General features: G+C 32.5%; 3 protein-coding genes across 8 annotated transcripts in view; 1 reads left to right on the top strand and 2 right to left on the bottom strand.

The window, feature by feature from the left end:
* Positions 1 to 18,457: 18,457 nt before the first annotated feature.
* LOC133193837 (dopamine receptor 2-like) lies at positions 18,458 to 31,201 on the bottom strand. Its single transcript, XM_061329768.1, has 2 exons — positions 31,113 to 31,201; positions 18,458 to 20,379 (listed from the first exon to the last, which is right to left on the bottom strand). Exon 2 carries the CDS (start codon positions 19,891 to 19,893, stop codon positions 18,505 to 18,507), a length of 1,389 nt encoding a protein of 462 aa, XP_061185752.1. The 5' UTR covers positions 19,894 to 20,379; positions 31,113 to 31,201; the 3' UTR covers positions 18,458 to 18,504.
* Positions 31,202 to 65,948: 34,747 nt separating this feature from the next.
* On the bottom strand, positions 65,949 to 118,713 carry LOC133193907 (cGMP-specific 3',5'-cyclic phosphodiesterase-like). 6 transcript variants are annotated; one of them, XM_061329830.1, is made up of 21 exons: positions 118,507 to 118,713; positions 96,521 to 97,138; positions 96,174 to 96,332; positions 95,200 to 95,289; positions 90,932 to 91,072; positions 89,169 to 89,228; positions 86,748 to 86,812; positions 84,320 to 84,434; positions 83,904 to 84,047; positions 83,495 to 83,638; positions 80,832 to 80,978; positions 80,612 to 80,719; positions 79,210 to 79,319; positions 74,572 to 74,659; positions 74,002 to 74,102; positions 73,713 to 73,790; positions 71,149 to 71,287; positions 70,977 to 71,060; positions 69,548 to 69,665; positions 67,943 to 68,031; positions 65,949 to 67,320 (listed from the first exon to the last, which is right to left on the bottom strand). In XM_061329830.1, the coding sequence occupies exons 2-21, from the start codon at positions 97,106 to 97,108 to the stop codon at positions 67,246 to 67,248; spliced, it is 2,643 nt and encodes an 880-aa protein (XP_061185814.1). In that variant the 5' UTR covers positions 97,109 to 97,138; positions 118,507 to 118,713; the 3' UTR covers positions 65,949 to 67,245. The 6 variants fall into 6 exon arrangements, with proteins under 6 accessions (XP_061185814.1, XP_061185822.1, XP_061185807.1 ...); XM_061329838.1 differs by lacking the exon at positions 118,507 to 118,713 and adding an exon at positions 99,940 to 100,331 and having other exon boundaries at positions 69,572 to 69,665; XM_061329823.1 differs by lacking the exon at positions 118,507 to 118,713 and adding an exon at positions 99,940 to 100,330.
* A 14,691-nt stretch (positions 118,714 to 133,404) lies between these two features.
* Positions 133,405 to 144,179, top strand: part of LOC133198232 (uncharacterized) — a 19,842-nt gene continuing 9,067 nt past the window's right edge. Inside the window, exons 1-6 of the mRNA XM_061334359.1 lie at positions 133,405 to 133,498; positions 140,933 to 141,247; positions 141,340 to 141,480; positions 141,717 to 141,806; positions 142,375 to 142,464; positions 142,720 to 142,922. Of these exons, the coding sequence (XP_061190343.1) occupies positions 133,405 to 133,498; positions 140,933 to 141,247; positions 141,340 to 141,480; positions 141,717 to 141,806; positions 142,375 to 142,464; positions 142,720 to 142,922 (933 nt within the window). The remainder of the gene's footprint in view (positions 133,499 to 140,932; positions 141,248 to 141,339; positions 141,481 to 141,716; positions 141,807 to 142,374; positions 142,465 to 142,719; positions 142,923 to 144,179) is intronic.

The following is a 144,179-nucleotide window of genomic DNA, read 5'->3' as shown; positions in this document are numbered from 1 at the left end:
ACGACGTTTTTCTTATATAATTCAATAGATAACGTCGAAATTGTAACGACAACAATGGCATGTTTGGGATTTAATTACACAAAAACGATGCAGACGAATTTTATAAAATTTTCAGAGAATATAAAACGAAGGTAGAGGATTCATATAACTAATTTTCATGGTATGTTTTCGGACACTTTTAAATGGCCTGCAAACCCGCGACCTACGTTAACTTGGATTAAGATATATAAATATAAAACTATGATGTCTCAAGACAAAAAAAACCCCCTTGAACCCCCCCCCCCCCAACACACAGAAAACCAAACTCTGACACAGACAGTAAATGATCTACCCAATTTGTTTTATGTGCCTTTGGGCGTACTTTGTTTTGCACTCCTCATGTAATGTACCTATGGAAGCGGCAATATAAAAACAAATAAAATGCAAACATTACTATTATGAATATTAAGAAGTATCTACAATTAAAGAAGATAAAAACATATCATTAAAGTATCTTGGCAAAGAATAAACTCTGCTCTTTACATCAAAATTGGATCATAGACTTCTTTAGATATTTCTTAGAAAACTTAAAAATGAGTAATATTAAGGGAAATCCAAAGCTAAGAAAAAGCTACGGCAATTCTTGAACCACTTTTATTAAAGTAGCGAATCTGAGAATCTGTACCTATGTATATCCCTGATGTATCTTGAAAAATGGAGGTGTTTAACATTTCTACAACACATACAGTTTGCTTCCGAATACCTTACCTTAGCATTTTCCACACAAATGGCATATTAGATCTTTAAAAAATGGGACTCTCTAGAATGTTTCTGCCATAATTTAAAAGTATATCAATCTTTTTTTCATTATCTTATATGGTACCAGTATATTGCTACAGAAATGAGGGAAGATGGCGATAGAAAAGGAAGCTCTTTTATACCATGTTACCTACACCGACTTCCGTGTACATGATTTGAATTGTTTCAATGGACGTTTGAGCTCGGCTACTATTCGTAACCACCGAACATGTATCTCTGCTGGTGGACAGATTGTCCTCGAGGATACTTGTCGTTTGGTACTTATTCAATCATGAGTACACAGCAGCTTCTATACAAGCACGTTAATTTACCCGATCATTCTATTTTGTCAATGAAAGTTAGAATTCTACAAAAGGTTTACCATCATACTAATAGCCCATCACTGAGTACACCTTTCCGTAGACAACAAGAATACTGGATTTGAAAACAAGGCACGGTCTTTCCATATGGTAACAATGACAATGTCGACAGTGCTGGGAATCTTTCAAGTCCACAGTGTAGCAATGTGAATGTGATGGAACCTTTTAACAATACACAGAGACATAAGCGTAGACATGGACATCCCCTTACAAAAATACTATAGTAGATTATAGTTGACTATAGTTAACTATAGCGATAACTTTGACACTATGAAAACTATAGTTAACTTTAATGACAACTTTGACACTTTGATTTACTTTAATGATAACTATGAAAACTTTGATTTACTATAGTGATAACTATGTCACTATAGTGATCACTATGAAAACTTTGATTTACTATAGTGATAACTATGTCACTATAGTGATCACTATGAAAACTTTGATTTACTATAGTGATAACTATGTCACTATAGTGATCACTATGAAAACTTTGATTTGCTATAGTGATAACTATGTCACTATAGTGATCACTATGAAAACTTTGATTTACTATAGTGATAACTATGTCACTATAGTGATCACTATGAAAACTGATTTACTATAGTGATCACTATGACACATTAATGATAACTATGAAAACTTTGATTTACTGTAGTGATCACTATTTGATTTACTATGGTTATCATAATATCCTAATATACTTTATGTCGTTGTATATAAGATGGTAACTTCATACATCTTGTTTGTTGTAATTAAAGTGATTTAGTAATATAAAAAAGATCAAATAAAATGAAAGACGAACACTATTCATTTCATAAATAGTTTAGCCAGTAGCAATCATTGAAAAAAAAGTTTTCAAAAAGAATCACTAAAATAAAATTTGAATTTAACTATACTGCATGCAACATGCATGGAATTATTTGAAATACAAGACATCAACAACCAAATATAACTTTGGTAAAATGAGAAAAACCTGTAAAACTGGATATTATCTTTGTTGTGCAATTGATGTGAAATTCATCGAGACTTCTATCACAGAACATTATATTCAGTTATGACAAATCTTTAAAGGCAGAGATTTTTTACCGGGTGGTAAATTCCAGGTGAGGGAGGGGCTTATTTTGTACAGGTGTGAATGCCTTGAGGGCTAGCAAACTACCTGTGGTCGTCTGTCTCCTAATCCCTATACACAGGAAGTGATTTAATACACAGTGGAGTACCTAAGAAGTCAAACTTTACCTATGTTGGGATTTTGAAATGATTTTAAGTTAGAAATAAAAAGTTGTAAATAAAGTTCAATCTAAATAATTTTTATTAACTGTAATTGAATGTGTGTCAAAGCATCCCCACTCATTAAAAAAAATTTAATTATCATAATATTTGTTGAGCTTTGAAAAAAAAAGTTATATCAAATTTTGATATATATTATCATAAAGAATATCATAATTATTTTAAATACTAAAGGTGTGTATATATATTATCAAGCTAAATATTCTATAGTAATACAGCTTCTCTGAACTGTTTATACCATGTGTGGTAAATATCAAAGGATCAAATGTTAATTTGAAGGTCACCACGAGTGCCAAACAATGTGTACAGGGTATACACAGGGACGAGTAAGTAAATGTCAATCAAGTTCTAGCACCCAATGATGTACCTTAATGCACTTGATTGACAGGGGTACACAGACCAGGTATTTTGGAAGGCGGTGCTTAAAATCTCTGCCTTTAACTTTGATATACCATAGGGATCACTTTGACACTTTGTTTAAGTATAATGACAACTTTGAAAACTATGATTAACTATAATGATAACTTTATGGAAACTTAGATTTACTATAGTGATAACTATGGCACTATAGTGATAACTTTGAAAACATTGATTTACTTTAGAAAACTTTGAAACTTTGAATTACTATAGTTAACTTTAGTTAACTATAGTTTACTATAGTTTTTTTTGTTAGGGTCGTTGTTACAATAAACCTCTTATGCACCATGTCTCCTTTGATTCACTACTACCTTATGTAAATACACAATTAGGTCTTCATCACATTCGCACCAAACGTTACTCTGTCTCTTTGAATTTTTGAATAATCTATTTGAGTAAGTCAAAGAAAGTCCATATTTGGATTCTTCTACATCAGAATAGAGGCTCGGATTTGTGATAATAGATATTGCAAAACATAGGATTTTTAAACCGTCGCGTTTTACGGGAGAAAGTACTTCTCAAACAACAAGTTTGTTTCTTAATCTTCAATATTCTAACAAAGGAACTGACGCAGTTAATATAAGTAATATTCTTAATCACAAAAGGGTCCAGTCTTGTATTCCAAGTTGAAGACTACACCTAGTATTTCTTACACCGACTATTGTTTTAAAACTTTTAATTACAAGAAAATTTTACAGAGTCTAGATATCGAATATCTGAAACATAATCCTCCATCGTGTTCATGAATGTTAGAATCTCGCATTAAGCGATTGAGGGGCAATATGAAAACCATCTATCCTTCTGTCTTCAATATTTCAGAAGTGAAAAAAAAATGAGACAGATTACACAATCAGTTTGTACTGGTCCCAGCTGACAAAGCAGGTAATAACATTGTCTTTGTTTTTGGGGCTCATTATTTTATTTGTATTTTACAGGAACTGAGATTTAATTCTGCAAGTGGCAATTCAACTTATACTCATAGCTCCCTTTCTAAGGAAGAGATTCTTCAAAATTATGTGTCAGTTTTAAATATTTTTAATATTCCCAACAATCAAAATGAATTTGAATTACTATACCTATACTGAATTATTGAACTTCATAAAAATCCCTACAAAGACACATCGCATTTTCCAGTATATGTTTTTTTTCAAGCCTCTTTCTTCACTCCTCACAAAAATATTAACAGTAGCGAAGGAGAAACTCCAGGAGTACTGTTCAACAATATATTCGACAAGTGGTGTAAATCAGAGATTTTGAAATCACAAAATTTAACCAAAATCAATAACATCAAAACGTAGGACTTTTCTTTTTTTTAATTCTTTATTTAATACACAATCTGTTATATCATAATATAAAACACAGTTTAACATTTTCACAGACTGTGGTTTTTAAGAGAGAGAGAGCGAGAGGAGGAGGGAAGGAGAGAGAGATATGATATAATACAAAGTTTAACATTTTTCAGACTGTAGTTTTTATGAGAGAGAGAGAGAGAGAGAGAGAGAGAGAGAGAGAGAGAGAGAGAGAGTTGGCATGTTATCATGTATTTCAATTTTCATTTAATACATGAATAATTAAAATAACAGATTTATAAAAACAATCGATTCCATTGATTCCAGTTGGTGTCAAATACCTCTTTGTCTCCATTTTTGTATGATAAATATTTCTGAGTTTCATAAAAAAGTTTAATATGTGAAGTTGCAGGTCTGACATCTAATTTTTTTCCTAAACATCTCATTGTATAAATATAGTATTTTATCCACAAGGCCAACAAGTTATGAATATCTTTGTTTTTTCCTAGAAACCCCAAAATAAAACTTTGCTTTGTGAATGAAAGTCACTTTCATTCACGTAGGACTTTTCAGTACTTTATACAACCATTCCCTCCGATAAATTAAAGTGGCAAGCTATTGACAAATAAGTTGATGATACAAGAATATCAACATTTTTGTTTAAATTCAATATTTCGTAAGTTCTATGATAAGATACAATTACCTTGTAAGCAAATACAACCTATCATTAAGTAAAATGCTGACTAACGTTTTTCATACTAATTGTTAGGCCATTATTTCCATACTGAATTGTCTACGGATTTTCCCGTTTTACCCGATCGTGACATGGAGCACACGTTGGGTGTGACCGGGCAGCAGGGGATGCTCAGTCCTCCATGGGATCTGATCCCACCTCTGATGTTTTTGGAGACGAAAAATCATATTTTGAACTGTCATTTTCGATGAAAAATTGAGAAAACCAGTCACAAATATGGGAGTTTTTCTCATGTCAGTCAAATGAAATATATCCAGATTGCCTACAGTCTCTCAGGAAACAGCAATTTGTATGTTCTTAGCCTCTTCTTTAAAATAAAATTAAATTGAATATATGTAATTTTCATATGATTTATAATTGAATTCCATGAAAGTACTTTATTTTGTACATATTTCTATTAGTACGGGAAAAATAAAATTTAGATTGATTATGACGTCATAATGGATGTAGCACCAAAACCACAGCCTAAAGTCATTTGTTAGATCTTGACCTTAAGAAGGTAAAATGTCCAGTCAGTTATTATTCATTATCTTCATATTTATCATCACAAACTCGTGTGCTTTTGCAGTAATGGAGAGATATTGCATCACCGCACTGTCATATGAAGTCAATGACATAAAGAATGAGTTATGTGACAAGGAAGTCAACGTTTCCTCAGCACAATTAACACATCATTGAACAAATATTGCATAAAGTATTGCATTGTCATTGATCGGGTAATTTCGAGTAAAACTATCAATTGAATGTTGATGACGCATTTGATATGAACTGTGTGAAATAAGAAACGGCACCTCACCACATGTACATGCATTTTAAATTAATTTCACACATACACAATCCTAACCTTAAAAATAATCTGAAAATATAATTACATTCTATCCTATAAGTGCTTATTGTAAAAAAATATCTATTTTTCATTTGTAAACGATTAAGCCGAGGAGTGCCTATAAATTTACATGTAAAGGATACGGTGGCAACTATCTGAAAAGGCATCGCTTCAGGTGACAGAGAAGATAATAATATTGTCTTTGTTAGCCTCATTATTTTATTTGTATTTTAGAGGAACTTGGATTTAATTCTGCAAGTGGCAATCCAACTCCTACTCATAGTTCCCTTTCTAACGATAAAATTATAATAAAAATCCCTTCGAACAAAGATACATAGCGGGTTCCAGTAAATGGTCTACCAAGCCTCTTTCCTTACTCCTCACTAAGATATTAACAGCAGTGAAGGAGAAACTTCAGGAGTACTGTATAACAACATATTCGAGAAGTAAATCAAATGAGGATACTCAACAAGAGGCCCAAGGGCCTTAACGGTCACCTGAGTACAACAATTTAGAGGATCCATAAACTGATAAATGGAGCTTTATTGCAAAAAAGCAAGAAAAATAGTACGAATAAGATCAACAAAATAATTGTTCTAGTATTTATCTATCTGTCCCCCACTTATCACTATTACCATGCAGACTTTTAACAAAATGTCTATTACCTCTCACATTGACCTCACTTGGCCTTTGAAGAACATTTAAAAAGATAAGTTATTTTTGTTTCATTTTTATTCATGTATTATTTCCAAGTTTACCTGATCATTTAGACTAAGAAAGTACTTTTTGTATTATACAATAAATGTTCTTGCATAATTCTCTTATTCTATTAACCTTTCAAATACATTATCTACAGTTATTAATTATTAAAGGTGAATAGCAAAGGGGAATAACTTCACCTAGTAGAATACAAATTAATAGAGCCCTGGCCAGGACCAGAACACTTGACTAAATGGTTCAGATGTTCAAAATTCTGGTAAAAATACCCTTGCTTATTAAAACTTTTTACTCTGTTTGCCTCCAATATGCCAAGGAGCAGAGAAGATCTTCAAAGAAATAATGCATTTTCACTATTTAACACAGCCCTACCCTAACACGAGAACCCATGACCCAGGGTCATGAAATTTACAAATTTAAAAGAGGTACCCTCATCATCATAACTATGCAATTACATGTAGTTGAAGATTTCCAAAGAATTCACCCATTTTCACTATATAATCAATAGAGCCCCCCTCCCCCTCACAGACACAACAGAACCCCTGGGACCACAAGTTTTAAAAATTTTGTAAAAGCATCCTTGCTCATCATAACTATACACTTGTTTCTTTGCTTTATAACCAGGTGTAGAAAAAAATATTTTGAAAGAAATTGTGAATTTTCACTATATAGTCAACAGAGCCCCCCCCCTTTCACCAGAACCCCTGACCCTGGGGACATGAAATTCACAATTTTGGAAGAGGCATTCTTGCCTATCATAACCATACACTTCCATTGTTTAAATGATACCCAGGAGAAGAGAAAAAGATTTTCAAAGAATTGATGCATTTTCACTATATAATCAATAGAGCCCCGCCCTAACACCTGATCTAGGTGCCATGAAATTCACAATTTCTGAAGAGGCACTCTTGTTCAGCATAACTATGTACTTAGTTAGTTTATTTAATACCCAGAAGCAGAGAAGATTTTCAAAGAAATAATGCATTTTCACTATATAATCAAAGCCCCACCCTAACACCAGAACCCCTGACCCTGGGGCCATGAAATTCACAATTTTGGAAGAGGCAGTCTTGCTCAACATAACTATGTACTTAGTTTATTTAATACCCAGGAGCAGAGAAGAAGATTTTCAAAGAAAAAATGCACTTTCATTATATGATCTATATAGCCCCACCCTAGCACCAGATCCCCTGACCCTGGGGCTATGAATTTCACAATTTTGGTAGAGGGCTCAATGCTTATAACAATCATGCCAACAGTTTGATTGCTTGATGTCCAGGTGTAAAGAAAAAGATTTTTAAAGATTGTATTTATTTTGGTGGTTTTAGCCCCACGCCTCAGGTCCCAGGGGACAGGGACCATGAAATTCATAAATTTTGTCCCCTTTCAATCATAGGTGCTATATGCCAAAATTGGTTGAAATTGGTTGAGCGGTTTCAGAGAAGAAGCTGAAAATGTTTTAATGTTAACGCATGACGCACGACGGACGACGACGGACAAAAACGGATAGCAATAGGTCACCTGAGTGACTCAGATGACCTAAAAACTCCAAGAAATTTTTAAAAGATTTGTAATCACAAAATTTTACCAAAATTAATCACAGCAAAACATAGATTTTTTAACCATTCCCCACGATAAATTAAAGTCAATGTATTTTGATATCATAGAAAGCTGCTTTTTCAATAAAAATGGAACTCGTAAATTCACTTACTTTTCATTGGTCATTTGCAAAGTTATTTTGTTAAAAACATTCTGATTATACACACAAGTACTCCGAAGTTGATAAATAAAGGATGTTTAGTTTCTGATTGACAATATCTATTAGTTTTTGGCGATAAATTTTTCCAACAATCTGTCGGAATTCCCATGGATAAACAATTGCGCCCCGTTATTAGCAGACCTCTTTTTTGTATTCATGTGAAGCAGAATTTATTCAAAAACTTTTGCATAAAAAGAAGCCTCTAGTTGTTGCCTTCAATTCAACATTTAGATACATCAACGACGTTTTATCAATTGGCAATATTCAATTCCATTCCCACGTTGATTCGATAAATTCCTCGAAATAAAAGATACCACAGAGTCTGACACATCTGTTTCATATTTGATTATTTTACTAGAAAAAGACGTTAATGGTAATCTTATACAAAACTTTATGATAAACGTGATGACTTCAACTTTTTAAGTGTCAATGTCCCATATTTATCTAGCAATATACACTTATCATCTGCATAAAGAGTTAATGTCCCCCACTTGATTTGGTACGCAAAAACATGCTTTACGTACGAGCGATTTTTTAAATCGAGGTAAACTATTGACAAAAAAGTCAACATTACGCAAATTCTATGGTCGATGCAATGACCTTGTCAGCAAGTACAATTTAAAATTGAGTCGAATGTTGGCTGACATTTTTCATACTAATTTTCATCCTGAACTGTCTACGGATTTTCCCGATCAAGACAATGAGCACATGGAGGGTGTAACCTATCGACAGGGGATGCTTACTCCTCCATGGCACCTGATTCCATTATAGATTGAGGCCCGTGTTTGCTCTGCACCTGATTTGTGTTGTTTCAATGGACTTTAAAGCCTGATTATTGTTCGGTATCTTCAAAATTTAATCGGATATGTCGAAGATTTTTTTTTTTTATCAATTTACAATAATTACTTCCATTCAAATGTCGACTCGATATATCCCAGTAAAATCGAAATAAAAAAAAAACGAAAAGTGTACCACATCTGTTTCATATTTGGATCTTTTACTGTTTATAGGTGATAAAGGCAAACTAGCAACTAAACTGTATGATAAACGAGATGACTTTAGATGTTCCATCGTCAACTTTCCTCATTCATGTAGTAATATTTCACTAACACCTTATTCTATACTCAAGAGCATGCTATGAGTGCGATCAATTTTTAAACCCAGGCAGGCTTCTGGCAAATAAGTTGATATTACAGATTTGTATTATTTTTTTCCCCAGATCGATCACTGTTAGTTATCTTCACCTATTTACCTCACCCAGACAGGCTTCTGGCAAATAAGTTGATATTACAGATTTGTATTATTTGTTTTTTTTTCCAGATCGATCACTGTTGGTTATCTTCACCCTTTTTACCCCATCTGGTTCATTCATGCAGCACTAGGTATACTGTAATGTTGTAAAATGTATTAATAAATGCAATACAAAAACCGTTGAAGATATCTAAAAAGCCAATAACTCGATTTGAAACCTAATGCAGTTTAATTTGTCTGTTCCCAATTGTTATGTTCTACAGAAATATGTTAGGGGCCAATAAATTTTGATATTAGTTTAGACATTCCTTGAACACTTTTCTTGATATGTCAGTTAGAGTGATTTATATTTATGATTATTGTTGTTATATCACAGGGAGGCTTTTTCATTTATTCAGGCGCTCCCCGAAACATTTAATGAAAACAAATATCATTTATATTCAATTCTTCTGACTTCGAGGGAATTTATCTGTTTAAGCAGTCCCTAAGGCCAGGAATTCGCTCAAACTAATTTACACTCTACAATATTATATACATTTATTGTCCTCTAAAATAGACAAAAGAATTTTTTTAAGACTGAAAGTTAAGAATCAACTGAGCATAAGATTCATCGGGGAATATTTAAATCATTTGATTTTAAAGTACAAAATAATTTCAAAATTTTAGAATTCAACACCAGTTGGAGAATTCCTTCAAAGCTTCTCCATGAGGTCTATTTTTTCTTGATATCACACTAGAAACACGCCAAAAAAGCTGGGCGAAAAGGACCAGCAAAATACCTATGGTTCGAAAAACAAGACAGTAAAAAATTATATACCATTTATAACATTTCTTTTTTCTTTTTTCATGCTAATTGTTTGGTCATTATTTACACACTGAATTGTCTACGGATTTCTCTGGTTTTCCCGATCATGACAAGGACACACGGTGGGTGGAACCAGACGGCAGGGGATGCTCACTCCTCCATGGCACTTGATCCCACCTCTGATGTTTTTGGAGGTCCGTCTTTGTTCTGCTCCCGATTTGTATTGTTTGAGTAGACCTTGAGCTTGAATATTGTTCGATTTGTAGAAGAATTGTAATACCAGTAAACTGTTTCGATAATTTCAGAATAATTTATTTTTATAGAATGTATGCTTAACCAGGATACATTTTGCATAATGTTAGTGTAAATAATATTTGTGTAGAAAAAAAAATAAAGATGTACCTTTAAAACGTAAGAAAAATAGATTCGGAAACAAGTTGAATGAACCTGTTCTAGTATGATAATTTACAATAGATAAATAACTGCAACCAATAGTAATTTACTATTCAGATCACAGATATATTGAATGTCTTTACGTATGCTTCACTTTAATCTTGACAATTATGCAGCAAAATACTAACAAACTATAGCGATAAACGTTTAAATAAAACTAGAAAATCATTACTGGTTATAGAGTTAAAGGAAACTCTTTCCATGTTCCTTGGTTTTCATTTTCTGGATACTTTTTTTTAAAGCTTTAAGAAAGTTTGTATAGAATCTGATATGATGATGATATGTAAATACATCAATACTGTTATATGATATCAAATCTAGAATAAGTATAATTCTAAAAATAAGAGTAAAAAGTGAAGGAAAGAGAAAATATATGTTTTCTGTCTCATTAATTTCCCGGCAGGAAGCATTCTATTTTTCCTCGCTATAAATCAAGCCTATCTAACTGACAATTTGCTTGCCACCTCTGAGAAATGTACGGATGTTTAACACTTGTTTGATTTCGTATGGGTGGAATAATTTTTCTTTTTGACTAGAACCAATCAATTACTGCATTGTTTTAACCCACAAATTCCTTAAATCAAAATATAAATGTCAAAATGTCAGTTAAATGAAACAGTTGAATTTGAGGTATGTAAATTGACACAACAATAATTTCTAAAATATATCAGTCACATATTCTTGTTTGTAGTTTATAAGCGTCCCGTCCAAATATCACCGAAGTTACCAGTATGGAGAGAAGTAAGAAATATTGCTGAAGGTTATTCTCAGAGTATTACTCTCTTCTCACATTCAATACATACAACTGGTCAAATTATAAAATATTCAATTGTAGTTTGGTTTTTTGCCTATATGTGTACAATGTACCTCATTTTCAGACAGAAATGAGTCAATATTAACCCAACAAATATTCTTCTACATCTGAAAATAATACATCACAACTAGGATAAAGTTAAAGAAACTGTTCGATTTTTTTTCTTAATTTTTTTTTAAAAAACTAAAGTCTAAAATAATATGCATTTAATTAAGGAGGGATTCTTGTCTGGTTTCTGACAAGACGAAATATTCCAAATATATTTGCTTGTATGTCTTATATACTTAGCTGTAATGTATTAAAAGGATCATATTTTTCTTTACTCATCATAATTGTACAATTTTAAATATAAATGGTAAACTGAGTTTGAAATCCAGCAGGGACTATATTTTTGGCGGAACTGCGGCGTATGAAAATATCTCCTTTTCTGCCTATCAAAATCACTTAGAGAACAATACATTTAGTTAATTTTTTTAAACAATCAAAGACTTAAAGAAATTTTGAAATGTAACTAAAATTAATAATAATGCCCTAAAGTTTTAAAATATAGCAAAAAATAATGATTTTCTAAACAAACTACAATCTTGTTAGGCTTTGAAATCTTCCAACCTAAAAACAGATTTGAGCAAAAAATCAGTATAAGGTGTTTTCTCTCTTACTAAACGGTCAAAGCTTTTTGTTTTTGTATCATTTTGTTTATTTATACGACTACTTTAACATATGTAAAAATAAGAAATATTTAAATATAAGAAGTTTATGAAAATAACTAACATATCATAAAAAATTAAGAAAAACAGAGGAAATTCGGATTACTCAATATCTATTTAAGTTAAATAATGTCAATTAATTTGGTAGAATCATCTGATAGACCCAATATGGTAACATCGTTTTATGCAAAAAAGAAAAACATTTTATATTTTAAAATAGAAGTAGGCTTCACATGATTAGCAGCGGTAATGTTTTACCCTAAATGTCAAGGAAAAAGATAATGACCTTGACCTGACCTTGCTTCTAAAATAAAACGGTCAAATTTAATCTAATTGATTCCATCACTTAGTGATAATGTCTTCTTGAATCTATGAAAATTTCATTAATTTTTAAATACAAGAAATATGATAAGAATATGAGAAGAATCCCCCCTTAAGTAAATTAAAATAAATAATATTGCTTCAAAATGTTAGCCAATTTTTTTTCTGTTTATATCTATCTATCTATCTATCTATCTATCTATCTATCTATCTATCTATCTACTTAAATTTTTCTTACAATTAAATCAATTTGAACAGTCAATCAAGTATTCTTTAATGTTACAGAATAGTAGATTTACCAAAAGGCACTGATCATTTGGTCTAAAACATCTAACACTTTTCAACTTTTTAAAATTATAATTTTTTTAATATGAAAATTGCCTTTGGAATATACTGTTGTTTCTTTGCCGTTAAATCAATCAAAAATTTATGCGTATATATGCATTTCCAATTTTTTTTTCCATTTATAAGGTTTCAGAGACGTAGGGGTAAAAGGCATCATACAGAGCTCGATGACGGGTGTTGCATGCTTTCTAAGTTTATTTTGTTATTATTTATTTTTACCTGTTGTTTGATCCTTTAATTACAAACATGATTAAAGAATCAGGTAAGGATTTATATAAGCAAAAGTTACATGTTTCATATTTTATACATTCTCAAATATGTTGACAGCTTTTTCATATTGTAAATTTTCAATTTACCAGTCAGCAGTATATACAAAATTGACAAGTTGTCATCTTGTAAACTTTGTATTCTTTGCCGATCTATAAATTCAAAATTTACAAAATGACAGATTATTCATTTTTGCATTACTTGTCTGATCAGAACCTTTACCGTCGTCCTGTCGGCTAATTACATGCATGTATGTATACATACATAAACGAATATATTGTGATTCGTTAACTAAAGAATAAAAGAGGGTTTGAGAATGATATAAATGAACTCATCTAAATCTGCTGATGAGAGCAAAGTTCCACCAAAATGTTTCAAGTCTTAAAAACCCACTTTTTTTCCGGAGCCAGAGTTCCTAGCACTCTGTGTACTTTAAGTGTGTATCGGGGTAAATCTGAATAAAAATATTGGTATATTGTGGAATCATCATTGTTCGTGGGATATCGATGTTTGTGGATTTCATGGGTTATCCTTAAATTACCCACGAAATTACATTCCCCACAAATGTTAGCTTTGTCAATACATCAATTCACTAAATCGTTGGTATTTACGAGTTGGCCACGAAATTTCGTTCCCACGAACTAGTAAAATTTGGTTGCCCATGATCATTGATCCCCACGAATAAAGACGATTCCACAGTATTTAGGCAGAATTAATTCCACGTTCTTTTTATCTTAGGTGGAAATTTCTTAATTGTAGGAATGGTAATTATTTTATAATTTTATCACTGCTGCCAACTGACGCTGCATTGATCGGTGGTTCTGAGTAGTGAACAGTTGTTGTAGGTAATTATTCCCTGTAACCTGTACATATTCTTCCCCGAACACTCATTCTACTCAAGAAAAAATGCAGGTCTTGGGAACTTTTTTTCCATCTCACGTGCTGGCTGGCATTTGGTGACGGCGGCGCGTGCTGTTTACCCAAATAATGTGAAACAATATAATTGCAGTTGGTAGCATGTTTTACGCCTGCAGTAATTAATCGGCAGCTCGGTAGAGTCTGTTTTTGGGGGACCAGCGGTGATTGTTTACTTTCCAATATATTGTATTAAGACGCAAACTGCTGAAGACGAAAGCCATTTCTCATTATAACTAACAGCGAGTTTGGCACTTAGGATAATCGCATCTTAATAGCTATTCGCTTCCCCTCTATACATATTTCTAAATTTTGTTGATAGAGTTGTTAAGAATTAAGAAAGTGTCATTTTGTTTTTAAAAAAAATCGATGGACAAGTCCGAAAGGAAGGGATCCATTGACGTATAGCAATAGAATGGGTTTATTAAAGATATAAATGTTACATTTGTCCAACTTGGAAACTTATGACAACAAACATATATAATACCACGTATATGAATTTGCTCTATATCGATAAATTAGATTTTTCCCTATCAAAATTTCTTTTAAAGCTGACTCGGCATGGTTGGAAAAACTACGCATATGGCATAGTTTGAAATTGTTCCTAAATATCTGTTACAGATAGTAAGGAAGTAATTGTTTCGTTTTTGTTTTTACAAATCTTTAATAACAACACGTGTGAAAAAAATTAAACATCTTCATTTACATACATGTTAATATGCAAGTTTTTCTGTGTTATTATACAGATTAAAGAAACAACACAATCATTCCCCCAGCTGTGTTTTCATGGATTCTTAATAACTTATTTAAAAGGTTTCGCTTGTTATCAATTAAGTATGTATACTTTCTGATAATCTCTTCTCTGAAGATTTATTTCTGTTCATAAGATACTCCCTGTTTTCTTTAAAGCATTTCGAAGGTAGAGGCTTCTTATATATATACAAGTATGAAGGAACAATATTTTGTCTAAATCTTTTCCTTGAAATCCTTGAAATTGATAACTGTTTTAATTAGCATCTCTGCAAAATTATTTTCTGGTAAATGTGAAGTAAATGAAAAATGATTGGTTCTTTTTAATTCAAGTTCATTATCAAGATAAAGAGACACGTTCTGATTAAGAATACGGGGATAGCTTTATTCTTTTCATCATTAATACTATCTTTTCTCAAGGTCATAGATTGCGCATCTTTATTCATTTACAGCGCATGTTTCATCAGCCCGCCGTAAGAAACACTAGCCTCTTGCTGAATACTTGCTTCCGATGCTTTGTGTTCAGGAAATATTAAGTTTGGTACGCCAATGGTAATTTAATTAATTTGATGAGGAGGTGAAAAACTCGCCTTCAAAGCACCTTATCTGTCCCAGCATCGACTACAAAGGGCAATCAGAAAGAGGGATCTAAACTGTGATTAAAACTAACTCTTTTTCCTCAAGAAACTCTCTTAAAAGTGTAAATTGTATATAAATAGTATTGTATTCTGAAGGATTTATCATTAATGCAATAAAATGGAGGAGAAAACATAAGAAATCCATGCCTTTTATTCCTGAGTAGCTCTATCACCGATACATAAATTAAGGGTGAACCATTTCTCGACATTTATCGAGAGTGGAACCCACTTTCGATACATTTGACAGACCAGTAAATAGGGTGTTTACATGCTATAGACTAGGTTTCAGGTTGAAAAAACATCCCTTGTTGAATCGATTAGCGGGAGATTTACTCTTTCTACAGTGGCACTGATTATTTCCACAGCTGCATCAAGTCTCCTCAGAAAACAGAACTTACCCTATACTTTTGTCAGTATTTTTTGTCTCTAACAAATTTGGCTCTTAGAATTTACCCCAGTCGTATCGTTAGAATAAGCAGTTAAGAATTACTATTTCTACTTTCATCTATATTACTTAAAATTCTTTGGAGAAAACATAAAATTTCAATTTGATAAATCGCCCGCAGACTAAGTTACTTAGGACGCCTTACCTGTAAATCATCCAAAACCTTGAGAATACATAATAGCATTCTAAATCGGTATCATCCCTGGTGGACTTAACAAAGCTTTTCTAAATTCTTCAAATATCACCAGAGTTATAAAATTATTTGGAATTATTTTGAACATTAAGAAAAAGTCTGGGAGTTTCATACACCTTAGAGAATATTTTATGGTATAGATGACGTGTAGGATATTTTCGTGAACGCGTGTCATGCTATTTTACTATTTATACATGAACATAAAATAAGAAAAAAAAGTCTTTTATCAAGGGAATATTTTCTTCTCTATAGAAAATGTCTTTCAAAAGGAAAGGAATGTTTCATTCTCACTCACAATAGAGTAAACAGTAAATGCTCTTGCCAAAAGAAACATATATATTTTTGAAGTTAATGGACAAATACATGCATATAACAACAGGTAATATGAGCCTTCTAATGTATTGGAAACGATACCAAAGTTTTGTTTGTTGTTTTTTGTTTCTTTCAAACGACTAGAGATAATTTTTTCTCGACAATGGCAGTATGTAACATGACTTTGATATTGGAAACATCGAAAAAATCTTTAACTATTGGCGACATTAAGTCACTTTGTCAAGTTTCCTGGCATTGTAAATAATTAATAGACTAAACGCAATACATGTAGACTGCTTAGGTTCAGTTGAATGAGTAAACCAAGCATTGCATTAACGAATTAGTAGTCACGGTAGAAATCAATAAAACACGTGAAATATACTTTGATGTTACTTAGATATCAAAACAAATCCAGAGAACTGCAAAATGTGTAAAAAGAAATATATTATACTATTTGCAGATTTTTTTTTTAAAAAAAAATCGTGACTTCGTAGCTCCAAAGTCAAAATTACATATCTTTTTTTTGTTGTTGTTGTTTGTGACGTAAATCGAAGGAAATGTCAAAATTATGAGTTTAGAGAAGTTTTAGATCAAAATTAGATTGTGACTTTCATTGGTAGTTTCAAACAAATTCTGCAATATGACTACTTTTTAAAAGTAGTCATATTGCAGAATTTATTTGATAAAATAAAATATGTCAGAAAGGACAGTAGTAGAAACTTGAAATCGGAGAATGATGAGGTAAGAACGTATTCCAATTCTCTGTCAAAATCAACAGCTTACTGAAATTCCGTTTCTTAGGGCTTTGGGACATGATGATTTGCATGCGTACAATCAAAGAGCTTGGAAGGAGCGAGCAATATTTCTGTATTTGGCGAAACAATAAAGTAGATTTTTTTCGGTTCTGAAAACTTGGAATTTTATAAAACCTAATACATTCAAGTATTAAATAAAATTTACATGATCGATCCTAGCAAAAATTCCACTGTTTTCCCTCATATATCCAGTTTTGCATCACTGTGTCTCTTTTTTTCTTTTTAAAATTCCGTTTTTGTTTTGAACGTATTTTATTGACTTAAGGAAATGGATCAGAAACAAGTTCTACAACTTACTGGTTCCTCTCCTTAAATATAACAAAATAAAATTCAATTATCACATTGGCTAAATAAATGGCGAATCCAAGTATATTATAGTTTTGTTGTATATTATCGCTAGGACAAAATATGCAGGGACAGAAAAAAAAATAAACAAAACAAACGAGACACAAAAGCATACCAATAAAGAGAGAATATATAATTTTTATATTTGAAAATACTTTTACTTTTATAAAGTGATGAGTTCCTCAAATTTTTGTTATGATTTATAAATAAAATATTGAGTTCCCGATCGACCGATAAAGCGTGTGTTGCCATTCCGAAGATTTTGCAGATAAAATGAATACATAATTTCATTAATAATTTGAATGTATTACAAAAAAAGGGGGGAAAAGAAAGAAAGAAAAGAAAATAATACTACTTGCCCAAGTACAAAGTTAACTGACACTTCATCCGAAAAAAAAAAATCCATATCAGTATAAAGGCATTCACTCGATCAAATTTATTAGCTATGAATAATTTGTTTCTTTTTAGCCATGCAAGATAAAGACTATAAGAAAATGAGATTTAAAAAAGGTTCATCAATTAGATATCGAGTTTCCCCCATGAGGAATAAACTGACAAAGTTATTAACTCAAAATCGTTTCCCTTGAAAGGTCGGACTTGAAATTAAAATGAATGAATAAAATATAAATAGGAAAATATGTGCTAAAATATTTTCTAGAATCACATGAAAATGTAAATGTTCATTTATTATGCATGAGATATTTCACTAAATTTTTGTTGGGTTTTTTCAATTCGCTACTTTTAGCAGTTCAATAACAATTTTAGAATAATATTCCACTCCTTCACTCTTATGATTTTTATATGCATTTCACATAATTCTTCAAAACTGCCAAATATAATAAAACTGTATGCATACAATGATTCACATATTTATTCCATCAGAATCTACAATGACATCACACAGAGAGTTCAGAGGTCAGCCTCGTTCTGTCTGAGTGACCACCACAAAGCTGGACGTGGAAGAACATTTTTTTGATTGGTATGTATTATGATATTGGAATTTGGTCTTAGGACAAAAACAAAATATGATTTTTCCGAAAGCTCTACGGAAATCTTTCATTGATAATGCATATATAATAGGATTCATGCCTGAATTAATATACCCCAGCCATGTGAATAATGGAAACAAAATGTCTTTATGTGTCAAACATGTATCATGACATATTCCCTCCAAAATATTGAACACAAAGAATGGTACCCAGCACAAAATAAACACTCCTACAACAATTCCCAGAGTTTTGGCCGCTTTTTGTTCACGGGCCACCTTTGTCAATTTTTTGCTAATGGCAAACTGACGGATGCGCTTGGTTATACATCTGGCCGGTCGGTGGGAAGCGGAATCAGAATTCCTTTTGCCGTTTGTCACTAAGGTCTGTCTTTCACAATCACTGAGACACTTTTCAAAGGACTGTGCGTACTCGTCCGACGACTGACGAGACATAGTTGTTCCGCCTCCGCCTCGATGTATCCGTAACGTCATCACTTCCCGGTTCCCCCTGGCGCCATTAGAAGTTAATGTCTTTTGACCAACTTTTAAACTTCGAATTTGTGCTGTTGCAGCCATATAAATTCTCCAGTAAACAACCATCATAATAATGGATGGACAATAAAACGAGACAAGTGATGAAATGATTAAGTAGGCACTGTCGGAAGTAAATATACACTCATTTTCTGCGGGTAAGTCCGGAGTGACGGCTTTCCACCAGGCAATGGCGGGAAAAGAAATACCTGCCGATAATAACCAGACCAGAGCTATAGAAAGCCATGTCCGACAAACTGTCATTCTGGAGGTATACTTGATAGGGTCACTGATGGCCCAGTATCTGTCTAACGATATCCCACATAGGTTGAGTATGGACGCTGTACTTGCAAGAACATCAAAAGAATGCCACATATCGCACCACTCAGGGCCAAACAACCAAACTTGTCCAGTCATTTCCAATGTTATCGCAAAAGGCATCACAATGCTTCCAACCATAAGATCCGCCACCGCTAAAGAGACGATAAAGTAGTTCGTAACTGTTCGTAGATAAAGCTCTTTTGTCACAGCAACAATGACTAAAATGTTTCCAGCAATGGTTATAAAAGAGAACATTGCAAGCACTACACCAACTGCCGCTTCACCGGGGGAATATGTGCTCTCGTTCATCGTTTGTGCCATGGTGACATTTGATGTAAAATTTATATACAAGTCTTTTGACGCATTGCTAAGAAACACCGCATGTGCATCCGATATGTTTTCACTTTGTGTCGTGGTCAACTGTAAAAATTCAAATGTGCTCTTTTTGGTGTCTGAATACGACATTAATACGTTTTGTGAACTTTGGCTCCCGCGAGCTGCTTAAGAACAGAAGGGTTGCCCACGCAGCGTTTCCAAAGAATCGATGCTTAGAAATGCATCACAGCAAGAGTCTAAAACAGGTAAAACAACACACAATATCAGCGTGAAAACGCCGCGTCAAGCTTCATTCTTTAGAATGATTTCAATTTACATTTAAAGACTTCCTACAATGGTTCATTAAAACAGATATTTCTTTGAGCACAAAACCATATTTTGAATATTCCGATACTCCTTGAATTCAATATTGTTCACCGGAATGCTAATCACAGGAATGTTATCTCCGTATGAACACAATCCAGGTATCGTTACCAAAAAGGTGTTTGTCTCGGAGTGTCTTCTTCAGATGTGGTGATGAAGTCCTCTTTACAGGGGTCTGCGTGATGTGAATTATGATGGTAAGGAAACAAAGCCTCTGTGTATGTTTCAGACCTTCACAATTCCCGAATTATCCTGAAATTACAAAGAAGAAATCTATCACATCTAGTTTATAGGCGGATTAGAGAGGCAGAATCTTCGCGAGATAGAAATCAGACCAGATAATTAGGACAAACGGCTGTCTAAATAAAAATACGATACATATCTAAGGCTGGAAAAGGCAAGAGATTTACGCCACAATCACTATGTAATCCGATATAAAGTCCATGTCACTGCGTATTTGAAAACTTATTTATATATTATTGTCCAGTGGCCAATTTCTGATGTAAAAGTCACGATTTCTATCTTGTCGTTGGTTAATAAGCTTCGGGGTGAAACATTATTTTTAGTGACGCAGGTATTTTATTTTAATTTCTATATTTGCAATCAAAGTCATCGTGACATATATTAATGAACATAAAAATGTCAGAAAGGAGAAAAAATATCCCTAGCTCGTCATAGCAAAATTCTGGGAGTGAAGTAGAAATATTCCGACGCTGTCCCTTGTTTGCACAGCTCAGCGGATTGTCTGGGGAATTATCCGAGGCATTGATTTGACCCAATAATAAACAATTCACCTTAGTTCTAATGAAGGTATAGTCATTATGTTCACCTGCAATCAGTTTTCCATTACATCTAAGTTACCAAAATATCAATCGACGGGGTTGTATTAGCCAGAAAACATTAAATAGCAGTACTAAGTCTGATATCAAAAGATAACCGTATAAGAAAATCAGCAGAGAATTAACTTTATGATGTAAAATTGCTATTTCTGCATCTGTGATATTCAGCATCATTCCACTAGGGGGAAATATGCTCATTTTTCAATTGGTGATTTATTCTCTAAATAAATGCACTGAACAATACGAAAATCACCCAGCTCCTCGGATTTAAGTTCACTTGTACTTTTGAAAGAATTGCTACCTTCCATTCAGCTTAATCGGGAACTTTCACTTCGGTGGTTCACATAAGTCAGCTTAGTTTTATTTAAGAAAACAAATTCCCGATGTGACAACTTTGAAGTACTGATATAAAAGAAACAAATATGAAAGAAAAATATCATTTGATCATCCTTCCAGAAAACTAACTGTGTGGTCTGTTTTATGTATCTGAAACAGACATACTGATATAACATTTCATAAACAAACATCGTATATACTTAAGGAATTGACAGATGGGAATTTCAATTGTACGCAAAAGAATTGGGTTGAGTCTGTTATTAGTACATTTGACATTAATAAAAAATTTGCAACAGTTCAATGGTAAATAATTTCTTTCCTCCTGTATCTCGCGACATATAGTATAAATTATCACTAATTTCCAACATTTGATTCTATTTTTAATATCATTTTTTGAACGCGATCTTTTAAAAGATGTCTTTCCTGGTATAGTTCTATTCTGGGAAATCGACACCTCAAGAGTTTCCCTTCAGAAACTAGAAATATGCTACTGGAGACAGCACTTAGTCTTGTCTATACGGTTAGAGAATTATTGAAATGTTATTTCGTGCAATGTTAACGACTTGAAAGAAATAGTTCACTCGTTTGTGTCAAATAGATACCTTTTAAAGACCAAATACGGATATCGATACTATCTGTATATAATTATTATTAGCAATTAATTAATAAAACATACAAGATTGACGCAAGTTGAACATGTACACGGCACCCATTTTCTTTTCGTTTTTTCTTTCATTTTTTACATGTAATTCCTATTTTGGAATCCTTTCTTCGTTTAAGGAAATGTACGTTCGTTATTTCTGTGTAATGCAAACTTAACACCAGGAAGTTAATGAGAGCGGAAGCATCATGATCAATGATCTTGTTTACGATGAAAGATATCGATCACTTATAAACTATCGAGCCAATGTGCATTTGACAGAAAATAGCTCTATTTACAAAATGTTTGGACCGTGATAAAACAATAACATCAACTTCTCACTAATTGCCACAAGAAAAGGCATTTATCACCCTTCTAAAATGGTCCTTAATTGTATTTTTGCAACTAGAATAAGGTGGTTAACCAAATTTATCGTTTGACAAGTCGTTCAAATATCTGTATAGAGATTAATTTAAACTGGAAACTAACACCCCAAGACCTATTTAGGACGTTATTCTTTCATTTGCAACATGGGGCACTTTCCTGTGCTATTTCCTATTTCATATTAATGCTGTGAAATATCCCGTCTATGTCAACGCAGAACATGACAAAGTTAAAACAAAACTTTGGTAAGTTCGATTCCTTCCATTCTTAATTATTGGTATAATTAAGAAACACTAAGTCATTGATTGATTCCGTATTTTTCATTGTCTTTAATATTTTGTCGATGGAACAGAATACCATAGACAATGTACTTTTGTTTGAGACAATTCAGAGACGAAATTCCTAGCTAGGTCATGACGGATAGAATTTACCACCGAGTGCTCACCAAAATCTTCAGAAGTCCAGATCCCTAAATCCCTCTTACAACATTATCCTTGAATAAATGGGAAATACGTTTTGCTATCACCAAACATAATTGATGAAGTATATTCCTTCATAAGCTTATAAATAATCTAAACAATTTATAGGCACAGGGGGCATACTTGGGTCTTCAATGTTTGGAGTTGAATAATTTAGGTCAAATATTAGAGAGTTTCTACAGGATAAAGAAAATTACATTTTTTTCTACTTCTGAATGGAGAATTTGCATTTATTAATTCATCAGTAATATGACTTGCAAGATTAATTCTATCACCTGGGTCAATCTCGAAATAATTTTCTGATAATTCGAATGTAACAGCTAAAATTTTTTAAATATAAAATTTACTCCTATTTTTTTCTTTTTATTAATTTAAAGTTAGTGATTTTTACATTGACTGTTGTCGAACAACGCTTTTAGAATTCCTCAAATTCCTATTTCGTTCAAGTGCCTCTATATACCGTATTGTAGTCCTAAGCAGCCTTAATATTCAGTTGAACTGTCGATCGGAATTTTGTTTTTCCGGATCTACAGAGAGTGTTAATCTCTGTATCTCTCACTGTTCACATTAACCGCCGAGACATCGTGGATCGCATTCATTAAAGATCCATCGGCATTCACTTAATTGTAGTCACTTCCTGTCAACACAATCAAATATTTCACTGAATGTGAGCATTATGTATAACGTATCAAAGAGGCTGAAGCAAACTTCTCAGTAAGTATATATACATATATCAAACGTATCGATATTCACCAGACAAATCTTATATATATATATATATATATATATATACCAGATATGGTTGGTAACATCAATACATTTTATTGAAATAAGTAGGTAGTCTGAATTGAATTTAAGATTACCCCTTTTTTACCATAAATTACATCGTGTTTGTTCCATATGCAAACACTGCTTGTACATGTATGCATTTTAAAATGACATGCAATGTTGCACAGATATAATTATATTGTATAAGATAAAATACTGGTGTGCGCATTGCATTATGATATACTCCATTACCCTGCATCCTAGTAGAATTCAATTTGTTTAAATTCATCTGATCAAAATAAACTGTTTTACCTCGAATAATAAATCTGACCAATAAGACAATAATTTTATTGAAAAATATAGTAAATGGAAAGAAAATTCAACAATTTCTTACATCCATTCTTAAGAAGCTTCAAAGCAGAAAATTCACACATATATCTTCAAAATCAAGTCCTCTTAGAGCGACATACCACGAAATATTCTTCATTTTTTGAAGTAAGAAATATTTAATCTAAATGCAAATCTGATATATGATGGAATGAAAGGTTCCAATAGTATTAGGCTAAACGTCCCTATACATTCGGAATGGACTATTGGTATTACACTAGAGCATAGTTTAAACGGAATTAAAGCCCTTAGAAGACGTACTTAATGTGTTTGGTTCATTTCTAATTGTAATACTCCATAACTTAATCAAGCAGTCACTGATTCTCAATCTCCCATAAACTTCATATAGCTATTAAATTTACCAGATAAAGGTTAACTGATTCTTGATACCACAATTACAGCATTTGGGATTGGGAAAATGAATATTGATACGTACCGTATAATTCCCAGGTCTTTTGCTTTAATTTTAAGCAAAATAATTTACAAGTTCATTGTAATTATAATGATAGACATATACTAGTAGATAAAAGTTTATAAGACATGCAGAGTTCGATATTTGATACATTATATACCAACAATTAAAAAAAAAATATTTGTTGATCAAGTTTTTCAAGTTTCTTTATTTCCTTTAGCCAACTGGCTCATCAGAATTATACATGCTATTAAGAAGAAAAAAAAAAATCATAGAGAGAGAGAATGAATACTGAAAATAGTCTTATACATCGGTAATATTTTTTCTTAACAATGTGGCAGTATTCAAAAATTTGCCCAAATTTAAGAGATCTTTAATATCGTTAGAACTTAAAAGTTGAATTAATTTAAAGACAGGCTTAGTATAATACTACTTTTTCAATAATGTCTCTCTTAGATCTATATACAAAAAGGCATTTCAAAATAAAATGAATTGTTGATCATACCTGTTACCACTTACTTGGTGCGTTAAAAAGAACAAAACAATAAATTTGTTGTACATTTATAAGCATAAGTAAGACCTTGCAAGACCTACTCATAAAAAAAATAGGGGGGAAAAATTACGACATCCATCATACAAACCTGGTCATTACAGAAAAAAACTGTTGGCTTTAAAAACATTAAACATCTAGGATTCTTTGGAATTTATGAAGGGGAGTAAATGGTAAGGTGGATTTTATATAAACCACAGGTATAAAGGTGCAATGATCGGTACTTAATAAGGTACTAATGACACCGTACCTACTCCCAGTTTATACCCACCGTGTACATTTACACAGAATTCTGAATTATTATTTTACATATGACAACTAAACATGACTTAGCATAATAAACAATGGTATTTATAAACCACCAAACAGTTTTTCACTTTCCTTTTGATTTTTTAGATTTTGCTTTTTACCACATTATTATACGTATAAATATCATCTGAGTTCTCAAAATAGAATATAGTGATAAAGATAAATATAATTTGATACGCATCCGTCATCGAATGTGCCTAAATGATTATCTATAAGACCATCTTTAAAAAGTTGTTTGGTTGCCCTCTCCTGACCGACTCAAATTTTTTAAGCTCCAGGAAGCAATTTTTTATGTATTCTGGAAAAAAGATTTTGAAACTTTGGCATTAAATTTAAAATTTTCTGCGAGAAAAAAAAATTCTCACCTACCTACCGAGTATAGACCCAAATTTTTCATCCTAAGTCCGGAGAGGGCAAACAAACACTATTTTAAAGTTGGCCTAAAGTTTTCACAAATGGGACGTTATCATGTTTTACATGCAAAAATCTTTTCATTGTCAGCAATTAGCGCCATACACTACACGTGCATAACCTACATGTACCATCGAAAGACGTGAAAATAAAAGTTATTATATACACATAACAGTGATAAGATATTATTGATATGTACCAATTCCAAACATGATTTGGCATAGTTGACTTTTTCTTACTTTCTTCAATTATTGAATCATCAATTCATTCTAGAAATCCTCAAAACTGGTATCGGCATTTTTATCGGTATCCTATCTGCATGGAGAGTGGGGCCTTGTCTTCATATATAATCACAAAAAACCCCACTATTTGTGTATAATTCAACTTAAAAAACGTTGATGTCATTTTGCCAATTCGTAGTAAGTTTTGTTCTTTAAGATGAACAAAAAATGCATGTTAAAACACTAAATTTGAGAAGAAAATGATGGTTAGACTCCCAATTCGCCTAAGAGTTGAAATAAAGTCAAATCATTATAAAAGATTTTTTTCTTTACCTATCGTAGACATCTATGATATCGATTTTTGATATTTTTTCTTCCTAATCAGATGAAGTTTAAAGACACAAGGAAAATGACTGCCCATAAAAATGCAAGAAATAAAAAAAAAATTAGATATATACTTAATGTATCAACCTTAAGTGAAGAACAGAAAAAATCAATTTTACAATTTGGTTTGCTTGCTTATTTACTTCGACAAAATATTGGGTGGTGTTAATGCCGCAGCAGGGGGAAAATACATATGACTTGACGCTAAGCAGATGTAGGTTACAGACTACAAAAAATACCCTGCTTCCAGGATAAAAGAAAATAAAAAGACATCTAATGGAGAAGAAGAGTGCATTTACACGTGTATTTATGTTTTATCTATTTTCATCCTTCCTATATATCTGATGATAAGCTCCTAACGTTAGAGTTTAGGCCTCCGAGGCTGAATCTTGTTGATTGATCTTTTCTACCAAATTATTTGAATTTAATTTTTATTTAAATTCAATTTTCTGTTGTGTCCAATAAATCAAATGAGTCACCTTTTACTCTGGAAGTTTTAGTTATTATTATCAAATATACAGCAAGACAAACCGAATTTTACAAGATGAGCCATATTCTTTAAATTCTTGTAGCTGAATATTTTTGTATACAAAATACATGTATAATTTAAATTAACTTTTCTATCATCGATTTCTCTCATTCGGGTAAGTAAGTACATGTATAGTTTATTATAGTGGCATGTGTTACGTACAATTACAAAAGTAAAATATACATATAATAGGAATTTAAACTCCCGGCCCATCGGACCTATATGTCACCTTTAACAATATAATATTCAATAAAAATACAGTGGTCTATTTCGTACTGAGTTTACTATATATAGACTGTCTGTAAGTATATGCCGATGACAAGAATTTTGCAATTTGTCTGGTAAAATTTATTAAAATAAATTTAGTTTTGTTAAAATCTAGCATATTGATTGCAGCTGATTTAAATCCAATACGGTAAAAAAGATTCCTCTAAGATTTGAATAAGAGGTACATGTACAGTAAAGCAAAAGTGACATTCATCTTCTACATTATTAGAAAAACATAAAGTATACCGTCTATCAGATAAATAATATCACCTGGATATAGTGTTTACTAGCAAAGAGCATGTTCTTTGTACGATCACCTTCTTAACCCGACACAGACTACTGACAAATAAGATGATGTTACTAGGTCTACTTTATCAACAAACTCCTTTAAAGTCAACATTTCGCAAATTGTATGGTTGTTACAATGACATTATATTCAAATATATGTCTTTACAAGTAAGTGGAACGTTGTCTGACGTTCCTAATGCAAATTGTCAGGTCATTGTTTTCATACTGAATTGTTCACGGTTTACTCTGTTTACCCGATGAAGACAAAAGGCTCACGGCGGATGTGTCCTGTGTCCAGGGGATGCTTACTCCTCCTGGGCACTTGATCCCACCTCTTGAATTTCCGAAGGTCCATATGTTTTATGATATGTTCACAGAATTGTATTGTTTGCAGGTTTTTAAAGATCGATCACTGTTTGTTTTCCTTCACTTTTTTCATTACTTATAAATTTGGGCCCTTTTTCTTTCGGGGAACATTATGTGAATGGTTTGTACATTTAACTTTGGTGCGCATTCTAGGTATCTATGAATTAAGTATGGATGAGTCCCTAGTCCCTTGACACTTTGGAGACATTCAGTTAAGGGGTTGAGGGTGATGTGGGGGTGGCACCTATATTTAAAAAATGAGTTCAATTTATTCCTTTTATGCTTCTCTATCCAAATTCTCCAGGGATTCACTAAAAGTATCCACGTCATTCTTAACTGGGTTGCGATTAAAAAACGGGAAAATACTTTTTCATTTATAGTATCAGTCCCAAAAGATGCTAGGTAAATTTACTTAAGGCAAATTGACTTGTAAAATCTGCACCATTGTATGTTTTATTCCCTAGAAAGAAATTTTGGTATTCTGAGAAAGTAAAAAGCTTTTTAGATTTTGATTTCAAGAAAGCGGTAAAGTATTTATCGATACACGATTACACCGTGTTGATGCAGAATCCACAAAAAAAAAGACCAATTGAATAATACTGTAACAGAGGGTTTAACAAATGGAGCCTCGTCTTTGAAATTGACAATTTCACAATAGTCATAACACATAGTGAGTCTACACGTAGGTCTAATTGGGAGCTAGATTATCCCTATAAGTATTCACAAACGGAGAGAAAAAAAAACCCATGCAATAATGAAGTTTATGACATCATACATATTTAACGTGTTTAAAGGTATGATTAATGAATCTAGCATGGCTTTTATTAAATAAGCATGTTTACGATAGAGAGACGATTGGAATATACGGCATCCCTCGTTTCTGTCTCAGTGGCACTCTACCGTAAGAAAATTGCGATTTGCACCAGAGAAAGAGAAATAAAACGCTATCAGTCGTAAAATTGTGCCGAGTAAAAATCGACAACATCAGGACACGGTCAATGGAATATAAAATAGGTCCACGATAAATAATAGAGTTTATTCCAGTAGCGACTGGAAAAAAATCGCGTAAGGGAAGCGCAGCATGTACACACAGACAGTGCCTTTAAGGCTTAAATTCAACTTTTGAAAGAGAATTTTCTTACCGAGATATTGTATAAGATATCATAGAATTAATGATTTCTACAGGATAAATGTGCAAAAATGTTCAAACTATAAATTATAATATTGAACTATCTATCTTTATATCGACTATATTCTAAATCTGTTTAATTTAACATGTAAGTTCCAATTCTTTTATATAAATATTACAAAACTAGTGTCTACACGTTAAAAATATTCTTTATACGACTAACGTGTATACAAAAAGTAAATTCTTTCATCGACTTACTTGTATACAAAAAAGTATTTTTATTTTAAACGACTTACATGTAATTCTTTAAGCATGGATCATTATGTGGAAACATGGAGAGCAATTAAAACGACAAAAAAGGCATGTGTTGCCTCCTTTTACCCACTTACTGGAACTCTTTACCGAGTAAGAACCGCTGTAGCAACCTCAAAGGCAGGAAAACAGAATAGTCGACTAAAGGAAAATAGCATATAGAAGTTACTGTTGTGTATGACACATCGATATCGCTGCCTAATTAATGAATTATTGGAATACACTTTTCAGCAATAAAGCAAGGAAAGGCTATTCTAGTAAAGTGATAACAGTTGTCATTGAATAAACGGACTTGTTGATATTCTAACTGTTCAATTATAGAGGTCATATTTGGGGAAAATTAAAATAAATGAAATAAAAAATAGATCAGTTCCTACAATATTTATATCACAGACAATTTGTAACATTTTCTATATTTTTTTTTAAGACACAGCAGATTATCTGCCTTGACCTGTTTAGTATAACATTTTTTTTTTGCCTCATGGTTCTTCGGAGTCAATGGTCTAATTTACCAGCTAGTATGCTTGGTAGATGTCTTTTCTTTTTTCCCACCAACACAAAAAAAAAAAGATTGTCACAAAACGTTTTGTAATAAAGAATGTCTATTTTATACATACATTTACAGCGAAGATTCGGAAACTAAAATGTTCTCTGTATTTATACTTTAAACTCTATTTTAGTCAGCTAAAATGTCACACGTGGTCTCCAATTTAATAGCTAAGCACAACTCTCAAAGCAGCGTGTAAGAAAAAAAAGTTTTATTTACACTATGTAATTCAACAATTTGTTCAAATATTTTAAGTATCTTTTTAAAATTGATTACATCAGTACATTTTATATACATATATTTATTCATTTATTAAATAGCAATGTCTTGATATTTAAGAACTATAGTTATGATTTGCGGCATAACGATATTTAAAACTGGTATCAGACTACGATTTATACTCTTCTAAGACTAAATCATGGGTAAAAAAAAAAAGAAGAAGACCGCCCCCCCCCCCCCCCTAAATACATGTACCTAAAAACTTGCACAACTATAAGACCATATATCCTGTCATTCTTGGGGTAAAGTTTATTATTATTATTATCTTTCTTGGCATTGATAAATCTATATGAAATTTACCTGAATTTTCTTATGCTCTGAAGCAAATAAAAAAAAAAAAAAATAGACGTATGTCACTGCACTGGGTCAATGTGACGTAAGGTTGAGCATGTCACGGCCTAAAAAATTCCACATTATCAATGAAACTGCACTAACTCTTAGGAAAGGGTACAGCTAATAAACCCAGACATCCTTTGGTCCCGACATTCTACTTCTGAATGATCTACATGTCATTATAGATATGCAAAAGATATGTAAAAGTTTCCTTCATATTTTCCCTATATTTCCTTTTTCATACTCCGTTCCCCCCCCCCCCCCCCCCTGATATTATATGCATTTTTGAGAAGAAGAAAGTTGATGAAGAAATCATGTTTACTTTTAAAAAAAGAATTTATTATTGACAAATGCATGTATTTGAGAAAAGAATAACAAAATAATACATATTTGTATAGTTTTTCATCGAAAAAATTACAACCCCTTTCCTTTCTTTCTTTGCACCTCCCCCACCCTTTTCTTATTTCCCTGCACTTTTTTTGTATTGTATACATTTGTTGGTTGTACATCACGTGTATATGTATATTTCATTTTGTTTGTGTTGGAGAGGACAATTCTAAGTTGGTAAAACTTGTGTCCAATCCTATTGATTATGTTTCAATAAAATGTTTAAGTACAAAAAAAAATGTTTATTCTATCCCGCTTTAAATAAGTTAAAGAATAAAACTTTAAATAGCATATCTAATGAAAGATGAATTTTTATGCAATCCCCAAAATTATATAATTATGACAATAATAATCTTATTCACATTTTATGAAATTCAGTTCCGTCAAATACAGCATTCGGGGAACTCAAACAAGTAGAATAAACTTACTTTTCAGTGCTGCACGTGCTTCTGTCCAGATCACAGTTTTATCAGAATTTTCCCGTCTCTCTGAAAATACAGAAAAAATCCAGCGAGTTACTCCTGCTCCGAAATCTGTAAACACGAAAACACAGATTCCTCAGACAGAACCACGGTCCATCTCCAGGCGTGCGCACGATAGGAAAACACGAATGTTCAGTTTCTACCTTCAATCAATTGATCCAACAACACTGCTATAGAAGAGAAAAGGGACATTACTTAGAATGCTGACCAACAAGGTTCTAAGTGGACAGCAGCATACGAGAGCGTAGCAACCAAGTTATTAATCCCTATAAGAAGTATTTCCGGGTTTTAACATCAACAGCGAGAACCATCTTTGGGTTTTTTCTTGTTCCTAATCATCTTATTGCTTCTGGTAAACAAATGCGATTAGATGTTTTCAAAACTGTGAGTTAGTTTGTTACTTAAGATCGGACATCACTGATTTACTCGGTAAACCAAGGTTTAGGTAATCAAAATACTGCAATTCAACAACTTAAAGACAATATAAAGACAAAAAATAGACAAAAATATTCTTATTTAAAGAGGATTTACTTTGGAATTCTTTGATAAAATAATTATTTTAAATAGAATTTAAAAAAAAAAAAAACATTTACAACATATCGATTGTTCAAGCACTATAATTCTCACTTTGTTATGATTTCTTTTATACCAAAAGTAACATCATGAACATTTTTTAAATAAATTAATTAAGGATAAAAAGAATAAAAGAAAAATGATTAATCGACGAGAACGAATATCAAATTACTCTGATCATCATTAAAGAATGCATTGAAGGTAAAAAAAAAAAATCTAGGACATATAACTGTCCTATAGGAAGATACATGGAATTAGCGCTAATCACGTGACTCAGACAGCCCGTTATCTCAGACAGACTTTGTTAATTCACCGGTCCAAAGGAATTCACTTGAATTGAGTTCTACTGCATTCCTTGGGACTGGTGAATTTACTCCGCTATATCGGTAATTCAATATATCAGTATATATCAGATATACACATATCATATATCATTCCTGACACTGTCTCCAGATCTGAGTTCCGTTAGATGTTCTCAGTGACAACCTATTTCACACGATTCCCCCATCCAGAATAATCAAGGAATTATTGCCGATATATGATATAATTGGTGTGACTAATTGGCATGCCTTTTGGATGCTATACTGTTATTTTTATGTAAGAGCCAAGAGCCACACTCAGTGCTCACGCGTTGCATCCTCAGTAGTGTACAGTCAATCACCGGACTGCCTTGGACGATTTCATGTCCACAAATAAACGACACAGAATCAAGACTTAAATATTACATTTATTTTAGGAGTAGAATTTACCGACTACTTCGCGGACTTTATTGAGAAAAGTTAAACTATTCAGAGTTTATTAGTATAAGTAAATGTTATCAATATTTACCACGTACTGAAACATTGAAACGTTTTTGAAACATGAATATTTTCAGTAAATTTATTTTAAAAGTGGGGTTATATATTAATTACAAACATAAAAAACAAATCATTCTGAAGAAAACAGGTGCCCTTGAAATTCCGCCAAGATCCCCGCTCCTGTAATCGATGATTAGGAACCTTAGACCACTAATTGATAATCGGTCTGCCGGTTATTTTAAAATAAAAATGGCTAATAAAAATTACAAACTCCTAATACCAATACGTTCAAACAAGCTAAATATCAGGTTTTCTCTATCGTATACACGGCTTTCACATTAAATCCATAGCATCTAATTTTCTGACTAAGTGGTGAGGTGAAAATTTTGAGAAAAAGACCCTTGTAAAAATCTTCACGTTTAAATTTCGCTTTCAGAGATCCTCAAATAACCAGGCCCTCTCTGACAACATGATCATTAGCGGCTACAAATATGAACTGAAAGCGCTCTGACAGGTCCCTTCTCAAGTACGAAAGACTTTCTTTAATAACTATCACTTATAATGTGAAAAGCTAGGAATTGGGCTCCTATATCTGTCATTAGTAATGTGTGTCGGTTATATTTTGTAAAATTCTAGGTTAAGAGGAGTGCACGTAAAACTGGGGAGCAATTATTTATTTTTATTATCATTTTTTTTTTTTTGGTTTAGCATATTTATCAGGTTTTTTTCTGTCGAATCTCGAAAGAATCACCCTGGTATTGTATTTTGTCATTATAAAATTTAATTATAGTACATCTGCCTTAATACATTTTGACTATAATCGACTAATTATGACTGAATTTAAACTGATCGACCTATGTCTTATGAATCCTTATTTGTGGAGATGATATACAGCTCGTTGTCAATACTTTATTATTGTATCCTTAGTGTATTAGTGTTATCGTTTACATTTAAAGATAAAAGTTCATGTTATCTCCAATATAAATGTGAGATAAAAAGTGATAAATGTACATTAAATTGAGTAAAACTCAAGTGCTTTACACACTTTTCATAATTTTTATTTATTAAAGTTAATTAAACAAGATATATCAAAAAATAAAATCCCTGCCCCATATATAAATTAAAAACCTTATCTTAAACATTCTTTTAAAATATTGAAAGATGCAATCACCTTTTCATTAGTACATAGTGTTGAATGAAAAAGCTGAGGGTGGATGCTGAAAAAAATTCAAAAGGTTCGATAAAACGCTTAATTACGAAAACAGTGCTGCAGCTACCGAGGCAGCAAAAATCCTCTGAAATAAATAAGTGATTAAGGAAACCTTGAAACATATCGCACAAGTCATTATGGAACGAAACAAAAGTCGTCATATGAATTACTGGATTTATAATCATAGTGGTAAATGACGCCCAAGTTTCTAAATATACTATATAATGTACACATGAATTTCAGGCAATGGTAGTTTAGATCTTATTCTAATACATTGCAACTGAAGACAACATCGATCTTTATGAATCTCGAACCAACATACATTCTTTAAAGTTCAAATGAGAGAGAAGAAGAGGAGAGAGAGAGAGAGAATGGATGAAAAAGAAACGATTTAGAATATATCTAATTATTATTTTTTTTTTTTTTTTAAAAAAAAGGTTATTTACAAATTTTGATATCGCGGGGGATGAAATAATTTCGCCATTCCGTACCTTGTTAGTTGACTTTTTTCCCCTTTATGAACATCTGTTGTGAGTTAGGATAGGATGCGCTGTTATACGATTGCTTATTGCTAGATAACACGGAACATAATTGATCAATTTAAAGAATTGTGTGTTCTTATGGTTGATTTTTTATGAAACGACCCGCTCGCACCAAGAGACAGAGCTGTTCCAACTCTTGTGAAGCAATAAATAGCACATGTTTGGTACCCATGTCTAGAAGTGTATGAATTCACATCTTCTCTAATTATTTCACGATCTTTTATATATGTAGGTCAATAATCTTAAAAAATAAATTTTCTGACCTTGATTTGAACATATTTTTATTGCAATAAATATATACAATGGGATAGGGCACAAGTTCTAAAACTTAATTCGCCCTCTCTGACCTTAAAACAGAGAAATAATTAGGAATGATTTATAATTACTAAATTCATGTTTTGTTGTGGCTCTAAAGGCAATCTTGTCGACCTTTAGATCAGTCGACTTGTTAACACGAATCCCTAGATAAAACAAACGGATACAAATTATTACCGATTGTTCTATCGTTGCATAACACAAATTATTCCTGTACTGAGATCATATCACATATAATGATAATATTATAAGCACTTCAAACGTTTAAAATTGTAATCTTTTCTGTCAAAAAGAGAAGAAGAGTCACAGAGGTCTTTAAAATCTGCATTGATTACGCAATAAAGCACTGCAAATGCACGGCAAGTCAAGTGGACCGAGCTTACCGTCTGTTTAGAGAAACAGGTCTCGTTTGATCTTTGTTATTGAAATTGGTACATTGTCAGTAAAAACGTGAAAAAAATAATTGTAGTGTGTCTTTTTGATGATGTGAAATAATGAATTGTAGTGTGTCCTTTTGATGATGTGAGAAAACACGATGCACATCTTCTGGTTGCATGTTAAAGCACTCGCGTAGTTAACAATAACACAGAGCAAATTTTTATTCGTACAAGTCGTGGTTTCTTTGTGCCTGACACCAACCACGATCGTGATAAAGAGAGAAAGTAAGATATTCATAATACAGATGGAACATACAACTCTTCACATCGCACCTGTTAAGAAATAAATGCTGTATCCATCTGTGTTACATATCCAGCTTGTGTTTGGAGAATGGGGTGAATCCAATTATGATAAAGGTGCACTATTTCACTATATTCACCAGCGATTAAAATATCGGCACCGTACGTAAACTGGAAATTAAGTTTTTGCAAATTCACAAATAATTAAACAGTGAATTACAATTGAATGGGAAATTGACAGTACAATACCCCAGAGCTTGCTGTCTATGCTTGATATAAAAAAGACCCCTGAAATAGGATTTTGAACGCTATTTAGTTATATATGACAGAGATTGTCGAAGGAAATTCAAACCGATGATAACATGATTTTTCCGAACCTACACAGTGGAAGTTTAACAATTCATTACTTGTTACCTATATAACTAACGTCTGTGATGTCCAAATTTATAACATGACATCACCACACATAAGCATAAACACTGAAATACGTAACTATATAAGAAACATTCCAACAATGCATGAGAATAATGGCGATCAATCTTTCGTTGACCACACTGTTTAACCGAATCCAAAAGAAACAGGCGATTCTGAGAAATCAAAGAAATGCCAAGAAACAAGGCGCCAAAGAAAGGCCAAGGAAGGCCAAAAGATTGTCACTCAATACGTAAACAACACAATAACATCCACAGACATGTCCCTGATAACTAGGTCATGGGAGATTATCTACATATCAGTACCTAACCACTCGTGGGAGACTATCTACATATCAGTACCTGACCACTCGTGGGAGACTATCTACATATCAGTACCTAACCACTCGTGGGAGACTATCTACATATCAGTACCTGACCACTCGTGGGAGACTATCTACATATCAGTACCTGACCACTCGTGGGAGACTATCCCATTTAAGTACCATGACCAACTGCTGGGAGGATGTCCCAATACTTTTATGTTTGTAAGGAAACACAGACGTAAAGAATCTAATTATTTTATTGCTTCTGGTGAACAAATGCGATTAGATCTTTTCAAAACTGTGAGTTGGTTTGTTACTTAAGATCGGACATCACTGATTTACTCGGTAAAAAACGGAATTCTTATATCCGCGAATATAGCGAATATTAACTCCGCGAGTTAATTTCCTGCTGTAAAGTATCAGTACTATATGACCACTAGTGGGAGAATATCCTCACACCGGTATAAGGAACATGACCACTGTTGAGACACGATCCCCATATCAATACCATGACCACTGGTGGGAGACTATCCCGATATTAGTACTCTTACCACTGGTGGGAGACTATCCCGATATTAGTTCTCTGACCACTGGTGGGAAACTATCCGATATTAGTACTCTGACCACTGGTGGGGGACTATCCCGATATTAGTACTCTGACCACTGGTGGGAGACTATCCCGATATTAGTACTCTGACCACTGGTGGGAGACTATCCCGATATTAGTACTCTGACCACTGGTGGGAGACTATCCCGATATTAGTACTCTGACCACTGGTGAGATACTTTCCCTATATTAGTACTCAGACCACTGGTGGGGGACTATCTCCATATCAGTACCATGACCACTGATGGGAGACTATCCCGATATTAGTACTCTGAACCACCGGTGAGATACTTTCCCTATATTAGTACTCAGACCACTGGTGGGAGAATATCTCCATATAAGAAACATGACCACTGGTGGGAGACAATTTTGAAAGCAATACTTTGACCACTGGTAGGAGACTATACCCATATCAGCACCATGACCACTTGTGGGAGAATATCCCCATATAAGTAACATGGCCACCGTTGGAGGGCTATCCTTATACAAGTACTATGCAACTGGTGGGTGACTATCCCGATAACAGTAGCATGACCGCTGTTGGGAGACTATCCCGATATCCGTACTCTGACCATTTGTGGAGACTATCCTGAAAACACTGTACCCTGACTACTGTTAGGAGACTATCACGATATCAGTACCCTGACCATGCACTGGTGGGAGACTGATCCGATATCAGTACCCTGACGACTTGGGAGGGTGGGGGCTTCCCGATATAGTTTTCTGACTACTGGGGGGGGGGGGCTTCCCGATATAGTTCTCTGACTACTGGGGGGGGGGGGGGCATCCCCGTATCAGTACTCTGACCTTTCCAATACCAGTACTCTGACCATTGGTTGGAGACTATATTATTGCAAAATCAGTACCCTGATACTTGCAGAAAATGTCCGCGAGGAAACCATTGGTGGGAGACGATAGAGAATGCTGCCAAAACTTTTTTTAAAACACACTCACTTTATCATCATATCAGCTATAGATGCGTCAATATCAGCTAAAGAGCCGAAGGCAGGCATCGATGTGATAAAGGGTATCATTATGTTTTATTTTATTTATTACATACTTTGTAATTACATAGATAACACATCTACTGAAACAAACACAATGGAATAATCACCGACTATTTTTTTTATATGAATAACGGTAATTTAAGATCAACTAGAACAAATTTTAAACAAATGAAAAGTTAAGGTATGTTTAGGTTCAATCCAAAAGGGATTTAATGTATATCGTATCAATCCTGCAGATCCCTATCGGCACTGCAGGATCGGTACAGCCCGGGAAACTGATACGGCTATTGTAAAGTAAGCTGCGTCGCATTTGCAAAACTCCTTTATTTATTACTAAGTATGTACCCTGTATTTATCAATAAGTATGTAATAACTCCCGATATCAGTACTCTATATTTATCAGTAAGTATTTCATAACTCCCGATTTCAGTACCCCGTATTTATCAATAAGGTATGTAATACCTCCCGATATCAGAACCCTGTATTTATCAATAAGTATGTAATAACTCCTGATAACAGTACCCTGCATTTATCAATAAGTATGTAATAACTTCCGATATCAGTACTCTATATTTATCAGTAAGTATGTCATAACTCCCGATTTCAGTACCCTGTATTTATCAATAAGTATGTAATACCTCCCGATATCAGAACCCTGTATTTATCAATAAGTATGTAATAACTCCTGATAACAGTACCCTGTATTTATCAATAAGTATGTAAAACTCGCCATATTAGTACTCTGTATTTATTACTAAGTATAACTCTCATATCAGTACCCTGTATTTATCAATATGTATGTAATAACTCCTGATATCAGTACGCTGTATTTATCAATAAGTGTGTAATAACTCCTGATATCAGTACACTGTATTTATCAATAAGTATGTAATAACTCCCGATATCAGTACCCTGTATTATTACTTTAAAAGTATGTAATAACTCTGATATCAGTACCCTGTATTTATCAATAAATATGTAATAACTCCCGATATCAGTACTCTGTATTTGTTACTAAGTGTGTAATAACTCCCGATATTAGTACCCCGTATTTATCAATAACTATGTAATAACTCCCGATATCAGTACTTTGTATTTATTACTATGTATGTAATAACTCCCGATATCAGTGCTCTGTATTTATTATTAAGTATGTAATAACTACTTTTATCAATACCCTGTATTTATTACTAAGTATGTAATAATGTTTCGATATCAGTACACTGATTTGCAGAAAATGGCCACGAGAAATTCTACTAGGGGATGCCATGTCGTCTACTAGAAGTTTGTTCAATGATCACGAATGCCGTGACAATGAACGGAATATCAACTCGCAGGTTTAAAGTAAGCCAATACTTGTTTTTTTTTTTTTTATTGTAGAAGAAATGAACACTGACAATCAATGTGCTTCTTCACGACTGTAATCTAAAATATTTAGGTTCACTTCTAGAAACTTTTTATAGTGCACGGGGTTATTTAAAACGAGGTTGGCTCATGATTAGGTGTATTCGTAAGCAACATCAGATATGATTGATATTACATATTGCCATGAATGAAAACATGATATCTTTAAAAAGAAGGGTCAAAAAGTGCGATTTAAATAAAAAGATATGGTTATCTAAAGTCGCCAGTACAAAAGTCATTTCCACATCAAACTGAGGGGTTTGTTTAATATTGTTTCTGACCGGTTTCTGCAATTGTTTATGACCGTTTTAAAAACAATTACATTAGTGCTTTTGATATACATACATCGGACTTAATATCCTAGCTTGGCCAACAATATCACAAGAGCTTAAAATGTTTCCTATTATCAAAATGAGTATCTCAACCAAATGGATTATTCCAGAGGGATTTCATGCCAAATTGTTTCAAACAGTGCATATACCAGATCTCCAAAATTTGCCGACGAAAAATAGAAATAAATCCTATCACTTGATGAAGAATTTGGTTGCTCAATCAATCGGTCCTTCCACGACGAGGAAGGCCCTCGGCTGCTGCCCGTGATGGACATTTTTATAGCTTGGCGAATAATTGGTTGGGAAATTTCAAACCTAACTATGTGTAGAGAGACGCTGGCTTTATTTTAAGGCCAGTTTATTGCCTTAGAGATCAGAAATGAGAAGCTGATAACAAATTTTGCAATGGAAATGATTGACATTCAATGATCCTTAAAATTTTTATCGATTTATGATCAGTAAAAGAAACAAATCAAAAGAGCCATTCTCAGCTAGGAGCTCTTTACATAGATCCACTCAAGTGGACTCAATGGGCAAAATAGAAGAAATATCGTCATCTTTGTCCGATGAAGGAGACAGCCAACCTCTCTTTCTCTCTCTCTGGTATTTGATTTTAGAAAGTAATTTAGCAAACTTGCATACATGTTTCATTTGATATTTTTGAAAACTCTTCTTATTTTCATGATATTATTTATATTCTATAGCTATGTTTTTTTTCTTGAATATGGATTTTTTCTTGAATACTGTTTGCAATCTGTAGTGAACATACGGTCTTGATATTTTCAAAATTAAAAAAAAAAAGTGTTTTTCTCAAAGTTTGATTTTTTTGCATAAGCTTTGCAGAGGCTTTGGAATTCTTAAAACTGTTTTAGCTTTACAGAATCTCAGTGGAAAACATATTGCCCACTTAAGGCCTATTTACACGGTCTGACTTATAAGATGTGATTTCAAATCTGATTTTACATCTGACTCCGGTGTTTCATTTACATTGTATGATCTGTCAGATATGAAGTTCATTAATATTTCCCTCCAAATTTCTTGTTGTTTACAATTTAACAATGGAAAACGGGAATTACATACTACCTTTCCTTTTCCTAATGATAGCAGCTATGTACCATTTGAACATCGAAGAACATAGGCAAGACTTTGGTTAGGACATGCTGCATATATACGCTATAAGTAAGGAATTGGCTATAAAAGACCTACATGACTTCATTTATTCAGACAAATTTCTTTCTAAGTATAATTTGTTCACCAATTGGTTTGTTCAGTTAAACTTTCCCTGCCATTATCAATTCAGGTACATGGAATGAAAAATTCCCCCAAGATTTGGCCATGTAATATATCACATTAATCTTAAAACTGATCTGGAGCAAAAGTTCGGGAAAAATCCACGTGTTAATTGTAACCTAATTCAGATCAACCTTTCTGACCTTGCTTATGATTGGTTGAAACCATCTGACTTGCCAGACAGAATAGAACATGTCTCTATTCCATCCGACTCGATCTGACTTCATATCTGGCTTATGATTTTCCTATTTACACGGTACGTATGATTTGTAAGATGTCGCAAGTCACATCTTACAAATCATACCGTGTAAATAGGCCTTTAAGCGGTTTTTCACCAGGTGTTTAGCTGTCATTTCTACATTATCAATGCCTGTGAAATATTAAAAGTACCACATGTAGATCCGACACAAATATTTTCACTTTGCAAATCATTGGACACCCTGTATCTTACAGTTTCTTAAAACAACATTCTATTTACAGTAGCCAGCCTCTTGTTTCATTCTTAATCCTTATGTCACCAAGTGCCATATCAAAGGCCTTTTTTTTAAAAGAAAGAAAGATAAAAAAAACATTCGTTTAGTTTTTCGTCAATCGCCAGACATATCTTAGAAGCTCTGTATAGTATCCAGCCTGGAAACGCACTGCCAGAACCCGGGAAAATGAGCAGGTCTAACTCAATTCGTGATCACTTATGTGTAGATTAGCTTCACTAAGTTATAATAAAGGCCCCGTGTCCATAGGAAATCTCTTTATTTTTCTTTGTGGGAGTACAGTTTTTTCTATACTGTTACAGAAGTTATCACGTGTTCGTCACTGATAAAAATGTTCCTGAAGGTGTATATATAGTAATATGGGGCTGTTTTTTGTTTGTTTGTTTGTTTGTTTTAAAAACCAGTCTGCCTTTTTTTTTAAAAAAGAAGCAGAAACTCAAATTTCTACATAAAACAAAAAAGATTTCAGGAAATATCACTATCTTCTACAACAATTGTCATTAATTTGAAGATATACATGCATAATTAGATGAACTTCGCAGTTACATACATGTACTTACTTTTGTGAAATCTTTATTCTAATTAGATTCTATAGAAATTCTTAACTTTATGACGAGAATTCTGACCCAAATCCCACAAAAAATTCACGGATATTAAAGACAATGATACGTTTAAAATAATTTATTTTTAAATTGCAAATAAAGGATGTACCATTTCACAATAACATGTACAGAGTTTTTAATTATTGAGCGTAATGCATAAAAAAACACCAAATAGTAGGGAAAGACATTAAACGAATTTAAACAAATACCCCTCGCCTTGGAAGTCCATTAGTATTCATAGATAAGCAATGACGGCTTTTATCCCTGGTCAGCGGAAGAAAATTGCACGTCAAAGACAGATATTACTATTTTGTAGACTCTAAACAAAAAGAATCTTCTGCAATATCAAAGATAAGAGAGAAATCGGTCAGTGCTCTACAAATCACAGAAGACATGGCCACTTTAAAGATTAAGTTATTATATTCGTTTGTTTGGGTTAAGTTTGCCTTTCATAAGAATCGCTGTAAGGTATTATACTGTTTTTAAATTGAATGCAATAATGTTACACTTAATAAAGTCATTTAAAAAGAATTAACACTATTACTAGGCTAAGTCATTTTCTAATTAAAAAGCATTTCTAGAAAGTTGATGTTTTTATAAATGTCATTCATCAAGTATCAAATAATTAAAAATTAAAAAAAAACTTTAAGCTTAGCATAAAAATTTTCAATTGATCCCCGTCTGAAAATTCTAAGATGTTCATTTTTTATTCACCGTATAATTATCTGTATTATCAGGGTCTTCCTAGGGCTTGGTCTATCAGACAGATTTAATCTGGACAACTTCCATAAATTTGAGTTAAATCAAATTATACTACGTGCAGTCAATCATATTATTTGAATGTGATCTGGGTTAAGTGCCCCAGACTGCGGAACATCTGATAGTCAGTGCTCTGATACAAAGTTTAATTTAATATATATATATATATATATATATATATATATATATATATATATATATATATATATATATATATATATATATATATATATATATATATATATATATTATATTCTGTGACTTCACATTGATTTATATGAAAAAATGTTTTCTTATTCAAAGAATCTAAGTATTTTACATAATGACATGTAAGTATACATGTTATATAACCTGTATGAAAGAGAAAAATCCATTAACAATAAAGCATCACTTAGCTTACTCGTTAATCCTATCAGGAGTTTGTATTCCCAGTGGGATAAAAACATTTTACTGTGATGGTGGTTTTGGTGACTTTATATTTACTTATATCTTACTATTTTGTGTTTTTTTTAAACAAAAGTTATGTTTTAAGACCCTGTGTCCTTAATAGAATCTGAAGAGTAAACCCATTAAGTGCTTAGATTCTAGTTTAAATCATATAAAAGTCCTGCATAAGTAATGTATATCAATAAGATAATATTAGTTGCCCACAACAAGGATTCCAAGAACTAATGCACTTTCAAATTTTCGGATTGCAGTTAAAGGTCTTGCTACGAACAAATTGAAATTCATCCTCACAACTTCACGACCACAAGCTGATTCAGCACCCCCTGAAGTTGAAAGGATCGTTGAAATTAAGTAGACTGCTTAAATTAAATTTGGCAACAAGAGACAGATTAGAAACAGATTAGCATTGATCTGTCTTTTCTTGTTAAAAAAGATAAATTTAAAAAATCACCGTGTTGTCATGCTGGAGTCTTGAAATCATATTTATAAAGTCAATCAAGTTTACATGAAGATTCTTGCATATCAATTTGTCATATTCACAAAAGCTGTTTGTAGGAAAACATGTTTTTAAAAGTTTAAACTCGGAGCCCTCTTTTAATGTTTTGGCGAAGTGAATATGCTGCAGTATAAAGAAGTTGTCATGTAATCCTCGTCGATGTGTGCTAATTCTGGAGATGATTTTGAATCAAATCTTTTTACATTTGATACCTTATAATCATTTTCCTTAGAAAGTACGACACCCTTATTGTAAACATAAGTAAATAAATTACACAGTGATTGTAATAAAAGTTTGTGTATATTTACAATCAGAAGTAGATACACGATTCTTTTTATGTTTTTCTTTCCTTTTTTTTTTTTTAATTTCTATAAGCATTGCTCTCAGAGTTACGCGAAATAAGATGCACTGTTCTCTAAAAACCTTAGCTGTCCTACACTTTTGGTCTGATTTAGATAAAACTTGGTACATGTACACCAGAAGACTATACCATTCTAATAATTGTATTTATTTCATGTTCAAACGAAGGCTCGGCGATAAAAAAAACACACACAACTCACTGGATAAATATCAACCACAAATCATGGGAGATCCTATATTTATCGGTTTAAGATTAAAATAAATAGTAGTACACCATCTATCTGAGAAAAAAAATGAATAGTCAGTGAAAATCATTAAATGTTTCAAAATGCTACTCTTCGTAATCCTTTGGTTTGATATCAATGAAACTTGTAATAGGTTAAAAACCATCACGATTGTCTTTAGAGCTACAATGTAATTGCATGTGTAGTATATTTGCTGAAATTAAATTAACTTCAACTATGGAGGGTGTAGCGTTTTTTTGTTTTTTTGTTTTTGGTTTGTTCGTTTGTTTGTTTTTTTTTTTAAAATTCATATATTATTTAGAAGTCTTTCATGTAAACACTAGTACCAATAGTTAGGGAAAAGAATTGCGTATCTTGGTATAGTACCACGTTTTATTGGAATCGAACGGAAACTGTATGATGCGTGGCGTTTTAAAACAGTATCAAAGAAACGATAATTTTTTTATGCCTTGGTATGGTGACATATTTATGCCCCCTACATGCAAGATAAATTGTGTTAACTTACAAAAAAAAATATGTCAACATGCAAGATAATTATGTCTACATGCATAATAAGTATGTTGACATGCAAGTTACCAATCTTTGCAAAACATCTTATTTTAATGTTGGTAAACTTACTTACTAACGAAAGTTTACGACATCATACAAGCAAGATGCAAGATATTTATGTTAACATGCAACTTATCTATGTCAACATGCAACTTCTTTATGTCAACATGCGAGTTATATTTTAACATGCAAGATATTTATGTCAACATGCAAGATAATAAGTTGCATGTCAACATACATATCTTGCATGTCGACATAATGAACTCGCATGTTAACATAACTATCTTGCATGTTGACATAAATAAGTTGCATGTTTACGTAATTATCTCGCATGTTAACATAAATAAGTCGTATGTCAACATAATTCTGTTGCATCTTGCTTGTATGATGTCATATAATGGCGTTAGAAAGTAAGTCTACCAATATTAAAATTAGATTTTCTAAAGAGATTGGTAACTTGCATGTCAACATAATTATTTTGCATGTCGACATAAAAAAATCGCATGTCTACATAATAATGTTGCATGTTAACATATTTTAACTTGCATGTTGAGGGCAGAAATATGCCCCCATACCTTGGAAAAGCCTTTCATCGAAAATAGAATAATGTATTTTGGTGTAATCTAGTTCTTAGACAAATTTCATTGAACTTTATTACAGGTAGCGAATGAAAACAAAATTACAGACGACAGACAGACGCACAACAGGACTTACGTATCGCATGAACTTTTCTGTTCGACGACTAGTAGCGCTAATAACAGGCAGACTTACAGTGAAAGAGTAAAAGCAGAAGACAGACAACCTTACATTAAGAAAAAGAGCAATCATCTTGCAGGAGAGGCTTTAGGTTCTTTGTATCAGGAGCTTCTGCTCTTCAGAACAGATAGGATACAATAACTGACAATAAATCTGTAAATGACATATGCTGGGCGTTAGAACCTTCTCATGGACTTATCAATTTTTAATGAGAGAGATTTTCAAGAGAAAACATTTCTTGCTAATGATTCACGACGGAGTACTTTGACTTTTACAACCTACGTATAAGACTATCTTTAAACTTGTTGCTTTCAGGAACTAAATACACTAGGGGAAGAAGTCACATAAAATAATCTATTTTTACTGTTGATCTAGAAATGAAACATTCGACATATTGGTGTTTGGGTGGAAGGTCGTTTTCTTAAATATTTAATGTAGGTATTAATCATCAGTAGAGGAATCAATTTCAATATTTAAATGTCCATAATCCCTCTAGGGACAGGTCATTTAAATACTGACAAAGGTTGGTACGATGTGTATTGTATATTCTCCTCTAATCCAGATGGTGTAGATAATCGTTGCTGATATTATCATTGCAATGAAATTCGTAATCATTTACACTTCATTTAATGCCTCAGGATATATATACAAGGCTTCTAATTGATATTCCTTGTAATTGAATAAATGCTTTTAAACATCAATTCTATTCAGAAATTTGTTTTACCTAGTGTACAAATAAACAAGAGACTTCGTGATCCCATGGACATTGAAGGTATATTTTCAAAAATAACAATATCGAAAATGTATGTTTAGGTAAATTTTTCATTTTGCAGAAGAAGGCTTGCCATGAATGCATATATGTATTTTAAATATTTTTGGTAACATTTCTTACAAATTTAATTTGTTACTAATTGTTTTTAAATTAATATTTTACAGAATGTAGCTACTACTTTTATTGTACATTGTATGTATAAAAAAATCATATTAGGGAAACTCCTTACACAAGAACGGTTCCTTTTGTATCCGAAGGCAAACAGCTGATGAATAAATAAGCATAAGAAATGGACTTTAATTTAATCATTCATAAGGATACTTATCTTGCAAAACGCTATAAAAACTAAATTGTAAATGAAAAAGAAAAGTGATTATTCTTACCTTCGTAAACTAAATTCCTTCTAACTTTTACAGAATTATACACTACACCGACAAGGAACCGCTCAGGTCCGCTAGAGAACAGAAGTTAAAATCGTCTTTAAAATTCTTGTATGCCATGTTAACTATGAATGGCATTAAAAGCTGGGACACGGGTAACTGGATTGAACTTTACCAATCAGAGCCAATGATCTCAGGATTACCAATCGTATTGTGTATAAACATATACTTAGTAAGCTTACAAGACAGTATCATGGACAACCTCGGACAAGGTAAACGAAGAATAGGAGGAGGAGACCAGTTTTTGTGGCACCAGACAACAGCGTCTTTGTGTATGTTGTAATCAAACACAGGTGCTATCTGTTTTCTGAATAAATAATTCAGTTGATGTACTCCCAAAAGCATATCAGTCTATCATCATTCTTGCAAAATGAGAAGTTATGAAAACGCTAATTATTGTTTGAAAGGGTGCTCAAGATACATGAATTGAGGGAGTTCAGGTGAAGGACAATGAGTCATGGCATCATATTTCTATAGAACGGTTATAGAAATAAGAATCTTTTTTTTATGAAAAATGATGATTTGGCTTCTTTATGTAATGAAAAAAATGCCTTGTCTTAACACCAAATCATAGAACTTAACAAGGTCAGAAATCCAGTATATGTCATTAAATTGTTAGGGTACTAACTAATGTTAGAAATCAAGTACTCTTTATGGGACCTAACATTGAGATGTAGAAGTGCTACTAACGTAAGAAATCCAGTTCATGTGTATTTTCAAGCATAATGTATTAAGTTATGTTAGACATAACAATGATATGCAATTAAGGTACTTCATAATGGCAGAAATTCAGTTCAGCATTAATTTGCCAACAAAGGTATAGATGCTGTAAACATTATAACATTCTTTATCATAAACAAGCTCAGTCTTGTATTCCACCATACTTTAAGTTTCAATTATTATTTTAATGAGGCAGAATGTTTCTTAAAAAATCTAGCAGAGAAGAAGAAACTCTTGCTTTGGTTTTCAATTCAACATTTCGATATATCGACGACGTTTTATCACTCAATTTTTTTGGCTCTCGTTTTGCCCCTGGGGTAATATTTAAAATTCCAAAACTTTATTGCACATCTACAGAATACCACCTATCAAATTCCAAAAGATTTATTGGTTACTGCTTAACATAAGAGAGGAATTTGAGGAAGAGGAAAAGTGTGACAGACGGACGGACGGACCAGGATAACAACAATATACCCGAGAAAGTGCGGGTATAATTATTGGTATGAGTGGTAAAACGTTGTCGATATGTCGAAATGTTGAAATGCAGTAGCCTAATCATCTTTTAGAAGATGATTGCTGGTGTCCCGTAGATGTTCAATAAGGTTTCGGAATTTTCATTATCACCCTAGGGGGCAAATGGGGTCGAAAAATGACGTTTTTTAATACAGAAACAACCTGGTTCCTATAACTCGTCTTTCAGATGATGAATGGTGGTTTCCTGTAGATATGCAATAAGATTTCGGAATCTTCATTTTCACCCCGGGGGTCAAATATGGGTCGAAAATGACGTTTTTTGTACAAAAACACCCTGGTTCCCAGAACTCCTCTTAAATTTTGTGCAAGGTCATGATTTGTACAAACTTGAATTAACTCTATGTGATGAAGTTTCGCATCAGTTAAACTTAGAGGCTCATGTATGATAATTTTACCCTGAGGGGTATGTTTACCTGTCTAAACAAATCAGTTGAGGGGTCAATGAGTTATTTTTAAATTACTAAACATTAATTTAATTCATTTTTGCATACTCTGAAGACAGTTGTGCATTTTCTAAATGATTAAATGAAGAACTTACATGTTTTTGAGTAATATAGGATTTCCATGTGACATTGGTAACAAGTCATGAAAAAGACTTCTGGCTGACTCCTTTTGTAATTAGATATAGATCAAAGACGTGATTGTGGGTAAACTTTTTATTTTTACATATCTGGGAGGGATATCATTCCAGCTGGTATGAATTACACAGTATAAAATCCTATAAAGTTGGTCAATTTAAAAGATTGTTATATTACTAGTATTCCATTTCAATATTTGGCTCAAGTAGATGCCAGAAAGAGAGAAAATATCCCAGATTTATAGCCTTATGCAAAACTAAAAACTTGTGATCGCAAGTACTCAGAAAGAGCTACAATATTTGAAAAACAATTTTTCTAATGCTTTGTTTTTAGAATACTTCAAAGCTGAAAATGAGTACCATGTCACCGTAGTATGACTTTCATCCATGTTGAAAAAAAACTAAATTCTAGAAAAAAAGTATGATTATAAATAAGTAATCAAAGTGTTTTGAATAGCAAAATCTAAAAAGCTATAGTGGTATAGCTAATTCATCCACAGAGCTTAATCAACTTTCAGATGCAAGACCTGTATAACTCTTAATGAAATATGGAGATAACGAACAGTGTTCAAGCTCAAAGTCCATGGACACAATACAAACAGGGAGCAGAGCAAACACCAAAAAAAAAAAAAAAAAAAAAAACAGAGGTGGGATCAGGTGCCAAGGAGGAGTGAGCACACCGAATTGTCACACCCGCCGTGTGCTCCTTGTCATGATGGGAATTCAGTGTTTAAATAATAGCCTAACAATTAGTATGAAAAACGTCAGTCAGCATATGACTTAATGATAGATTGTATTTGCTGACAAGGTCATTGTATCGACCATAGAACTTACGAAATGATGACTTTAAAGGAGACTGCTGATATTCTTGTTTCATCAACTTGTTTGTCAATAACTTACCTCGTTTGAGAAATTGTCCATACGTAGAGCATTCTCTTGCTTATCGATTCAACAGAGAGATATACACCCCATATTCAGGTGATAAGGGTATATTGCTGCATAAGTAAGGGAAGTTGACGAAAAGTTAAAGTCATCACGTTTATCATAAAGCTTGGTTGTTAGATCACCATTAACGTTTATTTCTAGTAAAATATCCAAATATGAAACAGATGTGTCAGACTCTGTGGTATCTTTTATTTCAAGCTCACTGGGATAGATCGTGTCGACATAGGAATAGAAATAACTATTGATAATTGATAATACGTCGTCGATATACCTAAATGTCGAGTTGAAGGCTACAGGAGAAATTTCTTTTTCTCATGTATAAGATTTTGAATAAATTCTCTTCATAGGAATAGAAAAATACAAAATACAAAAAACAACGGGGCGCAATTGGTACTCATGAGAATTCCAACAGATTGTTGGAAGACCTGGTCTCCAAAACCACATAGATATTGTCAATCAGAAACTCAAGCATCTTTCTAATATCAACTTCAGAGTACTTGTGTGTACAATCAGAATGTTTTGAATGTTTTTAACAAAATAATTTTGCAAATGACCAATGACAAGTCAAGTAAATTTACGATTTCCATTGTTATTGAAAAAGCAGCTGTCAATAATGTCAAAAAGACTGGACTTTCATTTATCGTAGGGAATGGCTGTATACAGAGTTTAGAAGTCGTAAGTTTTAATGTTATTGATTTTGGTAAAATTTTGTGATTTCAAATTTTCCAAAAGTTCCTTGGAATTTTTAAGTATCCACATCTGATTTACACCACTTCTCGAATATATTGTTGCATAGTACTCCTGAAGTTTTTCCTTCACTGCTGTTAATATTCAAGTGAGGAGTAAAGAAAGAATCATTCTTAAAATATTCATATCATCATTCCAGAATCAAGGGAGAACTAGGAATAAGACCAAAAGTCTATAGCTTTTGACTTATAAATAATCATGTACATGTATGTTGCGAGAAGAGTAAATAATGATGACAAATCAGAAGTGGGGATATTCACAAATTTTAGGAGTTTTCAACAATTAAGACATGCAGAAATAACTCCTTTCCCCTGTTCCCAGCCCCCAGTTTGTTCATGTATGCAACAAATACTTTGTTTTGACATAAAAAATGTGAATATATACAAAAATGTACACAAAGTTTAAGAGTGCGTCTCTCTGGATGATTTTCATTTCGAATTCTAGGAGTGTGGGTTGACCAACATTGATGCTTTTTTGAATTTGTTGCAGGTCATATTGTGAACATTTAAAGTTCAGAGGGGTGGGGATGACATCCATTGGTTCATAACCTTTATACCATTAGATACATAATGACACAAGAGACAAAATTGTGCATGGTCAAGGGGGAAAATTGTCAACCATTTTTGAGTTACATTTGTCGTTTAAAAGGGTGGGGCAGAGAGACATCTTGGGGGTCATGACCCCTTATACCATTTAATCTGTCATAATACAAAAACGGCTTTGGGGTTTCCGGTTATTTAAGCTATTTGACTGTTTCCATATCCAGGGAATGGGAATGACCCCGAGGGACTTACTTCAATGTATAACTTGCATGTGGAATCCGATGATCATGATTTTAAACTATAACCTAGCTATGTAATGATTGCATTTCAGATTATTGTAACCCATTCTATTCCTGAACTTGTACTTACCGCCTGTCATAGGTACTGTCCACTTCAATAAATATAATCCAATTAAAACACACTATGAATTAATTCCTCCTGATATAATGATGTTTACACCATGTGCAATCCAATAATGATAATGGTAAAACTAATACTCATAGGGTGTTGCAAGTCCAATATGAGGCGCGAGTTTAGAAATTTTCAAAAATGTGTACATATGTGACATACATGTATAAATTATACATTTTAATTAAAAACGATGTTTTTACATGACTTTGTGCTATTTATTTCCAAAAACAGGCAAACGGGGGGGGGGGGTTAACAAAATTGATCGGGTTTGGGTTTTGGAGAGGGTTTTTGCATACCCAAATACTGATAAAAGTTTGCACAATTGGATCAATTCTGAAAGTTGGCATCTAATTTTTTTAAGTTTATCAAATTGACAAAAACTCTATGCACTGAAATAATATCTTTAAAAATTTCAATTATGGGCCAAAATTTACATCCCCTCTTTAAAAAAAAGACATAATTTACATTATTAATTAAATTCTGTAATTTCAGATTGATAAAGAATTTAGTATATGAAATGCTAACATAAGAGGCCCAGGCATGGGCCACATGTTCACCTGAGCATTTTATGCTCGATTTGCCTAATACATGTACTGTGAAAATTAAAGAATTATTGAGGCTTTTGTAACCCAGATATGAAGGAGTCTGCATTTAGCGGCAAACACCTTAATGCGGGCATTACTGTCTTATTCTAGCATCTAGTTATTCATATATCAACTCGATATATCCCAATCAACTCGAAATTAAAGACACCACAGAGTATGCCACATCTGTTTCCTATTTGGATTTTTATCTATTTTTTTTATGACTACAGACGTGAATGGTCAACTAACAACTTAACTATCAATACGGCAATTAAGGAGGGATTCTTGTCTGGTTTCTGACTAGATGAAATATTCAAAGTATATTTGCTTATATGTTTTATATATTTAGATGTAAGAGATTTAAAAGATCATATTTTTCTTTCCTCATCACAATTGTACAACTTTAAATAGAAATGGTAAACTGAGTTTGAAATCTAGCAGGGAGTATATTTTTGGCGGAATGGCGGCGTATGAAAATATCTTCTTTTCTGCCTCTCAAAATAATTATAGAACAATGAATTTAGTTGTAATTTTTACACAATCAAAGACTTGGAGAAAATTTTTAAATGTAAGCTAAATTAATAATAAGGGACTCAAGTTATAAAATATATCAAATAAATATGATTTTCCACACAAACTACAATTATGTTAGATTTTAAAAGCTTCCAATCTAAGTTCAGATTTGAGCCAAAAATCCGTAAAGTGTTTTTTTCTCTCTTAGTAAACGGTCAAAACATTTTGTTTTTATATCATTTTGTATCTTTATATGACAACTTTACCATATGTGAAAATAAGAAAAAATTTAATATAGGAAGCATAAAAAAATAACTAAAATATCTTAAAATTTTAAGAAAAATAGAGAAAATTCGGATTAGCCAATATCCATTTTAGTTAAATTATTTATGTCAATTTGGTAATATCATCTTATAGACCCTATATGGTAATATCTCTTTATGCAAAAAGAAAAACATTTAATTTATTGAAATAGAAGTAGGCATTGCATGATTGGCAACAGTAATTTTTTATTCTTTATATCCAGGGAAAAGGTACTGACCTTGACCTGACCTTGCCTCTAATATAAAACGGTCAAATTTAATCTAACTGATACCATCACTTAGTGATATTGTCTCCTTGATTCTGTGAAAATTTCATTGATTTTTAAATATAAGAAATAAGTGTTCTTATGAGAAGAATCCCTCCTTAAGGGGACTTCAGCCTTTCCGCCGTTAGCTTTCCATAATTACGGGGATTGTTCAAAAAGTTAGCGGACTTCTGTCATAACTTTTTTTTCTTAACCTCATTTTATATAAGAATTTGGTAAACCTGTTTTAACAATGAATTCGAATGATATGTATCAAAAATTTAAAATATATCATAAAATCCTGGTATTCCAAACTTATTCAGAGTTTAAAACTGAGAAAATAGGGTCATGGAGCAGGTCAAAATTTAAATAATTACAAATAATACACTATATTTAATGTATATAATCACATCTCTGTAAAATGGCGGTAAAACGAATAAAAATCTAGACGTTCAAATTAAGAATTCTTACACTAAAAAAATTATTTACATTTTTAAAGAAATGATTTAGCCGATAGGTAATGGACGTCACTATGTGTATTTGTGACGTTATGATAAACTGAAGTTTTTTTTATTTAGGAGGAGTTCAGTTTTGACATTCGAGATGCCCCCTCTGCAAACCAGACTGTAGAATTTTATATTTCTTACAATAATGCTCAGTATAATATTACTCATCAAATAAATATAATCAGAGCAAAATGCATTTCCCTGTGTAATTCTATAGTAATTGTAACTGTATTTGGAGATGGTACCTAATATAAAATAATCAGGTTGTAGATTTTGCTGAAACTTTGCATGTACACTGAAGTCAGTGTAGGTTATACATGGTATAGAAGTAAAGAGTTTCTCTATTGTTGTTCTTACATAATCTCCCTTAAAATCATTGTGACGTCACCTGTATTGTATCCATTCATTAATTAATGTTTGATAGAGATAATAATTTTTTTAATTTTGTATATATGAAATGCGTGGAGATAACGAACAGTATTCAAGCTCAAAGGTCCATTAAACAATACAAATTTTGGAGCAGAGCAAACACGGACCTCTAAAACATCAGGTGGGATCAGGTGCCACGGAGGAGTGAGCATCCCCTGCCGACCGGTCACACCCGCCGTGTGCTCCTTGTCATGATCGGGAAATAACGGAAAAATCCGTCGGCAATTAATTCAGTGTATAAAATAGTGGCCTAACAATTAGTATGAAAAACGTCAGTCAGCATATGACTTAATATATACTGAAAGGAAAAAGAAACGCAAGGTAAACTTTTGATGTGATTTAACGATACATTTTTGAATGTATTTTCCAATATTGTTATTTAAAACATTTACACATATCTTTAATCAAGAAGTTAAGAAAATCATTTGATTTAGACGAATAATTCAAGAGAATTTGAAACTCATTTAACGGCACACCCACAAAAGTAAAATCGAAAATGTAGTCTTTATCTCCCATGCCTCTCTTAAGCATCGTGGCTCGGACCTACGGAATCTAATAATACAAGCCTCTTATAAAAGTAATGTCCAAATAACTATATATCACTTCCATTCTCAATGACCGTGTAGTGTACGTAGGACAGCGCCGCGAGAATTCCATCGGAATCGAAAGCAAGTTTTTTTGACTTGTCTAGATGGCCGAGCGGCCGGTCTAGCACGCTGTTCCTGTACTGCTAGGAGACATATTCCGTAGGTCTTGAGTATAACCCCGGGTTGGGGCGGAAGTTTAGTTGATAAAAGATAACCTACATGTTGGCTGTACATAATAATGTTTTCCTGTCACAACAAGGGCTTCTTTATCATTGTAATCATTTAATATTTGTCCATTATGTGATTTAAATTAGATATTAATATTTTGTTCTCTTCTATACCAAGAAGTATAAGCATCGGAACGATCCGATTTTCATGAATAATATCAGACTCTGACTCCGCCATCTTTTTTCTGAATCAGCAACAATGGTTCCCCAGTCAGCAATCCACTATCCATTATCCGGCGTCGAGGACAACACCAGCAATGCCAGATTTGCTGTTTTATAATGGAAAGCGCCCTATATTTAAGAAACTTAGGGGACGTTATGTATTCAACATCACGATGCAGTAAAATGTGCTCTGTGGCAACAAAACATGTTAATCTTAGAATTTAGTAATAATTATGTGTTCCATTTAGGTTGCACAACAGTATCAAATCTTGCTATATATTCTTTCCAAAAATGCGCAACTTTAAGTAGGTGGTATTAGTTGAAAACAAACTTTTAAAAAATTTCCTTTTCAGATCTTGTAAAACAATTCTTTATAAAGATTTTAGTACCAAAAAAATACATAGCCATCCAGCAAGGCACGCAAGTTTGTTTCGGTCGAAGTCGAAGAGGTACTTGAAAATCAAGTCCAGGACCTAATCACTCCCCACTCAAATACAGTGTATAGAAAAATCAGCACGCCCTAAATTATAATGAATCTAGTCAATACAGGAAGTTAACATGTTTTTCATCTCATAAAAAAAATCAGCTCCAGTCTCGTGTTAAAATGCCCGAATCGGAAGGGAAGATTCAGGAATTATTTTGCGTCAGCCATGATTTGACGTGAACCTCAAGTGAAATACTGTTATGACACCTGCAATATTAAAATGGGATTAAATTTTACACATAACAAAATAAACATTTACATTTGATAATGTGTTGATCTTGAAAATAATATTACGAAGACTGTCATTGTTTGCGAACTTTTCGAACAATCCTCATTCGTAGAAATACTAGTATATTAAGTTATCACCTGCATGCATATGATGTTTAAATGTCTCCTAACTGATTCGATACGCAGGATCATGTACTGAGAAAGATCAATATTTAAATCGAGACAGGCTTCTAACAAATATGTTGATGTTGCAGGAGTTTCAACAGTTTCTTTTAAGGTAATATTTAGATTATTCAATGGTCGTAATAATTACCTTATTTGCAAAACACAACCTATTGTTGGGTCTGAGTTTCATATCAATTGTTGGGTTATTGTTTTGACAGAAAATTGAATTTAGAGGTACAAGGTATTAAGTAATATCAATTCATGTTGTTTATATAAACAAAAGGTATTAACTTATGTCTGCAAGTACATGTTGTATGTCCTGACAGTACTGTGTAAAGGTATTACCTAAAGTCTAAAGTCCAGTGTTGTATGACTGTCGTTGAGTAGCAGGGGTACTACTCAATGTAAGAAATTCTGTATATGTTATATCCCCTTACGTATGTATGTCGCAAAAGTATTTACTCCTACGACGTGACATAGTTTTCTACCATGAAGATGAGTATATTTAAAATATTTTGTACCTCAAATAACACAAAAAGTAAATTTCGAAAAAAAAAATTTGAATGGACCGACTTTCATTTGGGTGGGTGACTCGAAGATTTTGTTTCAAACAAATTGAAATATATGTACATGTATATGCACGTCTAGACATTTTTATGGAGAGAGTATAAAAGACCGAGCCTGTTGCAGTTGCCTGATTCCTTCAGATTTCCTGATTAATATTGTTCAAAGAACTTCCTAATATCAAAGATGTAGAGCTACTACTCAATGTCAGAAATCTAGTACATACTGTATATTTAGAATAGTCGTCCTAACATTAAATTGCAGAGGTCCGGACCTATATCAGAAATCTAGTAAATCTTCCCTCAATGGAACAAACATAATCTATTGAATACAATAATTGCAACATTTATCATAACACAGTTAATAGAGGTGTCTGTTTGACCGACAAAATAAAAGAGTTCTGCCTGTAATGTCGCGAGGAGTTCCGACGAAAATAATTATATCATCAAGATGTTTTATACGGTATCCATTTCAGTTCAAAATTACTTGTGCTATTACAACTAAAAATTTTCGACTATTACTATAAATCAAGTCAATGCGTCAATGTTTTAGATTTATTATCTTTTTTAGGAAATATTTGCATCTATTTCTATGTTTGCTTATCTAAACCAAGAGGAACATAAATATAAACACTTCAACAGGATTTTTTCAATTAAAATTGAAAAAAACCCACATGGTCCGTAATTGTACTCACCACTTACTCGTGATGCAAAGGAACAGAAAAAAAAAAACTATTTAATTTGCGCATTCCTTTGACTTTAAGGTTAAAATTTATTTCACGGAACTTGAATATTTGATATGGGTAAAGAAAGGAACTAAAAGAAATCTTACAAAATTAATATGTGGTATTTAAAACAGAAATAAAACCCAGGAAGACAAGGTACAATCCAATTGTATTGTACAGTGCTGTTTTCTTTTAAAGAGACTTAGTGAGTCAGAATCTCATATTTCTATTATGATATCTGTATCATAAATCGAAAGATTCATAAAAATATAAGTATATATTGCAGAGTTTAGACAAATTCAATTGCACCGTGAAGCAAGTAAAGAGTACAAAATATAAATGCCGGAAAAGCAAATTGAGGTTGTTTCTACTGCATCATTGTTATCATCCATGTCAACCTTGACAATGAAAGTTGGAGTTACATGTGATAATGTAAGAGGAAGTCTAAAATTAGATTTTAGCATAAAATGCATGTATAGACAAATACATTATATCTCTATTTTTCTCCTTTCCATATGACAGATATTCATAAATGTTTCAAATCGAAATTAATAATATATTGGTCACTTACACTTATCTTTAGATATAAATGATTATAAATCAATGTCGGATACTAGTAATCAATGTCGGATAATGTTCGAAAAATGAAATTTGAAAGTAATAGGAGCTACCGAAAAATTACTCAAAACCCGATGTTAAGTCCAGTCATCCTTTGCAGACACTACACAGAAGTGGTAACACACCACCTAGGAAATTAATATTTTACTTTTCAAACCTTCGTTTATAGTGTATTTGATACATAAATATGTTACCAAAGTAAAAAAGAAATGAACGAGGCATTTAAAGTGCTTAACTGATAAAGAAGTACATTGTTAATTGAAGCGTAACCATTTCATAGAAAAAATGAAAATCGTGCTCACACGTTTTCTGAGGAATAAATTTCTGTTTTTTCTTGCGTTTGCATTCTTTATGTTTGTACTAGTTAAAAACTCAGAAAAAAATACCGTATGCGGCGTTTGTCCCAAGAAGAACCTGCTAAATACAATCTATCATTAATCGAATTGTTGAATGCTGACTGACATTTTTCATACAAATTGTTAGACCATTATTTTTCACACTGAATTGTCTAGGAATTCTCCCGTTACCCGATCATGACAAGGAGCACACGGCGGGGTAACCGGTTGACAGGGGATGCCTACTCCTCCATGGCACCTGATTCCACCTCTGTTTTAAGGCATGTGCTTGCTCTGCTCCAAATTTGTATTGTTTCAATGAAGAACTACAGACAAATATGTGCTGCTAGTGTTTTTTTTCCAGTAAAAAAGTGGACGTCCTCGTTATCATATTGATATTCAAGACGTCGTATTCACTCCTGCCTATGAAAACTGATTTGCAGTTTGTAAATACAAACTTTTGTTTATAGTAATTACGTTAAAAAATCATTAAACATTACAAAATAGGAGCTGAGCAAACACGGACCTATATTACATCAGAGGTGGGATCAGGTGCCATGGAGGAGTGAGCATCCCCTGCCGATCGGTCACATCCGCCGTGTGATCCTTGTCATGATCTATAAATAACGGGAAAATCCGTCGACAATTCAGTGTGTAAAATAATGGCCTTACAATTTGTATGAAAAACGTCAGTCAGAATATGACTTAATGATAGATTGTATTTGCTGATAAGGTCATTGTATCGACCATAGAACTTACGAAATGATAACTTTAAACGAGACTGTTGATATTCTTGTTTCGTCAACTTGTTTGTCAATAGTTTACCTCGTTTTAGAAATTGTTCATACGTAGAGCATGTTCTTGCGTAACGAATCAACTGAGAGATATGCACCCCATATGCAGGTGATAAGGGTATATTGCTACACTCAGTAAATAAGGGAAGTTGACTATTGAAAAGATGAAGTCATCACGTTATCATAAAGTTTGGTTGTTAGATTACCATTAACGTCTTTTTCAAGTTAAAATATCCAAATATGAAACAGATGTGTCAGACTCTGAGGTATCTTTTATTTCAGGCTCACTGGGATATATCGTGTCGACATATGAATGAAAATAACTATTGTTAATTGATAATACGTCGTTTGTTAAAGCTACGTTGTAAAGAAATAAAAAAAAAACATCAATACCAACTTAGATTTTAGAAAGACAAGACCAACATTGTATCATCGTTTGCTTTGCTTTGACAAAAAATAAAATGAATGTATGGTTCCTTTTTTCCTAAGTCCAAGACAAATGTTTTATGAAATTAATACTAAACACTAAAAACTGTTTTTGAAGTTGATACTAGTCTACTTAAAAAGCACTATATTAAGTTGTTACGGTACTCCATAAAAATTGCTTTCTGAAATTGATATTGTACTCCATTAGAAAAACATATGTATTATGGAGCCCATACTGATCTCTCTGAAAATATTTAGAACACGCTCTGGGAGACTTAAACCCCATATGCAGACGATTTCTAAACAAGGGACGATAGTAAAGATGAAGTCATCATATTTATCGAAAAGTTTATTCGTTAGGTGGTCACCAGTGTCTTTTTTTTTTGTAAAACATCCAAATATAAAACAGATGTGTCAGACTCTGGTGTCTCAGTGGGGTTATGGAATCAACGTAGGAGTGAAAATGAATAATGTTATTTAATGAAATGTCGTCGATATATCTAAGTGTTGAATTGATAGTCACAGTAAGAGATTTCTTTTTTCATGTAGAAGGCTCTGAAGAAATTCTGCTTCATAAGAATACAAAACAGGTTACAAATAACGGGCCTTGATTAGTATCCAAGGGAATTCAACAGATTGTTGGAACATCTTGTCTCCGAAGATTGCATAAATATTGTAAAACATCTTTTTATATCAATTTCGGAGTATATTGTATGTATAATTTTAACAAGATAAGTTTGCTAATGACAAATGACAAGGTATGCAAATGAAATAGGTGAAGATAACGAACAGTGCCCCATTTTTGTTGAGGAAACAGTCTATGATTTCAAAAAGCCTGATCTATAATTTATCGTTGAATAAGGTGTTCAAAAGTCGTACGTTTCAATGCTATTGAGTTTGGTAAAATTTTGTGCTTTCGAATTTTCTAAAAGTTCCTTAGAGTTTTTTAAGTATCCACATCTACGAGACTTGATCGATATTTAATGCAACCTACACTTTATCTTAAAAATTGTAGAAGCATTTAATTTTGTTTTTTCACCGTCTAGAAGTACCATTCAAGAACTCATAATCATCGAAAACCGCATAGTTTTTCCTACAGACATCGCAAAGAAATTCACTTTTAAAGTAAGCACAATCATTACACTGAGCTGAAAACTGTTTAAAATTGGTCTCTGCTAAGAAAATAAAAACGAGGGTGTATGTAAAAACTACGCATTATTATAAAAATCGCTGCTGAAGAACCAATATGAAAGATGTGATTTTGATATCCGGAAAGACAAGCCTTTCAAATGAATTAAGAAATCAGAAAAAAGGAGTGTTTCAAGATCGCAGTTGCACTGGTCATTCAAAATCTGTAGGGACACAATAAAACGTCAATGCTATGAGCAACATTTCTGTAAATGCCAGATTTACCTTGAAAGACGTTGGTAAGACACTAAACATTTCATCATCAAAGTTAATAGAGTTCTGACAAAGGAAATATGAATCTAAAAATATTTCTATATCAGATGGGTGCAATATTTTCTTACAAATGCCTAAGAGAAAACATGCGTTATATGTGCCAATAGTCTATGATAAACGTAAGTTATGGGTTTTGAAACATTGGTACACTTTTTAATGCATAAAAGGACGCAAAATATTAAAAAGAGGAATTAGAAAGAAAGCTTTCGTCTTAATATTGCAAAGAAAGAACCTCCAAGCATGTTTACACAGGTTTACTCTTTAGCCAAGAGGTCCGATATTACACGAACCTACATCCAAAGGAAGGACAATCAATAGTACTTTTAATGTAAAAATTACATTGAGGAAAGTTCAGCAGTTTTCTTTGTGAGGGAAGTCTAAATGCCGGTCCCCAAGTTAATTTTCTTGTGTCTGACAACGCTGCTGCAAATAAGCATCTATTAGAATGTAAAGGGATTTTGAAGAAAGAAATGTTTACAGAGCTTAGCCCTCCTCCGTATTTTCTACATCTTAGTCATTGTGAGATCTTTTTATTTCCAAAACTCATGAAAACAATCAAAGGAAGAATTTACAATTTTAGGTTTATCATTGAGAAAGTTATTGATCATTGTCCTTTGAGCATCCCCAAAAAGAGTATGTTGAGGTGTTCTGATCATGAGTATAAAGACTTTAGACATGTGTAAATGTTAACAGGGAAAACTTTAAGGGGTTAAAAATATGTATTAAAAAAAACAACTGTTTCTTGTGCTTTTCTTATTTTTAGATCGCATTTTGCATTACTTATTGAACGACCCTCGTAACACAACTTTTACAGTACAGTACACCTGAGGTTTCTCCTTCACTGCAGTTTTCGTAAGGAGTAAAGAAAGATGCTAGGAAGAACACTTACTAAAACCCTCAATGTATCTCTATTTGTGAGGATTTTTATGAAGTTTAGGTATCCAGTATAGGTATAGTAACTCAAATTCAATTCGGTTGTTGGGAATATTAAAAATATATCTAAAATTGACATATGATTTTGAAAAATTTCCTTCTATGAGTATAAGTTGGATTATCATTTGTAAAATTTTTACAAATTGCATAAACAGGTTTTGGAAAGGTAAATTTTAATAAACGTGGTGGTGTGTTAGCCGTTTTGTGTAGTGTATGTTGTTACCTGTTCCGTCAACTGGTACATATTGATCGTGTAATCTATTTAATTTTTTTCACTTCTGAATTATTGAAGACAGAAATATATATCATGGAGGAATGCCTCACAAAAATTTTATTTCATACATCTTTAAGACATCTCTGTTAAGTTATGGTTTCAGCATTGAAAGGCCGATATTAGCTCTAAATTATTTTATTAGATTTATTTTCAATTTTTCAAAGAAAATGAAAAAAAAATTATTTACAAATAAGATGCTTTACAGTTAAAAATTTGCTGTTAATAAATATAATATGAATATCTTCTAAAGTATGTAAAGAAAAGACAGATAGACATTTTTTTTTACTTAAAATTTATCCATGTAAATAAAACACATTTTCGTGAATATTTTCATAACCTATGGATAATTTATTCAAAAACAAGTCACAGATAGAAAGGATATGTTAGACAATCGTATTTTAAAAAGAAAAGTATAAAAATAATCCTACTTTTATCAAGACCTTTGCTGCTCAAGAAGGGTAACTCTAAAAACTTAATCTTACTTGCCGTGATTGTTGTTAAGTTGCTTCCAAGTTCTAGGAAATGGACTGAGGATTCACAATCTCAATGCCTAATTCCACATTAAAAAATTTTAGTGTTCAAATTTCTCTACGTATTTACAGCTTTGGAAGTTTAAGATCAATGACAAAGACATTTGAAATGAGCAAATTCATAATCAAGTATAAATCTACATAAATTAAAGTGTAAAATGACTTTTACATGATGGTTTTATTTGGTTTCCCAATCATTTTCAATTGGGCAAAAATTCACATTTTTTAATACTTTAAACATTCCAGTCAACGAAGGTGAGTTCTATCTATCCTACCTTTACTAGATTCCTAAACTTCATAAAAATCCTTACAAACAAAGATACATTACCGGGACCAGCAAATGCTCTACCAAGTCCCTTCCTGGACTAACAAAAATATTAACTGCTGTAAAGGAGAAACTTCAGACATACTGTGCAGAAGAATATTCTAAAAGTAGTGTAAATCAGGTTTGGATTCTCAAATATTCCAAAGAAATTTATGAAAGTTTTTTTTTTAATTCAAAAATAGTAACATCAAAACGTATGACTTGTTTGCACTTTATACAACTATTCCTGACGATAAATAAAAAACTAGGCTTTTTGATATCATAGACAAAGTTAATGCTTCTTCAATAAAAATGGAACTCAGAAATTTTTATGTCTTGTAATTGGTCATCAAAATCACCCTAGTTCAATACATGTGCAGTTGATATCAAAAGAATGCAGAGTTCCTCATTGACAACATCTATATACCGTAGTCTTTGGAGACCTGGGCCTGTTTTACAAAAGAACTTACTAATAAGACCAAAAACTTAAGTTGTTTGTAAAAGTTTGCAAAAATCAATCATTTTGTTTAAAACTGCTAGTTTAAAGTATCTTTCTACATTGCTTATAAAAAGATTAAAACCATTTTCAATGTAATGTAAATTAGAAAGTTATAAGCGGAATTCAATTTTTTGTCTTAGCCGTTATAGTTCTTTTATAATACAGGCCCCAGGTCTTCCAACAAACTGTTGGAAATCAGATGGGAACCAATTGTGCCCCTTTATTGACTGACTTGTTTTTATATTCCTATGAAGCAGAATTTTTTTTAAAAAAAACTTCTACATGAGAAGAAGAAACACTTCCTATGACGTCATATCGAGTAAATGAGTTTAGTCCGTCTTTTTGGTGCTAGATCCATTATGACGTCATAATTTAATGTTACTTTTTCCCGTACTTTACGACTTTAATCCAAGACTCTCTCATGTAATGAAGTTACACAACTGTGATAGTGTGAATGACATGCAATTATTCTGAGGAATGCAAAATTCCTGAGAAATCTAAATAGTACAATATATTAATGAAATGTGTCCGAGTCAAAGGTCTGTTAAAGATTGTGTGTAAATTTTGTAATATCTATCATGAATTGACGTGCATTCCTTTTCATGATTATTTGTTAATTATTCATAATGGTTGGTGTATGATAATAATGTTTCCCTAAAATATTATCTTTTTAAATAAAAAAAATACATTTTTGATAAATATTCACATTGTAAATGAACGCAACCCCAAAACAGTCATTTAATAATTAAATCCTGTTTTCATTATTTGGATATGTTCTTCATCATATTAAGGATTGAAAACATTCTGACAAAGACTTCTGAAAAATATTTATTTACAAATTTAGGTGGTATATTGACTCCAAAAATATTGGGCACATTCGCAGCACAGTTAAGGTTGCAGTAAGGAGGCGAGGCCTAATTTTTACGGGAAATGCTTACTATGACATCACACAAAAATATAAGGTCTTTAAATTACCACAAAATGAAATGATTTGCTATTTAAAACTGTTGAATAGCTTTAAATTACACCAATACTAACTAGTGCATGCATTATTGTCGTTGGTTAAATCCCACACAGCAATATATAAACATTTCACTGATCGCAATGCACTTGTCAATGTGACGTCATATCGTAAAATTTGACGCAGTTTGTATGCAATGAGAAGCGGATCAAGTTATATTTATACAATGAAAAATGTATTTCGTAATTAAATAAAATATAAATTGTAGATATATAAGAGGCCATTAACTTGGATGCGATGTCTATTTTATGATTTTATTCATATACTTCACGTACATTCCCTAGACAAGCGATACTGTCGTATATTTGTGTACAGATTCATTGAAGGGTAATAAAAGGGTCGTAATAAATCGATATATTGCAAGGGCATACACTCAATGAATTATGACAAGCTTTTACACATAAACTGAAGAAGTATGAAGATACATGTATTTGAAAAGTGCTGCGAACCTGTTGAAATCTTGCAAATGAATTAATTATATCTATATTTAATTTACTTGACCAGCAAAATATTCAACATACGGTCTAACAAATGTAATTTTAGCAATTAGAAAGTAGAATCTATATAGGTTAGCAGCACTTTTCACAAACTACAAGGAGTGTTGAAAATAATTATATGTTAAACTTAGATTTTTAACTTGGTTAAATGTCCTTGCAATATTAGAATTTATAGATGACCTCAATACTTCAGGGATATTTGTTAAAATCACGTGACTGCCACATCACGTGACAAATCTAAATAAGAAATCTAATCGTCCTCAATATGTAGTTTTCAACCACATTGCATTTGTGCGATAATAGTAAAGTCCTAAAAAGAAACGCCCATCCTTGTAAAGAATGTATTTTCTATCTAAAAAAAATCGCCGATATTTCCATTTGGCACCTTAACTGTGCTGCGTTCGTCTATATTCGTTGAAATGTGGATTTAATCTTTTATGTCAATTGAATAAAAAAGAATTTATTCTTGAATAATATTGCTTAATATGGTTCCATTAATAAAGTCTATAAACGACGATGTTTGAAGAAGTATTTTTGTGATTTATTATATTCTCTTTATGACCAGTAGCCCCTAAAATGGCTGAAAATATGTAGTCTCAGTGTAAAATTATCATTCCAAGTTGCACAGGCTCCACTACATTTAATAACAAGAACACATATCACTGATTGATCAGAGAGTGCTAATTTTTCATTTTGAAAAGTTTGAAAATCTTGTGACAAAGACTTTTCCGACATAGGAAGTTGATAACAATATTAAACGGAAGGTGTGCCCCGATTCACATGGCCATGAAATTATCTTTTTTTCCGCTGATCAGAGATCGAGGTGGACTATCTTTTTATAAATTATAATTTCTCAACAGCTCCCTTTCTTTAAAAGGTGCAATAATTATAAGAGAAAACATTTGCAAATGTAAATATTGATAGTTAAAATGACCTTATTTGCAAAATACAACTTCTTGTTGGGTCAAAGTTTCCTACCGAGTGTGGCTATTGTTTTGACACAAACTTTGACTACAGATTACTGCGTTTACTTGATCAATGCTCACTGTAGTTATGACCAGTCAAAGGAACTGCTTACTTTTCATAGGTACCTGACAACACTTTTTTTCCAGGAGTCCGTTTTTTCCCCTTTTCTCGCCTTGTTTTATAGGGTATATGACATTGATCAACATTCATTCACCGCCTTTTTTAGATCCACGTCGTGATTATGCAATTGTATGTAAAAGAAAATTTGCTGGAAATACATGTAAGTATCCGGAAGCAGAATGTATTGCTTATCTCCTACACAAGACACGTGACAAAGATCCTAGTGAACTTGTATATTAGTAAATACTGAAACATGTCAGATGTGATCGAGCTGACTAATTTTACACTTAACATCTCAAGACTCAACCATACAAGATCAAACAATTATATAAGCTATGATACTACATTTACTAAACATTTTTTTATAAACCACAAGAACAGACTTTATCAACCATTTATTGTTAATAACAACTACCAACAATTCGACATCTTGGAAATAAATTATACGTTACATCGAACTACAATGCATCTTTTGTTTCGTAATCATGAACAAAATGAATACTTTCAAATAAATAACTGTTGCATTTGTATCTCTATATCAAATGTAAAATGCTTAATTACATCAGATCAATTGATGTTTATATAATATCAATCAGAAAATATCATCGGTTAAAAACATTTCACTTTCTCAAGTAAGGGCTTTATAATACACAAATACATACTGAAAGATGAAATACATCACATAGACACATTAGCCATTTTACAGAAAAGACAGAAGGAATCCTTCTTTTGTATTCAGTACGTTCATAAAATGTTTCACTTTTTTGTCTTATGAAATTTGAAAATGCTCAACTTGTTATTAATGACTCTGATCCTGAATCTCTAAAATTATACTTGTATTTTTTTCATCTACTCTTGTAAAAATCATTAAATAAAACTGAATATGGTTTGCCACTATATATAAAACTTTTTAAAATAAGTATCTGCCAGTTTCATTTAAAATGTTTTCCTCTTCAAAGTGTGTATACCGATACACTTCCAATGCTGCGTAAAACATACAAAATTAAAATGTATAGAAACTGTGGCGTAACAGCCTTTGCATACAACATGCACCTTATGGTTCACCTAACGTAAAATAATTATGCAATGTTATATCTAGATGAATTTGTTTTTCTAGTGGTAGAACCAACCAGAAAAAACACTACATTTTATCACAGCTTCATATATAAAACTCAGGTATTTACTACCCTTTCTACCATAAGAAATATAACAACGTAAAACAAAAGGAAACAGTGCATTGTATAATTGAGTCGTTCATTCGTCAACTGTATTCCTAACATCTAGAATCAGACATTGACATACCAACAACAAATTAATATTATCTCTTCAGAAGAGATATAACAGTATTAAAACATTGATCCTAATCATCAGTGTTAAGATTTGCATTATTCTACACGTCATAGACAAATCTTTTCATATTCCAATACAAACGTATACTACATGTACATATATACTATATGTACATGCAAGGTAGTGAAAGGGTCATGTCAAATTGGTTCCATTTTCAATATTAATCAATTTAAATCAGCATTACAATAACACTGAGTAAAGAAAAAGATAAAAATCTTATACCCGGTAATAAAGGACAACTTCGTTTTGAGAAGAATACTCGAGTAAATATTAATATGGCCATTTTTGTCTCTTGAATGGATGCTAATTCCCCACAGAAAAAAACCATCATAGAAGAACACAGATTTTGGTTTTCTTGGACTCCTGTATAGAAACTTTCTCCTCACATTGCATGTCATGTTCCTAAAAGGACAAACAGTTTTTAAACACAATATTCCAGTGTACCACATTTTACAAATCTCTATATTGGTAAATAGACCATTTATTTTATCACTTTAGATCGCAAGTAGATAAATTCAAAAGAGTGCAAAAACTGTTTTCGAACAAACACTTATTTGAGCACAGAAAATGAAAACGAGATCAAAGAGTGGAAATTAAAATGAAAGATAATAAAAACAAAAAATAACCAGCGAGAAAAAGTAGGGAATTATTACAAATCTGTTACAGTTACCAGAGTTTTCTTAAATCATACATGGTAAAACTGCATGCCTATTGCCATTAATTAAAACTTGATCATATATACAAATATAAAAAATGCTTTTCATTGTATCGATCTCAAAACGCCAGTGTTAAATGATAATAGCTTGTGATATATTACTTTTATTGTGATTAATCAACATTCCAAAACTGGAACAAAAAGAATTAAAGTGGAATTAAAGATCAAACAGAACACAAACTACTGTAAATCATGCCAACATAAACCTGATAAAAGACGGTAATAAATATCTACATATTTAACTAAAAACTGCTAGACTAAAAGGATGGAGCTAAGAGGGTGGAACTAAACTGAATGCAAATGAAGGACCTTTCTCTTTTGTTCTGTGATATCGGGCTTCTGAGAGATACCATTTTGTTCGGGACTGTGAGATTGCTGCTCAGGTGGAGTTTCGTCATCTGGGTAAATATTTGGGAAATTATTTTATCTTACAACACAATGTAGAAGCATTACTTTATTTAATTCTTAATTATTGCTAATCATAACTGAAAAAAAACCCACCTGAAAACAGGTATAAAATAGTGTTCAATTTTGCAGTTATGTGGCAAAAGCCACAAAATAGGCATATATTAGAATTGTTTCTTTTTTTTTTTTTTTTTCAAATTATTAATTCTATTCTACGGTATGTCGCTAATCAGCTTTTGAAAAAAAAAAGTCTGGTCAATGTCGCTAATATTAAAATTATCAATTACATTAATAGCATATTTGAATTAAACAATGCAAATTATGCAAGATTCAATTCAAAAAACGCTTATGAAGACCATTAGAAATAAGATTTATGAATGACTATTTCCGTTGCTCAGTAGGATGCACACTGACCCTAAATTTTCTTTATGATTTGGAGTTATGCTACATGATATCAAATATAAACTTCATCAGAAAAGAAAAGTGAAATATAACCTATGTCAGGAGTTGAATACCCTATATGCTTCTAGATAAATTGAAACACAAAAAGCTGTTTAATGAAAAAGAAACAAGTTTCTTTTAAGATAGTCAGTAATATTTGCTGTCCTAGCTTTCACCTCAGACTTTCTTACTTTGCAAAAAGATTTCAAAACCCTCTAAAATTTTCATGTTTTTGATACTCCATAAATTTCTTACATTTACTCTGATGCTAAAATTTCTTTGCTATGAAATCAGATTTCATTTGGTAATAGATCCAATACACACTTGTTTTCAGAAGTGAAGTCTTTTTTAACTTGTTAGTAGAGCTTAGGAACAAATACTCTCAAAGAGTAAAAAAAATCTTAAAAGGAATGTTACTAAGAGGAGACAGTTTAAAAGTTTATTTTTAAGCATGTGTCATTTGACATAGAATGTATATATAACAAATATTCACGTAAGAAATTCAAGGAAGAGAAAAATCCCCCAGTTTCACATTTACTAAAAATAAAAATTCTATACAATCTTTTATAAATACTACTCTCATACGACTGCATGTCTCTAGAAGAACAAAACACAACATAATTTCCTATTTATTTTCAAATAATTAATTAACTCAATTAATGAATTGAAAAAAAGCTTTCTAATACTACAACTTATCTTTAAAACTGCACTATTTTCAAGCTTGTACAATGTTAATTTTTAATATTATTTAATTGTTTCTAGATATTTCACTACATAACTAATCTGATATGTCATTCTAGTCAATATATTACCATTATACAGATTTATTAACATTAATATAACAAAATACATATAATATTTTGCAAAAATTAAGTATCATATTACTCTAAGTGCACATAGTAAAAAATTATGTGATGTAAGATTAGTAATAAAATCATTTGTCAAAGCATAACAGACAAAGTTGAAGATTAATTTATCAGAAATCACAACAGGCTGTGTGTGATATTAGTTATATTAAACAACACAATATACCAATACAACAATGGGCAAACATATGAGGGTGCTAACCATTTTTCTTCCTTGCTGTCTTACTTTCATGTTTGTCAGCTAACTCTTGCCAGTGTTTCTTATTGTCCAAGACACCGTCATACAAAGGGCGCAAATTCTGATTCATCTCTGCAAACATCTGTCATTTGCAACAAGAATACAGGTAATCAACAACAGATATACTTCATAGAGAAAGACCTTATTTGTTCAAGGATATTCTTTCTGCTGAGTCTATTTGGGGACAACAACACGCTGAGAACTACAAAATTACAACGGACATTTTGCTGGTAATTGGATGTTTCTCAGAGTGCAAATATTTCGTGAATAACACTGCAAATGAATACACCCCAATTACAACAGCAAATTAACAATTATCATTTTTTCAGGCATTGTTGTCAACAGAAGGAAACAACAAAAAAAATTTTTTGGAACAGGGTCACAAACATTCTGAAGGTTCGAAACAGCAAACAGTGCCAGGGCCAAACATCCTATTCATGTGCAAACAATTGAAAAAAATATAGCACCAAGTTGTACTGCACGAGACTGCAGATTCTGCCATTTTTCTTTATTCTTCAAACATCCTTCTAGCAATGGATTCAAATCTCCATACAAGTCTGTCAACGTCTGCTCAAGGTAAGAACATAAACTTACAAGATCTAAAAGTTTAACTGGTCATGATCATGTGGAATATCCAAACTGATTGGAAAATGAACATGTCTTCAAGGGCCTTTTGTTCCATCATTATACAGAATAGAATTATCAAAAAAAAAAAAAAAAAATTAATTCAATTTTTGTAAAATGCATGATCCTCATTTTCTTGCAATTACATTGGCTGCAGTCAAGTTAAAGCTTTGTTTAAAGTACTATAGTACATGTAAGTTCAGTTGAAAATTGATTCTATGATATATTGTCATTCACGTTCATAATAAACACAACTACTTTGAAAATACAAAAAATACATTTAACTGAAATAATAAAATGGATTGAAATATTAAAATTCAGAAATATCTTATCAGAGATGAATAACAGAAACTGACAAAACTTTCCATACTTATGAATTGAAATAAAAGTAATGGAAGGTGACCTTTCCATCCTGTTTTTATACAAAATCAAAGAAATTTTAGCTCAGTGTTAATCTTTGAGGAAAATAATTACACCTTATAAACAGAAATTTTTATCCATTTCTGTTAAATATAAAATGTTAAAAAGGAAAATTAAGCAACTATATATATATATATATATATATATATATATATATATATATATATATATATTATGATTAAATTAAATAAACTATAAATATGAGTATATCTCAATGGTATATTTTTATATCTCACTGGGATATTTTTATTTATTTCTTAATTTTATTAATAGTTTATTGGAAAAATCTTTATAAAGCTTTTGAATTTTGGTACATTAATTGACGTAGAGTATTCTTCATTCAACAGACCTTGTATATTGGAAGACAAATTGCATCAATGAATCCAACTTGCATTTTAGGGAGTTCATCTTTCTTTTCTCTATCCATCATTGCCTAAAAAGTCATCAATAGTTATAGATGCTGGTACTTACAAGTTAATGATTGCAGTATAAAAGTGATTAACCCTCATATTTCAACCAACCATAGGGGTTTCTCCCAGTTCACTTCTTTCTTTATCACCCTGTTCAAAGAATTCATTTGCCACTAACTGAGCAACCTTCTCTTGTATCTCCCATGGCTTAGTGATGGCAGCTACGTCACATGCAGTCATCATCATAGCTCTACAAACACAAGGGAATATTATATACTAACGTACAACATTTTTATATTCAGTTACAAAATGTGTTTGGGAAACAATTATATCCCCATGTTTCAGCTCAAGGCTAAGGTAAGTTTTTCAAATGTAGGTCAAATGGGTTCAAAAATGTTGGTACCCAAAGATAGGTCTTGTCAAAAGGATTGCACATGTGAAATGTGAAAGTCCAAACACCAACCATTTGAAAACATGGCCCAAGCTTAAGTTTTTCAAAAGTGTGCCATACTCCAAGATCAAGGTCATGAGGTCAAAAAAATGTTTGAACCAAAAGAAAGGTCCTGTCACAAGAAATAAATAAATGCGATATGAAAGCCCTAGCACCAACCATTCAAAAGTTAAGGGCAAGGTTAAAGTTTATTAAAATTTTGCAAAAGGTCACACTCAATGGTCAAGGTCAAGAGGTCAAATAGTTTGTTACCCAAAGAAAAATCTTGTCACAAGGAATACACAGGTGAAATATAAAAGCCCTAGCACAAACCATTCAAAAGTTATGGGCAAGGTTAAAGTTTTGCAGAGAAACAGACAGATGAATAGACAAAAACTATATGCCCCAAATCTTCTTGATTATGGGATCATAAAAAAAAAAAATAGTATCTTTATACAGAAACAGTCAACATAATTGATTATTCATGAGCATTATTTGACAGTGTTTTGGGGAACATTGATTCTGTAAGCCCCCTCGGGATGAAAATAATGCCTATTGCTCTACACTGGGCAATATTTTATCCCTTGGAGGCTAACATTATCAATGTTGCCCTCAAACCCAGTCAATATTTGTATAATATAACCTGACTTTGTACAGCTCTACACTTACTTCAGTAAATCTTTTTTGTACAACTCTTTGTACAGCTCTACACTTACTTCAGTAAATCTTTTTTGTATGACTCTTGGTATTGCTCTACACTTACTTCAGTTAATCTTTTTGTACAGCTCTACACTTACTTCAGTAAATCTTTTTTGTATGGCTCTTTGTACAGCTCTACACTTACTTCAGTAAGTGTTTTTTGTACAGCTCTTTGTACAGCTCTACACTTACTTCAGTAAATCTTTTTTGTATGGCTCTTTGTACAGCTCTACACTTACTTCAGTAAATCTTTTTTGTACAACTCTTTGTACAGCTCTACACTTACTTCAGTAAATCTTTTTTGTACAACTCTTTGTACAGCTCTAAACTTACTTCAGTAAATCTTTTTTGTACAACTCTTTGTACAGCTCTACACTTACTTCAGTAAATCTTTTTTGTACATCTCTTTGTACAGCTCTACACTTACTTCAGTAAATCTTTTTTGTACAACTCTTTGTACAGCTCTAAACTTACTTCAGTAAATCTTTTTTGTACAACTCTTTGTACAGCTCTACACTTACTTCAGTAAATCTTTTTTGTACAACTCTTTGTTCAGCTCTACACTTACTTCAGTAAATCTTTTTAATATGGCTCTTTGTACAGCTCTACACTTACTTCAGTAAATCTTTTTTGTACAACTCTTTGTACAGCTCTACACTTACTTCAGTTAATCTTTTTTGTATGGCTCTTTGTACAGCTCTACACTTACTTCAGTATATCTTTTTTGTATGACTATTGGTATTGCTCTACACTTACTTCAGTTAATCTTTTTGTACAGCTCTACACTTACTTCAGTAAATCTTTTTTGTATGGCTCTTTGTACAGCTCTACACTTACTTCCGTAAGTCTTTTTTGTATGGCTCTTGGTACAGCTCTACACTTACTTCAGTAAATCTTTTTTGTATGGCTCTTTGTACAGCTCTACACTTACTTCAGTAAATCTTTTTTGTTCAACTCTTTGTACAGCTCTACACTTACTTCAGTAAATCTTATTTGTACGGCTCTTTGTACAGCTCTACACTTACTTCTGTAAATCTTTTTTGTATGGCTCTTTGTACAGCTCTACACTTACTTCAGTAAATCTTTTTTGTAAGGCTCTTGGTACAGCTCTACACTTACTTCAGTAAATCTTTTTTTGTATGGCTCTTTGTACAGCTCTACACTTACTTCAGTAAATCTTTTTTTTTGTACAGCTCTTTGTATTGCTCTACACTTACTTCAGTAAATCTTTTTTGTACAACTCTTTGTACAGCTCTACACTTACTTCAGTAAGTCTTTTTTGTATGGCTCTTTGTATTGCATTACACTTACTTCAGTAAATCTTTTTTGTACGACCCTTTGTATTGCTCTACACTTCCTTCAGTAAATCTTTTTTGTATGGCTCTTTGTATTGCTCTACACTTACTTCAGTAAATCTTTTTTGTACAACTCTTTGTACAGCTCTACACTTACTTCAGTAAATCTTTTTTGTACAACTCTTTGTACAGCTCTAAACTTACTTCAGTAAGTCTTTTTTGTATGGCTCTTTGTATTGCTCTACACTTACTTCAGTAAATCTTTTTTGTACGGCTCTTGGTACTCCATCTCTCCTTCCTGTACCAGCTTCTGGAAGTCACCTCTTTTTCTGTATTGTAATGAAAATACACTCAGATTAAGGAAGAAATAATTTCTGCTATATATAGAAAAGCTAAGATAAAAAAAAAATTGAAATTGAAATGTTAATGTTTCATTATAAGCAAGGGTTTGTGTTGATGATTAAATACTACAATCAAAATCTCTCACTTCCAAATATTTAATTTTTTGAAAATGTTATACACTGATTGAAGAAATCTTACTTGAAATACAAAGCCAAGTCTGTAGACAGAATAGCATGCTCCAACATCTTAATTACATTTCTGTACTGTGTAGGTGATAGTGATTGGAAAATGTTATTTCCCTAAAACAAATGAAAGCGGAAGTCCCTGTGAGATTGTAGCTCTACCAATAATTCAGGGAAAAAAGTTTAACAGCTAGAGAATATCATTATGTTTTACTTTTACATTTTTCTCTGAAAAGTGACAATGTTTTCTTTATTATATAAATAAGACAGAAAGAAGCAACATTTAACAACACTTGAGTAATTTGAAATATTTTAAAGTTCTTCAATCATGATTAATGGTTTGTTCTGTTTTTTCTTTTTCAATTTGTTACCATGGCTAAATCATACATGGAAATTAGAAATTTATCCAAATTATGAAACTTTACAGGACAGACATGTAAACATGCATTGTATGGACAGTTGGACACAGACAAATACAGACGCTCTTCTGAAGGGACACCAATTATCAATAATCATAAAACATACTTTTTAAAATTGTAAATGGAATACTGTGAACTAATTGTAAAACAGTAAATGCTGGACATACCTCACTGTTCAGAATCATAATACAATGATCAAAATGGTGGTGTTCCATAACAGATGTACTGTAGAGCATTGCTAAAGGGGAAGCCACTCTGTTTCAGACAAAACAAAAATTCTGCATTTTATAAATGATCATAATACAAAGAAATAGCAAAACAATTATTACTGAACAAGAACATCAGCCTAGAATGCATGTAACTAGTGAGTATCATCAGTATTTCAACTTGTGACCATTCTATAGCTCCATCAATGTGTATTTTTACTATTAAATTGGTACAAAATACCAGCTTTATTATCAAAAGGCATGTAGTTTCTCTGCTTTCCAAGCTCTTGCAGGCCTTTCAAAATCTGACAGTACTGGGTATTTTACTTGGCTGAAATCATGATTGTACCGGCCAAAATGTTTGATAGAGAAAAATTCAATACCATATTTAATCAGAATCCCTTCCACAGGGTTATACCTCCTATAATTGTAAAAGTAACACCTTTTTCTAATGTTTTTGAATTAAAGCCCTGATCTTGAACTTCAAGGTGATGAATTCCAAAACTGTGGTTGATTGGTAACTGCTTACATTATCATGCAAAAAGTGTCCTCCTATATAAATGTGCAGTCTGAGTAATTAATTAAGGTATTAATATATCCAGTGAGTTTTTTAAAATTTATAAATAACTTGTTCCCAATCTGAGCCTGAACCCCTGGAACAGGAACTTATGTTTGGTATAGAGAAAATGCTCATCTTAAACACATAAACTATTTTCTGGATAGATGTCCAAACTTCCTTTCACTACCCAATTTTATAATGTATACCTTTTAACTTCCTTTCACAACTAAAGGATGATTCTCTATAAGGCCATTTTCTGGCCTACGATAAAATCACTTAAAAATGTGATTTTATGTAACTTTAATCATTATATTTCATGATTTTGATGTTTGTTTTTCAACATCGATCACCTAAGTCGCATGATTTAAAGATCACATACGGCCGTCAAGTAAAGAAAAATTGAGGATAGGTCTATTTACCTCAAGTTTTCATGCATGTTTCTAGATGTAAATGATCAGAAATTGTTTATTTATGTCGGAAACATATCAGACTTAAGTAATAAAAGCAAAGATTGTTTAATTAAAGGCTAAAGATATTTTTTTATGGCAAGAATTTGATGCATTCACATTTTGCATATTTTGAATGTAAATCTTTACAAAATGCACCTCGTACGATGTTGAAAAATGTTTAATTAGCATTTAATTAAAAGTATTATTTCATATATGTTTATATTGTACTTGTGTATTGTTTCTATAGATGTGGTACCTATTTTACGCATAAAATGCCCATGCAAGACATGAGATTTCTAAGTTTCTTTTGAACTATAAAAGTTGTGTATCAAATGTTTAAAGTGACAGTACTGCGCATCTCATCAAAAAACTGACTTGATAAAATTTTCCGACAAGATTTGGAATTTTTTTACAACTCATAAAAGTACAAACTTTCAGAAAATTACAACTTTTACAATTAAATAATTTGGATTATTTCATTAAAATTAATAGTTATTTATGGGACGTAAATATATACATAGCAACGTGTTCGGGGTTCCACATTCCATGCTATGCACGCCTGCGTTGTTTTCATAAACAAAACAGCATGGTTAGAGAGGGAAGCCCGGTAGGCCTGCTACGTTGACAAAGTCGACCAAAAATAAAAAGAAACTGAAAAAAGAACTTGAAAAGCAACTTTCCTTACTAAAATTTAGTTTGGGGATTAATATAGTCGCTGGATAAGGAAGAAACGGGAACTCGGCGACACTCACGCAGGGCTCTCGAAGGTTCTATTCGACAGGTTTGTTGATACTTGTTATCATTTCTCATTTTTCCATCGCTTTCAGAGAAAAAAATAGTGTTAACTCAACATAAAAATACACCTTTGACTTATAAACATTGTTGCCATTTGAAATGCTAATTTTTTTTAACTGTGCAGAAAAATATTTTGTTTGACATTTGCCGCGATAACGTATGATCAGTTGGTTTTTCCTTTCTCTGACCCCAATACACAAAACGTCAACATTTGTACTTTTAATTCTGTTAAATTTGCCTGAATGCAGACTAAAATCTTCACGATTATTATTTTAGATTATTTTATCAGAAAGTTATGATAATTTGTTTTTGAAAATTGCTTTTACCTAATATTCATTATAATTGTAAACTCTACAGTGTAGGCACGTGCCGTTTTAGAATTCATGTGGTACAAATAAACAGATCTAAGATTGCTCCAGTTCGTACGACCCTTGATTTTCCGGCAGATTCTAATTACGTTAATTTTGTTTGAGTAGAGAATATTTCTGTTTCTCAAACTGCTTACATAAACTTTATACCTTATTTCTTAATGACATATTGGGTAAATTTGAATGAAAAAGCACACATTTTGCAGCCGTACTGTCGCTTTAAAGCAATGAATGAATTTTGTTTGTGATTAAATCAAAATTAAGTTGTAATTTATAAAATATAGTCTACATTTGCAAAAAAAAAAAAATAAAGAATTCATTAATTTACAGGATGAAAATATTAATGCAAGTACATGTTTATAGTCAGTACATAAAACTCAGAACGGTTGTATTAAAAATATATATATCGACGTAAAATGAAATAACATCGTAAGAGTTGATTTGATTCAATTTAATTACGCATGTAAAACAATATATTTAATTTAAAATGCTATCTTAACTATAATACACAAATGTATGTATAAAAGTCGAGCCCCCCCCCCCCCCCCCAGCACTCCATAAAATGGAGTAGATTTTCAACAGTTCCTTCCACTACGCATATCAGAAGTTTTAGTATATCCATGGACTAACAGAGTTCTACAACATCCCAGGTACAAATTGGACCGTAAGAGATGACACTCCTTTCGCACTCTTGAAACCTAAGAATTAAATTCTCTTTCCGTGCTGCGTCAAGAACTAAGGTGTTTAACACGGGTAGTGACAGTTCCTTTGCTAAGTCCTCAGCATTGAAAGTAAAAGTCATGGGTCTCTTGGATATTATCTTAAAGAAGGAGGTCCTGTCCCACGGTAGGTGTTGGTCAATACTGAAACCATGCATAAATCAAAATTGTGACACTTCACCTTAAGTGGATGATCTCTTTATCTGGGTGAAAAATTCTAAAATGACGTAAAGCAACATTCAATTATCAATCACGTGACATTTAGGAACCCCTTTCCTCCTTGGCCTTTTATTTTCGAAGACAGAACTACTGTTCTCATAACTTATATTGATGCTACCAAAGAAGTGTGATGAATAGATTGAGTCCTCTCAACACCCAGTTAACAAAATACATGGATCCTATATCACTCATACGGAAAAGTGTCCTTCTAAAAGGTCGAGGCGAGAATTTCCATTATGAAACCATCCCATCAGTAATTCTCTATCTATAAAAGTTACATGTGTACCCATAGAAAAATTAAGTTTATAACACAAATAGCAAATGCATCTTCCCGCTACAACAAAAATAGCTTTTATCATTTCTAGAACTAATAACAAATATGCAGTACTCCTAAGGAAATACAAATACAAAGAAGTAGCATAGATAAACTAAACTATCCTTATAAATAATATAATTATAATAAGTAACTTATATTCATGCCTTATAGTCTATAAAAAATTTCTTTATTTCTAGCAGATAGTTCAATGAGACTTGTCTTCACGTAATTTTATAACAACCAGTCATTTCAGTCCTTTGATTTTAGATTTTTTAAGTAAAAAGTTTACCTTTTTTGAGTAAACATGCATGGCTTATATAAATTCTTAGTAAATCAATAGAAACATGTACTCTAAGTGGAAGTTTATAATAAGAAATAATCTACAGAAGCTGATATCCTTCATTGTAAGTAGTTAGCTTTTCCTGCAAATATCGTAAAAATGAAGCGAAAAGTTTTTATTTACATGTCATAACCACCTTTAACCAAGTTGATAATTTGGTAATCACTTTTTATGTTCATAAGAAGTTTACATGCAAATTTTGGTGTTGGTTAAAGGTGGTTATGACATGTGTAGGAGTTACCTAACACACCAACCCTCTTGAGTTTTCCCATTACCCTAATGCTAATACGGACCGATAGTACCTTACTTTGTGACCCTATATCATAACAAATACTTTTGTATCAATAACCAATCAACATTTATCATTAAATTGGAACATTAGCCTACTGACTCATGCAGTTTTTAAGGGAAAAAATACTATTTGAAAATTTGAAGTCATTGTAGGCCACAAAACGGCCTTATAGAGAATGATCCTTTATTAATAAATTACCAATTTACCATGATTTAACTATGCTACTACAGAAAGTAAGGGGGTAGGGGCAGCCAACCTTACAATGATCATTTTTAATAGTAAAAGCATGGTTATGCTTGGAAAAAAAGAGGGGGACCTGCAGGCCCCAAATTTACACAGACAGACAAGAACAGACAGTACTCTACAGTTGTCACCTGAATTATCAAAATGGGAGGAGAAATCTGACACTTTAACTGTAAATATATATATATATATATATATATATATATATATATATATATATATATATATATATATATATATATATATATATATAAAATTAGAAGTTCTACAAGTTGCTGGAGTTCCAGCTTGCACCTTACTTGACTTGGAATGCATTATTAGTTCCTCTGTGGTCTAAATCATGGCATAAACAACCAACAAGTAGGGCTAGCACCTCCAGTGAATCAAATTTCTTTATCATTCCTCCAGTCTAAGAAAAAATATAAAATGCATATTTTATGCTGTTAGATATGCTACTATCTGATATATCCAAATATCTTTAAGGCTAAATAAACCAAAAATAAAATTATGGTTCCTGGGCCTGCTGCAAAGAAATTTTTCCCCCGTATTATCAATAAAATGAAAAGTTGGTAATGCAAAGATCAATCTAGGAAAAATAATTCTGCCCTCATTTTTTCATAGTTTTGGACTCAATTTTTGTTTCTGGTAGCCATTTTGCATAAGCGTGAACAATGATATGGACACTTTGTCATTAAAAAAATGGGAAAAATGCATCTATTAGGAAAAGAACTGCGAACGATAGTATTGTTCTCCCGCCTACCTCCAAGTCAATTTTCAAAAGTTAAGATATTCGAATGATTTTTAATATTTATATTGATATTTATATGGATTTTCATAAAACATTACTTCTTTAGGAAAACAACGAGAGATAACTCTAAAATTTTGGTAAAACTCGTGTTTTTCACTATAGAAATCAACAGAAAACGGAAAATATTTTTAAAACATCTTTCCCCCCCGTGAAACAAAAATTCCTTTTTACGGGTAATATGTACTGTCATTTCACAAATTCATACCAAAGCTTTTTGTGTTTCACGGGGGGGGGGGGGGGGGGGGAACATATGTTTATATACAAAAAACGACAAAAATGCTTATTTTTCTAGCAATTTCCAAGTGCTTTACAACTGAAACATTATATTTTACTAATATATATGCTTAATTTTCTATGCATAAAACATAAGAAAAGATTTAAGAAACATTTATTCATATCCAGGACTATTTCAGAATGTGGTGATGCTTTATAGCCCGATTTCAGTGGAAAATATCGTCTACCCCCCTTATTTAAAGAGCTGGAATTAGGGATATTTTACTATTTAGCACTGGAATTAAATAATTAATCAATTACCATTGAACTGTTCTTTGTATTAAACAAAGATTTTATGGCCAAATTGTCATCAATATTGAATTAAATGGTTGTAAAATGTAGGCGGGAATCGGGAGTTACCATGCGTAGTTCTTTAAATGACGTTAAATATATTTACATGTACATAATGATACCAGTATAATTATGAAGAAAGAATTTTCTTTATCAATTTTATAAAAGATTCTGGAATTAAAAAATGCCTCCTGCATATAATTTATCATGGATAAAAAGAAAAAAAACCTCCTACCCTAGCTCACCTGTTTTAAAGAAAATTAGACTGAGAACTGTAATTTCAATTTTATCTGGCCTAAATTCTGTCAAATTAATGTCTGTTTACTTACATATAATATAGTAAACATTGTCTGAGTAACATTGAAAGCATGTCGCCAATTATGATATGTCACTGGTCTGTAATTTTTCTTCACACTTAATGTCCAACGACACATCACCTAAAAGAAAAAAAATCCCATGACTTTTCTCATCATGCAGTTGTCAGAGCAAAAATTAAACATTCTATTTTGCAATATATAAAAAGAATCCCGATTCATTATCCTAACATACTTCTAGAGGAATCTTGAATTCTGACAAGAGATTGGCCTCCGTAAACATCGTGATGGTGCATTTGGCAGTCTCTAGTTCATCCAGAGGAATGTCATTGAACTCAAATGTATACAGACCAATGTCCTTACCAGAGGGAAGCTGGCTAACCTAGGATTTAACAAAGAAGTATATACCATAAATGTCATAAAAAATAACATTACCATACCTCTGTTGTTTTTTCTTTGACATCCTGGCTTACAATTGGTTGAAGTCTAGCTGTCACATAAAGGGAGTATATTACTTATACACAGTCATTAGAAAATTATGGAGTTACAAGTCTTTTGTAACATTTAGAGCAATCCAAGTTCCTTTTTAATTGTCAATGGACAGGAGGTTTGCTGAGTGACTGTTGATAATTAAAAGGTGAACTAACATCAGTAACATGCACAAATTATGGAACCTTTTTCTCTCTTTACTAAAATTGTTAAAAACTGTCTGTACATTATAACTGCATGGAAAACTCACAAAACAATATAACGATTGAAGCACAATGTGACTTTGTAATAGGCACTGCATGGGCATGAAGAAACAATAAAGCTGGTAGAAAATTTTTTACAAAACATGGACACCTGGCGACCGTTTCACTAACAAATCGTAGATCGTAAACGTACGATTATGTTTACGATTATTTTACGTGAACGTATACGAGCGTTTCACAAAACATTTCGTAGACGTATCACTTACGATAAGCGAGTTACGACCAACTTATTGGAACTCTTCTGACTGAGGAGGTGTATTTGTTGAAGAGAAAGAAAGAAAAAAAGAACGAAAGAAAGGAAAAGATCATAACAAAAAAAAATCACCATGAATTTTTCTCAGTCTTCAAAAAGAAATAAAAGGACAATTAATTAATGGAAAATCGTTTACTAAAAAAAAAAGTATATATCTATATTTATAATATATATTAAATGAAAGTTCCTTTTTCACCGGGATCAAATTATACATATCAATTATCTAAATTTATTCTTGCATTTTATGTCTTATAATTAACAAGTATAGCCCACGATGGTATATAACGTTTCATTTTACTTCAAGCTAAAATTGCAAATTTATGACACACTCGTACATGTATATCTAAACATTTGAAAACAAAGTTTTCCGAATGTTTAGAACTTTAGACGATCCTCTGCCTTGTTTCCTGTTTCTGTTCAAAAACTAATCATTTTTAAACTTGGTATGTTTATTTATTTAATTCTACTTTCATTATTGAATTTTTTAAATGATATTGTTTTTTTGTTTTTTTTAATATTGTCGATACTCCCCATATGCAGGTTTGTCAAAGTATTTTAAAAAATGAATTACTTTTATCATGGACGTATATACTTAGTATATAGATCCCTGCCTATATTAATATGTATTATTTCGATAGTTTTTCTGCTTCAACCACTTCTCAGAGAGCAACTGCCTTACTCACTATATTCTTTGGACTGTATATTCATACACAAATCTCTACGTAAAGGTGTTATCAAACTATCTATCGCTCAATATCGCGCGATATCCCGTGCAAATCTTTGCACTCGGAATACATGATATACCCTGAGGCAAAATAAATTATTTTCACAATTTCCAAGTTATGAACAAAATTAAAAATTCAAATCTGTAAATTGACGCAACACTGAGTCTAGAGCAGGCCCTCATCCAACAACCGGCCATCGGCGTCTTTTGTATATACCAGGGTTGTCAAATCGTGGACAAAGCGTTTTTATCGAAAATTAATGAGCGCACTAAGCTGAATTTTTCTGCAAATGTTTGTAATATGTCATATTTATGTGCATTGTATTTTTCTAATAAAATAAAGAAAAAATAAAGATGCCATTATGATTGAATGTGCACAGGGTTTCATTATAGAATACACGAGTATTATTTTGAAATAAAAATTGTGAATAGATAAGCTCAAAAAAGAAATATTAAACTTTTAACAATTTTTTCTTTGCAAGTATGTTTTAGCGTGTATTTAAGATCGGACTCAATCTTCACAATTTACTTGCAAGGAAAGCAGACAGTAGAAAACTAAAAGTGACAATCTTTTGGAATCTTGCTTATATTTCTGTTTTGTGTTGCTTTTTTTCATGAAATTACTTGCACGTAAGTATCTAAAGAGTGCCCCTGACTACTCGTAGACTTACGATCAACTTTAATCGTAACTCGCAAATCGTAACTCTTAGTGAAACGAACTTACGTGCTACGTTCACATTTACATCTACGTTTACGAGCTACGATCTGTTAGTGAAACGGTCGCCTGAATATAATTATGTCATAGGTGGGGTAAATTCATTAAATAGTTATGTAATGTGTAGGTGATGATACCTGGTTAGTACATTTCAAACCTAGCTGGCTCAGCTTTGCCTCACTATGTAGAAAATTTACTGACCATGAGGTATTATCCCATACCCATTCACTACAAAATTATGTAACTTATAATATCTTGTGATCAGAAAAAAATTTGTGGCAAATTCTGACAAAGTTGTAACTTGAACATTTCATCAATTACAACACATCTACTTTAAACTTCATGAAGAATCCTGACAACTGCTGGGTGAAGTCAATCAAACCAATTGAATCTGAAGAAAAAACTGGTTTGACAATTTATGAGTATGATATTAAGTCAATAAGACACATCTTACCACTAGCTTGTCTGTTTCTTCCTGTTGAGCGGTGGCATGATAGGATAAAACTTCTAAAGCCACCGACTGCTTGGCCATCAACCGACAGGCATTCTCATACATTTGGCAATTATGAATACCAAGTCCCGTAAAAATAGAAAAAGCCTGAAAAATAAATAAAAGTTGTTCTAGAATAACTTCTTATTAGAAATTGTGTTGCATTTAATTTCATATGTGGTAATTAAATAACTCAGTTGTTGCTGGATTTGATTTGCAATAACTTTAAGAGGATAAAAACAACAGCAATAATTACTTGAAACTTTTGGAAATGATAATTATTTCAAGGTATATTTTATGTGTCACATTATATATAATGTTATCATAAGAATTTACTATCAAATTAATGCTGATCCCTTTGTGAAATATTTACCTCAATTATATTTGCATCATTCTCATTGAATGGAACACCATTTAATTTGTTGACTAGTTGGGTAACACCGATGATTTTCTTTTCATTGTTAAAAATTGGCATACACAGCATATTTTTGGTTTTAAATCCTTCATCCTCAAATTCCTTTAAGTCAAATATGTAATATTAATTTTTTTATATCAGATAAAAAAAAAAAAGGTGTACATACATGCACTAAGTTAGCCAGATTTCAGGGAATTAGAACAATTCAGCAAAAAAAAATTGAAATATAATTTTTGAAGATTGTATCATTCTGAACAATACAAAACTTAGACTTAAAAGTTTTATCAAAAGCTTCATACAATCATATACAAAAAGCTAAATATGGGGGAAAAAAATTTATGCCATTTCAACGAGATGGTTGTAAAAAATTTTACCACTCCTTTGCCGAACAATTTGTCTATTTCAATTTCAGAAATATTGAGTGGTGTTCCCTTCAGCACCACATGTCGAGCTATCTCGGCATTCCTTGACTTCGCCACTTCTGCAGCACTGAAAGAAAAACAGATAACTTATGTTAGATAATTCTGTTAAAAAAGTCTACCAGTCAGGATTCTAAACCAAAAGTCCAACCAGTAGTCTCTACAACTTAAACTGGTCTGGATTAAGACATGACTGGAAGGGAGATAATATGCAGCTTTCAGCTTGACACTTCTTTTTTGGCCTCTGAATGCTCTCGGCTGAGATTTGGCTCACCTGAAAGGCATCAGTCCAAATATCCAGCCGAGCCAAATCTCAGCTGAGATTATTTTCTAGCCTGATAAAGAAAGATTAAAAAATAAAATTAGAAGATAATGTTTAGTGATCATTCTTAAAAGTCCATTTAAACAATACAAATTATGAGCAGAGGGAACATGGGCATCTAAGTGGGATCAGGTGCCATGGAGGAGTAAACATTCCCCGTCAAACAGCCAGTCACACCTGCCTTGTCATGAGCAGGTAAACAGAATAATACACAGACAATTCAGTGTTAAAATAACAACCTAACAATGTCTATGAAAAACGTCAGTCAACATTACACATAGACAGATTGTATTTGCAAACAATGTCATAGTATGGATCATAGAATTTGCGAAAATGCAAAATAGCAATATACCCTTGTCACCTGCATATGGGGTTTTTGTCTCCCAGTTGATTCGATATTCAAGAGCATGCTATAGGTATGAACAATTTCTAAATTGAGGTAAGCTATTGGCAAACAAGTTGATGAAACAAAATATACAGTCTTGTTTGAAGTCATTATTTTGCAAGTTTTATGGTTGATACAATGACCTTGTTCCCAATCATGACAAGGAGCACATGGCGGGTGTGACTGGTCAGCAGGGGATGCTCACTCCTCCATGGCACCTGATCTCACCTCTGATATTTTTGGAGGTCATGTTTGCTTTGCTTCCAATTTGTATTGTTTTAATGAACTTTGAGCTTGAATACTGTTCGTTACCTCCATATTTCATGTGGACTTTAGATGAGATTGTTGATATCCTTATATTTACATTGGCAAATGTCTTTCCTTATATGACGATACAAATTAAATTGACATTCAATTTTCAATGACATGCAGTTGATTATGTGATCAAACTTTCTTGTGTATAGAAAGTAAACTGTGCGAGCCATTTGGATAGTTTCGACTGAAAGTCACATGACATTGTAGGTATGTTATGTTGCATTTTCATAACGAAGTCTAAATAGAGCGTATTTTTCTTTGTAACACGAATGAAAGTATAGAATATAAACATAAGAAATAAAATATCATTTTTAAGAGTTTCATTGGGATATGACATGAAGTTGGTACGTGATCAAATCTACTATAATGACCTTTGGGCATTATAGGATTTGATCATGTGACCAACTTCATGTCATATCCCAATGAAACTCTAAAAATGATATCTTATTTCTTAAGTATCATCAACCTATTTGTCAACAGTCTGCCTTGTTTTAAAAAAAATTGTTCATACGTAGAACATGCTCTTGTGTACAAATTCAACTGGAAGACATAAACTTCAAAAGCAGGTGATAATGGTATATTGCTACATACTTAGGTGAAGTTAATGATAGTAGAGTTGGAGTCATCAAGTTAATCATAGAGTAGTCAGTTTGTCATCAATGCCACAGCAAGAGACTTGAATCTTTTCATGTTGAAAGTTTTTTTTCTTAATAAACTCTGCTTCATATGAATATAAAAACAAGATTTCCTTTTTAAAGGAAAAAAGAAAAAAAGAATGAAAATGTTTCAAAGATATTGCTACTAACATATGCATGTTCAGGTATAACTCAATAATTATAAGAGGTTGATTGCATTGAATGAACTGTATCAGGTCTCTTCAAAACATCCAATATATATATATATATATATATATATATATATATATATATATATATATATATATATATATATATATATATATATATATATATACACCCTATCCATTAATCACAACTGAAACAGGGGTCAAAAAGTCACGATGTGCTAGCTTCCTCCTTAATGGAAGAACATGATACATAATAATCTGGGCACTCTAAATCCTTTCTATGTATGTGATTCAGCATCTTATTTAAAACATTTCATTGTAATACTGTTATTGCAATTTCATTATAGAGTATGGCTGCTTGAATTGCCAGGGTAACCAGGGAGTTATTTAATCAGGTAATGGCACAGAATTATCACAAGAGAAATGACACATAATCCTTGTCAGGATTGGAATAAACAGCATCATTTAACAAACTTCTGATATTTCTAAGGAGTAATATAAGACCATGATCACACAATATTGACCTTTTTCCTGGTGATTACTAGTAAGACCTTACCTAGGAATTCTGATATTGCCTCCGTCTTTTGCATATAAATCAAATGCCATGGAAAATAAAACATCCTGAAAAGAGGAAAGCATTATAGTTGGATTTTCTTAGAAAGAAAATGAGCAACAATTAAATAATGTATGCTCTGAGAAATCCTACAGGTTAAAGTGAGGACCAGAAATACAAAGTTCTTAAAGTGACAATCTCCAATATTATACTGATAATGAAGCATATACACGTATTTGCATGTTAAAATCATATATTAATATTAAATACCCCATCCCCTGCCCCAAGCAAAAAAAAAAGTATGGTGAATAAATATTTTTGAGGTTAGAATTACAACTGTGCTGTGTAGACTATCATTTCATGCAAAATAATTCTATAAACCTGCAGAGTAAAACTGACATGCTCTAACTTCATTCTTTTTTCAAATTGACTTTCATTTATTTGAGAAATAGCTGAAATACATGTACATATTTCAAGTAAATTTAATGCTTTTAGATTCATACTGGTTAATATTCTTTATAAAAAAATTAAAGTGGGGCCTATGTCTGAAATTTTATTTCTTTAAAAACTTTATCATTCTTTTCATTGTCACTTATTTATAAATTTTAGGTTTTAAAAACAGATTGTTCAGGTTTAAAATGCTAAAATAGTTAGCTACTGATTTTTGACAGCATCAATTTTACAAAAAATGCATTGAAAATGTGCCAAAATACCAAAACAATTTCAAATCAATATTATTACAATTATGAGATTTATATCTTTAAATTATAGCAAATTTTAAATTACTTAAGGAATGAATTTAATAGCCACCCAATTTATACGGTATAAAGTGGGTTGGGGCAGTTTACGCTTTATAAACCGCGAAGCGGTTTATAAAAAAAGTGTAAACTGTTCCAACCCACTTTATACCGTATAAATTGGGTAGCTATTAATTTCATTCATTACAATTTAATTTCCATTCATTTAGTGTACGAAAAAAGATGACTGACTTTAAAAAATGACTTCATTGTGACGTAGGCAACCCAATTTATACGATATAAAGTAAATTTTTTATCCAATCAAATGGCACGTTACAATCAGAATTAAATTATTGGAACTTATACAGTACAAAAATATTATTCTTAAGCACAAAAAAAGTATCACTCCATTTTCCTTGTCATGAATTATAAAGATTGAATTATAAAAAATTTAGCCTTTATGTGAAACTTATGTAAGTAACATATTATGAAGAAATAACCTTCATCTTTTGGTAAAGCAGAAAGGTAAATTCAGTAAGGTACACTGTATGCAAATAAGTTTTTAAGGTATATATCACCTCTGATAAGGCCAGATTTGTACTGAAACTGTACCTTCTTTGACATTCTGGCCAAACTTTTTTTTAAAAGCTGATGCCAGTGATAAGATATCTTAATCAACAATAGACATTATAACAAATTCTAAATCATATAGAACTGTTATCAACAAAATACTGTGATACATGCAAATAATATTTTTCATATTTTGATTCTTTATTTCTGCATAACAAACTTAGAGAGTGGTAGGTATATAAAATGTTTCTGGAGTAAATTCCTTTGAGGAAAAAAATAACCTAGCGAATGATAGTGATTGGGACTAAATGTAATTTTATGAATATAGTTTTCTAAAGTATATAGAAATAATATTAAGTTTTACCTAAATAATTAATTTGCTTGAATTTGAAAAAAATTAAATTCTGTGAAACTTAAGACCTATTAGTTTCAAAAATGTCCTTTCATTTGAGGCATGTTCTTTGCAGTTACACAAGCATGATACTATAGTACTCGATTTGGAGATGTCTTCATATAAGTTCTCAACTCTGTATAGTTTGAAATAAACATTTTATGAATTCTGCTTTTTTTTTTTTTAACTTATGCGACTCAGGCCCCAGGATCATAGAGCAGTCTTAGACTTAAGTCAGAATTTGTACATATTGCCTCAAAAATTTATTGTAGAAAAACTCATAGAATATGAAATTTTTTAAAAATCTATTTCCTTTCCTTATTGCTAATTTTAATTTTCAGGTATCAGTTTATGATGAATATTCATTTTATAAATGACTGAAATCTTAAGTCTAAGACTGCATCATGATCCTCAAGGGCCTGGCCCCAGGCTCATGAAACATCTTAAGCTTAAGTCAAAATCTTTATGTTGTACTCAAATATTGACTAGTAGTCAAGCAGACCAAAACTGAAATAATTTTCAATATTGCTTTAAAAAGACTCGTTGTCTGCAAATTTAGAGAGTAATTCAATAATTAATGAACATTTTACAGGCGATTGAAAATTTGACCTAAGTCTAAGTTTGTTTTGTGATCCTTGGGCCTGGTGAGTGAGTGAACAACCTTAAGAGTAAGTAAGAACACTGAGTACAGACTATGCACATATTAAGATTCTCATCTGATTATACCTTGGTGGAGGTAGGTTTGGCCTTGACTGTAATGTTGTTGTCTTCATGCAGGAGGGGGTCCTGTGGACAAATACCAGACACACAACAATGAGGGTCCAACATGCAAACAGAATACACCCCTATCTTACGTCTAAAATACAGCGCAGCAGGTATGACAATAACTAACAAAGATTCTCAAACAACAACCACTCACAATTACCATTTACTATGTAGCAAAGTTATTCAAAAATTTATAAGTTTGTCTGGATAATTTATATATATTGGCCAATCACTAATTCCTTCAGCTGTAAACATAATATTTCAATGTTTTTACTATATAGAAGGATATTTTAGAATCTGTAAAACTAAAGAACTTTAAAAAATTATGCTTATATTCTTTAGTACTTCACATAACATGGTGGATTATTTTTACAATACAAGAGTGATGGAAACTTTCTTATATTTGCAAAATTTATACATGTATACACATTAAGTGTTTAATGAAAGCAATTAGCTATTCTATATTACAAATCTGATATTCTAAAGCTAATTTCTAGATGAGAGAATTAGTGTAAATGTTAAATTTATTAATATAGCAGAAAAAAATATTGTGAACAATCATGCTTCCAGTATAGAAGGTGAGTTATAAACAAGATATATGTGTTGTTACATTCAAACTTGGCTCTTAGGATCTATAATTTGAATTCATGTTAATTTATTGTTATCCAGTTAGGACAAGGAAAAAAAGTCTTAAAGATCCAGTGAAGAAATATGGAGATAAATGGAGCATCAATGAGAGTCAGATAAGCATCCCTATTACCTGATGCACGGCCAAAGCAAGTATCTTGTAAAAATGCTTCTTGAGAATCTTTGCGAACATGCCTGTCAACTTTTTCCCACCCTATAGTGGAAAGTAGGATTGCATGCAAATAGGGAACAAATCAACAGTGATCCAAAATTAGTTATAATTAGCAATGATACCAATTACTTTGTGCACAATATGCTAATGCTTATATAACCTATATTACTTTTTTTGTTTTGTTTTGAAGTAGTGACTTGCAATAGTAATTAGGATTTCATTCTCTGTACAATGTCAGCTCATTTGTTCTTCGAAAAGAAAATTACTCAAAACAGAGCTCAAATTCTAAAAATTTAAAATAAATCCCCCAAAATTAAAGGATTTCTATTCAGTTTACTTTACAATGTGTTAATCTGCCAATCCAGGAAAACTAAAAATGCTAGAAAAACTGTAAAAGCTCTCAAGTCTTTTGATATAATTTTGCAGGATTGAAAGCTAAAGAAAATTTTAATTATATCAATTTATATAATTGTTTTTCCCCAACTGTATAACATCTAGACTTCATTTCTTCCCCTTTTGGGGTTCAATATTAAAAATAATATACAAATAATACACTTGTGAAATTCTATATTGACTTCTGTTTATCATGGAATGAATCAATGTATATAGCACAAATGTAATGCTATCATGCCATATTTAAAATATAATAATAAGCTAATAAACACATGCAAAAGTTAATTAGTAGAATATAACAACAGAAAGGTTCAATGCAGATATATGTTAAAATATCTTTTACACAAAAATTATGTAAAAATAAGACCAAGGACATATCCACTGCAATCCTACAAACTTTTCAAGCTAAAAAGATATGCAGTTTTATAACCTGCACTTAGCTAGAGATGTAAAAATTTTAACTTCTTGTCATAATGTGCACTTGGTACATATAAAGCAGAAACAAGCAATGAGAATTGTGAAGAGTTGGTACCTTGCTGGTGGAGTCCTCTGTAAGGTACACTGTACACCGCTCACATTTCAACATGTCCTGGGAGTCCAGCATCACTTTCTGTATCAGTCGCTCCAGGCTTGTCTGCTCCTCAAACACCCCACGGGCAAGGTTAAGCAGTAGCTGCAAATACAGAAAATATTTTAATATGCAAGAGCTAGGTTCACTTCATAGCCCAGTAATTAATGTAGGCCTATAAATGAACTGAAACCTAATGTCCTATTTCAAACATTAAAACAAGAGATGTTAATGAAACACTTATGCCCCCCCCCCCCCCCCCCCAATAATTGGAATTTTTCAAAGTCCAAGGGGCATAACTCTGTCAAAAATTGCTCAATCGTACCCAAAACAAAAATTGACCTAGATATTCTTATGATAAATCTGTATACCAAATTCATTTCAGTATGTGCAACCTCTGCAAAGAAGATGAAAGGAAACTGTTGGTGGACCAACAGACAGACCAACCGACCAACAGACAGCAGCAAAGCAATATGCCCTCCCTTCTTCAAAGGGGGGCATAACAATATAGAGAATTTATGCTTTCATTGTCTACAAGGCCTAAAAAAATGTTTACAATTACAGGCTAATATGGAATAGGGTCGTTAGGCAGTATTTTGGTTTTATTTTTAATTAATTATTTTTAAAGTCATAACTTTGAAATACTTTTTAAAGACAGTTTGAAGCTCTTTTTCCTAGTCATAATTTTTTTTAACAATCTCCTTAAGTCCCATTAGCCGAAAAACTGTCCTTTCCACCTATAAACGGTTTCATTTAAAGGAAAAAATAAAGTCAATTTCCAGATTTTAAAAAAATATTTGGGTTGGCGCATAATATAAGGGTCAGTTGAGGAACTGTACACTTTTAAATTTTTTTTATTAGCCTAAGAAAGTTCCTTCTGAAAGTCCACTTGCTGGAAAACAGGCTTTGTGAAATTGCACAGTTCTTGAATTTTACAGAAAATCGGTGTAACTGGGTACATTCAAGAAAGTACATCACTTGATCCAAAATCTAAAACATTATCATAAACTTAATTAAGTATCAGTATCAGTTCTATCAATATACTGTATTTAAAGGGAAATTTTTGGCCCCATTTTATTTTCACCCCTTTAGGCCTTGTCACAATTGGGCAAAATTAAACGGGGCAAATTCAAAGAAAACAGCATTATCTCTTAAATAGAACTGTGTCTGGGCGAATTCAAAATGGGGCAAAGTTGTCTTGAGGGGTGAATGTGCAAAAATAAGGTGGGGTGAAAATAACCCTGTATACAGTATACTTATATTAATAAACTTATTTGATCAGGGTTTTTCTCTGTTTGTCAACCATTGCTTTGATCTCTCAATAATCTCCCAGAGGTTTCTACAGTCTCTTTGATCAAAGTTCTGACTCTACCAAAAACTGTCTTCCAATGATTGTAAAGGTAAGCAATCTCTCAAAGAAAAGGCCAAGGATCATATGAGGATGCAGAAAGATCGCTCTCTCTTGAATCTCCAAATGATTTCTCAGAAGAATGCAAAAACTTTTAAAAACATAAGGTAGAGAACTTAGAGAGATCTTTGGGAGACCTTTGAGACTGATGAGAAATCTGGGAGAAACTGTTAAGGCAATATCCTAATATTTTTGTACAAGTGCATTTAATGATCTCCCTAAACATTTACACAGAAATGGATTTTTAGGGGCTTTCAGAGATTGCTAAGAGATCAATAAAGGTCTCTCAATGATCTCCAAGTGTTAAAGAGTCTTTATCTTGAATGACAGATGCAATAAAACATTAAAACTTTGGCAATTACAAAATTAAGGCAGTTTCTGATGACAGGATTTACACTCACTTCATTGTAAGTGGAATTATATCACATCTAATTAAAATATATGACCATCACTTCAACAGCAAAATAAATAAATAAAAGATTTTTTTCTGTAAAAGGAACCAAATTGGCAAAGTTTATTTCATTACAAGTGTATTTTTCGTATTCAAAAAGTAAATAATTATCATTGTGCAGGTAGCCCACTTCACAAAAGTTTAAAATTAAACACAGAGTACTACTGTACTCTTAATTAGCAAACAATAAATTTCTCTGTTTATTACACAGTTGTAAGATACATTAGAAGCTTAAACAGTTTTAGTTTAAAGTTGAGTGAATGAGATGAAATGATTGTGAAATGTTAGAACTCTTTGATTAGATATCAAATGTTAGCACATGTATTTTAGATACAGTAAAGAAAGTGGCCTTAATATGATATGTAAATGACACTTTCAAATTTGACCTTGACAATATGTGAAGTTTAAATGTGAATAAAGGTATTTAAATCCCTGTAATAAAGCCCTTACTTCAGTCGAAACCTTTCTACACTGTTGTTTGCTCATGTCGAATGCTTGCTAATATATAAACATTTGCCTAATAAATGCACAGCAAAAGGCTTTAAATGTGTATTGTTAGATGAAAGCATGGATCGTTACCATTACATCAATACCAGCCCATAAACATACAAACATAACTCAATACACCCATCCAATCTCCAAGACTTTACAAGAACAACGGGTTTCGTTTGATTTTATATAAAAATACAACATTAGCACCTTAGTGTACGGTATTACATTGAACTAGGGACTACAATTTCCCTGTAAAAATATATCATATTGTTAATACATTCAGTAACAATAATAAATGAATGTACTTGACTAATGAAAAGATTCTTTAGTGCATGAGCTTTAATCATAAAGGAAACATGAATTTTAAATTCTCATATAAAAAACAGTTAAATGAGAAATCTTATACAGAGCACATTTATGAATTTAAGACCAAGATATTTAAGTGGACAATGGTATACAAGTGACATTATTGAAATTTAGATAAATTAATTGTAATACATAAAAATATGTATCATTAGTGCATATAAAGACAAACTTCATAAATTCTGCAATTGACTTTTTGTGCTTTTTTTTCTTATAGGCCAAATGAAAGATATAATTTTGATAAATTTTACAAACTTTAAAATCTTATAATTCAATAGGGAAAGAAAACTGAGTAAATTTATAATGCAATTTAGGGATGTGAGGAACTTTAGATATGGTATCTACAACAGGAACAGACCTAGAAATATATTTATACAATTGTGTAGCAATAGAATTCATAAAGGTTTAATGCAACACAAAATTGTGGTCGTTCTTCAGGTTTTATTTGTTAAAACAGTGTCAGATGTGGTCTTCCATGATATTTCACTCATAAATATTCATGAAATCTCTGTTTACCAACATGCTCTGGCCCGGGGATCATGAATGATCATAAATAAATTAAGCTTAAGGACGACAGACCTAATTCGAAATTTCTCGCCACTGCGCAGAAAACTGCGCATATGTCTTGAATCAAATTGACTTCATTAAGTATTGCAAAAGATAAAAATTATACATTTTTAATTCTTTTAAAGATATTCAAACATTCCCTCTAAATTCAAAAATATTGTAAACATTTCGATTTATATTTATTTGTTAATTTTATAAATAAATGATTTATTTGGCCAAGGTATTTTCATTGAAAATTTCCCCCAAAATGTGCCATACATCTGAGTTTGACATCCCTCCCCCCTGAAAAATCTAAGCCGATGACCCATTTATTTTTGGCATAATTTGCTGGTAAATTGTCTTGTTAACATTGTCCTTTAATATGAATAAAAATTCTATTGCAGAATGTTTTTCAATGCTCTCTCTTATACCCTACACTGGCAATTTCCCATTACTTCCTATAGTAATTATCGATTTCCATTGCCAACTTTTGAAACGCTCCCCATTAAAAATCTACATCGATGACCATATAGGTATGATTTTTTTTATTGATTTTAACCCTCCAAAAGTCACATTACCTCATATCAAAATTTGAATAAAAAATCTATTGCAGAAATGAATTAGTTCCGTCGTCGTTAAGTCAAAATCTTTATGTTATACGTGTATTAATATGTTGTTGAAGTCAAGCAGACCAAAATTAAAATATTTTTTAATACTGCTTCACACAAGTGTTGTTATCTGCAATTTAGAGATTGATTCAATAATTAATCAACATTTTACAACCAATTGAAAATTGGACTTAAGTCTATTTCATGATCCTGGAGCTTGATGTAATGCATGATATCATGACATATTTACATAATGAAAGTTTCCTTAAGCTTCATAAATTCATCTATTAACATAATTCATGCAAGCCTATTTTTAAGTTCAATCACATATATATTTTTATATATAATATTTTTGTGAGTTTACCTGATTTCTTTTGTACTCCTGCACAGACAACTCAAACAGCTGAGCATTTGTTATCCCAATCCCACAAAAAATGAGGTACTTCCTGAAAACCTACAAACCACATCAATAATTTACATCTCAAGTTTTGCTAAATGGAAGATGAATTCATAACATCTTAAATAAATTGAAGAATTATCACAATCTTCAATTGAATTTTTAATCATATTAAAACTTTTTTTAAGTTAAAATAATACAAGGTCATTACAATATTTACAGTATACGTCACAAGTAAAAGTCCAGTTTTATGTGGCTCCATTCTTTACTTAACTGTTTGAGTGGTGCATTTGCAGTGGCAGATTTAAGAGAGGTGGCAGGGGGTGGGGGGTGGGGGGGGCAAGCCCCCCTAAAATTATCAAAGTTAGTGTTAATCATAGTTTCGTTGAGAAAATTTTAAAAAGTCTACTCAGTAGACCTCATTTTTACCCTACAAAATCTCTAGAATCCCGGAGTTTCCTGGGCCCCCACCAGGGCTTCACTGTGGACCCACTGGGGGCCTCAAGGCAGCCCCCAGCCTACTTTTTGTGACCCTCCGCCTAACTTCGTGCTGGATTTGTATGGTAAACTGTTGATCATGTCAGTTGGGATAGAAGTATATATAATTGGAATAGAAGTATATTAATTAAGGTTTATTAACAAAAGGTTCTATTGTTCAATATTGAACAATAGGTTCAATGTGAGCAGAGGATCCAAGGTTAGTGTCACCTAGCTCATACAATTCTAATTTTTCTTTTTACTAATTAGCATTAACAACAAAAGGACACTAGTGCAATATTTATATCTTTTGTTAACCTAGACATCTTCATCTTGATTTACGTGATTTACTGTCTTTCATTACTTTTATCTTCATCTTCTATTGTGTGATTTATACAGATTCTTATGAAAACTTATGTACATCTTCATGTTGTATTGTGTGTTACATATCCATCATTACTCACATCTTCATCTTGTTTTGTAAACTCATGGTTCCCTGTAACTTTGTTGATAATCTGTGCCACGCCTATAACTTCCCCCTCATAATTCAGTATAGGCATACATAGAATACTGTGTGTCCGATAGCCGGTCTTCTGATCCACATCCTTGTTGAACCTTGGATCCTGAAAAATAAAGAATAAAATCAATAGTACTGGTACCTACATGTTACATATCTATTTTATTCATTGAAAATAATTACGTAATTTAAAAATCACTTCCCTCTCATTTGTTTTATTTTACAATTAGTGTAACAGTTATACTGGACTACTAGCTCTGTTTGATAAAAAAGACTTAAGAAAAGCTAGATAACCTCATATGCATCCTTGATGTTAACAGTTTCTTTACTCTGTGCCACAAATCCTGCGATTCCCTTCCCAAATGGGACAATGATCTCTGTCTCCTCTGTGTGTAAGCTCTCATTAATGGTGGACACTTCTGTCACATCAAATAATTTTGACACTAAATATCGATTCTCTTTAGATCCTCGCACTAAAAATAGGCTCCCACGATCACTTCGAGTTAAAATACTCACATTTTTTAGAATTTTATGACACAATACATTTACATCCAATTCTGTAGCAATATCCCTAATAAGTTCCATAAACACCTCATCCTCAGACATACTAAGTAACTGATTCCTGTCTTTGGATGTCTTTTTAATCCTCTCCAAGTTGCCTTCCACATATTTTTTGAATATGGATGTTGTAATTGAATTCCCTCTTCCACTGGTGAAGTTAGGGAGTCTTTTAATTTTGACCTCGGGAGAGGAAGGCTCAGAATGGCTACCATCCCTGTGTGTAATGTCTGGAGCACCGTGCTTACTTAAGTAAGTCTTGAGAAATTCTGGGTTCTTGATCAGATATTGCTCAACATCTGATGGATTCAAGTTTTCTGTCATGGTGAAATTAAGGTTTTTTAGCCATCATGTCTGAAATAATGAATTTTTCAAATATTAAAATACATTTAAATCAAGGCACAGCTTAAGGTGTACATACTTCTAAATCATTTTCAAAATAAAAGACAAAAAAAAAAAAATTGAATTGAAAATGAAAAAAAAAAAATTTATATCTGCATTTCATTTCTCTTTGAATAAATGATAAATATGGTCAGATATCATCTTGTTCTTAATTCACATAGCAATACACTGTTTGTCAATAATACAGTTTCCAAAATAAATTAAGTGATAAAATATTTAATATTAAAATTGCTAATATTACATGGATTAGATTCCCTGTTTATTTTAACTATTTCTTAATGTACGTGGCACACTAAAAGTAATTCACAAATAAATTGAAATTGTGAACTACAAATAATACACATATATGTCTTTTATAAGATTGTTAATTTCAGTATAGAAAAGTCTTTGTAGTCTCTAGACACATTTTTTTATTTACTACATGTATTGACTGGCAAAGAGAGTTTTTCCACAATATTATTGATTTTAATTCTGATCAGTAGATTGATTTATTGTGATGTAATGATTCTGTCGTAACTTCCAAAAATCATAACATCACAATTAAAAAAAAAACAACAACAGTATTTACACAATTATAAAAACCTGAAGATTCCCTATCACTATATAGTTAACATGCAGATAATGCATAGGATACAAATGTGTTGTTGGATATTAATGAATGTAATCTATGTTTTCGGGCAACAATAATTAATTGTTAGCCTCCCTGGGATGAAAATATTGCCCTCTTCTCAGCATCCGGCAATATTTTATCCCTTGGAGACTAACATATTACCCAATCAATACTGTCCTCAAGCCCAGTCAATATTTGTATAATATCTACTGTTCAAAAATTAAGTATTACAATTATAAATGCCACTTAGGATAGAAAGCATCTATACATTTCCTGCAACTCCTTGGATAAAAGTCATAGATCTGATCATGTAATGGCAGCTGATCCTCTTTCAGTTTTCATAATGTAATCAGCATTTTAAGCATTGAAATTCAGAATAATTTAAAGCATATTTTTTTTCTCAAAAATGCTGGAAATATGCCATTTTCTGAAAGCTTTACACCCTAGACCCCCAAAAGTAAAAATTAAAAAAAAATTCTTGATGAAGCCAGCATTTTAAACAATTGAAATTCAGATTTTCTTTTTCTGGACACTCCACTTTAACTGAAAATTTATATTCTGGGGACCCCCAGACCCCATCAGACTTCAAGGTGGCCTGAAATCCCCACTTGCATTTGCAGAAAAAAGCATTTCCTACCATGCTACAAATAAAAGTACACTTTTATTTTTCACAAAGAAAAAAAAAAGATTTAAAAAGAATTTATCTATAAGAGAGATCAATATCAGAAGGATACAATTTATAATGTAATCTGAAAAAAAAAGCAAAAAAACAATTATCTTGATTAACAACAGCTAGGCATACGAACACCTCATATTAACACGCAAAATCCAAACTTCTTGAGGGTGGGTATATCCTAATTCGTACAGAGTGGAAAACCAATAAATTCTCTGATTAGCCATTGCTATATTTTCAAGGTCCTGAACTAAGAAACAATTATAATCAGGAAAAATATAAATTAAGCTACCTGAAAGCTTTGAAGTCAACGTCAACATTTGTTTTTTTTCGTGACGTCATCCTACGTTGTTTTACCGCTAATTTCATTTAATGTATAGCGATCCCGATCTAAATAATGTACAACAAACATTTTTTTCTAGGCATCGGAACCGGGGGCGGGGTGTAGAAGGGAGCTTAGCCCCCCTTCTTTATTTTTTGCATAGAGATAATACTGGCATTGGAAATTGGGGCTTAGTCCCCAAAAGTTTTGTTGTTGTTGTTGGTTTAGCCCCCCCCCCCCCCACTTTCAATTAGCGCCCTCCCTCCCCCCCCCCCCCCCGCTTTCAATTTGCTTCCGACGTTTATGCTACAAATCTAATAAATATAATTTTAAAGAATAAGTAATAGAAATATATTAGAAACAGAAATCAAATACGTAAGAAATTTTCTTTTGCAGAAATTTAGATGACCTCATTCGCGTAAGAATGAACCGATAGATTTTTTTTATCATTTATTACGAGGAAATAATGCACTAGTGCAATTTTCAGTATTCATTGTATAAGACCAATATGCATTTAATTCTAGCAGTGCATTTATACTTTCTTGACCTAATAAAAAAAGATACTCAACTAATTTTCTACATCACTAGAGTAAAAGAAGATTAACTTTAAAAGCGAACGATAGAACAATGGCTAATCCTCTTATACTTACTAAAGTACATAATGTTCTACAACCGTTTTAACACTCTTAACAGTTACCATGCAACTGCCAGCTAGGCTATAATCAAAATTATGTATTATGTACGGTTTTTTAAATGAATATTTATCATTAATGTGGAAGGAATGCATTAGTTGTTTTTTAAAAGAGGGACTGTGAAATTAAAAAAAAAATGAACATGTATAAATAACAATACAAATAACCCCCTGCCAGTATGTCTCGAATAAGCAGTACAAATAAAGACTATTTAAAACCCCTTTGTAAATCCTGAATAGAGGACCTTTAAAACATTTCGTGAATAACTTAGCATTTAGATTTGACGGCTTTAAACATATGCAATTTTATTCAAATAAATATTTAAAAGCGTATCTATTTCTTTACATAGTATAGCAAAAACGCCAGCAAAACCCTTTCAGAATTATTATTAAGGAGAAATACCTTAAATAATAATAGTTTCCACAGTTTCCTACAGAAAAAAGCTACCTTACTTACCATACTTGGTAATTAACAAGGAAGGGCAATTTCATGTAATTAGCTTTTCCTGAGAAAAATATATCTGGTTTACACTATGATTAGCGATGACGTGAAGACGAGCTTAGGGATATATCTGTAGTCTCCGGCATCATCTTGACTCCTGATTAAATCCCTCATCCCTGTACGTACACTGAACTTCTGACGAGTTCCAGAGGGAAGAACACAACTATCATAGACCTTCGATTCATAAAGGTAAACATGTTTCCAATATCGCATTATACATATTAATAATAGCACCGGGAAACTCAAATAAAATGAACTTGTGTAAACATTAATACCGTCCTTCTAATGCATTTAGATATTGTCCTGAAATCTAGCGATTGTTGTGGAACCCTCAACGAAATTTCACATACAATCATTCCCTGATTCGGAGATTTATATAGCAATGCGGAGTTGTTCTTTAAAACGCGTGTCCTACACACAATTGCACAAAATACGTTTGAGCATTGATTCACAACATTTAATTAATGAATATTCATGAGGGTTTTCAACTGTCTTATTATAGAATTAAGTGAAACGGAGGATTGTAAACTTTTAATAATTGATAAGCCCCTATTCAAAAGCTTTCCTATTATTGTTGTAAATACCGTATTTTGAAGTGAAGTATTCAGTGAAATTTTAAGATCTATATGAAATCCACTAACCTTATTAAACTCTTTATTTAATGGTCGATTTTTGAAGTTCCTTAAATAGGTGCACTTCAATTCCTTTCAGGAAATCGAACGGTGCGCTCAGTTTGTTTACAATCAACTTAAACTTTGAAGCATAAATCATATTTGTACGTTTAAAATATAAACCCTTTAGTTTACATTACAACTGACTTGTTAAAAAAAGCACTTAATAGAATAGTCAAATAATGTTAGGTATAAAGTTTGCAAATGGAGGGTGTAATATCGTTTTATATATTTACATATTATCTTTAAAATAAGATTCAAATTATAGAATTGTCGTTTACTGATTTTAATTTGAAAATTAAAAATCAGTAAACGACAGAATTATCACTGCAACAGAATAAAAACATTGAAGAATCGAAGAAACAAACAACAGAAAAACACTTTCATATCTAAATACTATAGCCTTAAGCGCATATTTTGTGCAGGATGTCTTTTAATTTTTTTTCGTTAATTTGGTTCATTATCACCATTATTATTATCAACTACTTGATCTAAACTGTAAAATGTAGCAAGTAGTCTCATAAATAAAATTAAATGAAACAAAAGACTGCTTCTGTCAGAGATGTTTGTTAAATTTGTAAACTAACACCATTGTTGTCCTTGTCTTAATGGCGTTTGTATGTTGCCTCAGTATCTTCCATCAACGGCATCCAAAGCAGCAATACTGACGCAAATCCGGAACTGCCTTTTCAACTGTTAAAACAGATCTGTTTACTCAGTTTCAAACAAACTTAAGTGTAATAGAATTTTATGAAAAAGAGGAGCTAGAGAATTCCTCTACAAAATTGTTGGTAACTTGGTCGTTATCGCCAGATTTCAAATCCATCGTATAAACTCCAAGAAACCAGTTACTGTTTGGAAATGTCAACAATTTACTCAGAATATTGCAGATCTAAACGGTTTATAGAAATGAATGCAGCAGTGGTAAATATTAATCAGATAGTTTGATTGAGAGAGAGAGAGAGAGAGAGAGAGAGAGATTTGAATATTTATTTCATTTAAAAGAATTTAAAAAGTGACATTTTATGTAAAGCATATATTGCAGTAAATTATATTCAGCCCGCAGACATAAATCTTTTATACGACTGGAATTGTGGCTAAGAATCAATAGGATAAACTGACGAATTCAGAAGTTATTAGTTTGTGATTAAGGTGGACCTTATAAAAGCTATTTGTTCAGGAAAGGAAAATGTCATTTGCACGGGAGACTTGGTTTAATTGAGTTCAATACAGACCTTAGCGCGAGTGCGCATCCTTCGTGTGAACAAGGGTTATATTAACACTCAGTTACAGCCATTGCTAATTATTCGCCGGATGTCTGGTGCAATAATGAGTGAGGATGCTCTCACAGAGTAGTTATCGCATCTTGTTATTGAATCTGGCTGTGTACTTAATAAAATTATGTGTCTGTAGAACAAAGACAGAGACAAAAGTTTGGTCTTATCTGAAATATGCTGTGAGAAATCACACACACGCACACACACAAATTTATACATGACAGCATCTGAAAATCATTTACAAAAAATGAAGAAAATAACATGGAGGAAAAAAGCTATAATATAAAAAAGACTATAAGGCAATCAAAGAATGGATAGGCTGAAAAACTTGCATCTTAAGCAGGGGTGAGGCTTAACAAATGGGATATCAAACCTCTAACAAGCCGATATTAAAATCCAACTTCAAAAAAGGATCTTATTTATTCTCGTGTATGACGAAACAGACAAAGTCGGGCTCTGGTACAAACGACGTCTATATTAATTCTAATTAACCTTGAATTTGTTGAGGTGGTATCGATGGGAGCACAGACGTTTCATTTTAGTCAGTTACAAGATAAAGATGAGACTTGAAATGTATTGTTCAAAGAATTCTTATCTTTTGCAGGCGAGATTGATATATGATAGTGAAACGCTTTCAGAGCCTTTGATTGATCACATGAAGATCCAAGTGACAGCCAAACAATCCCAATGAAATAAGAGTTTCTTTGTCATTTACTGTCGATTTACTTGAGAAATCGAAGAGAAAATAATTCTTCAATGCAAACGTTTTCAAGAGAAGCAATCAACCACCATTGAAACAAATTCTTTTAAACAAAATTACAGTGGAATTTTGTGCTTGGTCTCGTATGTGCGTTGATGCGTTTGTGCGTCAGTGCTTCTAAACTGATCTTGTAGACATAGTATAAAGAATGCAAATGTTACCATTCAGTATCATACATGTTGCGCGTATAGGGGAAGAGGGAAAATCTTATTAAGGAGGCTGGTTTATCAACAAATTAAAAATCTGAAATATGATTCTTACTATTTAGCAAAGAAAAAAAACGTCACATATATATACAATGAAAGAATATATATGTATGAAATATGAAGATAAGGAATAGTAATCATGCTCAAAAGTCCTTTGAACAATACAAATTGAAACTCGGACCTCTAAACACAGAGGTGGGATCAGGCGAATTGGAGGAGGAAGCATCCCCTGTTAACCAGTCACACCCGCCCGCGTTGTCTTTGTTTATCATATTTTAAGCAATTTCTAGCTATATATTCACACAGAGATATTCTTTTCCAGGATGTTTAAATAGTCTAAAAATGAACATGATAATTCAGCCCTCTTAAAGTGAATCCCATGTAAACAAAGAAAGCCTAATGAATTTAGGGAGAAAAAAAAATTAAAGATGAAGGTCAAACAGTACATATAAATTATACATATAAAGCACATTTTACAACTCTTAATCTAACATAACTGCCCTAAGTGAAGAAATATTAATATAGAAAGCACAAAGAAATTCACTTTTATTAGGATACCCACTTCCGCCCCACTCTCGACCTACGGAATCTGTCTCCTAGCAGTACAGGAACAGCGTGCTACATATAGACCGCTCGGCCATCTAGGCAAGTCAAAAAACTTGCTTTCGATGCCGATACAATTCTCGCTGCTCTGTCCTACACTACACGGTCATTGAGAAATGAAGTGAGATACAGTTATTTGGACATTAGTTTTATTATACAGGATCGTTACCGATACATATGTAATGAATTAATAATTTTATATATAAAGCAATTTTTACAACAAATCTTAAACTAACAAAGCTGTACTAAGTGAAGATATTAATATAGAAAGCACAAAGAAGTTCACTTTTATTAGCATACACACTTCCGCCCCAACCGGGGGTTGAACTCTCGACCTACGGAATCTGTCTTTTAGCAGTACAGGAACAGCGTGCTAGACCGACCGACCATCAAGGCAAGTAAAAAACTTGCTTTCGATGCCAATGGAATTTTCGCGGCGCTGCCCTTCACTACACGGTCATTGAGAATGTTGTGGATGATTTAAGAATTTCAGCGTCATTTTTTCAGTTGTTTTTTGCAGTTTTCTAAATTTAATATTATATATACATCTAGTTTTGTGATTTTTAAAAACTATTCGGGGGCTATATTACTATAATTTACATTAAATGTATTGCTTGTTACTTTCCATCAGCCAATGACCTGGTCGAGCTAAGAAACCAGCGATGACGTCAATACACAATCAGAGTTCGCCATCTAATGGACCTCAGGCAGTGCCGATAGCGAAGACTGAGTTTAGACACACTTCGATTGACATAAGACATCCAATCAAAATAAAGCCTAGGGAAGCCCCTGATTATTGAGTAATTATTTCTTGGAGAGTAATTGAAACACTCCAAAGCGCACTCTTCTAAATGGACACATATCAGAAACGAGCCAAACTACAGTGTTGTAATGGCGATCTCCACCATTAAATGTTCCTAAACGTAACGAGAAATGCATTTTCAAAGTAATTAATTTGTCGGAGATGGGTTGAGTGCAATAAAATTCTTCATACTGGGTGACAGTTTTAAAACATCTGGATATGGAAAAAATAGACGCACACTGGTGATAACCTATAGAGACCACTCTGTGAAGAACATTAAAAGATCGTTTGCTTGTTTCTGCAATAACAGTTGAAATAATTAGGCCATTGACGCAATGACGCAAAAGATTGTCATCTCTCCAACATTAACAAAATTCTCATATAAATTGGATTTGTTGAATCCTTATTGGTTAGACAATGACATAAACTTAATTTTTTTCTGGACAATTTAAAATTGCTGCGTTAATCAAGGTTATTTTTGCCCCCATGATATTTTCACACTATCGCACATGAAAATGATTTTGCCTCGTTTTTAAATTTTGCAGTCGGTATCACTGTAAAAATTACATATTGTATTAATGATATGAGATCCTTCTTAATTTCTGTCATATTGTAATGATGATAATGTCTCATATTATGACAATATTCTCACAATGCTCAATCCTCCATGGCGCCTGATCCCACCTCTGATGTTTTAGAGGTCCGTGTTTGCTCTTCCCCAATTTGTATTGTTTCAATGGACTTTCGAGCTTGATTACTGTTCATTATCTCCATATTTCATGAGAATGTTCTTACAATGATTAATTTCTATCATATTGTAATGGTGATATGAAAATATTCTTACGTTGTTTAATTTCTATCATATTGTAATGATGATATTAGAAAATTCTTACACGGATTAATTTCTGTTATATTGTAATGACGACATGAGAATATTCTTACAATAATTAATTTCTGTCATATTGTAATGCTTGGTGATATGAAAATATTCTTTCAACGATTAACTTCTGTCACATTGTAATGATCCTAGATCATTTTTGCAATGATTAATTATAAGCTATGTAATATTGTAATAATGATATGAGATCCTTCTTATTTACAATGATTTATTTATATCATATTGTAATTTTTTACACAGATTAATTTCTGTCATATTTTAAGGATGATTTGAGATGGTTCTTACAATGATTAATTTCTGTCATATTTTAAGGATGATTTGAGATCGTTCTTACAATGATTAATTTCTGTCATATTTTAATGATGATAATTATGAGTCTCATATTATGAGAATATTCTAACAATGATTATTTTCTGTCATATTGTAATGGTGATATGAGAAAATTCTTACACGGATTAATTTCATGATGGTATGAGATCGTTCTTACAATGTTTAGTTTCTGTGGTATTGTAAAGTTTAAAATTTCTTTGGACAGTCAAGAGTGAAAAATTCTCGAGAGAGACGTAAAACAACAAACAAACAAACCAATACCGCATTTTACTCTGGCTGGAATTTATTTCTATAATATCTTTTCTTTTGCGTCTTAAAGATATCGTTTTTATCCTAAATAATGATAATTCCCCCAGTTTGTTGACATTCGCTGGATCTTGTAATTCATTGGTACATGTACAAGTATGTATATAAAATAAGACAAACTTTACGTGGTCTAACATGGTCTAACTCCTTTAACTTTTACCTCAAATAAAGTCAATGGATATAATTTTTCTTTCTTTTTTTTAGAACCTTATATGATGATGTATCTACTGACTAGAATGAACTAGGAAATGTGCCATCAAAAGAATTGATTTAACCCACCAGTAGATCTCTCAGAAACCTCTCCAGCTAGCCTAATTGCTTAAAATTACTGATCATCCACTCGAAGTAGTCTTCTTAATACATAAGAATATTACAGGGGTGTTTTATTGTTTTTCTAGGCTCCAAAGGGCGAATGCCTTGTCAAAGTCTTAATTTACTTGTGTAGTCGATTACTAATTTAGAAAATATAACCTATCGTTGGGTCGTATTTTGGCTGACGTTTTTCGTACTACATGTAATTGTTAGGCCATTGTTTTTTATACTAAATTTGACTACGGATTATTCCGTCTACCTGGTTCAATACTTTGGACTCACAAAGGGTGTGACCGGTCGACAGGGGATGCTTACTCCTTCTAGGCACCTGATCCAACCTCTGGAGTTTCCAGAATGATGATAAAATGATGTGTCTTTCATGATAAATTGACAATATTAATCGATTTCAATCTACACCAGTCTATCTAGAAATTCTGCCATTTTCATTTGACAAATGTTTAATTTTTTATGAAGATTTTTAGAAAAAAAATATAAATATAATGTCTATATCTACCGGTTAATCAAGTGATTTAAAAGTGTACAAGCATGTAGTTTTCGGACCTATTGCAAAAGTACCTTGTAATTTGAATAAGTAGAATTGTGTAATGTTATGTAAAACAATTGTGTAATGTACTCTTGGTAAATTATCATTAAAACCGAAAGAACAAGCATTAATTAACTATCCACTGTATATGGATAATTAACTATACATTGTATATGGCAAACAAAAGTGGAGATGCAAGCAATTTTAACCTAAACTGCAAGTAAAACTTGCATGAAACCCCAGAAACCTCAAAAATCTTGATCATGCAGATATCCGTATCTCGTCCTCGATGTGCAATTAATCCGTGATTTAGGTATATATGTACCATCTTTGGTTTTCTCCTTCAAGGCACCTTGATCTCAACTCTGATCTTTTCGAGGGCTGGTATTTGCTCTGCTTTCAATTTGTAATGTTTAACTGGAATTATTGCTCGTTATATTCACATTTCATTCTATAGAGAAGGAGTAGTGATTTTTAGGGTAAAAAGGACAAGATAGCCTAAGACCCCTTTTTGGTCCCTGGTTTTTGGTGTCTTTTAGAATGGTGCAACAGTTTATCAATAAAAACCTGTTGTCACCCCTACCACAAAATAAGTATTGGTTCTAAGTTATGTTATACACAGAGGTCACAGGAAGGTCAGAAAATATGTCAATTTCCGAATTTTCTCATTTTCATGCAAATTTTCATCGATTTTACAGCACATTTTGTTTCAAAAAACATAGAGCACAAGCTTGCCTGTCTACCAAATTTATATATTTCATACACTAGTATCAGATGCATCTTATGTATAAAAATCTCAGATAGGCAAGCTTGTGCTCTATGTTTCCTAAAGTGAAAAGTATCTCAAATTTGACGAAATTCCACCAGAACTGAGGAAATTCGGGAAATTGGCCTACTTCCGCACCCTCTTGTGGCCATCTTGTAAGCTTTAAATCAAAATTAGTGCTGGTTTTAAAACAAGCATCATTTTAGGTTCCTAACTACAAACTCTCACAGTTTTAACTGTGTTCTGATTTTTACATCAAATAAGGGGCCAGATTGGGCCGTTACCATATCTTGTCCTTAAATTTTAAATTTGAGCTATCAATGGAAGATTCTTGTTGAGTATTTTTCTGGTTTTGATTTCAGCACTATTAATAACTTGTACTTGATCGATCAGATCTCCGGTTTGTAACAAAATTGGTATTTTCTAATCGTAACGATGTCTCTAAAGAGCCTTGATACAGTGTGGTAGTTTTGCAGAGATATAGTTAATTGGTGGTGCTGAAAAAGGTTTTCTTTTATTTTTTAAATCTACTTTTAATACGTTTTTCTTTCGATATACTGTTGTGTTTCATCTATTGTTTCTCATTCTTTCTCAGTTTTAGTATGATGATTGTTTGTAAGTAGTTTAACAAACTAGAATTTTCACTTAAATGAAGACGTCAATAGCTACAATAAAATGCAAGAGTTAAAACTTATTATATTCGCTATGGTATCAAGTCATAACAGCAGCTATAGTGAGAGATATTTACAAGGCCTATACTGTGACACGAGGTCTGGAGACATTAGGGTACATCAGATTCTTAAACTTCTTGTATAGAAAGCTTTCAAATGGCAAAGATCTACAAACTGTTCCCCTTGTCATTCATTTTTTCAGTATCATGTTTTGTCCATAGATGCTTGTAATAACCTCTAGATAATATTCATCTTGGTGACGAGGATATCTTTTTTGTATTGGACATCTGAACTTGAAGTCAGTGCTTTGTTTAACAACGATAAAATAATCTTGCTGTGTGTATTGTCTTAATTAACAATAGTTACTTCCATTCATATGTCGACGCTGTATATTCCAGTGAGCTTGAAATAAAAGATACCACAGAGACTGACACATCTGTTTCATATTTGGATATTTTACTAGAAAAAGACACTAATGGAAATCTAACAACATGATAAAAGCATGATAAAAGCAAGATAAACGTGATGACTTAATTTTTTCAATCGCCAACATCCCTTACTTATGTAGCAATATACCCTTATCACCTGCATATGGGGTTTTTGTCTCCCAGTTGATTCGATACGCAAAAGCATGCTTTACGTATGAACAATTTCTAAAGCAATCAAGAATATCAACAGTCTCGTTTGAAGTCATCATTTTGCAAGTTTTATGGTCGATACAATGGCCTTGTCAGCAAATACAACCTATCATTGAGTCAATTGCTGACAGACATTTTTCATACTAATTGTTAGGCCATTATTTGCACACACTGAATTATCTAGAAATTTTTCTGTGTTTTCCCGATCATGACAAGTAGTATACGGCGGTCGACAGGGGATTCTCACTCCTCCATGGCACCTGATCCCACCTCTGATATTTTTGGATGCCCGTGTTTGCTCTGCTCCCGATTTGTATTGTTTTAATGGAATTTGATCTTGAATACTCTTCGTTACCTCCATGCTTCATACTTATGATACTTCATACTTATGTGGTTATGATAACCTTTGAATTTAGTAGTTTCATTGGTCTGTGATGGTGGCATAAGCAGCCATATTAATATTACAGGCAGTGAGTCCCCATACACTTTCTTATTAATAAGTTTGATTGTATACTATTTTTATCTTGTATCCTTTGTCTTAATAACCTTTAATAAATTTTCAGTTAAATGCTGTCTCTAAATAAAGTCCTCCATTGATTACTAGATTCAGTGTATTCAATAATTGATTATTTATACCACCCGATTAATCATCAGTGAATGTGTTTCATCATCTGACAGACTGTTATATGATATCAATTACATAGATGCATTTTCGTGATAGCAGGCAATTTCTTATAAAATCGCTGTTTTTGATTTCCTTCCAAAGTTTAGCAATGGAACAGCTCAGATCATTGATATTGTTGAGGGGTATTTTCCGATAATTAAAAAAAATATTCCAAGTATTTGAGTTAGTGTTGGTCGACATCTTAACTATTGCAATTTTATACCACCGAGCGCCTCTTTATAAATTGATGATTGAATTTTCTAATTAAGGAATCTTGACTGCGCTAGAAACACTTGTCAGAACGGCCATATCTTTAGAAATATACGCAGTTCCTGCAGAAGTCACCATTAATATTAAAAAATCTAATAGGGATGCGCTATTTTATCGGTATACCGGTATATTGCGATTTTTTTATTCCGTGATACGTATCGTGATATTGAGACTAAAATACCGGTATTTGGTACATAATTATTAATTCTGGTAATCATTCATTTATTTGTTGAAACTATTGAAAGACAATTACAGGAAGTGTAAAAAAAATGTTGAAAACGGTTAAACAACGGCATCCAATCATGCTTTATATAAAATAAAAATTTAAAAAGTAAAGTTATGTTTTTATAGCATATTTTTAAGAAATATTATGGAATTCATTTGAAATTGTAGTAAAAACTGTGTGTTAAAATATCATGATTTATCGTGATATTTTGGGGGAAAATCGTGATATATCACGATATGAAATTTTAGCCGATACCCATTCCTAAAATCTAATAATTTTTCTTTTATTTTTTCAGAAGCTGTTAATCATCAGTGATGCTACAAGAAAAATACAACAAGCTAGGACTAGTGATGATTTGTGTCTTAAAAGATTACGGGGGAGGATTCTATAATGAAGGTAATTGGCTTAAAATCATTGACAATTTAATAGTCTTAATCATCTCACGCGTGCTTTCCTCTGACACAGAAGGCCTATAGGCCACAGCGTTCACCTTATCTGAGTCACTCTTCCCTTTCTACTGACATAGAAAGCCTATAGGCTACAACGCTCACCTTATCTGAGTCACTTTTCCCTTTCTGCTGACATAGAAAGCCTACAGGCTTCATAGCTCACCTTATTTGAGCCACTCTCCTCTTTCCAACAAATGAATTTTGGATGCATGAATACATGCAGTCCCTTCATTATCAACATACAAAAGTTTATGATTTCAACAATTTTAATTCACAATACATTGAGGATTGATGATAATTTCATCTATAGTAATTCTGTATTCTTTTGATTATCAAGGTATATATGTATAAGCTTGTGTTCTAAAATTGTGGCCCAAATCTAGTCCTGAGGACATGCTTTGAACGAACTTAAATGATTACATTACATGGAGGTGATAAGATTACATGTATGTTATTACATTACATGGAGGTGATAACATTACATGTATGTTATTACATAACATGGGGTGATAACTTTACATGTATGTTATTACATTACACAGAGATGATTACATTAAATGTATGTTTATTATATTACTTGGAGGTGATAACATTACATGTATGTTTATTATATTACATGGAGGTGATAACATTACATGTATGTTATTACCTTACATGGAGATGATTACGTCTTTTTAAATTTTAGATTGTGATCATGTTGTTTTTGAGAAGGATGTTTTTCTTGATTTTCTGATATTTTCTCATACTTTTCCATATAAAAGTTTGACCCCCACATTGTGGCCCTGCACAGTCCCAGGGGCCATAATTTGAACTAAACGTGATTAAATAATATACACAATGATGCTTTGCTATTCAGTTGATTAATTTGAACTCTCTTTTCCTTAGAAGACGTTTAAAGTTGATTCCAAATGAAAAATCTTATTCAACACTAATTGGCGATGCTTGCCAGTATCAGCTCAAATTGCTAATGAATTTTAGGATGTTCCAAAGTGTGAAAGCTTAAGTTTATAAGAAAATATTACCTGGGCAATCGTTATTCTTATAGAGACACAGATTTTATTAAATTTATAGAACTAATGTCAAAAACAAAGCAAAAAAGTCTGTTTATTCTGAAAATTTATTATGCTGTCTGTCCTCTTTGATTTTTAGGTTACCTGGGTCACTCAGGTTGCTAATTGCTATCTGTTTTTGTCGTCCGTTACATTTTAACATTCCCAACTTCTTTTCTGGAACCCCTGAATCAATTTTATTCAATTTTGGATAATAGCCTCTATGGGCAAAGGGGAACAAAAATTTTGAATTTCGTGGTCTTTGTCCGCGTGAGGTCTGAAGTATGGGAACAAAATCCATAAAAAAAGTAATCCTAAAAAATCGGTTCTTTACTCCTGGACATCAAGCAGTCAAAGTGTTGGTATGATTATAAGAAGCATTCAGCCTTTTACAAAAATGGTGAAATTCATGGAACCAGGGTCAGAGGTTCTGGTGTTAGGGCGGGGCTCTCATGATCATATACAGTAAATACATAAATTCTTCAAAAATCTTCATCCCTACTCCTGTATATTTAGCAGACAAGTTAAGTGCATGTTTATGATGAGTAAGGGTGTCTCTCCCTAAATTGTAAAATTTACGACCCCTGATCAGGGGTTCAGGTATTGGGACGCGCCACTATTGTTCATATAATGAAAATGCATTAATTCTTTTAATATCTTCTTCTCTGGTCCAGGTTATTTAGCAGACAAACTAAGTTCATAGTTATAATGAGGAAGCTTCTCCCAAGATTTTGAAATTCATGGCCTTCTGGTCTTAGGGTGAGGGTCTATTGCTCATATAGTAAAAATGCATTAATTCTTTGAAAATCTTTTAGGATGTGAAGAAACTAAAATCCGCATTACATACGGAAGATATCTTATAAATATGTCTTTTTGATATCTTATAAGTATGTCTCCACGATATCTTATAAGCATGTCTCATTGATATCTTATAAGTATGTCTCATTGATATCTTATTAGTGTGTCTCATTGATATCTTATAAAAATGTCTCATTGTGCCCCTATTTGTGTTAATACATGCAAGAATGTCCATAAATATTAAAATTATACTATTACTGTATAAAACTTTAAACCTCAATTACGACCCCATTCAAGCACCCTGGGCTCTGATTTGAACAAAACTGATTCTGCACAATACGGAATTGATTTGCTCTGCTCCAGATATGTATTGTTTCATTGGACTTTTGAGCTTGATTATGTTCGTTATCTCCATATTTCATTGTAGCACTGCTGTGCTTGTATTATGATATATTCCTTAGTAGCACTGCTGTTCATGAGATGAAATTTTGAAGTTATTTCCTATATACACAATGTAATTATTCACTTGTAAAATTTGGCCATGTTGCAGTGTCACCCTAGCTCTAGAGGGCCATGATCCCTTTCAACCAAAGATTCTTTGTGCAAAGGTTGGATAAAAAGGTTCGTTCTGGAGAAGTGGAAAATGGGAAAAGTTTAAACTTGACACATATCAGCCTTACCACAAGGTCACGGACATTAGTACTATGACTCTGTGCTACGACCATGACTGTGTGCTAGGATCATGACTATGTGCTAGAACCATGGCAGTGTGCTAGGACAATGACAGCGTGCTAGAACCATGACTGTGTGCTAGAATGAAATATGAAGATAACGAACAGTATTCAATCTCGAAAGTACAATAAAACGATACAAATTTGGAGCAGAGCAAACACGGACCTAAAAATTTAGAGGTGGGATCAGGTGCCATGGAGGAGTGAGCATGCCCTGCCGACCGGTCACACCCGCCGTGTGCTCCTTGTCATGATTGAGAAAAAAATAAATGGAGAAATCCGTAGACAGTTCAGTGTATAAATAATGCCCTAACAATAAGTATGAAAAACGTCTGTCAGCATTTGACACAATCATAGGTTGTATGTGCAGACAAGGTCATTGTATCGACCATAAAACTTGATGACTACAAACGAGACTGTTTACTGTTTCATCAACTTGTTTGTCAATAGTCTGTCTCGTTTTAGAAATTGTTCATACGTAGAGCATGATCTTGCGTATCGAATCAACTGAGAGACATAAACCCCATATACAGGTGATAAGGGTACTGTGGAATCATCATTGTTCGTGGGGGATCAATGTTCGTGGATTTCGTGGGTAACCCTTACCCACGAATTTACATCCCCACGAACAACTATTTTGTCAATGTACTGATTAATTAGATCAACCAAATAAACGAGCTGCCCACGAAATTACATCCCCACGAACCAATAAAATTTTGCTTGCCCACGAACATTGACCCCCACGAATTTAAATGATTCCACAGTATATTGCTACATAAGTAAGGGAAGTTGACGATTGAAAAGGTGAAGTCATCACGTTTATCATAAAGCTTTGTTGTTATGTTACCTTTAACGTCATTTTCTAGTAAAATATCTAAATATGATAAAGATGTGTCAAACTTTGTGGTATCTTATTTCAAGATCACTGGGATATATCGAGTCGACATATGAATGGAAGTAACTATTGTTAATTGATAATACGTCGTCGATATATCGAAATGTCGAATTGAAGGCCATGACTGTGTGCTAATAACATGCATGTTTGAGATTATTTTCTGATAATAATGAGATAATGTGGTTGTTGATTACCTCGATAGTGTGACTACTGCTGTAAAATATAGGTCGTGAAAAATTGACCTTTCACTGTCCTCAAAATACCCCCCCCCCCCACCAGCTTACAAGATATCGTTCAGGGTATTGGATAAACATTATTAAATAATATCATAATATTATAAAGTAATCTGGAGCGATTTATTTTATGATTCGAGCATCATATTCATATTGAAAGTTCAATTGCACATTAAATCTATTTTATGCGAGGAAAGCAAATGTCGCTAGCATTAGCGTAAAAGTCTTGCATGACAAGGGAGATTTTTTTAACATGCATTTCGTGATAGTGCCCGATGTCTGTTACAGGAAGCTACTTATGACCATTATTAACCTACGTCACGCATATACGAAATTAGAAATATACGCAGTGGAGACTTTTGGATGTACGTTAAATATCATGTACATGTATGCCACAGTATAAAGTACAAATTCGTACATAACTGTATCTAAAACTGTCCAAAATAGACTAAAACACCCCGCTGGGTTTTTTTTTTCAGAAAAGGTACCGAGTATAGGTATTTTTATGAATCTAGAGGTGTTCAATTTTTTTTAACATTGATTAAATTGAAATTTAATTACAATTTAATGAGCTAAGCTAGTACAGCCTAATAAAACATCAAAATACCAATCATTATTTTGTTTTTATTAGATTGTAAAACTTGATGCATTGCAACCATCTGTCATATTTGTGAGACATGATGCTCTGCAATTAGTTTGTTCAAAAAAAGTAAATAAATACACACATTATACTACACAAAATCAAATTCGTCTTAATCACTTAATCTATACCAAATTAATTTTGAAAACAAAACAGCTGGCCACCAGGTAACATAATTCTATAAACTGCAATTCAGTAAGGGGCCAGTTCTGCTCAATTCCCAAAGGATACCTGCTTGATCAGAGATGCTCTAACAGAAATGAATGAGACAGCTAGTCTTCCTAAATTGAGCCCATTAATCAATCTTTAAGCAAATGCATGTCCAGTCATCACTTTCAAGGGATAAATGGATTTGCACAACTCTTTGGAGTCTAAATGCATACTTATATTTATTCAGTTGGAAACAAAGATTTATTTTTAAAATTTGTTACAAAGCTTTATACATATATGATGAAAAAAATTGCGTAACTTTGATGCAACATTTTTTTAAAAGAAGGTTACTGCATGACAGTTAGATTTGTTGGGACTGTATACTATTCAATTTTTTAAAAACTTGGTGGATTCTTTTTTAATCTAATGACTAATTTTAAGCTGAAATTCACATTTTTATACAGATGTACCAACTGGCAGTTCTAGATTCTATGTCTTAAAACTACAGGAATCGAAAATGACTATGTATATCAATAAAATGAAAAAAAAAAAGAAAAAGAAAAAGCAAAACCCTGTAAAATGTAGAAAAATTATCAAATCACAATGAAAATACCAGTACACATCTTAATATGGTGAATAATGAGTGTATAAATTTTTAGTCAAATTCATGCAAAAGTCTCCGACAAACAGGTCTGGACAAAATCACATAGCAAAAATGAAAAAAAAACACCTGTAAAATGCAGGGAAATTATTCAATCATGATGAAAATACCAGGTGCACACCTTCATATGGTGAATAATGAGTGTACAAATTTTCAGACAAATCCATGCAATAGTTTCCGAGAACAGGTTCGGATAAAATCCCGTCTACAGACAGACGGACAGACAGCTAGACAGACAGACGGACACGCTGATTTCAATACACCTCTAAACTTAGTTTGCGAGGGATATAGAAACAGAATATTTATATACATAGCTTTTGTAGAAGCAATTTCTACTCTGATATATAAGCTAGCGCTTCATGAAAAATATGCCTATGTGAAGTCTGTGTGATTTACACACCAAAGATTCACACTAAACATAAAAAAAACATTCCTTATATTTACATTTTACATGTTCAAAAGCACCAAAAATATGCTTAATGTTTGAATTTCTCGCTGCCCTATATCGTCATATTTTTATTAACGTCTCTATCAAGCCCGTAGGAGTCAATTTCAGTTGGGGGGGGGGGGGGGCACAGCTATACATTTTCAGTTGAGGGGGCACTATCAACTACCAAAAATTCCTTGACAAAAAAAAAAAAAAAAAAAAAAAAAAATAATAATAAAAATTAAAAAAATCATCAGACGTTTTTATTGAGGAGGCACAAGCATATAATAGCTATGTTTTCTATAGTAGACTATATATCGGCAAAATTATTGGGGGAGGGGCACGCCCCGCCCCCCCCCCCCCCCCGGTTCTTACGGCCATGTCTATAGCTCATTGTGACGTCACTTTATGTGTGCATAATCTCTGTGCATATTTCTACGCGTGAGTATACACGAAAATGACATTCAAATCAATTTCACAGTTGGCTTAGTAGAAAAACATAGCAAAGTTTGGACTGCGTGTTATAAGAGAAATTAAATGGGAAGGGGGGATCTAGTTATTAATTTCCGAGGGTAGACTTTACTTTACCGGTCCCCAGATCCGCAAGATCAGCGCGCTCATTGCACTATGAAGTAAGATTCACGTCACTCAACTGATAAGGGTTTGTCTTGCACATTTTTTGACTGGTTAGGGTTAGTCTTGCACCCACCTGAGAGATTAGGGTTAGTCCTTGCACAAGTTTTCAACTGATTAGGGTTAGTCTCGCATCCATCCGAGAGATTAGGGTTAGTCCTCGCACATGGGTTAGTCTAGCATCCGCCCGGGAGATTTGGGTTAGTCCTCGTATACCATCCGAGGAATTAGGGTTAGTGTCTTTTTTTTTTATAGATAGATTAAGAAATTCAGTTGCATCTGTATTTTTTGCAAGACCTTAATTCAGCTTTACAACATCTCTTTGGTTTGTTTACATGAAAAAAATGGCTAAGTACGAAAGAAACGGCACTAAGCATGCGCCGTACGCGCTTTGTTGACAATTATTTTTCGTCTCCTTTTCACTGAATAAACAATATTAATCACTTTTTATCAGAAAACGAGGTTAAAAACTTCGTTTAAAAAACGAAGTTTCAAACTAAACTTTTAACCGTAGAATTCAATTTTGGGGTCAAAAAGGCTAAAAACCTCATACTTTTAATTTTTTTTCGATCGCTCACGCGATCTCATATATACTAAAGTCGCCTACGGCGACACTATTATTTAGCGCGTTTTTGTGGGGACCGGTAAAATCGTTCCAGATCATCGAAAACTTTTGTTGCATATCCTCCTAATAATCCTCCCAATGAATGTGCCTATATCTGTAATAAGAGCTAAACAAGAAGCTAAAAGAGTAGTCACTAATTAACTCAACTCATTTGATCTGTAAATAAAAAATACATGATTACTCTCTTGAAATATTTAAGCGATATTTGGGCGAGGGTAAGAAAACATGATAGAGGGCGTGGCTTGCCGAGCCCTCCACGTTTTCAACCTTGCCCAAATATCGCTTGTATTTCAAGACAGTTACCATGTATTTTGTTTATCCTGCATTTCTACATCTGACGTTCAAAACGAGCTATTTTCAACAGATTTTGGCACATCTCTGCAGTTGAAACTATGACGCCATGGTGTAAACATCGCTATATGACGTCACGATGCTTTACATGTAGAACGTCAGAATACATGTATGCACGAGGCTTTATTAGGGTATTGGTTTATTAGGTTACCTTTATTCAGTCAATGCAAGGGGTGGTTGCAGGATAAAATCTATTTCAAAGTTAAAGCTTTAGATTAAAGATTTATATTTCTAAAAAAAAGTATCCCCTTTTTGATATGTAGATATTGCATATCCTTTGTTACGGATCTTGTTTTGCGATTTAAATATGTTCAAAATGACAAAATAATTTAGGGTATGGAAAACGAGGTCAGAAAATATTCACGAGGTATAACCATACTTCGCAGCTATCAATACGTAGACTTGACTCCAAAAATTAATTTAACTCCCTTGGAATTAATGCTAGGGGATGAGAGCTAATGTACAGAATATCGAGTGTGAAAAAAGTTAATAAGCACTTTGTATTGATTTCTTTAATGTAAGAAATGCAATATATGGGTTTCTTTTGAAAACTGACACTGTTATTCCTAGTGTGAATAGTGTGAAACTAATGTCTGACAACAAGACGAAAATGACACTCGTACGAGACCATCAGAACTTGTAAACACAAAAAAATTATTTCCAGATATCGTATTTATGTAGAAAACTTAATATATCAAATACATTTTCTTCTCGATTTATTTAATTATCACCCAACAGTCTACAAATTGGCATCATATAAGACGTCATGCAGATTAGATAGAAACAAGCATGTAAATTCGGCCACGTTGTTGATACCTATAAAACTCAAATAGAAACTAAGATAATTTTATAAATTAATTAATTAGGCACTGTCATTCATAACATATGAGGTAGCCATACTTGTTTTAACATCTCCTAAACGTTTTAATGGCTTACCTTTAGAGCAGCTGGCAGCCAAACCTTTTCATCACCCCTGATCCTGTTTTCAAGTTATTACTTTGTTTTTATGGCAGAAAACGAATAAATTGGTGGAATTCACAGAATCGATCAGAATGCCATGTGAATGACGAGCTTCCATCGAAGACTTCATTTCATGTGAGACAAATCAATGGATTCATTTATTATCGATCTAGCGGACAGCGACGACAGCCGTGCGGATCGATTAACCGTTAATGTGACGTCATCTCAGTAACACATGCATTATTAAGGATAACCATTTAAATACTGTGAATGTCACAGATATTCTTTCGGTGCTGATGGCAGTATTGTAGGTCTATAATGAAAAAAATAAGTGCTTATGAAACATTACTCTCCAATGTTGACTAATAAGCTCATAATTTATCTATGTAATGTGAAGATTACGAACATGTAGTGATAAACTTTCTCTTAATAATAAAAAAAAACACTGACAACTAAACACGCAGGTGAGTTCAGTTACCACGGAGGAGAAAGCATCCCCTGTCGCCCAGTGCTTCTTGTCATGATCGGATAAAAGGAAAAATTCAAAGACAATTCGGTGTAAAATAATGGCCTTAAAATTTATAAAAATTTCTCGGGGGAGGGGGGGGGGGGGGCTCAGCATATGAATCAATTTAAAAAAAGAACACGATTTTTATCATATTACTTTGGTTACAAAAATACATTTACTGAGTTTAAAAGAAGTAATTAATTAGAAACAAAAAGGAAGAATCTATTGGTTTTTCCATGATCATGCTTGTATGTAGAGTGATTTATTCAGGTTTTACTTTGTTTTACTTCGATGAATTCATACTACTTGTCAAAGATAATGAAGCTCTTTCCACAAAAAGACTTCCCAATATGGAACAAACATTACTTTGATTAATTAAAACAGGCTTGCTAGAAATGAAAACCAAGATGCTTACTGAAATACTAGAAATGTTTTGCATTATGGTCCGATTGACGGATTCCTTGTAGCAGTGTATAAGTTGTGAAATGGTGTCATTTTATCCAACATGCCAGCATAGCCTTACATGTTTTTGCTATTGATGAAAATTAAATGAAAAAAAGATGTAGTTCCAAATAAGTCAACTCTGCTGAGATTTATTGGACAACAAAACTTCATTTCAATCTTATATAATCCGTGTGTGTACGTAAACCTCGGAACTGGAATTAAAAATTGGAGATAATATGGGACATTTTTATCAGAAACAATCAACTTAACTTAGTACGCAGAAACTCGGGATCAATATTGACCCCGATATTTCTCCCTACAACATAAGGAATAGATTTCTAGTTCCACGTTTAATATAGTCTATGCAGTTAATGAAAGATTTAGACTTTGACTCCTTGTATTTATTGCTTCAGTGAAAAAGTAATGCGTTAATTGATTGAATTTTTCAGTTGCTGCTTTGTCAAAGATTTTTTATGCAAACTTAAAAATCCAGAGTCAAGATTCGTGCTTTCTCCTTGTAGAGAATTTAATGTTAAATTCACACCTCGTGGATATCTCATAGCAAATTAACTCCAATACTGATAACACTATACTTTAATTCATTGTAAAATTTAATAAAACTTGATAAATTTACCTCTTATTACCTGACAAAGTATTGCTATCTCTGCCGTTCTTTTTTCTCAACCAGTATCCCGTATTTTATCTCTTGCACACCTGAAATGTCAAATTGATCAATTTAAATAAACGACAATTGACAGGTAGCTACTCCAATAATATCTAAGAGTTAAAAAAATATCCCTGAAGATGGTTCCCTATACATATGGTTTCCTCTCTCTAGGCGCGTCTGTACAGTCATTATAAATCCAACCTCATATTGTAATGAATTCATACTTTGATTTCTACTGTATACTATACACTAGCAGAATAATTAGAACCCCCCCCCCCGTGCCCAACCCCTTCTGGTTCCTACGGTTCTGTAATAAAGAATGACTTTAATACAACAATAGCCTAGGCTCTGAAGAATAATATAAAAATCCGGAAGAAATACAGTAGATTTTAAATTAATCTTTTTTCCATAGAATTCATTAGAACCAAACCTTAGTTTTTTCACTGTTGAAGATGTATTTGGATCTTGCAAATACATACAGCAAATTGGGGCCAACCTTTAGAGTCGGAGAATTTTGGTCAATATGTCCTTAAGGACAAGCCTGCTATGAAAAAGTTTGCTAACTTTGTAAATGTTTTAAAACGTACTTATAGAATATAGTTTACACTTCAAACACTTTAAAGAGCAGTCCCTGCCCTGGTGATCAAAGCACTGAGAGTACTGAATCTTTAATTGAAAAGGTAAAATTAATTGACAAATGCAACTCTTTTTTTCTAAACAAAAAGGATACCGATAGCATTTAAAAAAATACAACATGTTAAGAAATTTGCCTTATGCAACAAGTTTAAATCAAGCGAAACCCATGCTAGCTTAAATCACAGGCGGAACCAACACCATTGCTATTGCTACCAGATATGCTAGTAGTTAGTTTATTATGATACCGAGTTATCCTTCCTTCCAATACTAGATGTTGATAATGTAGGTGTGGAAAGCTTAAAATTTTAACTTGGTAGGTTATGATTCAGTGAAGTATCACTGCTTTAAACCTTTTTATCAGATCTACATACATATAAAACAGTTCTTCCCCAGTAAAACTCTATTTAGTCATAACCATTCGATCCCTCTATTGAAAGTGGCTTCCTAGTCGAGACTAAATACTTCTAACAAATATGTTAGAACTGAAAAAAATAGCTTAATACCACAAAGAAATGAATAAACAAATTAATACAAAAAATATACATGTATATAATCCATAATCCTAATATTTTTGAAAGTAATTTAACATCATTGTTACTTTTGACTCTTCATTTGAATTAAGGAGAACTTGGTTTTATTTCTACATCTGGAAATCCTACTTATACTCACAGTTTACTTTTTAAAGATAAAGTTCTTCAAATCACACTTCAGTTTTTAATACTTTTAACATTCAAGTCAACGAATGTAAGTTCTATCTACCCTATCTATGCAGGATTCCTAAACTTCATAAAAAAATCCTTACAAAGATACATTGCCAGGTCCAGCAAGTGCATTACCAAGTTCCTATCTTTACTCCTCACAAAATTACTAATTGCTGTAAATGAGAAACTTCAGACGCAGTTGGCTGCAGATTATTCTAAAAGTGTTTTTAATCAAATGTGGATACTCAAAATTTAAAAGACTTTTATAAAATTTCAAAAGTAAAAAATATCAAAACGTATAACTTTTCTCTATAATTTCAACTCACATTCAGATACTACAGTATATCGATGGCGTTTTATCAATTAACAATAGTTACTTTCATTCATTTTCTGGTCGTTCTTGAGATATGTCACGAGATTTCATCAGCTTCTTCTATTGTTGAAGGATAAAATTTTCTGGATAATGCTGTGCAAGGAGAAAGTTTTTTTTGTCTTGTCAACCTCTGATTTCTGGTATTTGCATCTTTTTCAATAGAACAAATTCTCCTGGATAAGTTGTTAGGGATCCTCCTTTTGGAGTGGATATGAAGGCACGAGGTGATATTAAGGTATAAGTATGTATCAGTGGTTTAAAAAAAAATATCAGTAAGGATATACATTTCATGTCTTATTACCATGACGTCAAGGAAAAGCATGGAAGAATCATTGTACTCCATGGTTAATTGAATATTTGGATTTAACGAATTAAACAAATTATAATTTTTCTGTAAATCTTCTGATTTGTTTCAAAATTGGAAGCAGTCGTCAAAAATCATTTCGAAGAATCCCAAATATATATATTTAATCGTATCAAATACACATTTTCATTTCTTTTTCAAGTAAACTCTGAAACTCTATTTATATACATAGGAAAACTTAAAAAAAAAAAAAAAAAAAAAAGAGAACGTTAGCAATACTCTGTTTATGCTTAATTAGTACACTTTATATGTTTTTATTTCAATTTCAAAAGACAAGGGAAAAAAAAGAAAACAATGAAACATCCCTGAGATATCAAAGGCATCGATAATTTTTCAGACCAAATGTTTACGCAAAATCATTTTACTTTTTTTCGTACTAGAAACCGAGTTTGAACTATCGCTAAATTTACAATGTTTGTTTAAAAATATATTTTGATGGATAAATGCAAGGGATATACGGGGTAATATACCATTATTATCAGTCCAAAGTATATTCAACGGTCATTTAATTAATATCATTAAAGAAATACAGGATAGACTGGGTGCCGACATAAAAACAGCAATTCACAAAATGACCAATAACCCAAACGATCTCAACCCGGAGAGCCGTAATTAATTATCTCTAAATCAGTTGAAATAAATATGTGAAAACTTTATAACTTATCAACATTCAGATTTTTTTCAAAGCTGTGAATTGAATTTTAAGGAAATTTACACATATAATTTTTTCAACCAACCGATTACATATTTTTAAAAACAAAAATGATAAGTTTATGGCCCAAGGATTTAGAGGTTATATTTACAAACAATTCATTGTGACCGACCTAAGCATTTGCAAAATGACTTTAAACGAGATTGTCGATACCAGTGTAACATCAACTTATTTGTTAGTTGTGGAACCGAAATTGTCGGTTTGTAGAAATATTCTTGTGTATTGAATCAGCTGTAAGATTTAAACACCTTATACAGGATATGATGGTTTGATGCTGCATAAATAAAAGGGAAGCTGACAATGGAAAAGTTTTCACGTTTATCATAAATATTAGACGTTTGTTGTTAATTTGCCATCAATGTCTGTCTCTAATAAAACATCAAAATATATGTCAGACTATGGTGTCTTTTATTTTATTTCGATGGAGTTTTAGGTGGATATACTAGTATTGAATCAACGTTTGAATGAAAATTAATTTGATTAATTGATATAAGATCATCGATTTATTTAAATTTAAAATCGAAGCGAGGGCAAGAGAATTCTCCGAATTCCTTTCATGTAGAAGTGTATAAGTAAGTGCTTAGTGTTGCACAACATCAAATCATGCTAAATGCAGGCACGCCAGCTAAAAGCTATACTGAATAAAAACAAGAAATTAAAAAAGTAATCTGCAAAATTGTGTTCCAATAATTGAAATTACAGAAAAGGATAAATCAATACATTTTCCTAGACTTAAATTTATTCGAAAATGCATGATATTTAAATGATTATGTTTACTATGACTGACCTAATAGACGGTAAATTAGGTGCTCAGATTTCTATCTACACGGTGAATAATTCATGTTAATAATTGATGATTTAGGTGATGGACATGAATCATAAATCACAGTGACATCTGCAAGCCCAGTTATTTACTTTTATGAGATAACGATGGAGGAAAAAAATCGGGCGCTGTATCCACAGCATATGTTCTAATTGATGTATGATTGAAAAAAAAAATAGAATTATGAAACAAGTCAAGTAACAGCGGACTTCGTTGTTTTTACTCCTAACGTTTAATGCAAAGGGGGCGGTTGAAAATTAATCTATATTTAGAGACACTGACTTCTTAATGAGAAGCAACAGGAAAATCATGCTCATGCATTTATCATTAGAACAAAGTCATTCACCATAGTCATGACTCGAATTGTCATGTGTGGGTATCCAGTGCTAAGGGATGAAAGTATTAGACATAATTGAAATCGACTTTAGTACTCTATTGATACTACTTAAAGAGTGGCAAAGAATGGTTTATAGTAAAGCTAGAGATATAATATCCGTATTTCAAACTGAAATATCCAAAGATATTGTTTATTTTGGGTGATATCAATTTTCATTGCGAAATAGATTAATGGCTTTAATTGGATGAATGATACAAACGTTGTTTAACAATATAGCACCAACGAATAATATAATTAAAACCATTTGTAAGCAATGTCCTACATAAACTTTAAGGTACAAATGAAAAAAAGATAAATAATGCAAAAACTGAATGCAAAACAAGTCAGCTGTTGAAAAATTAATTCATTTGATCGGGGTTTAACACTTCAATACTATACACAAAATGCAACACGTGGTTACTTCTCTTACCTGACCAAAATATAGGACCCACGGCGCTATCATCGGTCAGCAGGGTTTACTTCTTCCTCTAGGGCACATGAACCCACCTCTGGGGTTTACAGGAGTCCGTGTTTGCCCTGCTCTCTTCTTTCTTAAATTGTTTTCTTTGATTTTGAGTTTGATCACTGTTGTTAATTTCAGATTTTCAATGCAACAATTTATTTTTGACACTTTATGGGAGAGTAAAATGCATGTACTGTTTAAGAAGTACTTTCACACATGTCACTTCTTTGATTTCCCTTAGAAAATAATTAATTAATCAGCACTTAGATTGCTAGCACTGTTTTGCAATTGACAATACAATAAGTTTGCCATCTGACTTCCATAGACAACAGGACATCTATGGAGGTCAGAAAGCAAATATATTGTTGTGTCAATTGCAAAATAATGCAAGCAATCTAAGTGAAACTGAATTAGACGCTCAAAAACTCGAAAGAACCTTTAGAAATTTTAAAATCACCAAATTTTCAAAATTTTATATCAAAATTTACGACTTTTCTTTGTACACTTTATACAACAATTCATCACGATAAATTAAAATCTAGACTTTCTGATATCATATACAACTGCTTCTTAAATAAGATGTGTTTGTGAAACATTGATGCCCCCGTATGGCAACTCATAACAGAGGTTAAACTTTTTCAAATGCAAATCAAATGTGTAAGTAAAAATGAGGGCAAACTCCAAAGTCAAGGTCAAAGGGTCAAAGTTTTTGGTATCCAAAGGAAGGTCTTGTCACAGGGATTACATATGTAAAGTATAGAAGCCCTAGCGGACTTTTACGAGAAGCACTGACTTTTACAGTCAATGGCTTAAGTTGACATTTAAACCTGCCTTATGTACGGAGGACTGTACGGAATTGATAAGAGATTAGAAAACTTTAATAGTTTAATAGCTTTTAGTTATAGGTATTTTGTTTGGGGCACTAACATGATTAACTGGTATGCAATCAACGCAAGAGATGATGAGAGGCAGAATTACATATCTTGAATTAGCTTATTCGTGAGGGTTAGTATCTTCTTTCAATCTTATTTTCTGAAGGAATCAAATAAGGAAGAAAAACATTCTAGAAGGAAAACTAAGCAAGAGTTGGTCAATGTGGGAAGGGAGGGGGTTAAGGGTATGGTGGTTGCCGATCCCTTCCTAGACAACGTAGTATGTGCTTTGAAATGCCCATCATTATCATTTAACTGTTAAGCTTAATATTTATATCGCAAAAGAGCTTCCATATACTTTCCTAGTGTAAAAGTAAGCCGTCGATTGTAAAAGTCAGCGTACTCACAAAAGTCCAGCACTAACCTTTCAAAAGTTATGGCCAAGGTTAAAGTTTTGGAAAAGAAGGACAAACTCCAAGGTCAAAGCCAAAGGGTCAAAATTGTTGGTATCCAAAGGAAGGTGTTGTCACAAGGATTACATATGTGAAGGATTAAAGCCCTAGCACTAACCCTTGAAAAGTTATGGCCAAGGTTAAGGTGTTTTTTAAAAGTAGGTCAAACTCCAAGGTCAAGGTCAAAGGGTCAAAGCTGTTGGTATCCGAAGGAAGGTCTTGTCACAAGGTATACACATGTGTAGTTTGAAAGCCCTAGCACCAACTATTCAAAAGTTATGGCCAAGGTTAAAGTCTGGAAAAAATTAGCAAAAGTGGTTCAAACTCCAAGGTCAAGGTCAAAAGCTCAAATTTTATGGTACCCAAAGAAAGGTCTTGTCACAAGGATTGATTGATTGTATGTTGTTTTTCGTCCCATTCGAGAATTTTTCACTCATATAGAGACGTCACCATATATTGATGAAGGGCTTCAAATTTTGACCTTTACTCGGCATTTACGGGCATTGAGCAATGAGGGATCTTTATCGTGCCAACGCCTGCCGTGACATGGGACCTCGGTTTTTAAGGTTTCATCCGAAGGACCCGCAACTTTCACTTCAAAGTGCCGAGCGCATGGCGAAGGAACAGTTGCTACCCATTTTTTATCGACTTAGGTCAGTCGCGGCCGAGATTCGAATTCACGACCTCCCGATCACGGAGCGAGCGCTCTACCGACTGAGCTACCATGAACGGTTTGTCACAAGGAATACACATGTGAAATATGAAAGCCATAGCTCCAACCAATCACAAGCTATGGGAAAGGTTAAAGTTTTTGCGGAAAAATAGACAGGCAGACAGACAGACGGACGGACAGGACAAAACTATATGCCCCCGAATGTTCAATTACGAGGGCATAAAAATGGAACTCGGAAGTTTTCACATCTTGTGATTGGTCATCAGCAAAATTACTTCGGTAAAAACACTCTGATTGTACACACAAGTAATCTGAAGTTGATATTAAAAGGATGCTGGATTTCCTCTTTGACAACATTTATGCAGTCTTCGGAGACCAAGTTTTCCAACAAATTGTTGGAATTTTTCGATGGGCACTTATTGTGCTCCTTTATTAGCTGACCTGTTTTTATATTCTTATGAAGCAGAATTTATTCAAAAAACTTCTACACGAGAGGAGGAAAACACTAGCTGTGGCCTTCAATTCGACATTCAGATATATTTTTGTTAATTTATCAATTAACAATAATTATTTTCATTCGTAAGTCGACTCGATATATCCCAGTGAACTTGAAATAAAAGACACCGTAGAGTCTGTCACTTCTCCTAGGCACCTGATCCAACCTCTGGACTTGAATGCCATTTTCGTGTATACTCACGCGTAGGAATATACACGGAGAAACTCGCGCTAAAGTGACGTCACAATGAGGCTAGAGAGACGTTTATAAAAACATAACGATATAGGGCAGTGAGAAATTCAAATAATTAGTATATTTTTGGTGCTTTTAAACATGTAAAATGTAAATATAAGGAATGTTTTTAAGTTTAGTGTGAATAATTGGTATGTAAATCACACAGACTTGCACGAAGGCATATTTTTCATCAAGCGCTAACGCGCTTCTTGAAATATGGCTGTGTGACAAGTCTGTGTGATTTACACACCAATAACTCACACAAAACTTAAAAACATTCCTTAAGTATTGTTTATGGATTTGTTTTAGATTGATTACTGTTCGTTATCTTTACCTTTTACAATTGCTATATTTCTTAGGACTTAGGCAGGATGTATCTAGAATAACATACTTGAATGATGATACATGATTTGTTGGAAGACTTACAATGTCGAAAGGGTAATCGTTCTACACCTTACAGTCGAAGGTGTGTCTGTGGTGTCTTTTATTTCGTGTTCAAAGAATTAACGTGGGATTGAAAATGAATACTGTTAACTTATAAAACACCATCTTTATAAAGCCACAACATTGACGATGTATTATCAATTAATAACAATTACTTCCATTCATTTGTCGACTCGATATATCAGTGAACTTAAAATAAAAGATACCATAGAGTCTGATACATATGTTTCATATTTGAAATTTTACTAGAAAAAGACGTTAATGGTAACCTAACAACAAAAATTTTCTGTCTACAACTTCTCTTATTTATGTACACGCTTTGCAATAAACTCTTATACCCTTTGCTGGCAAGGTCATTGTATCAACCATAGAACTTGCAAAATGTTGACTTTAAACGAGACGGTTGAAATCCTTGTTTCATCAACTTGTTTGTCATTAGCTTGCCTCGTTTCAGAAATTGTTTGTACGAAGAGCATGCTCTTGCGTATCGAATTTACTGAGTAACATAAACTCCAAATGCAGTCGATAAGGGTGTATTGCTACATAAATAAGGAAAATAGTGGAAATCCTACTCTGAGTGAGAAAGAAAGAGAAAATTGGTTCTAGAGTGAGATTTACCCATCGGGAGAAAATCCTACAGAGTACAGAGGGGAAAAACTGGCTGTTAGGGAAATCTCTACAACATCAGTTCAAAGAGTATTGAATTTATTTTCAGCTTATTCTGCAAAAATAACCAATTCTGCTAACATTTATACGAATAGTTTTCCAATTCCTTGGTATCAGTCACATTTCCTTGCTTAAGAAAAATGATTTGGGGTTATTACACGTCTTTTTAAAACACCTTACCCAATTACCCAATTGCAAAGACTATTGAACTCAGTATTATCGGTTGAAAGCAGGACAGCATACAACTTGTTTGCTAACGATTTATGTTTTTGTTTTCATATGTGTCCAGTCGCCTGCGTGGCGCAGTGGTTAGAGAGTTCGCTCTAGAGTCGCGGAGTAAGGAATTGATCCTTACGTCGCGGGTTCGAATCCCACTGTGGCACGTGGAGACCGGTCCTTCGGATGAGACCATATAAACCGAGGTCCCGTGTCGCAGTAGGTGCTGGCACAAAAAAGATCCCTCATGCTCAATGGCCCTGAGTGCCGAGTATAGGTCAAAATTTGTAGCTCTCCACCGGCAAGTGATGGCGTCTCCATATGAGTGAAAAATTCTCGAGAGGGACCTTAAACAATAAACAAACAAACATACGTGTCTAACATTGTTTCATCCATAGACCCTGAACAAAGGGGACTAAATTCTGGTAGAGGGGTTGAAATTGATATCGACTGTCTTCATCATAAACTCCCTGCTGTTGGGCCCTGGAACCAGGGAACATTGGCCATTATCGTGACCGATAGAATCTAACTTATTTGTATTGTTTATAGGAATTTTGGGATTGATCTGACGACATAATCAAAACAATTAAATGATACCTACAGTAAAAAGAAAGATAACTCAGTAAAGGCTACACAAGACAATTTTTTATGCATGTTTATTTCAGACAGATGTTTAAATTTTTAATTTAATAAAAATTTCATGCTATCTTTTAAAAAATGAAAATTATTTACATTCTACATAAACATCCCTTGGGAAAAGTATGCAAACTTCAATTTATACATCATTAAGTATGGTAAAGTTTATTTGTTAAGAACCATGGAGCAGAGAAAAGGATTATCAAAGAATTAATGCATTTTCTCTATATAATCAATAGAACCTAGTCATAACACCAAAACCCCTGACCCTGGGGCCTTGAATTTCACAATTCTGAAAGATGCTTCCTTGCTTATCATAACCATGCAATTAATTAGTTTGTATGCTAAATACCCTGCAGGGGGAGAGAAAGAGATTTTTCAAAGAAATTAATGCATTTTCACTTTATAATCAATAGAGTCCCACCCTAACACCAAACCCCCCGACCCAGGACCATGAATTTCACAATTTTGGAAGAGATATCCTTGTTCATCATAACCATGAAATTAATTTGTCTACTTAATGCCCAGGACCAGATATATTTTTTTTAAAATTAATATTCATTTCACTTTATGACTTAAAGAGCCCCGCTCTAACACTAAAACCCTTGATCCTGAAGGGAAGGACATAATTCACAATATTGGAAGAGGCATCTTTGCATTAACATGCAATTAGTTTGTCTGCTAAATACCAGGGGACAGAGAAGAATTTAAAAAAGAATTTAATATGCATTTCACTATTTGAGCAATAGAGCCCCACCCCAACGCTAAAACACCTGATTCAGGGGCCCTGAATTCAAAATTTTGAAAGATGCACCCTTGTCTCGTTCATCATAGCCATGCACGTATTTTATCTGCTTAATACCCAGGAGCAGAAAAGATTTTGAAAGAAAAAATGCATTTTCAAGATTAATCAATATAGCCCTGCCCTAACACAAGAACCCTGACCCTAGGGCCTTGAAATTCACAATTTTTAAAAGACCCATCCTTGTTCACGTAAACCATGCATATACTTTGTCCTCTAAATATACAGGGTTGAAGAAGAAGATTTTTTGAAGAATCTAGGCATTTTCACTATATGATCAATAGAGCACCATCCTAACACCAGAACACCTTACCCTGGGGTTATGCATTTCATGATTTTGGTAGAGGGCTCAATGTTATTACAACCATCTTAACAGTGTGACTGCTTGATGTCAAGAAGTAAAGAAGAAGCGTAAAGATTGCATTCATTTTGGAGTTTTAGTCTCATCCGCAAGCCCCAGGGGGGCAGGTTCTATGAAATTCACAAATTTTGTTCCCCTTTATCCATAGTTGCTATTTGCCAAAATTAGCTGAAATTGGTTCTCTGGTTCCAGAGAAGAAGCTGAAAATGTTAAAATGTTCACGCACAACACACGACGATGGCCGAAAACAGATAGCAATAGGTCACCTGAGTGACTCAGGTGACCTAAAAAAGCAAGCGAGTGTTAATGGGAATTTATGTTTATGTGTCACAGATGCATGAAAATATGAATTAAAGTTCGAATAAATTCTTTTCAAAAATAATATAAATCATGCCAGAAATTTCAACCAAGAACTCTTGAAATGAGGTTATTAAAAAGGTTGAGGTTATCGATTTTTGTGGGACCTTTTCCTTTCTATCTAAACATTCCTCTGACGCCCTTAGAGTATCCTGGATAAACAACAAAAATCCGATAGTACGTCTATTGTTATATTCCTTGACTTACTGTTCCTAGTTTAGATAATTGTTTATTAAGATTCAATTATATTGCAATATTTGACCATTAGAATTGTGGCCTGAAAGTTTGTGTAAACACCATTTTTGTCGTAACTTTTATTTTTTGCATATATTTGTAAATTTAAATAGTGGTTTAATTAGAACCAACTCTCTGGTATTCACCGTTCCTGTTGTACTTTCTTTCTTGTTGTTTGTTATCTATTTGTAGGCACCATTGTTATCCTGCTGGATTTCATACAAATTTATCTAGAATCTGTTGTTCTCTGGAACATTCAATGGTTCCAGATGCTAGAAATCTTCATGAATTGATTTTCTTTTATTCTTATAACCATAGAACACGAGTTTGTTTTCTAATATCGTTATAAAAGTATTTACAATGATACTGGAATAACAAAACACATGTTCTGAGGGCATTTAAGTTTGGTTGAAACAGGTCTATGCCAGGTATATTTCTGTCAAATAGACGGTGTAAAATCTTATCTCCTTGCACAAAAAATCCTACATTCTTTTTGATATAAAAATAAATTAAATATTTTTTTTGACTCAATAAAAAATGTCCTAAAGCTCGATAATTGACGACAATTTCTTTTAAAATCAGATTGATAAATAAAGAGCGACAAACTTGAATCCGAAATGAACTATTTTATTGGGGGGAAAAGTGTGATTTTTAGGAAATAACAGTTACTGATAATTTTTATTATTATTGTAATAATTTTTATTATTATGGTACAATTTTATGCTTTGTAATTTATTTTAAAGAGAACATTGAAAAAAAACCTGTTAAAATCAGACCTAAGGTGCCTCTTCCAAAATTTTGATACATGGCCCATTGGACATTCTAATTTAAGGGCGTGTTTTAACATAGATGATAATTGATCACTGTAAATAATGTAATTGATTAGCAGACCTGTTTTGGTATTCATATAAAACAGAATTCATTCAAAAACTTCTATATGAGAAGAAGGTCTTTGATACGATACTTAAGTGGGGCCTTGATAATCAACTGAAAGATGTAATTAATATATTAAAAAAAAATAAATAGCCAGTGTAATATACATAAGACTATTATCTGAGACTCTACACACTGGTTTATCTATTTGGCCTATTTAAGTTTTAGGGTATCTAAGCACTCATTCGTATTTTATTTTCTTAATTTATTTATTAATTCATTTGAAGAAAAATTAAGATTGATTTTTTTTCTGCCAAACTCCTGCAACCATCTGATTTTTCTATGATCATTTTTTCATGAAAACTCTTAGTGAATTCGAATTTATGTATATTTAATACATTGAAATTAATACAAGTTTACTCCTGCCTCTGCCCCGATCGTTGATACTTGACAAGAGCCTTTATAATGAACCGAAAGACATGCATGCTAATTGCATGGACCCTGTTGTCCACACAGAAAATATATAAGCATGGTTAAACCGGATGCTTTATCTGGCATATTCTTCACAAGTAAAAAACTTTATGTGACGTTTGTTGAGGGAATACAACCGTAAATGAGCTTAGATTTTTAATGTATTGTTTAAAGATCGAGGCTTCATACATTAAACAATAGATGCCTCGATCAAGCATTGATTCCCAGCACGTGCTTCCTCCATTCATTATTACAGTTTTAGTGATTAAATTATAATGTTAAATTATGAAGAAAAAATTACATGTCTCAAGATAAAGACATCTTTTTTTATAACACTTCTTTTCATTACAACCTAGAATTTCGTTTAGATTTCAAATAGAAACACAGGCCCATGGTCCACGTATTGTATTCCTTTCTGAAGGAGAGCAACTTGCTTAAGAATGAAAAGGGGTGAAGATAACGAACAGTGATCGATCTCATAAAAACTTCAAACAATACAAATCTATGAACAGGGCAAAAACACGGACCCTGGAAATTCCAGAGGTGGGATCACGTGCCTTCTCTTATGAAAATTGATATGAAGTACAAGTAGTCAATGGTTTATTAAGTTCTTCTAGATACAGACAGACAATTATTTGTCAGAGACAAAAAGGAAAAGGAGGATGGGATTTCAGAAAATACATTTAAGGAAAATCAATGAACGAAGGCAAAAGAAAAAGTCCTTTATCTTCGAAAGGATACTGCGTATCTTCTTGCTAAGGGTTATCAGCACTGAAGACCTGTATATAAAGACAATGCAAAATAAATTGATTGATTGTTTATTGTTTAACGCCGAGTCGGCAATATTTCAGCCATACTGTAGACGTACTTTTACTTGCATGTATATTGTTGGTTTGTCATTATGCTTCCCCGTCTATAAATCTCCCATTTTTGTGACCCATTCTGACTTCTACTGGATAGATAAAGGATATTTAAGCATAGAGGGAAATGATTAAATTTTTCAAATTAAAAACTTAGATAATGGTGACCGAAGATAACACAATACAGTTCTGTGAAGAGGGCATGGAAAATGAACCCTGGAAATTCCAGAGGTGGGATCAGGTGCATAGGAGGGGTAAGTATCCCTTGTTGACTGGTCACACCCGCCGTGAGCCCTATGTATTGATCAAGTAGGCGGAACATTCCGTAATTAAATATAGTATAAAAACAGAGGTCTAACAATTCGTACGAAACAAGTCAGCTAAAATACGACCCAGTGATAGGTTATATTTGCTCATAAGGTTATCATAACAACCATAGAATTTACGGAATACTGAATTTAAACGAGGTTGTTGAAATCCCTTTAACATCAACTTGTGTGAGTAGCCTGCCTCGTTTTAAAAAACTGATGTACTCAGAGCATGCTCATGAGTATCGAATAACTTGGGAGACATAAACACCATATAGAGGTGATAGCGGAATATTACTACATAATATAAATAAAGAAAGTTGACGATGGAAAAGCTGAAGTCGTCTCGTTTGTCATACAATTTAGTTGTTAGTTGGCCTTTGTCGTCTATGGCCTGTAAAACATCTTATTACGAAGCAGATGTGGCAGACTCTGTGGTGTCTTTTATTTCAAGTTCACTGTTCACTGGGATAAATCGACATATAAATGGAAATAACTATTGTTAATTCATAAAACGTCGTTGAAATATCTGAATGTCGAGTTGAAGGCCACAGCAAGTGTTTTTTTTCTTCTCATGTAGACGTTTTTGAATAAATTCTGCTTCATACGAATATAAAAACAGGTCGGCTAATACATGAGCACAATTAGTTCCCACTGGAAATTCCAACAGTTTGTTGGAAGACTTGGTTTCCGAAGACTACAGAAGAACTCTACAATCTTTTTAATATCAACCTCAGAATACTTGTGTGTTGTGTGTAGAATCAGAGGGATTCTTAACAAAGAAATTTTGCTGATGACCAATCACAAGATGTGAAAATTTCCGTGTTTCGTTTTTGTTAAAGAATCAGTTGTCTATGAAATAAAAAGAAAATATTTTTTAATTTATCGTGAGAAATGGTTGTATAAAGTGTAGAAAAGTCGTACATTTTGATGCTGTACTTTTTTGAAAAAATTTTGTAATTTCAGATTTTCTAAAAGTTCTTTAGAGTTTTTGAGGATCCACATCAAATTAACACCACTTCTAGAGTATGCGGGAGCACAATACGTCTGAAGTTTCTCCTTAACAGCAGTTAATATATTCGTAAGGAGTAAAGATAGGAGCTTGGTAGAACATTTGCTCTACCCGGCCTATATCTTTGTTTGTAAGGATTTTTGTGAAGTTTAGGAATCCAGTATAGGTAGGGTAGATCGAACTCACCTTGGTTGACTGGAATGTTAAAGTTTGAAATACTGAAATGTGATTTTGAAGAATTTCATCCTTGGAAAGTGAACTGCGAGTATATGTAGGATTTCCAGACGTAGAATTAAAACCAAGTTCTTCCAACGAAAGTACAATTTTAATAATGAGCCTTACAAACAAAGTTGATATTGTTACCAGCTTGGTCTGCCATTACATATTGTTCATGTCGTCTCTCTAATTCTTTTATCACCTCCAATTTAGGTAAAAGGGAAAAGGGTTTGCATTTTGCCTTTTAATTTTCGTATTCGAGTCTTTAATATATTTTTAAAATTTAATCCATTCTGAAAGAGTCTTCGGATTTTTTTTTCATATTTAGTCCAACGTTTAGCAAAAATCGACAGAATTGACCGGTCACGGTAGCCTAGTGGTAATAATAATAATATTAATAATAACCTTTATTTATCCAGTATTACACAATTAGCATAAAGCTAGTTTTCACTGTGGTCCTGCATCAACACATATATTTGCAATCATATATGGGCATATAAAATTAGCATCTGAACAAATAAGCATGATATAAAAGTACAATCACATGACAGATATATACATGTAGAATCATATTTGTAACAATACACTCATAAATTGGCACACTCAATGAATTGGAAAGGAAATCTCAGTCAAGTATTGACTCTGTTAAAGTACTCAGTGAGATACACAGATTTGAAAATACCCACTGAACTAGAGTTCCGAACATTTTGTGATAGTTTGTTCCAAAGAAATGCAGATGAATAGCTATATGAACGTCTGTAATTTTCTGTTTTGACTCTTGGTAAATATAATAGAATATAATCATTCGACCTGGTTTGGCGACAACTGACATCTCTTGTATATTGAAACACATTAAGATAATCTGGCATTTGGTTGCTTAAAACCTTAAATAGAAAAATGACTTGTCTAAACATAAAATAATCTTTGATTGGCATCCAATTTAAACAGGAAAATAAAAAGCTGGTAGGAGTTAAAATAATGGTAGGGCGTTCTCTTCGTGACCGGGAGGCCCAGGTTCTATTTTCGTTCGCCGCGTCAAGACCTAAGATGTTAACATAGGTAGTGACTGTTCCTTCGCCAAGCGCCCGGCATTAGAAGTGAAGGTCACGGGTTTTTTGGATGAGACCTTAAAAACCGAGGCCCCGTGTCTTGGAAGACGTTGGCACGATAAAGAACCTCACTTCTCATTGGCCCTGAGTGCCGAGTATAGGTCTAAATTTGAAGCTCTTCACCAGTATATGGTAATGTCTCTATATGGGTGAAAAATTCTCGAATGAGACGTAAAATAATACACAATCAATCAATCAAAGTAGAAATGAAGTTCTGTCGCCAAGTGAGAGATCGGGGCTCCCTCTTTTTAGGACCCTTAATGACTGACCTAAATCGATAAAAAATGGGTAGCAACTGTTCCTTCGCCATGCGCTCGGCACTTTGAAGTGAAAGTTGCCGGCCTTCGGATGAGACCTTAAAAACCTAGGCCCCGTGTCACGGCAGGCGTTGGCACGATAAAGATCCCTCACTGCTCAATGGCCCTGAGTGCCGAGTAAAGGTCAAAATTTGAAGCTATTCACCGGTATATAGTGACGTCTCTATATGAGTGAAAAATTCTCGAATGGGACGTAAAACAACATACAATTAATCAATCTAAAAGTAATTTCAGGTATTCGTGTAAATCGAAAAAAAAATGGACTTATGAGCTTGAATACGGTTCGTTATCTCCATATATCTTCTCTTTTTTCACGATTTGCTTTGTCCCTTTGTTTTTATTCCAATTGTAGCTTTCCAATAAGTAGAATGTTAATAGATAAATACAGGCAACTTATAGGATTTTTAAAAAAAATCCAGTATGGGGTTAATTGGAATGGGTAAACAATGTATGACGCAATAAAAATGTTCTAATGTGGCCTAGATATACAATTTTACATCAAGGTAATTGTTCAATAGTTATTGATACCAGAGAGGTCCTTATCCTGGTTAATTAATTAATTTTAACACTTCCTTCCATATAGCCATGAATATGTATGTTTAGCATTAATTAGAGTGTCGCGTGCATCCCCTTCCAATATAATCGACTACACTGTGTTTAAAGCAACAGAATCAGATGGTCTCGGTGTGTGGAGATGACAGGCTTTCTTTTCCCTGTCGTATTTATTGTTATGATTGGTAAGTAGTTATGATGATTAAGTTGTTAATTTTATTTTTAGGAAAAGTTAAAGCGATAATGCATTTATTTATCGGGTTGTTATATAAATAAATTAAAACTGTGCATTTTATCAAATTAAAAAAAAAAACAATTTTACCTTAACCATTTTTTATTTTGCAAGACTGAGAATTAAATTTTATAATTGATTAAAATGTAGTTTTAAACATCATCGCATACATTTTTTTTAATTTCAATGCTAGACTTTATGTAATAAAACTGTAGCTGAACTTTGTATTCACTATAAAATGTTTTCGTTTTTTTTTTTGTTTTTTTTTTTGTTTTTTTTTATTTTTGTTCGACGAAAACGAAATATCTGCCTCAGAGAAAAAATGCACTTAATTTAAACCCTATATTTTATGAATGCATTTTTTTTTCAATTCCAGAAGTAAATAAGCATTCTGTGAATTCATACCCAGACAAAAGAAATAAAGAATTAGAACTAGTGAAAAATATGCAATAAAAAGAGCAATGTATATAGTGTATTCGACAACATCGATACAATTCTTTTATGTGAGTGTAGTTTCCTTAAGTATGGAAAGCAAAGATATTATAACCATTTCATATATGCAGCTTATTATGAATCAAGACGTAGAAAAATATTGAAAAAAAAATTCTGTGTTAAAAGCAATAATTCGTAAAAGAAACTGAACTATATTTAAATGAATTAATTATGAATGAAAGAATTATTCTAAATTACTTTTGTAACAGTTATCTTAATTTTATACGCGTTATAACATATATTTTATTTTATAAACCAGAGTAAGGTTATTTCATCCTAGAAAAATAAAGCACGTGTCATTATAAAATATTTGCCATACAGAAAAATTCCATGTGATTCAAATTATGCATGAAAAGGTTAGGAATAAACACTCTTCGGATTTCAAATGGAATGAACATGATACTTATATATTTTAAGTGCTCTTTTAAAATACTGTTTATATTTATTGATAAATGAATAATAAAATAATTTATTAATTAATAAATAATAAATAAATCTTCAATGATCATCAAATTTATGCATTTCATGAATATCCAACCCAAACAGTTACAGATCCATAAAACGTCATCAATTCTTTTATAAAGCTGATATCTCGCCAAATATTTTCTTATTCAGGGTAATTGTCTAAAATTTGGATGGATTTTCTTGAATATTGACAATTCTGAAATTTCATCTTGCAAAGTATTTATCACATCTAGTGTATCTTGTCAGTAATCCAAAGTATCATCTTCAGCATAACTTTATAAAACGTCATTCATAAAATTAAAAAAAATAAACTTAAGGATAAATAACACAAACAAACTGTTTTCAGAAATCAGCAATATTTTTCATAGATTTATATGCAAATAGGTAACCTGAATAATGTTTGCCGTGTAAAGTGGGAGAATTTTTTAAGATTTTGTCACAATGTTAAAATTATGTGCAAAATTTTGTATAGAATTATATAGAAACCAAAACAAAGTCGCATATTTTAGCACCAAAGAAAACTTACGATTTCTTTATATTTTAGGGATTTATTATTTATGTAATTTCTATTCAAAATCAGTCAAAAAATGTATATCAATTCAGGCATCAGAGTTTTGTTTGTGTTATGTAAAACATTGACAAGTAATGGTCCCAGTGGAGAGTTTATGGCACACTCGTTTTTTAAAAATGTCATTTGCTGAAGACGTACAGACAAGTAACTTGCTAAAATACAGACAGAGTAAGACAATTGGCTCTGACTTTACTTAAAAGTATATCATGTGGCAGGAGTCAAAAAGAGGTCCATCAAAATAGCTGCTGCATCCGTTAAATTAAAATATATCATGTGGCAGGAGTCAAAAACTTTAGGGATGTCCATCAAAATAGATGCCACATCCGTGTACATTTTGATTTTAATTAAGTCTTAGTAATGTGGATTAGCATCCATGACCTTTCCAAAATGTTCAGAGTATTATCAAAAAATATCATCAAAATTATCAGAACTTTGTACACTCAATGTATTTTCAAATCCTTTGAAAAAGTTGATCTATAATACGGTTTTAACAGGAAATAATCTTTATTTTAAAGAAGGATGAATTGAGATTGTTCAGAATATTTTTGTACGGAATGGTAAATAAGGATCGATAATGTTTTGATCAAAAAAGGTATTCAATTTTAAGAGACTTAACAGATTTTTTTCTCACCATAGATTAATCCATTATCAATAGCTTAGATACTTTAATAGTTTAGAGTAAGAGCAACACTTTCCTTGATAGCATTTAAATTACAGTGATTACTTTCATTGAAATATACATCTTTCTATATTTCATTTGCCACATTTACATAAAAATATTTAAAAGTTCTCAAAATTGCCATTGGATCATTATGGATTTTATGATTTTCACACAAAAGGATTGTATACAAATCAACTAGAATTAAAAACTATTACAGTATTAGAATTTGTATCATTTTGATTATGAGAGCTCTTGAATACCTGACTCCGAAAACTTGTTAACATCTTTACCTTAACAAAATGCTCATCTTTATATGAAATCTTTTTTTAAGCTCATGGTTATCATTCAGTCATGAAAATGAGAAATATATATTTTTCACTTTTCAACAAATTCAGAATTGTTGATTATTTTTCAGATTTTTTTATTCCGCCAAAAATTCAATTTACTGTACATGTAGTATTTCCTTATTATACAGTTATTGACTGGGTATGAGGGCAACATATGATTTGTTGGACCTGATGGTGAAAATATTACCCGAGGGCGCAGGCTAAGGGCAACATTTTCACCTTGACTTCCAACAAATCATATGTTGTCCAAATCCCAGTGTATAACTGTTTTGTTATACAAGTCACCTCAGATAGAATAATTAAAATGAAAATATTTGGATTTAATCAATATATAAACAATTACTTTCTTTGGAAAATTTTGGCTTGATCAATAAAAAAATCAATAGGAGAGAATGAAAAAATCAAAAATAAAATAATTATATCACAAAAATTATTTACCACAAAACATACTCTCTCATTTAGCAAGCGACATCTCTTACAGCTCTAAGCTTCGGCTAATTCCGTGTCGCCGATATCGAACGACGATTAATTACTTGTGACGTAGCAGTGACGTTTCGATCTAACAATTCTTATGTTAGACTGACAGGCCGGTCAATAAAATTGATAAACCGATGCAATAAACATTTCTTTTGATGGACTTTTTATTAGTAATAAATATATAGAAAGATATTTATAAGGGTTTAACAAAAAAAAACAATGCTAAATAAAACACTTATATGTCTTTGGAAAAATACAAGCATCCATGTTAATCTTTAAACTCAACTTAGAAAAAAGAGTTTTTGATTTACAATTGTTTGTTTCATAACAGCATGTATTCACTTGTTTTAAACTCAAGACTAAACGTAATTTTGATTTTAACGTTTTTGCTTAATTTTAACGATTAAACCCTTTTTATCAATGGATACAAAATCACGTAGCATTTTAAACCTATAGGTCAAACTCTAGATTTCAAAAACTATGGGTATTTGTATCAATGATATAATAATTTCCTGCCTCTTGTTAGTAAGACAAATTCTGTGTTAAAATTCGATATAGTAGCACAAGGCATAATAAGATTTGTATTTAAAGTGTTAGTTTGTTTTTATGACATAATTAATATGACCTTTATTGGTCATTGTTTAAATAATTAACCGTTTTATAACCGAGATAAAGTATATGTTAAAAAGAAAGGTCATGATTTCCACAAAAGTTTGATTTAGTATTACACGAATTTTACCCTTGGGAAGGTACGAAGTCATGAAGTCTTGATTGCAAAGCTTAAACGTACGATATAGAAAAAAATTCTTTTCTTAAGAAAACAGCTTTCATTTTCCTGCGAATAAAATTGAATAATTATGAGTAGCCACATGTATATTAGGAATTTTCATACTTGTGTTTAATAAAAATCTTGTTTTATCTATGTAAAGCTGTGACAACGTATGGTTTAAGTCCAGCAGATTTCATCAGTTCATGGCATTCCATTACGGCATATTCAAACCCAGAGGTACTTATTCATCATAATCTGGGAGAGATGCCAATGAAAATTGATGTGCAGGTGCGAGTTAACCATCCTGTTCACGGATACATTACATTTCTTGCCACTGGGTCTGGACAAACCGGCCCGGATCCTTCAAATCCATTCGGGGGAATAATATACCTTTATGATTCAAACTCTGTTAAAATAATGGCCCCAGGACCAAGTACCTGTACATCACCTTGTCCTGGAGGTGTGGCATACTTTGGTAAGCTCTCTCTCCGTCTCATTAAGTGCGTACGTGTCTGTGTGTGCATGCAAATTAAGTGAGAATAAAATGATTATGGTCCTTTTTTTTAGGTGATAACGGCTTTGCTGGACCATCAACATCAAGTGGAGTGATCCTTTCCGGTGAAGTAAAAGTACGCGCTTGGAAAACATGTACATTCGCCAAACCATCGACTATTTCTGCTGCTTATCCAATCAGTAACAAAGATACAGGTACTTATATTATTAAAAAGATTAATTAAAAGATTGCAGAGAGACTATGTAAAAAAAACTGTATATTATACATGTATCTTCCAATAAAGAAGGCAATGTCAGGATCATGCTAAGAATTTTAAAAACTCGAAACTTGGACCTTGGTGAAGGTTTTGAATAGCTAATTTATTCACATATTCATTCTTGAAAGAATGGTTGCTATGTAGCATTTTTAAATTATTTCTATTTTGAAACAGAGAACTATTATAAGATATCGGTTGGTGTATCTCCAGATCTAATCCTTGCCAAAGTGTTCTTTGATGATGGGTGGATAATGGACGCACAAGGTACACATGGTCTACTTTACGATTTCCAAAATCTCTTCTTTAGCATTACCATAAGCTGTAAAACAGCCTAATTAATGCAACCTTATAAAATATTATATTGATGATTGAAACATTACACAGAGCGGATAATTCTACACTTACAACGGTTTAAAATGTATTAAAATCAGCCTCTGACTTTCTTTTTGACATGCCAAACGTGTACATAAAGAGTATATTTTTGCACAAAGACGCATTATTCTGCGTAATATTTCTAATGAACAATTTCCCAGATGTTGCTGAAAATAAAATTATCTTTATCTGTCAGATAATTGCTCTTCAATAATAAATATCTTTTGTCTGATTCCATGAAAATATTACTACAAAAATTAAATAACACCCCGTTGCATTTTCATTGTCATTACGAATGTCTTACTGCCATTGTTAGAATACAAACTTGTGCTTACAATGTTTCACAAAAGCATGTTGATAAACTTTTCCTTCTTGTCTTATTTTTTTTAATATGCATGGTTATCATGCAGAAGTGATTCTGTTTTTGATTTATCTTTTTATATTCTAAATATACATTAAGGTACCGTTTCCTTCACGGGCGGATCAAACGTTGGAGGGGTACAATATGTGTATGATGTACAGAATGTATACATAAGAACACCTAGACACGGTTAGTTAAATTCCAAATTATTTTTTATACGTGAATAAAATAACATTAATTTCTTCTACTTTGTATTCATTTTTAGCTGCAGAGCAGCATCCTTAACATTTTTTAAATATCTCTTTACTATTTGTTTTTATAACAATACCTTTGTAATTTCAACAACTTACTGAGGGACACCTGGAAGGTATAGTTATCGATTCCACTATCAAATAAATACTTTTCCGTAAAAGTTTGTGTAAATTTGAATCAATTTCTTTACAGGAAAAATATTTAATGGAGTAGGATGGGGAAGTGCTGGTAACATAGAGTACATTAACGGAACAGTCAGGGTCTACTCGTGGAGTTTCATGGAACTGGAAAATGATCCGGGGCTGGAGACGGTACTCTACCCCGGAACTACCAATCCAACCTATCAGCAGCTGACATACAATCCCTCTAATCAATCCATTATACTACTGATCAATGTAAGCGATATTCTATAGGAAAATGCATAAGTAGAGAGAGCAATCGACTTGGTGACACGCAAAAAGTGACTGAACCAGGTTGTTATTGAATTAATTATGTAGCAAATAAGAGGAATGTATTCACTTTTAATCATATACGTCCACTATTAATACAATAATTTTTCTATCCTGCTATTCTTCAGCTATCAAGTGGAGTTTTCGCCATCTTTGCGATATACCACCTCCCTTCAAACCATATGACTGTATTAGTTATGTCAAACGTATATTTCGTGCGTCAGGTATCCCCGATGAGTATCACCAACAATTGTTTTCCTTATTCGTCATACTACAAATAGTAGACGATAAACAACCAATTATCAAATACTTCGTCAACAGAATGATTTCTCGCACACTCTATATTCCCTACACCTACAAACTGCTTGTTCAAAATGACATTCTCAATGGACGGACCATTCCACTGTGACCATAAGGATCATAACACATATCTTTGGCCACTCACCGCCCTGTATGGATGTCTTTCTTTTCTGAAAACCAATGTTGGACAGGACATAAACCGTTGTCCTTGTTTTGTATAACTTCATTGACAAACTTTGATCGTCATTAAGCTCATATGATCATGAGTAACTGACTTGGTTCTTGCTTCTTACCCTCCAAATCCTTTTTTTCAAATCTTGTTTAAATCCTCATTGGCTACATGGAAGACAACGCAGTGTGTGTGCATTCTAACACTGGCTGGTCGATGTATTTACAAGTCGTATATACAAATAATTTCCAATTCCAATACCAACTGTCTTTTTTTAGTTTAAAATGCCGTGTCAAATAGCTATGGTCTAAGAGGACTATAAGCTCTTTACCATGAAGGTTATGCCTATAGTACTTGACAACGAAAAACCACAAATATTTTTTTCTACTAGCAAAGTTCCTGTACAAGAACGTTTTTAGATTCCGACTCCAATAAGCTAAAACTTTCTTTCTTGTCAATTAAAGATTTGTATTTTTTGTTTGTTTGTTGAACGTCCCTTCGAGAATTTTTCACTCATATTAAGCGCCACCACTTGCCGCTGGAGGGCTGAAAATTTAGACCTGCACTGGGCACTTACGGCCTTTGAGCAGTGAGGAATCTTTTTAATGCCAATTAGCACTTACTGCAACTCGATACCTCAGTTAATACAGTCTCATCCGTGTCACACAGTGGATTCGAACCAGGTCAAACATAAATGGACTTCAGATGCATTAATGGAACCGTAAGGAAAGTGA

Source organism: Saccostrea echinata, unplaced genomic scaffold, assembly GCF_033153115.1.
Source record: "Saccostrea echinata isolate AGI-Se365-2 ecotype Australia unplaced genomic scaffold, CSIRO_AGI_Sech_v1 ptg000001l, whole genome shotgun sequence".
Taxonomy (NCBI): domain Eukaryota; kingdom Metazoa; phylum Mollusca; class Bivalvia; order Ostreida; family Ostreidae; genus Saccostrea; species Saccostrea echinata.
This window is presented reverse-complemented; position numbering and strand designations above follow the sequence as displayed.

What these genes read in the sequence shown, in the direction of transcription:
- LOC133193837 (XM_061329768.1), bottom strand. Translation starts at nt 19,893, where the DNA reads ATGTCGTATTCAGACACCAAAAAGAGCACATTTGAATTTTTACAGTTG.
- LOC133193907 (XM_061329830.1), bottom strand. Translation starts at nt 97,108, where the DNA reads ATGACAGAAAACTTGAATCCATCAGATGTTGAGCAATATCTGATCAAG. An exon ending in ACATCAAGGATGCATATGAG is followed by an intron (nt 96,333 to 96,520) that starts GTTATCTAGCTT and finishes TTTATTTTTCAG; the next exon opens with GATCCAAGGTTCAACAAGGA. An exon ending in AATTGTTCGGCAAAGGAGTG is followed by an intron (nt 84,048 to 84,319) that starts GTAAAATTTTTT and finishes TTTGACTTAAAG; the next exon opens with GAATTTGAGGATGAAGGATT.